We start from the raw sequence: 140108 nt of genomic DNA on the forward strand, positions 1-140108 counted from the left end.
TGATAACAAAATGTGCCATCGGGCGTCCGAAAAGCGGTTTTGTCCTGATCATCAACGGCCATGTGGATTTGATGGTACCCCTTATACGCATCCAGGAAGCATTTAAGGCGAAACGGTGCTAACGAATCCACCTTAAGATCAATTTCGGGTAACGGATAACAATCTTTGGGGCATGCTTTGTTTAAGTCCTTGAAATCTATGCACATGCGCCATTGTTTGTTATTCTTCGGTACCATAACGGGATTTGCAACCCATGTTTGATATCTGCTAACGCGTACGATGCCTGCGTCAAGGAGTTCCTTGACTTGGGTTCTACACGCGTTAGTTTGTTCTGGCCCCATTACTCTGCGCTTTTGTACGACTGGCGTAACAGCCGGGTCGCACTTGAGCTTATGCTCTGCCTTACTTCGGGGTACACCAGTCATGTCAGCTGGTGTCCACGCGAAGATGTCAGCGTTTTTCTGTAGTAAGCGTTTGAGTAAGGTGCGCGTGGGATCAACGACTGTTGGGCCAATGGTAACGGCCTGGTCAGGGTATTTGCCATTGAAGGCCCATCTTTCCGGTTCGGTGATGGTTGGTTTAGCCATCTTTGGTTTGGGTTTAGATGAGATAGATGCGATGCATACCTGGGGAATGCCGGTGATCATCGCTACACCCTCAGCTGTTGGCCATCCCATCATGCCGTGGACTGAAGATACCACGGCGTTGAATCTTGCCATTCCGTCTCTCCCGAAGAGAATGTCGTATGTGTGGTGTGGCTTCCTCATCACGACAAAATCCACATCTTCTGTGCGTGAGTGATTCCCGTCCGTAAGAGTGACGGGGAAAGATAGGATACCCAGGGGGGTGTTTGTGCTGCCGTCGAACCCTTCCATCGAGGCGTAGACCGTTTCCAGGCGTTCCTTGTCTTCGTCATCTAGCTTGTCGAAGAACTGCCTGTACATCACCGTTGACGAGGCGCCGTTGTCAGCAAGAGTGCGAGAAGTGATGTAGTGCCCCAGCTGGCTTTTGATGACGATAGGGCCTTCTTTGCTGGGTCCTCCTGGCACTCGCGGGAAGCGCGCATCAGCTTCCTTCCACGCGCATGGTTCTGTCGCTCGCCTTTTTCTTCCTCTGATGTTGCCATGAACCATGTTGATGCTGATGTCAACGGGCTTTCGTCCGTTGCCTCTGTACCGGTTATCATTCCTTCCTCCCTTCTTGATTGATGCCACAAGGTGTGCAAGTCTTCCATCCTTGACAAATGTTTCAACAATATCCTTCAAGGATGTACACTCCTCCGTACTATGACCCTTTGTCCCGTGGAAGTCACAGGATTTGCTTTGATCCGCATTAGGTCGCTGCCGGATCATTGGAGCCTTTGGCCATGGTAGTTTTTCGGTGGCAAATATCTCCGTGACGCTTTTGGTGAGTGGCGTCCACCGGTGTTTTCGGCTTGGAAGGTGTGTGTTATCCCTTCCGCCAACAAGAGGGCGAGAGCTGGATGAGGTGTCAAAGTTTACCCTTGACTGCCAAATACCTAGCTTCCTCTTTTTGTTCTGCCGGGCGATCCGAACATTGTTTTCTCTAGTCCTTTGCGTGTAGAGGTGTGTACTCTGGGGAAGATCCCTTCCCAGTTGCTTCTCTGTCTCGGCAAAGCGCTTGGCCGCCGTCATGATGGCATCCCATGTGGATGGCATGCCGTCCTTACCCGTCAATGTGCGGATAAGCTCTGGGTATTCGGCGCCCTGGATGAAAGCGGCGCGAACAAGATCTTCACTTATGTTGCCCAGACTCAGCTTTTTGGAGTTGAAGCGAGTGATGAAGTCTAGTAAAGATTCATCCTCCTCTCTAACGCAGTTGAGGATCGTCCACTGTTCTTCAGTATATTTCCTCTGTTGGCTGAAGTGTTGGCTGAACTTGTTCTGAAAGTCCGCCCAATCATAGATGTGGTGGACCGGTAAACGATCGAACCATGCCCTGGCCGCTCCAACCAGTGTCATCTGGAACATATAACACCACGTGGGTTCCGTCCAGTTGCTGACGATTGCCCCCGCAATGAATCTGTTCAAGTGATCGTCTGGGTCGGATAGACCATCATAAGTGCCGATGTTGGACATTTGTTTGGCACTTCTCGGGGCGATTGCTTCCGCAATGTCCCTTGCAAACTTGGACTTTCCTGCATTTGCAGCAGTTGGTCTAAAGGTTTTGGAGAAGTCACGTGGGTTTCTCCCCACGTTCGTTGGTTTAAAGGTTTCTCCAAAATTCCTTGTCGGTTGGAAGTCCGTTTCCTTACGCTTCCCTTTCGCCTTATGGCGAGGGTTTGCGTCGGTATCGGATTCTTCCCGCTCATTGTCCGAGTACTCGCACTCACTGTTCATGTTGAGATGTTGGCGAGTACTGCCGAATTCGTCAGCCTGTTGAAGTGAACGCAAGCGTTCATCCAACTCAGCTTGGAACTCTTTCTGACGTGCTTCGGCCCACGCCTTAACTTGATCGAGTGTTTGGCGAGGGAGCCTCGTCCGTTTCTCCAACTGGGCATCAGTGAACCCCAGTGAAATATTGTTTACTGCACTTGTCCCGGCTTGGATAACCGGGGTAGTGTTCGTAAAATTTGTATAACCGCCGGTGTTCCCCCCAGTTGCTGGGGTTGTGGTTACCGGGGTTTCTTGGTCACTTACTGGCTTTGGGACCGGAGTAACGTTAACCATTTCTTCAGAAATTTTGAAAAAACTAAGAATTAGTTCTAGCTTTTATGCACGGATGGCGCCAATGAAGAAACACTAATCGACCCCGGGGCAGATTACGGATAATCTGGGGGTTAAATAGATGTTTCCCACGAGGATGAGGTCCAGCAGAGAGTTATTCTTCAGGTGACCTGCAAAACAGACACCGTAAGCTCGTCACTGAGAAGGGGGGGGGGTTCCTCCTTGTGACCACCCTCCGGTGTGAGAATCAGACTAGATTGCTCTGAATATAAGTGTATATTAAGAGATTGCTAGAGAAGATAAGATAATGAGGTATCAGATCCTGATCTTACCATTCCAAGGTGTTAGAGTATTTATAGCCGAAGGTAGGTTTCCAAGAAGGTACAGCCGGCTGAATAGTATTCCTGTTCTACCAACAGTGGGTTACGCACAAGCCATGCTGGTTGGTGGATAGGCTGCGGCTGATAGTGACAAGGCCGGCTGTATACTGTTCCTTTACTGCCGGCTATGCACTGTTCCACCAACTGTAGGCTACGCACGTCCCACAGTGAGGGTTGGTGAGTAGGCAGCGGCTAATAGTGACAGTACTAGAGGGTGCTCCTCGTACTGTTGTCGGTGAGCTGTCACCCTGTGATTGGTTCAAGGGCTGTTTTGGTCAGATCTTGTCTATTTTGCCCATACCTTGGCAAGTATAGTACAAAAGATCTTCCAGAAGCATACGGACTGGCTCATTTGGGCGGGAGTATTCCCGCCTTGCTCATTCCTTCAGGTGACTACTGAATTATTGAGAGCTAAGTGCCTTGTGCGTGTAGCCTTGCTGCGCGGGTGGCCTTCCCTGATGGCTTGTATCCGCAGCTGCGGGAACAGGCAGAGTACACCATTGGGAGGCATTTCCTGCGGGAACAGCTTGCGTACTGCGCGTAAGGACGTCACGTCTCTGAGCATGGTGGGTCCTGCGGATCCAGTTGGTTTCTGCGCAGACGTCTCTCTTCAAGGTGAGTCCTGCGGGTCCAACTGGGCTCTGCTGGGACCTACCTCTTCAGTAACATATACAAACTTTAATATTTATCCAAAAAATATCCACGTACAACATGTTTCTTTTGAACACTAACGTTTAAAGGTTGCATAACTTTCCGTTTAAACATGTATCTTATGACACGTGAAACTCAACTAATTACTAGTTGTTACATATAATATGATTCTCATGTGCATTCGATCTAGAATCTTCAAAGTTTATCACATGTTCACATTTTCTGTATAACCACAATTCACATTTAAATATTCATTTTCTTGATTTTCGTAAATATGATTCGTATTTGTAATAATTTTTTAGATCGTACAACTGTATTCATAGTGACGCCAAAAGAGCATCATTCATGGATGAAAGCGAGGGGCCGTGCGTTGTGCGGTTCGGTGCGGTTTTTGATTAAAACTGAACCGAAAACCAAAACTTCGGTTTATGTAGTATTTGAAATCGTTCAGTTTTGGTTTTTCGGTTTTCGTTTTGGTTATGGTTCGGTTTCGGTTTTTTCGGTTTTTGACATTTGATCTTGAAAAATTTAGGCCGAAAATAAAGTTGGGAAAAATAATGAATTTAGATATAAATAATTTTGTATATTGTAAAATAATAGACTAATGTACATTTTTCCAAAAATATTTGAGTTACGTATTTATTAAATCTTATAAATTATTTAAGATAAAATATTAAAAACCAAAAATTTAGGAATTTGGTTCGATTCGGTTTTTTCGGTTTTTATTACATGCAAAACCAAAACCAAACCGTTAGTTCGGTTTTTACAAAAACATAAAACTAAACCGTCGGTTTTTGTTTCGTTCGGTTTTTTCGTTTTGAATTTTTCGGTTTTTCCGGTTTCTTGCACGCCCCTAAATTGAAAGCTTCAAAATCATTAAATCATTAATCTAGATATTAAAATAACCATGGATGTAAATGCTGACGTGGCGTTACAAGCATGGATAACGTTGTTAAGGTCCAAACAAATGGAGACTGTTGACAACAACAATAATAATAATAATACATCCGACACTAGTGTCGTGAATGCGGTTCTGGATTTCGTAAGGTAACACGTGAAGCTTCCGGAATTTGGGTTTTAACCTAGAAACGTGTAAAATCATTATTCATATAACTTACGCTAGAATTTTATTTTAGAGATGTGGATGGCTGACGTGGAGGTAAAAAACAACATTTTTTTTGTATTTTCTTTAGATTTTAAAAACGAGTATAGGCAGGAACAAAATGTAACGCTCTAATGATATATAAATGCATAAAATACAATCAAGATAAGTAGGAAATAATGTTTTGACATATAAAACTTAGCATAAACAACCGGTATGTATGTGGATTTTCGATACCGGTATTAAGTTTTTAGTTTTTGGTATTGGTACGGTACCAGAATTTTCCGAATTTTGCACGAAATATTGGTACCGAACCGAACATTTCGGTACGGTACCAAATATTTTAAATTTTCGGAATCCCGAGCTCATCCCTAACTGCCGGTGACGAAACTTGGACAAAAATGCCATGGTGGCCAGATTCAATACGTATAAAATTTTTCATAAAATAGAGTGGCTGGGCTCAAAATTTTCTGGACGAAAACATGTAAATTTACACTATGAATAAATTTTTTTGGACGAAAACACAAAAATTTATACTACTAACAAAAAAAACGGAAGTGATCAGAGCCACCTCGAATCACAATACAAGCTTCGCCCTACCTCTATAGAATTGTTAAGCAATACCTAAACATGTATATACTTTCACTTATACAAATCAAAGAATCAAATAAAAAGTAAATAAAATAAAATAAAATAAAATTCATTTACTTGTCTATTCCATTTTTTTATCATAGCCGTTTAACCTATATTCTATTACCTCATATCAAACATACCTTAAATGTTCATTTTTACCAAAAAAACGGTAAAACGTCATGCAATATTATTAGCATGGTTACATTTAAACCCAAGGCCTTGGTGTGTAAATAAGTCTATACGGCTCGTATAGGGCCTATACGAGTTGTATAGTCCTAACTTATTGACATGCGTACGGGGCTGACGGTGTGGCAACATTTTGCAGTTTATACGAGCCGAATAGGGTCTATATGACTCATATAGACTACATGTCAGCTTGTACTTTGACCAGAGATTTATAATTATTTTATGGTCTATACAAGCCGTATAGATGGTATACAACCCGTATAGACTATGTATCGGTTTTTCTTGCTCTAACCATGTAAGATTTGTGTGTTGCTTTGTAAGACACTCCTTGGAGCCGCATACGAGTCAAACAGACTCTATAAACGAATCATATAGCCCTATACGGCTCGTACAAAGAAATAAAACCTGACACTCCTGACCGAAAATGACTTGCCTCTGCACCTATACAAATCGTATAGGCTCTATAATGTCTGAATAACTGGTGTGTATAAGCAAGCCTGTTTATCCAACTCATACCTTTGGAAAAAATATCTTCAAACTAGCAACGGACACGTGGTATGATCCTGTTGGTCATATAATCATTTCACAAGTATATAAACCTCCACCGCTTTCTTTCCTTCACCTTCCATAATAATAATAATAATAATAATACTCTGTCGCAAATTCTTATTATTCTCGTCGCTAATTCCTCCAAAATCCTGCATTGAAGTTTGCACTTTCATAACCGGAGTGCAATTCTTCCAAACTGATCGATAACAAACTGAAAACAGAGGTTTTGAACTTTTGATCGTAATCCGCAAGCTTATTCGATAAACAACAGCAAATTAATCATTCTTCCGGTCGAAATTCGAACACAAAGGTGAGTTTTACTGATTCAGACTAATATTTGTATGTTTGTTTGTTTACAATTTATAAATTAATTACACAAAACTTTTTAGTTATTTTATATATTTTGATAAAAACCTTAACGGCTTTAAACTCCACACGAGGCAAAGCTTGGCTATGTAATGTGAAATTAATAAATAGAAAATTAAATGAGTTAAAACTAATAAAATACACTAGGCTCATTAAAACAATTGTCTCATACAAGGCTCGATAACTAAGCGAGCTTTATTTGAGCCTCGGGCTAGATAATACGATAAGGGTGGGTTCGTTTCAAGCTTTTTATCGATCTGATATTGATATGTCATTGGTTTATCGTGCATTTGAAGTTTTGGTAACGCTAAGTCGAGCGATTGATTTATGCGTGATTTTGTTTGCGTGTTGTTTAATAAAATCATTAGTTGTTCGTTAAAAAAAAGTGATATATGCTTGATTTTTTAGTTCAAATTTGTTTGGATTATTATTTTATGGAAGGGGTTTTGCCTAGAGTTTTCGCTTTATAAATTTGTTTCTTTTTATCAAAAGTGATAAGTGTCAAAACACGAAATGAAATCTGACCTGATCCATGACGATGTTTCCACGGATTTTCGAGATGAACGAAACACGTCTTGATCTTCTTCTTCAACTGCTTGAGACCTGCAATGGTTTTTTTGGGGGTGTGGAGGTGACTGCTAAGATATCCTGAGGATTTCTTGTTCACAGACACAAAAAAGTGGTGGTGGCTCTTATTGAGCATGACCCGCTAATAAGGAGGTGGAGACCTCCTTATATAGAGAGCCTCATGGCCACCATCATGATACCCTAATGGGCCTAGCCCAGTTAGGGTTACCTCCACAAAACCCCCTCAGCCCAATAACATTGTATTAGTCCATGTAATAAAATAAGCCAAACATAATAGATTTAGGGTCGTAGAACCGGGTTTTAGTACCATACCCCTACAAGCCCCCCAAGTCCAGCGTTGCTCCTGGGCGCGCAAGCGTCTAGGTGGAGCGCTGGACTTTATAAGGTGTGAGGCGGTTTTTTCCCTTTTCTTTGACCTTGTCTTTATTGTCTTTTGAGTTTTGAGAGGTTTTCTTCATGATGGTGACATGTTGTAATAAAAGCCTGCGCGCGAGGCGACTTACGAGCTATAATAATAATGAAGCTTGCGCGTGAGGCGACTTACGAGCTATAATAATAACAGCTTGCGCGCGAGGCGTCTTATGAGCTGTAATAATAATGAAGCTTGCGCGTGAGGCGACTTACGAGCTATAATAATGAAGCTGGCGCGAGAGGCGACTTACGAGCTATAAGAATAATGAAGCCTGCGCGCATGACGACTTATGAGCTGTAAAAATAATGGAGCCTGCGCGCATGGCGACTTATGAGCTGTAATAATAATGAAGCTGGCGCGAGAAGCGACTTACGAGCTATAATAATAATGAAGCCTACGCGCATGGCGACTTATGAGCTGTAATAATAATGAAGCTGGCGCGAGAAGCGACTTACGAGCTATAATAATAATGAAGCTTGCGCGTGAGGCGACTTACGAGCTGTAATAATAATGAAGCTGGCGCGAGAAGCGACTTACGAGCTATAATAATAATGAAGCCGGCGCGAGAAGCGACTTACGAGCTATAATAATAATGAAGCTTGCGCGTGAGGAGACTTACGAGCTGTAATAATAATGAAGCTGGCGCGAGAAGCGACTTACGAGCTATAATAATAATGAAGCCTGCGCGTATGGCGACTTATGAGCTGTAATAATAATGAAGCTGGCGCGAGAAGCGACTTACGAGCTATAATAATAATGAAGCCTGCGCGCATGGCGACTTATGAGCTGTAATAATAATGAAGCTGGCGCGAGAAGCGACGAGCTATAATAATAATGAAGCCTGCGCGCATGGCGACTTATGAGCTGTAATAATAATGAAGCTGGCACGAGAAGCGACTTACGAGCTATAATAATAATGAAGCTTGCGCGTGAGGCGACTTACGAGCTGTAATAATAATGAAGCTGGCGCGAGAAGCGACTTACGAGCTATAATAATAATGAAGCTTGCGCGCGAGGCGGCTTACGAGCTATAAGAATGACAACAGCTTGCGCGCGAGGCGTCTTACGAGCTGTATGAATGATAAAAGCTTGCGCGTGAGGCGTCTTACGAGCTATAAGAATATTAACAGCTTGCGCGCGAGGCGTCTTATGAGCTGTATGAATAATAAAAGCTTGCGCGTGAGGCGTCTTACGAGCTATAAGAATATTAACAGCTTGCGCGCGAGGCGTCTTATGAGCTATAAGAATATTAACAGCTTGCGCGCGAGGCGTCTTATGAGCTGTATGAATAGTAAAGCCTGCGCGTGAGGCGACTTACGAGCTATAAGAATATTAACAGCTTGCGCGCGAGGCGTCTTATGAGCTGTATGAATAGTAAAGCCTGCGCGTGAGGCGACTTACGGGCTACTTTATGTCCCGCGCCACGTGCAGATGTTGCATGCGCGTGCGCGTAGACTTTGGTTTTGTGTTATGCGCCACGCGCAGATGCTGCATGCGCGTGCGCGTAGACAGTGATATGTGTGAGCATGTGATGCGTAAGCATGTGTAATATGCGTGAGCATATGTGATGCGTGAGCATATGTGGTGCATAAGCATGTGGTATGAGATTTCCCAACCCTTGAGTTTGGCGTGTGTCCATATGGGATATTATGAGGATTCCCAACCTTGAAGTTTGGCGCGTAGCCATATGGGATATTATGAGGATTCCCAACCTTGAAGTTTGGCGTGTGTCCATATGGTATATTATGAGGATTCCCAACCTTGAAGTTTGGCGCGTAGCCATATGGGATATTATGAGGATTCCCAACCTTTAAAGATTGGCGCGTAGCCATATGGGATATTATGAGGATTCCCAACCTTTAAGTTTGGCGCGTAGCCATATGGGATATTATGAGGATTCCCAACCTTGAAGTTTGGCGCGTAGCCTTATGGGATATTATGAGGATTCCCAACCTTGAAGTTTGGCGCGTAGCCATATGGGATATTATGAGGATTCCCAACCTTTGAAGTTTGGCGCGTGGCCTGATGCGCGCATGCACGGCGATGGAGTGGTGACTCGTGAGTGCGCGTGCATGGCGGAGGTCTCTTGCGCAAAACCCAGATGGTGGTTTCCGCGGCGGCACATGCACGGCTGCGGAGTGAGAATCCGCGGGGGCGCGTACATGGCGGCGGAAATCTGGTAATTTCTGGATCTGCAATTTTAGAGTCAGATCTGCAACTTTAGACCTAAAATCCAGGTCTGTAATCTAGACCTAGATCTGTAAATCAGGCCTAGATAGATCTGAAGCTCGGAGCAGATTTAAAACCATCACAGATCCGGAGACCTGATCATTTGAATCAGGCCGTTTCTTCTTGCCCAGATCTGGAAGCCTCTTTTTAGATCTATGGATCTTTTTGAGCTTTAATAGAACAAGCCTTGAAGCCTTTTTCTGTAAACTTCCAGATCTGGGTTTTTCCTGGGAGAGATCTGACAGCCGAGATGAAGATCGAAGGGCAGTTCGTTGCCGTCCCACGGATGGCGCCAATGTCAAAACACGAAATGAAATCTGACCTGATCCATGACGATGTTTCCACGGATTTTCGAGATGAACGAACCACGTCTTGATCTTCTTCTTCAGCTGCTTGAGACCTGCAATGGTTTTTTTGGGGGTGTGGAGGTGACTGCTAAGATATCCTGAGGATTTCTTGTTCACAGACACAAAAAAGTGGTGGTGGCTCTTATTGAGCATGACCCGCTAATAAGGAGGTGGAGACCTCCTTATATAGAGAGCCTCATGGCCACCATCATGTTACCCTAATGGGCCTAGCCCAGTTAGGGTTACCTCCACAAAACCCCCTCAGCCCAATAACATTGTATTAGTCCATGTAATAAAATAAGCCAAACATAATAGATTTAGGGTCGTAGAACCAGGTTTTAGTACCATACCCCTACAATAAGGAAAAGAAAAGTGGAAAGCAACCTTTTGTGATTTTGTAAAAGTGGTTTTTTGTTTTAAAAACAGTGAACCAGGTTTATAAAACATTCATAATAATTTGCGGTTTCAATTCACCTGACAATAACCAAGTTTTAAAAACGTTCTACTACTCTATTTAAAGGCTTTTTTTCTAGCAACTGTTTTCAACTTTTATCAGGTGTTTCACTATTTTGAACTTTTTTTTATTAATATTAAAATTTTTATGGCTATTTTTTTAGCAAATGTTTTATTTTGTTATCCTTTTATATATAACATAAACCGAATAAATCATAGTTACGGCTAGTAATAATAATAATAATAATAATAATAATAATAATAATAATAATAATATTATTATTATATTTTCTTTTACTTTTTTTTTATTTTGCCAACTATTTTTCTAACATATGGCTCACTCATAATTGTTTCTTTCTTTCTTTTTTTCTATTATTTTTTATTTTTATTCTTTTATAACTTTTAGGATACGATGTTTTGTAAAATTTCGAATGTACCGTTTCGACGTGCTTATTCGTATCTTCGTTTGGGTGTAAATTTCATTCAAAACGGAGTGGTGCGTAATAATGTACAAGTCACCAAAGCACAAACATACAAGTCGTCAAGGCTGCCTCAAGGTTTCAATTTGTTTACAATTTTTTTTTCTCTTACAAGTTTAAGAATATGATGTTTTATAAAGTCCACGGCGTGCTTATTTTTATCAACGTTTCAACGTTAACATTCTATACAACCGAACTGTGAATATTAATGTACAACTAATCAAAATCAAAGAACAAACTTACAAGTCAAAGCTAACTCAATGTTTCATTTTTTTAACTTTATGTCATTGCTGTGTGCTTATTTATATATGCTATATGCGCTTCGATGTAAATTTTACTCAAAACCGTGCGACGTACATTTCTCATTTATCATGTGCATGCAAACATAGCATGTACTTATGTTTTTTTTTTCTAACTTTTGTAGATTTAAGAATGACTATTACTCCAAAGATCTCCATTGATGATGGCAACCTTGTGGTTCATGGGAAAACCATCCTTAAAGGCGTGCCGGATAACATCATGTTGACTCCAGGAACAGGCTCTGGACTCATAACCGGTGCATTCATCGGTGCAACATCATCAATAAGCAAAAGTCTTCATGTTTTCCCTGTGGGAATCTTAGAGTAAGTTCAAGACTTGTTTTGTAATTTAGTTGTCATGTTTATGGGATGTTTGGGATTTTGCTTATTTGATATGCCTTTGGGCTTATTATGTTTTTGAAAAGCATGCTAGTATTTTTGAGTGTTTTGGTAAAGAAATGTGTTTATTGATATATGGTGAAACTGAACACAACCTGTATATAGGCCTGTAAACGAACCGCACGTTCGGTGAACTGTTTGTAAACCGTTTGGTGGGAAGTTCGTTTATTTAATAAACGAAGGAACATGAACAAAAAAATTGTGTTCGTTTAATTAAACAAACAAAAGTGAACACATGTTTCGTTCGTGAACGTTCGTTTATATTCGTTTATTTATGTTCATTTATGTCAGTTTATCTATGTTCGTTTACATATTAATAGCAAATAATTAAACAATATCTGGAAGAGTTATCTACTTTTATTTAAGTGTGTTCATATATGTTCGTTCATGTTTGTTTATCTTCATTTACATTTGTTCATATATGTTTCTTTATCTTTATTCAGTTATGTTCATTTATGTTCGTGAACCGTTCGTTTAGATTTTAAACAAACGAACATAAACGAACACGAACATGTTCATTTTTTAAATAAACGAACACAAACACAAAATATGTGTTTGATTAAGTGTTTGTTCTCGTTTAAAGTTACATGAACGAACATGAACATGCCCTTGTTCGTGTTCGTTCGGCTCGCTTACAGGCCTAGTTTTGCGTCGACCTGTTTAGAGTTCATTTGCAAATATGAGTATTGCCTGGTGATTTAGTAACTAATTAAACAACAAAATGAACCTTTTTTTATTTTTATATTTGCTGTCTTTTTATTGTTTTTTTCTCAGTTAAAAAACTTGAGTTTGTGACAGGTCGTGTTCAGGTTGTCCCGGTTGATATACAACTTACATGAGTCAACTCAAAACCTGATTATTTTCGTGTCGTCTCAAATATTTGTTTCTAAACGCGTTTGTTTGCATGTAACAGGGATCTTCGGTTTATGTGTTTGTTTCGGTTCAAGCTATGGTGGATGACTCAGAGAATGGGAACATGTGGGAAAGACATTCCTCTAGAGACTCAGTTCATGCTTGTGGAGGTCAAAGACAGCAACGATCATAGTCCGGTGATATATACCGTGTTTCTTCCACTTTTAGAAGGCCAGTTCAGGGCTGTTCTTCAAGGAAATGATAGGAATGAGCTAGAGATTTGCCTTGAAAGTGGTTAGTTTATTAACTTGATACAAGTTTTTAAATCAAGAACGAGCCGATTAACTTGTTTATCCAAATGTGTTAAAAAGGGTGACAGGTATTTTAAACGTGTTAATCGGGTTGGAAGGTTTTGAAAAAAAAAAGATTAAACATGCCATCGTGTCGACTAGATTAAACATGCCATCGTGCAGCTTGTTGCCCGTTTGCCTGCCACTTTATTGTAATTGTTTTATAGTAAAAAAAACAACGTTTGGAACCTGAACACAACGCATTTAATTAAACAGGTTAGCGAGTTGACCCGTTTAACTAAGCGGGCAAAACAGGTCAACATGAGCACAACCCGTTTAATAAAACAGGTTAGTGGGTTGACCAATTTAACTTAGCGGGTTAAACAGGTCAATATGAACACGACCGGGTGGGTTAATAAAACATTTGGGGTTTTAAAAAATGGGTTGAACAGACCAATTTAACTAAACGGGTTAAACATGTCAACCTGAACACGACCTGTTTAAAACATGTTAGCGGGTTGACCACTTTACATGTCAACCTGGACACGACCGGTTTAATCAAACATGTTAGGTTTAAAAACCTAGCGGGTTGACCAACTTAACTAAACAGTTAAACAGATCAACCTGAACACGGGCTGTTTAATAAAACAGGTCAACCTGAACATGACCCGTTTATTAAACAGGTTGCAGGTTAGATATACATGTCGTGTCAGAAAATGTCAGCCTTAATTATGACATTTTAAGGTTTAAATCTTATTTATAGGTAAGATAATTTTGGGCTTAAAGCTGACTAATGACATGGTTCTTGTAACAAACACAGGGGATCATGCAGTTGAAACTAACCAAGGGCTCAGTCTTGTGTACATGCATGCTGGAACAAATCCCTTTGAGGTCATCACACAGGCTGTAAAGTAAGTACACTTCCTAACTTGGTTATAAACATTAATATGGTATTATTTCTTGACATATAACTTAAATATGCATGTTTTAACAGGGCTGTTGAGGACCATATGCAAACATTTCATCACCGCGACAAGAAAAAGGTAACGAATAATAATAATAACAGCAACTTTTTCCCTATGATGTTTCTTGAGTAATATAGGAATTAAATATTATTTTATCGTGTTTTTGTTGATTGAAATAATAGTTACCAGGGTTACTCGACTGGTTTGGTTGGTGCACGTGGGATGCTTTCTACACAGACGTTACTGCAGAGGGCGTTGAAGAAGGCCTCAAGAGGTAATTATTTCTAGCATTAATATCATTTCTGTAATAACTAAAATGTACAGAGAAACTGAGCATAGAAAATGAACATATTTCCGGTAATTTTTGCAGTTTATCATCAGGCGGGACCCCACCGCGCTTCCTGATTATAGATGATGGTTGGCAAGAAATTGGTAATGAGAATAAGGATCCCAATGTTGTGGTGCAACAAGGAGCACAGTAAGTATTCTTTCCAATTCATTTTATTTTATTATTATTTTTAATCATGATAAATCGTTTAATGGAAAACTCACGGGTCCCACCATTATCCTGCTAACCGACCAGTAAAAGTTGACCTATGGTTATTAGTTTTTATATGAACATATTTGCTTTTTATATAATCAGTCACACACTCAAAACTTGTTATTATGTTGTTATTACAACTTTACATAAAATACGCGTACCCAAACACTATCTATTATTACTTTGATTAATTCGTATGATATAATCACCTTCGAAACGCAATCGTGTAGGTTTGCAAATCGACTAACGGGGATCAAAGAGAACCAGAAATTCCAAAAGAAAAAAGACGATCATGCCCCTGGCTTGAAACATGTTGTGGATGAAGCTAAGGAACAACATAATGTCAAGTATGTTCATAACTCCATTTTTTTTTGGCCAAATTTTATATTTGCATCTACAAACTGGAAAAATATCATCTATACCTATGTAAAACTAAAAATATCATACTTGCTCTTACAAAGCAGTTAAAATATCAGATATACACAATTCATTAGAAACAATTCAATAAATTACCATTTTACCCTTATTTTTCTAAAACCTTGAAATTTCATATATCCCCCATCCTTAACTTCAATTTTTTTACTTGATCGTTTTAAGTTTTTTTTACCCATTTTTAACCTTTTCCTTTTTTTACCCATAAACAATAGTTTTCTCAAAATATTAGACGATTATCTGCCGTCAAGAGAACAAAAGAGGAGAGACGACGGTTTGTTCACTTACTTATTGTTGATGTCGAAATCCAAATAAAAAATAGGGTTTAAACAAATATAATGGAAAGGGGTAGAATGGTCATTAAGTAAAATTATTAAAGTTGGGTATATATGAAACTTTTTAAGTTTTTAAGCGTGTATATGAAACTAATCCTATTTTGGTTTCTAACTAACTCGGGTTACCACAGGTACGTATACGTCTGGCACGCACTAGCCGGTTACTGGGGCGGTGTAAACCCAACCATACCCGGCATGGAACCATACGACCCGGCTCTAGCCTACCCGGTCCAATCACCAGGCGTTAAAGGGAACCAACCCGACATAGTCATCGACAGCCTCTCAGTCCACGGTCTGGGCCTAGTCCACCCAAGAAAAGTTTTCAACTTCTACAACGAGCTCCACGCGTACCTCGCTTCATGTGGAGTTGACGGAGTCAAAGTCGACGTTCAAAATATTATTGAGACGCTTGGGGCGGGCCATGGGGGTCGGGTTTCGTTGACCCGAAGCTACATTCAGGCTTTAGAGGCTTCTATTGCTAAGAACTTTAAGGATAATGGGTGCATTGCTTGCATGTGTCATAATACTGATGGGCTTTATAGTGCTAAACAAACTGCAATCATTAGGGCTTCTGATGATTTTTACCCTCATGATCCTGCTTCTCATACTATACATGTATCATCTGTGGCTTATAATACATTGTTTCTTGGAGAGTTTATGCAGCCAGATTGGGACATGTTTCATGTAAGTATACGGGCCGGATAACAAGTCAAAACGGGTCATTTTTGGTATGGGCCCGAGCTGGAGCTTCACTTATCGAGCTCGAGCCGGCTCGCGAGCCTAAACGAGCATGCCATTTATATAATTTTTTAAAATATATATATATAATAATTATTAATTAGTATATATAATGTTATGAAAAAAATAAATAAATATAACTAAATAATATATATTATTTTATACATAAAATGATAAAATTATAATAGAAAAAATATATTAAAATAACTATAATTATATAAATAATAATTGATTAATAGTAAACGAGCCGAGCTCCGTGTAAGTTAAACGAGCCGAGCTTGGCACCCCTACGCTGAGCCCAACTTGTGAGTCGTCTTTTCAAGCTCAAGCTTGGCTCGTAAATATTATTTATAATTTTTTTATTTATTTTAATTATAAAATTATTTTTTATATATAATAAATAATAATAAATATATATTTTACACAAAGAAATTATATAAATAATAGGCTCGTGAGCCACCTGGAGCTTGATAAGTGAAGCTTGGTCTTGGTCTTGTTTATAAATGAAGCTTCTTTTATGGATCGAGCTCGTTTAAATTCAGCTTGATCTCGAGTAGCTCTCGAGCCGGCTTGACTCGTTTACAGCCCTGGATAATTACAGAATTTATATTATTTTGACCCGTTAATGATAAAACATAACTGAGTTGACCCGTTCATAAGTAAATGGATATAAAACATTTATGTTGAACTGGATTTTAACCAACTTAATTTCTTTTTTTGTAATTGATACTTTCAGAGTCTTCATCCGGCTGCTGATTATCACGCTGCAGCGCGATCTATCGGTGGATGCGCAATCTATGTTAGGTACTTAAATCATGTTTTATTATTATATATCATAACAAGACTTATTTAAACACAAAATAACCATAAACTAATTATAACTATTTTTATCAGTGACAAACCTGGCCACCACAACTTTGACCTGTTAAAGAAGTTAGTTCTCCCAGACGGGTCGGTGCTTCGGGCCCAACTTCCTGGCAGGCCCACACTCGACTGCCTCTTTGTTGACCCAGCTAGAGATGGAATCAGGTATTAATCTTTTCATTAAACTCAACTAAGGATATTGAGTTTGACTTTGACTTTTGGCTTTGACTTTTGACTTTGACTTTGACTTTTATGTTAATGTAGTTTGCTTAAGATTTGGAATGTGAACAAGTGCACTGGTGTGGTGGGTGTGTTTAACTGTCAAGGGGCGGGTTGGTGTAAAGTTGAAAAGAAAACCCGAATCCATGACGCGTCTCCCGGTATTCTTACGTGTGCGGTTCAATCTGCTGACGTGGACGCACTAAGTCAAGTGGCGGGCCCGGATTGGAATGGTGAAACAATTGTGTACTGTCAAAGATCAGGTAACACACCTTTTCAAACTTCCTATAAACTTTGACCAAATGTTGACCATATAAGTAAACGGGTCAAACTTGTCACTTCTGTTGCAGGGGAGATAATTCGGTTACCGAAAGGCGTGTCATTACCCGTAACACTCAAGGTTCTAGAATATGAGTTATTCCACTTTTGCCCTCTAAAGGTAAGTCTCTTTTAAACCCAATAAAAGTTTGAGCCCGTTTGACTTTTCTGGCCCATTTGACTTTTAACAGGAAATAACCGAAAACATATCGGTTGCACCTATCGGGTTGCTCGATATGTTCAATAGCAGTGGTGCAGTAGAGCATTTTGAAGTCAACTTAGCTTCAAATGAAGTCAACGTTGACCAGTCAACTCCAAGTCAACCCCGACCCGTAACTGCTATGGTGTCACTAAAAGTCCGAGGATGTGGACAATTTGGAGTTTATTCGTCTCAACAGCCTCTTAAGTGCACAATTGACGGTGTTGATACCGAGTTTAGTTATGACGGTTCGAGAGGGTTAGTGACCGTTATGGTTCCAGTGGCTAAAGAGGAGATGTATAAGTGGTCTATTGAGATCATAGTGTAAATCAGTTGAGTTTACTCGGTTCATAACCAAGTTGACTCGGTTTATAACCGAGTCAACAAAATTATATATGTAGGTTATGTATGTTTTAAGTAAGAATAATAATAATAATGTATGATGAGTGTCATTTGGCTACTATATGTTTTATGACAAATTAACAAGAGTACATGTGCAAATAACCGATCGTTTTGAGAAAAGACGAAAATACCCCTACCGAGTCACACAAATAACATAAAACAAATATCCTATGATTTTATGACCTTCGTCGGTAACAACTTCAAAGGTTTCAACGGTCACAAGTTTTTGGACGCCGTCAATTTGTTGTCGTCATCTTGTTTTTGTGCTAGGCATCTGCTTCCGAAGCCGCTTGGCTAATTTTTTTTTAAGTTATTCAAATTATAAGGTTTGTCCTCGCACCTATGTGGGACAATTCTACTACTTTTATCCATTTTCTTGCCAATTTTGCGCAGCTTTGGGCATTCTAATCAGCAACCAACCATGCAGCTTCAAGCTTCAGTGTTTCATTCATCTTAGCTCTTGGACGCAGTTGATCGAGTGCATAGCTATAACATAATAGACACACAAATTAAAAAAAAGAAACAATTAGTCATATAGAAAGCGCGAATATAAACAAAATTAAAAGTTATATGTTTAATAATTTTTCCACAATATTAAAAGGCTATTAAGTGAAAATCGTTTGATACCCTATCAAATAATGAGATAATAACATTTCCTATTTGGAGTTAAGCAAATCAGAGCAATAATCAAGTATGTAAGAAGATATTACAAGCAATTTTCTATCTCTCTTGTAGGAGAAATGATAATAATGATCCGTATATTTATTCATGTCAAGTGCCCCATACGAGATTTTTTCCCCAAAGATCGAGAGACTCCTACCATTCTTCGAAGCATTGGGCCCTTGACGATCCAGCCCAACCCATAGAAAACTGAGGGTTACTTATGAAACTTGCGTATAGATTTGGGGACCAAAATTGTTACAAAAGAAAACTTGTTGGCCCAACATAACCCATTTGGCCTTTGGAGAGAGGAGTTACCAAAATGACCCCTCAATTTAATCTTCACGCATAAAAACCTTCCAAAATCCATCTTCAAAGTTGAGTTTTTAAGACAAATATGAAACTGACACGTGACGTTCAAACCTCATCATGAGGATGAGTTTGAATGCCTACGTGCATTTTTTATTGGTCTTTTGTACGAGAAGATGGAACTGAGATTAGGGATGAGTGACAAGCTCGGGACAATATCGGTACTGACTTCGAAAATCTCGATCCCGAAATTTGATATTTGCTACCGGTATCGAAATGTTATTCTTGGTACCATACCAAACCTTACAGGTCCCAAGGGTGCAAAAGTCGTCAGGCGGACCCCAGGCGGTCAACTGAGGAGTTGGGTGTACTCGGGGTACTCGGGGTACTCTTAAATGATAAATTTAAAGAAAATTAACTTGTAGATACTATATATATGTCAAATATCATAAGTTTGCTAATATTTATAACAAAATAAATTAATATCAATATAAATAAGATAAATGTTTATTTAAATACTAAATTATTCTAAAATTATTTAACCAGTAGTTAAAAAAAAGTGATATTCTTTTTTTAATATTATAGAAATATGAATTATGTTATATTTTTTAAGTCAAAATCAGCACAAGTTAACCGACTAGATGTGATTCTGGATGAGGTTGACTGCATTCGATCAATTCTTAGTAACTAGGCGAAGTTAAAGAAACTCCCCTCAATGTCATACCTTGAAGCGAGTACTCGGCCTTGTAGACCTACTTTTACAACATTGCCGGTACCGAAAACTCAAAACTTGATACCAGTCCCAGCACCGGAAACGCTTATCTCTAGTTAAGATGGATCATTTTAGAAATTATCCAAAAAAGAGGGTCTATTTTTGGAATCTAATTTGAGAATTATCCCAAAGTTGTTGTTATAATAATCTAGGGTTTTATATTTTATCCAGTAGTAAGTAATATTATTATTATTATTATTATCTTCCGGCCATCGTTCATTTCTATTTCTCCGGTTGACGGCAAGGTATATATCATCCACTTCATCCTTACGATTATACGTTTTCCGATATCATTTATCTATAATCTGTTTACCGATTACCGTTTCAGTATAATATAGATTCTGTATCGTAATTTAACCTAATAACATAACAGTGACGTAATATTAGAAGTTGATTTCATGTTCGTTCATCTACTACTGCTAATAATCAGTTTGAGCAGGTTTTTGCTTTAATTTTCGACACGTGTTCACGATTTAAACGTGGTTGATTATTATATTAAGAGCTTTGTTGATTTAGATACGCTTAGTGTGGCTTGAGTCTGGTCAAACTTAGGGTTTTGACTTTCTAGGAGGCTGATTTGTAGAAATGAATGAAAAGCTGGAGAGATTGTGAATGGTTTGTTTGATGATGATAAAGGCTGATTACGATTTCATTACGCGATTGATTGATTGATTGATTTTGTTACGTAGTTGAATCTAATAACAGTGACTTTATATTAGAATATCATTTGATGTTCGTTCGTATACTATTGCTAATCAGTTTGAACAGTAATTTTACACGTGCTCACGATTTAAATGTGGTTGATTGTGGTTTGTGTTTGTGTAAAACCTTAAGATAAGGTTACGGTTCAGTTTGTATTGTGTTTATGAATTTTGTTGATTTAGATACGTTTAGTCGTTTAGTGTGGCTTGAGGCTGTGTTTCATGAACATTCTGATCAAAGTTGGTCAAATTTAGGGGTTTGACCTTTTAGAAGGCTGATTTGTAGAAATGAACTTAAGGATGGAGATATTGTGAATGGTTTGCTTGATGAAAAAGGTTGATATGTGAAATGTATTTGAGTATTTTTGATAATAGTAAGCAGTGTTTGGATCAAATAGAAATGACTTTTAGCGTGAGAAGTGTAAAAATAACTAGTGTAATTATTGTTACTCTATATTTTTTGAACTAGAGTCATTATTGTTACACTATATTATCTTTTGGTTGTATATGAATTGTGAAGCGTATTTGTTTGTACGTTGAACATTGCTTCTTGTACGTGAAGCTCTCTCGTTAGCTAGGGTTTTAGACTCTTGAGTAGGAAGTGGTCGTTTTGTTAGGTGTTCTGTTTGTATCTTTTGTTTGTGTTCTGTATTAATTAAATTAGGGATATTGGACTTTAATAATCTTAAGTTTGACGCTTTGGCTGGTAATAATCTCAACTTAAGAAATTCTCTGTGACAGCCCAACTTGCAAACTATGTTCCTTCATCGATCCTTTTCTTTTTCTAACTCATCGTCCAAGTCACTGGAACTAACAGAGTTAGACCCCAGTTAGAAAAGGATCGATGGAGGAAAAATGTAGGACTGTCACAGGAAAATTCTTAGTTGGGATTATTGCCGGCCAAAGGGTCAAATTTAAGATTATTAAAATCCAATATCCCATTAAATTATATGTGTTTTCTTGGTAAAATGGTCAATTGATCATACATGTATTTGAAGAAGCTTGGTGTCTGCCATGGTGTTTGCACATCACTTCACTTTTATGTTTGTATTAACATTGATTTTATCTATCATAATGGACCCTAATTCTGGATTCACAATGATTTGCAGCATTCACTTTTGTTTATTTTCATTGTCAAAATAATTTTTTCAAATCAACATACTAATGCTATTTTCAAATAAACATGGCAGATGAATGTTGAAAAGCTAATGAAGATGGCTGGTGCTGTTCGCACTGGTGGAAAGGGTAGCGTTAGAAGGTTGTTTATGCTTGTTTTTTTTATAGAATTGTTTATATCTTGTATTAAAGTTTGGAATATACGTATATTGTCGTTATGTAATATATATAACATTTGTTTACATATTTAGAAAGAAGAAGGCGGTGCATAAAACAGCGACAACCGATGACAAGAGGCTGCAAAGCACTTTAAAAAGAATTGGGGTCAATTCAATACCATCAATTGAGGAAGTTAACATATTTAAGGATGATAGTGTTATTCATTTCTTGAACCCTAAAGGTATCGATTCTTACAGCTTTTGAATGTGTTAACGGTGATCAGTATTTTTATTTATCGATTCTAATATATTTTTGAATGTGTTTCAGTTCAAGCCGCTGTTGCTGCCAACACTTGGGTCATTAGTGGCACTCCTCAAACAAAAAGTACGTTTGAGTCTGGCTGTTTTGTAATTCAGTTCAAGTCAATATCTAATCTGACTCTTTTTTTTTTATGGTTCAGAATTGGAAGATTTTTTCCCTGGCATTTGGAATCAGTTGGGTATGTGTAAAACTTATTTATTTTTTTTATTAGTTTTAAATAAAACGCTGTCTGAGGTGCCAGGCACATGAAGGGCTTTGTGGTAGCGTTTCATGCACATCTGTTGGGGTTTTATCGGTACTGTTTGTTCGGTCGAAACCGAACTGAATAAGTGTGTAACTGAACTGAATTAGAATTCAGTTTGGTCTCAGAATAAAAGCGAATAAACCGATTTCAACTGAATTGATTTTTTAGTATTATAATTCACTAGTAATCTATAAAGACAAGTTAATTTGGTATAATTTTTTTATTAACTGACTAGTTTAATTGATTTAATATGAAATATTTTTTATCCAGTACAGCCAATACAAAGTATTGTACAAACTACAAAGACAAATTGTTTTAGATTTCAGATACAAAGTACTGGATGTATTATATGTGACATTTTTTTAAAGGAAATATTTTGGATTTCAGATATTCGTTAATACGGGCTATTTGGTCATAACCAAATTTTGAATTTGCATATCCGAAAACCGAATTGGTTATTCGCTTTTAGTTTCAAACCAAACCGATTCAAATTGAGTTCGGTTTTTCGGTCTCAAACAGAGTAACATCTGAGCAATACCTCACCTTTCAGACCTAAATGCCTTTTTAAAACCAAGACTCTTTTATAATTTATGTGTTCTGTTTTAAATATGAATATTAAATTTATGATTTATGGTTTAATGATGTCGTACAGGTCAGGACGAGTTGAAGAAGTTAGCTGAGCAGTACCAGAAGGAGGTACCAGGTGCGGGTGAAGCAGCCGCTGCTGCAATGGCAACAATCAAAGAAGACGATGATGAAGTCCCTGAACTTGTGCCCGGTGAAACTTTTGAAGAGGCTGCTGCTGAGGCCGAGGAAGGACAGAAATCCTAGGACTTTTCGCATGTACTAGGTTATTTATGATTTTTTTAACTTAGAATCTATAGATTCACCATGCGATTATCAGGTTGCTGTTGAAATCTTTGTTTTGGCGGGTCTGAAAATTTGATATTTTTGCACCAACAGTAGAAAAAGTGCTATTTGGGGTAAATCTTCAATGCTTAAAAATAGTGTTTTTTGTTTTGATGTGTTGGAATGGTGATCTAATGGCGCTATGGTTGTTTGATCAAGTCTCGTATTAAGCACCTTATATGGAGAGCACTATCGTTTAAAAAGTATTCGCGCCAATACTCGAATCCATTAAATCTAGCTTTAATACCGGCTTGTAACATCCGTATTTTGTTAACTTACACATTACATGAAAATGTAATTCCAGCTTATAAACGCGTGAAAGTACTTTACAATAGCTATGCCTAACTACTAATAATCACCACAATGGATGATTTAACCCGATAATACCAAGGTTGTTTATAAAGCATGCATCCTCGTACTACTCCCCCACCCCCTCCCTTTATAAACTCATCGTTCTCGATGAGGTTTGCCACAGCATCCCGAACAACTTAGAAGTGGTTTAATACCATTTGAAACATCAGGGTCCTTGTACTATCAATATTGTTTGTTTTGCCCCGATGGAATGCCCATTCAAGAACTCACAAATTTGTTTTTTGTTGCCTCGGTGGAGACTTCCTAGGATGTCACACATCTTGGTGCTACTCTCACATGTGCATCTATGGAGTTTTCAAATGCTCCATAGCCAATTAAACCCGGAACGAATATTTGAGGTGAGACATTCCTTATGAACCATAAAGGCCTTTGATAGGAACTTGGCAAACCGTGGTTCACCCGAAAAAAGGAAAAAAATTGATGACGATGTAGTAGCTCTGATTACCATGAAAAGTGCTTAAATTTCAATGATGATCGTATTTACAACATATACAATATTTATACAGTTTGAGAACTAGTCATGGCTTACAATGAATGTTATTAACATTTTTTTAACTTCAATTTCATATATTAAATAAAAGGATTCAATTACAATAGAGAGGTGAATAAGCGGAAAATAAGCTACGCCGCCACCCCCTTTTGAATAGCAAGCCCGATCATATTGAAAACAAAGTTATGGTTCTTTAGCGCCGATAAATTACTATGCACGACCTGTTGAACTCTTTTAACAACATTTGACTAAGACTTTAGACCAAGACTTAACTATGACTTTTGACTAGTCAAAATATGACTATGAGCAATTAAACTATGCAAATTATGCAAGAATATACAACTAATATACTTAAACCATGTATACAAGTATTCAAAGAACTCTTAGAATACACTAAGATCTATGTTTAGATATGATAACGCCAACAACTCTAGTTGTGGCGAGTGTTATTATCTTAAGTGTTAAATATCGACCGATGAAACGAAATGAAAGACATTAAAACATGTCCATGTGATTATTTCCATGGTCCATATTCTCATAGTAAAGTTGTTGCCAGAAACATTGAAGCTCATCCACCGTTCCTGGTGAACCGATATCATAATAATCATCTTGAAAGTCAACTTCTTGTTTAGTAGTAGTATCAACATATGAAGTCAAGCAAGACTCAAATGTTGTGTTAACATGATTGGAAGACTGTTGTATCGCCTCAGCATTACTGTCATTGTGCGTGGTTGTTTTGGAAGTCATGTTGTAATGTTTAGTCACGCGTTTGTTGAGATGAGCATGCCAATGGTTTTTTATTTGGTTATCTGTCCTTCCAGGAAGACTAGATGCAATTGTAGACCACCTTTAAGGAAAAAAAAATGTTTATAGTCAGGAACGGACCCACTCTATATGTACCTAGATTAACTGACCCATACTTTTTATATGCTTGTAATGCGAAAAAAAAATGAATATATGACCATGTATGCACACATGCCTATTGCCGAGAACCGAATGAGAATGTATTATAATATCTTCTTCTTCCTTAGAAAAGCTCCCTTTCTTTAAGTTAGGTTTCAGATAATTCATCCATCGAAGCCTACAACTCTTCCCACTTCTCGACAAACCTACAAGCAAAACAATCACAACGTAAGATATGATTGATCCTGAATAAGCCCGAAGTTCTCAAAATAGGGTTTTCGAATATTTACCAATAAATTTTGGCATCCGGGACCAGTTCCAGATGTCGTATTTGTTGATATACGTAATCAACATATGATCTTCTTCATGACTCCATGCACCTTTCTTTAAACAACTAGTGTTCATTTCACCATTTGTAGTCATATTCTTGTGCTTGGTATACAATTATGGTATGATGGTGGTGGTCAATGTGGACACCATTATTTATCAAGAAAAATGTGCCTCCAAAAATTGTGCCATGGTTAATGTGAACACAAGGTTATATTATTATCTTTTGTTTTATATGTAATAGATATTTTCAATTGCTAAGTTGTTTTTGTCTCCCTATAAAACTATCTAAGGAAATTTATACATTTGTATTTGCCATGCTGAAAAAGGACATGTGAGATCATCCTAGTGATGTCATATTGCTTTGCTAAACACTCATTATTGGTTTACTGTAATATACTCATAACAACCATCTACACATGCACTTACATGACATGAATCACAAATGGTCTTCTAGTTCAAACCGAAAACCCACTGGTGAAACCCGGACGCCCTCAGGATCAAACCAAAAATTACAAAGATCCCGGTCTTTCTTTGTTGAGCCATCCATACCCTTCCCTAAGTGTTTGTAAACACATTCCCATTTACTTTGAATTTTAAAAATCACAATTTAAAAAACCAATTTTACATAAATCTCCATAAGTAGAGATACAAAAACTTAATCCATAATACAATTAAGGGCTTTGTATACATCCCATTCTTTAAAGTCCATACAACATACACAAAACCACCTTAACTTCCAACTAACTTAAATAATAATAATAATAATAACAAAAAAAATTATTTATTTTCTATAATTTCTTGAAGCATTTCCACCACCTTTTTCATTTTTGGTCTCTTGGCTGGTGTAGAGTCTGTGCATATTAGAGCGACTGTCAAAGCCAAAAGCATTTCTTTTCGCCATTGAAACGACACGGTACTCAGTTTTGCATCAAGTATTTGCTCTGGCGTTTCACCTCTTGTGGCTGCACCTTGAACCCACTTCACCAAATCCACACCTTCCCCGAACTCTTCGTCTACTGGGGCCCGTGTCGTGAGGATTTCAAGTAACACGACTCCAAAACTGTACACGTTTCCTGGAGCCGTTACTTGCATTGTGTATGCATACTCTGGTTAAAGGTGGACAGTGGACACTTTTAGCACAAGATTCTTGAAAAGATAGAAGATTAATTTGTTATTTATATTTGATGAGTTGATTCGGGTTTTTTATATCTTTGATGGGTCGAAAAAAATTAGCGTGTGAGGAAATGTAAATGGTTGATAGGGTCAAACGGGTAGAAAGTTGACCAAAGGGTATCTTGATAAACCTTATTATTATTGATATACTATTAGTACTTTAATCTTTGACACAATAATAACTATTTATAAGAAAAATGATAAGATTTCTAGGATAAGCAGTGTTACGGGCCATTTCTAGCCCGCTACCTGTTATTTTAATCTTTGAGTTAAATAAAAATTAGCTTGCAGGGAAATGCCAAGGCGTTGTAATGGTCAAACGGGTTCAGAGTTGACCAAAGTGTATCTGTAATGCATAAAATTGCCTATATTAATTTTATTAAAAAGAAAATTTATTATTATTAATATAATATAAATATTTTGATCATACTCGACACATTACTTATTTATAAAATATTTAAGAAAAAAATATTTATATTGGACAAACACTATTGCGGGTCAACCCTGTCCGTATCAACATTTTCCAAAAACAACCCGTTTTGACCTGAGTAGAATCAATTTTGTCAAACACGTAGAAAGTTGCCCATAACGTACTTTCTACGTGCATGACCACATAAGTTCATAAACTTAGATTATTATTATTATTGCGATCATATTGGTTTTGAATCACCATTAATCACTTATAGAACAAATCAAAAGAATCGACAAAAAGAGCTTACGGGTCAACCCAACTTGACCTGACCCGTTTCGACCTAAACTAAAATTTTTTCAACCCAACTCATTTTAACCCATTACCCAACCCGCCCAACCCGACCCTCCCATCTTGCCACCTCAACACGAAAGTTAAGAAAACAAGAAAGTGGGCCCGATTCATACCTGGAGGAATGTAACCAAACGAGCCAGCAACTGCACTGATACTAGCTGTACCGCGCGAAGGATCCAAAAGCTTTGAGATTTCAACTTCACCAATCAACGGTTTCAAACCCGAATCAAGAAATATATTTCCAGAAGAAATATCAAGATGGATAATAGCCAAACTATGCAAAAACGTCAACCCTTCTGCAACACCAACAGCTATAGAAAGCCTAACGGGCCAATCGGGCTGGTACCCTTGTTCTTTACTAGACTCGTGCAGAAAACGGGCCAACGATCCGTTTGGTAAAAACTGGTACAGTAAAAGTGCCACGTCATCATAAATAGCAAACCCGATTGGTCGAATCAAATTATCATGGCAAAGATGACTAAGTCTTTCGAGTTCTCGAATCATTTTGTTTTGTTGATGAATTATCGTTTTGTCGACCGATTTAAGGCGTTTGACCGATAAAGTCAAACCTGAAGGCATTTCCGCTTTGTAGATGGTACTAAATGTCCCGCTGCTGACTTTATTCGAATCTTTTAACGTTGCTTTGACCACAGCATCAAAGTCAACAGCTTGTTTAAGATTCTCAACAAATACGTTTCCAAGAATTACCAACGGTTGACCATCATTGTTGACTTCTTCATCTTCTTTTTGGGCCATTTTCGCCAGTTTTTCTTGCTTTTCTCTTATCATGAAAAGAACAACAACAATGGTAATGGACGCAAATACTAACAAACCCGACCCGATAACCACCAACACGGTTTTGTAAGAAACCGAGTGATGAAACGACTGAGGCCCGTTTGGATTTCCACATAAGAAACTCAACGGGTACCCGCAAAGACCTTTGTTATTCGAAAAACTTGAATTTGGGCTCCTTTGAAACGGGCCAAATGCCGGTATCGGGCCCGTTAGACGATTATTCGCGAAGTTAACATCGAGCAAACTTAACATACCCATTAGCGCCAAAGGAATGTCACCCGTGAGTTGATTATTTGAAAGATCTAAGCAGACTAACTTATCCAACTTCCCTAAATCCGGAGGCAGTTGTCCGTTAAGATGATTAAAACTCAAATTCAAAGCAATTTCCAAGTTCTTGATTTTACCGACTTCAGGTGGAATCGGACCCGTTAGATAGTTACCACCGAGCTGCAACTCGAGCAGCTTTAAACAATTCCCGATCTCATTTGGGACTGGACCGGTTAACGAATTCTGGCCCAATAACAAGTATTGTAATCTTGATGAGTTGCAAACACTTTTAGGTATACTTTCATTAAACCTATTATTACTCAAATCAATCTTGTTAAGATTCTTGTTACTAAAAACAGAACTTGGAATCTCACCAATAAGATCGTTTCCCGTTACGATAAACCCTTCAAGATTATTCATTTCGCCAAAAACCGGAGGTATAATTCCACTAAATCCATTAGAAGCCAAATTCAAAAGTTTCAAATTAGAACATTGACCAAATTCTTGAACAATCTCACCAGAAAGATTATTGTTATCAACTTCAAAATATGCAAGATTACCAAGATTACCGATTTCTTTAGGAATATTACCGGTCAACTCGTTATCGCCAATTCTTAAACTCGAAAGATCTTTACACTTTCCTACTGAGTCAGGTAATGACCCGTTGAGTCGGTTCAGAGTCAAAATCAAAACCTCTAATTTCCCATTAGCAAACAGGCTTTCAGGGATTGATCCTTCAAGATAGTTGGAATGTAAGTTTAATACTTCAAGCTCTGAAAAAGCCCCTAAATTTTCGGGTATTTTACCGCGCAATTCGTTCTCGTAAGCGCTAAAGACTCTAAGATTGCTCAAATTTCCCACCCAAGTTGGAATCTTTCCATTCAAATTATTAGTGTAAACTTGTAAATCTTGTAACTTTACAAGCCCTTCAAGCTCATTAGGTATTGATCCAGTGAGTAAATTGTTTGAAAGATTTAAAAATTTGAGATTTTTAAGTAATCCAAATTCTATTGGAATTAAACCATCAAACTTGTTGCATGACAAATCAAGAAACTCAAGAGCAAACAAGTTACCTAAAGATTTAGGGATTGGTCCATGGAAGGTGTTAAATGACAAATCTAACCATTTCAATGACTTCAATCTTGAGATTAAAGTGAGATTACCTTCAAGATTTTGATGAGTAATAACAACTTTTTCGACAAACTGGTTCGAGTTGCAAGTAATGTGAGGCCATGAACAGTAATCATTTGAAGTGTTCTTGAGCTTATCTTCATCCCAGTCAGCAATTTTAAGCTCTTTGCCAATGGCTACCAGAGTGACAAGATCATCATCATCATTATCATTATCATTTTTATTATTATTAGCATCACCATTGATGAGTTGAGAATTCATCAATGAAAAAAACCCAACTGTCAAAATCAAGAACACCCACAAATTCTTCATTTTTTTTTTTGAGTTCTTGCAAGCTCCACACACCAAAAAGAAGAGATTAAAATAATAAAAATCCAAACTTTATCCTCTTTTCTTTAATTATAATGCAACCCCACTACTTTTACAGTGAATTTTGATGAAATTATGCTGCAAAACACTGAAAAAGGCACTAAAGATTCACCACCCAACAAGCATTTTTCAAATATGGGGTCAAATAATATTCAAACTCAAGAACAAGAACCCTAGATTGAGGTGATAAATTTGTAAAAATTCAATCTTTTTCCTCTTTTCTTTAATTATAATGCAACCCCACAACTTTTTCAGTGAATTTTTATGGAAATATGCTGCAAAAAACTGAAAAGGGCAAATTTGGGGTCAAATAATATTCAAACTCAAGAACAAGAACCCTAGATTGAGGGGTTAAAAATAGTAAAAATCCAATCTTTATCCTCTTTTCTTTAATTATGATGCAACCCCACTACTTTTTCAGTGAATTTTGATGGAATTATGCTGCAAAACACTGAAAAAGACACTAAAGATTCACCACCCAACAAGCATTTTTCAAGGGCCAAATAATATTCAAAATAAAAAAAACAAAAAAAAAACACTAGATTTAATTTAAAGTAACCAAAAGGGTTTATGATCGAAACCCCAAACCCAAAATTTAAAACCAGAAATGGGTATGAATCAAGGATCAAGTTCAGAACTTTGGATGTTTTGCAAGATTCTTGGTATAATATGAGTGGAGAAATGAATAAAAGGAAGTAGAATTTTGGGTTTAAAGATGGTTTAGAAGATAGTAAGTTACTGCAGATTGGTGGACACAAGGAAAGATATTATAGGCCACAACCATATATGTGCGTCTTGAAGAGTATGTATGTAGGTGTTGAAATGTGTATTCTTTATTATTTTTTCCATTTTTTCAGGGGTTTTTTTTCCTTTGAAAATACGTTTTGAAAGCAATGTTTACGTTAAAGGAACAAATTTTGTTAATCGGTATTCCATACGGGATGATCCAATGATAACATGTCACCGTCAGCTGGTCGAACTTAGTCTTAGACGTACGAAGCCTTTAAAAGCTTTATGAGTTATCTTCAGTTTCAAAGAAAATCCACTTGTCTAAAAGTCTACTGATGGTAAAAATTGAATGCCCTCATGATTGAATCATAGATCACAAAGATCTCGGTTTTCCTTCATTAAGTCACACATGTCCTCCCAAAATGTTGTCTGTGAGGATCGAATATGAGTCGTCATTGAATAACACATGTTTTCTATCATTATACCACATTGAATTAACTTTTTATACAAAAATACTTAAAATAAGCAAAATAAATTAGTCTATTTTTTTCACTTTAAGATTTTTTAGTCGTTTTTATGGCAATTCAAATAATAGGTTGCTAACGGTTTTATACATATTTAGGTGTTTATCGTTGATGACAGTTTTAAGTTGTTATTTTTAATCTGTTTAATAAACAAATTGTACTCAGCTTGAATTGTTTAAGCTTTTTAGCTAATTGGAAACGGGTTTATTCTTTAAATGATTTAAGTTTAAATACACACAAATATTACAAGGTTAGTACGTTAACTCGTTTAATGACCTTTTAATTCATTGATTACAACCTTTGTGTAACGTGCCGGATCGCAACAGAAAGCTGTTGTTACGCTTACTTTTATCAAATATAGCAAGTAGCATTGTGTGTGTATTAAATCAATAAAAAATATTCATAAACAACTTTCATTATGGTAATCAGTTTTAATGGTGAAAAAGCTTATTGAGATTGGTTTCATCATGTATTTATAACCTAAAGTTAGTAGTTTCATATTTTCTTGGAGAAAAATAAAACTCCATTCACTAAATGTAACATGTATTTGACATAAAGTTTTAAAAATATTTCCACTAATCCTTAGACCATCCGTAGTCGCGCATTTCCGGCCGCGTTTTAGTGTATAACGCGGGGGCACACCGCCCCCCGGCGTTTTGGATATTTTTTTTCCGGCGTTTTGTTTAAAACGCGAGAAATGGCACCAATTTCAAAGTTGTAACTGTTGGAAGGGTTTATGGAGGAGGAGGAGTTGGTGGTGGTGTAGCCGTTGACAGTGGCCGGAGATGGTTTGACGGTAGCCGGAGATGATTTGACAGTGGTGGTGGTGACCGGTAAGGGTGTTGATGGGTGGTGGTGATGTTATGGTTGGATGTTGACGGCGACTTTTCCGGCGATGGATTGATTTTCCGGCGATGGATGGAAGGGATGGATGTTGGATGGTAGGGATGGATTGTTTTTTTGGTTTATTTAAAGTCATATTTATTTAATAAATATTATTATTATTTGATTATTTTAATAAAAAACAAAAAAAAAAATAATAGTGATTGGACGCCACGTGGCACATAACGTCTGGGGGTGGAGAGTTATGACTACACCATATTTTTGTAAAAAACCATAAATCTGACTAGGCGTCACATGATGCATAATGCCTGGGAGTTAAGAGTTATGACTACACATTGTCTTAACACATGATTTAAAATAACCAAAGGTTACAATTTTATAATTTAATATTATATAATTTTATGTAGTTATTTTAATTCAAGAATCGCCCGCCCAAAAAAAGAGATGTGGTACCAAGTAGTGATGGTATGGTGCCAAAATCGCAATCTATATCTTATCATTTATGGTTTTTTTTTAATAAGAAAAATAACCTATAATTCTAAGTATCAATATAAATCTATATTTAATTCATGTGATGTGTAACACATGCATATTTTATTTAATAGTAATTTTTTCCACCACAAAATCTATCAAATCTTACATTTACAACGATTTAAACTCATTACCTTATTTTTATGAGAAGAACATTATATCACTAGACCAATAGCATATATATATATATTTTGATAAACATAGGTTTTTAAAAACAATCTATTGCTTTGATACAAAACTACTGTATTAGTTACATAAATGTAATAAACAAGTTTAAAATGAACTAAAACATAAACTGGATATCATCTGCAAATTATTTCGAGATGAATTTGTCATGATATAAAACTTTTTGTATAAATTTACATGGCTTTATCATTCATTAATTTGTATGCCTTGCAGCCTTTACCTCAATATAGCCTAGTCATCAAAATAAAAAAAGTAAAAGTTTAAACGTTAATTGTGGCGGGAATCAAGGTTTTTGCTTGAATGTGGTATTGTTTTTCTTAACTTGCAACATACTCATTTTGTTCTAATAAACATATATTATTTGACTATTTGTGTGTGTATGTGAATTTATTGGCCGTCTACTTTTTTTTTAATCAATCTTATTTTTCATGTATCTATTTTATATACTTTGCTTCAAAAAAAGTGAACATATTTATAAATTATAATAATACACCAGGGCCGTCTCCAATAATCGTTAAATTATTTTGGGATGAAGGCGAAAAAATTGTGTTTAAACATTAAAAACATTGTTTTTTTCCCAAAAATATATATAATTTTAATAAAAAATCGGGTTTATCAGGATGTCGGACCAGGGTCGGTAGACCACACAGCCCTGCCTCATAGCCGGCCTTGTGATACACATATATAAAAATACATGAAACTTATTCGCGTAACGTTATTGTGATTACTTATAAGATTATTTTTCTTTATAAAATGTCTTTATATGTGTTAATACATAAGACTTAACATTAAATCATTATAGAGCATGTATGGCCTTAACGAAACAAAAACCTTTTCTATCTCAAGTTATATTTTACTTCAAATATTATAGTGGATTAGTTTTATTTAAACAGTATTATTATTTATTTTTTTTCATGATATTTGAATTGTGATCTTAAAATTAAATGGTTTAGAAGCAAATGGTAGTGGAAAAGAGGGCATGGGCATGTGCATGAGTAATGGCATGATGGGATCCACACAAATGAAATGAACAAGAAAGGAAATTGGGGTTTGATGGAATATAGATTGGGCACTTCCTTTATTAGACATGTATCATGACATTTGTATCATGCATTGTCTCTACCATTTGGGCCACCACTATTTCATCTCTCTCTTTTGATTTATATACCATTAAAAGTAATATATACATCATGATATTTATTTGATGGTGTTATATTATAAGGTTGCTTATGTTGTGCTTTAGTGATATAGTATGAATCATTGGTTGATGTAGAAAATATATGTAATGTGACGTAAAGTGAAAGTTAAAATGATAATGAGAATAGTGTTCTGAGAAAAAGATGTTAAAATTCGGGTATATTATCATGCTCGCTCCTGTAAATAAAATTTAAAATTTGATATGTACGAAAAAAATCTTGAAAATTGAAAGTACCGACGTAGACTTGAAATTAAACGACTAACTGAACGTCAGAACGTGTGACTTTATAACATCCATGATTCGCTCATTTAAAAAATAATGAAATTAATCAAAAAAACTAAAATGGCATAAATGCAGGAGGTTGTGACAAATGCCATAGACGTCCCAAAGTATACATACAATTTATTTTCATATGTGTATAAAATGCATTACATGTGTAATTGTAAGTGTTTGCATTCGTATAATTTTCCTTTAGTCCTTCGATTCTTAAAGATTATCTTTCTCCTGTAACATTGACTTGTCATTCATTTTATCAACACTTAAAGAAAGGGAGATTTGCATACTGATGAATGGGGCAAGCCCCTACATAAATTTGTTCGTCAATGTTTATAGTTCAATGAACGTGACAAGTTTCTTACAACATGTTCAGCCTATCGATGCGACAAAGCCCTAACAGGTCAGGGACATCTCAATACACCGTTAACAACCAAACAACACACCTTAATGAGGCAAACTAGACCTATAATGTACAACTTAGTGCTCTTCTAAGTTCAATCTCGATTTGTGTGTTATTCCTTTCAAAGGAAATTTTGGGATATGGTTAATGATGATGACAAAAGGAAAAAGAGATGGCAATGACGTTCGGTTTGGTAGATTTGAGTATTCCACACTAGCACACTACCTCAATGAACAAAAACGACAAGGTAGGAGGCGCGACAGCAAAGGGAATGATAAAACAACCATGATGGTTGCTTCATGTGAACAGTAAATTACCAGAGTTGTGCCTTTTTTGCTAAAGAAGATGAACGAAAACATGTGGTCCATGTGGACATGGCTAGTGGCTTATTCATTCAGTTTACGTGTGTTTCTTTTCAAATATATATTGACAACACAAAGAAAACAATAGACACCACATGATATATATAAGTTCGTTACATTCTCCATATTGGATAAGTTCACTAGCATGATTTAGTAAAAATGACCACTTTTAGTATAGCAATATACTTGTCTAATATGGATGTATCTCACTTTGTTTTTCACAGTCCATAGATCAACTAAATAAAATGATAACACAATATCAAATGGAAATTTAGTTTATTTTATATAACTAAAAACAAATTGCTAATTTTTACAGAAATTGTTTGGCTTAGTTGTTCTTGACATATTTCTGGGCTAAACTGGTAATCCATCGTTCTGAAAAAAAAATATATTTAACCGGCCAAGTTGGTTTGGTTGGCCGGACCGGCAAAACCTACCAAAACAGTTCAATTAATAGTAGAGGAAAAATGAAGATTTAAGTTAAAAAGTAAAAAACCACCTAGTCTCATGTTCGAATGCTATTTCAACCGGGTTTCATGTTTTTCTTAAAACAGGAACTATTTGTATTCACAGACATATGAGATCGCTTTTATTATTGGTATGGCTATAAACGAATCGTACGAACACGAAAAAGACCTTGCTCATGTTCATTCGTTAAGGAAATAATTTATTCACGAACGGTTCATGAACACTTACCGAACGAGATTTTATGTTTGTGTTTGTTTATTAAGGAAATGAATGTGTTCACGAACACAAAATAAATCGGCAAAACCTAGAAATTGAGACCGATATATTCATCATCGTGAATAATGAAAGCAAGTACACAAATCGAACGGACATGAACAAGGGTATGTTAGTGAACGTTCATTTAACTTTAACCAAACACGAATATTTAATCGAACAAATATTTAAGTTTTTGTTCGTTTATTTAGAAAATTAACACTTGCCTTTTTTATGTTTGTTTAACATAATTGAACAAAGATAAACAAACATAAATGAACAAATGTAAATGAACACAAATTAACAAATACAAAACTTTTAAGTAGATAACTTATCCAAAAAAATATTTTATTATTTTCAGTTAACACATAAACGAACATAAACGAACAAATGTTCACGAACATAACGATAACGAAACATGTGTTCATGTTCGTTTATTAGCTTCAAACCATAGGAAACGAGCCCCTGATAATCTGGAGATCAAGATTGAAGGAAACAATAACCGATCAACATCTGGCAATCAATCGAACAAATTAACTAATGGAATGGCAATTCGATACGAAATCGTTGCTGGGCCATTCAAAGTTTTCCATCAATTTCAACATTTTTCTGAACCATCATTCTTAAATTCATTCCCATCAAGACCCAAAATACCCTTTTCAGATTTGGGATTATTATTATTATGGAGCTAACGATCAAACAGTAGGTATGCCATTCATTCATTCATTCTACAACAATTTAATATTAATATTGTTGTTGTTGTTTTGATTTTATTATGAGACAGCTTTAATGCTATTTCTTAATATTAATTATGAGACCAGATAGGTGTGATTTAGGGGTGGGTGTTTTGGATGTGTGATTGATTGATTAATTAATTTGATTTCATTGTGAGTTATGATTAATGCCTAAAATACCCTTAAAAGGTTGTGAATGACAAACATAGACTTGCATAAGTTAGGCGATTTTTGTTTACATGGTGTTTCGTTTTTTGAATTGTTGAGGGTATTTTCGTCATTTAGTATGATTTTGGTCCGGTTTGATATAAATGAAAGTTGATAAATTGCATTGTGAGTTATGATTAATGCCTAAAATACCCTTAAAATGTTTGAAATGACAACAGAGTTTTATAGACTGTGTGTTTTTGTTTACACGGTGTTTCGTTTTTCTAATTGTTAAGGTATTTTCGTCATTTAGTATGACGTTGGCCGGATTTGGTTTAAATGATAGCTTATGCGTACCCATAATTAGGGGCAGGGGCGGTAATTCATGACATGACCCGTAAGGTAAAAAAAACTTAGTTTTTGGTCGGCAAACACAACTCATTTTACAAAACAAGTTAAACCAAACACGTCCGGTTTTACAAAACAGGTTAACCTAAACACACCCGTTGTACAAAATAGGTTAACTCAAGCACGACACGTTTAATAAATGAGTTAACAAGAACATGACCCGTTTAAGGGTTTTTTAAATAGTTTACCATTAACTTCTTTAAAATAAGTTGTAACATCTTCTTTAAACACACAACTCCAAACACCCTCTTTAATTAACGTTTAGGCTGCAAACAAAACCGAAAATTTAAGTTGTATTTAATTATGTTCACAAGTTTTAATGATGTTTGTTCTAAGTTCTAACCTATGCTTGCCTTTATAAACTCTGTAGTGTGAACATTTTGATGTATTGTTATAACTTGAAGACATAATCATGGCTACTGCAAAAGCTCTTGAACCCGCGTTCCAGGGAGTTGGTTCCAGACCGTATCCTTTACTTTAAAGAATGTTCTTTCAATTCATCATTATATGCACACACACACACATGTATACATATACATGTACATGTATATAGGTGCACATTTACGAACACGGATTCTGCTATCCTGCAATGTCTAAATTTTTGCCACATACTTGCACCGTTAAAAATTAGATGACTAGTTATATGACACAATTACACAATATGTTACTTACACCTTTTAAAAGAATATCATTTTTTATATAAAAAATATATAGCAATATTATATACTTATATCAAAGAGACTAAAATGCTCGATTTGTGGTATAAGTTTAAAAAAAAAAGTCAGCACAAGGACAATTTTACCTTTTTACCCTTCCCGCCCGTTATTAATGTCATTGCGTTAATATTATATATCATTGCATTTGGTATTGGATTTGTTCTTAACACTTTATAGAGGGCTTGAAATATGGAGAGTTGAGAATTTTAAACCTGTGCCTTTGCCAAAAGCTGATTATGGTAGATTCTACTCAGGCGATTCATACGTTGTCTTGCAGGTGGTTTAACACTATTCTTTCGTGTTGTATAATAAATATTATGTTAATGAAATAATCATGTAATTTTATCGTCAACGGTTCTTGTATATGCAGACTTCTGGTAGGGCCAATGCAGGTGCGTACACGTATGACATACATTTCTGGTTGGGAAAAGATACTAGCCAGGTAAATTATTTCAAGAATAAACTTAAAGCGTTAATTTTTTTATGATTACTTTTTATATATTAATTCATGATACAAATCAGGATGAAGCTGGAGTAGCAGCAATAAAGACAGTGGAACTTGATGCAATTCTTGGTGGACGCGCGGTCCAACACAGAGAACTTCAAAATCACGAATCCGATAAATTTATATCGTATTTCAAACCATGTATTATACCACTTGAAGGCGGTGTTGCATCCGGTTTTAAGAAACCCGAAGAAGAAGAATTTGTAACCAGATTATACACGTGCAAAGGAAAACGAGTTGTTCATTTAAAACAGGTCCAAATAGCATCCAAAAATGTTTTAATATAGTTTTTAAGAATTAAAAATATAAACTTTTTTGTGTTTTGTTAGGTACCCTTTTCGCGATCGGTGTTGAATCATGATGATGTGTTTATTTTGGACAGTAAAGATAAAATATTTCAATTTAATGGAGCAAATTCAAATATTCAAGAAAGAGCTAAAGCTTTGGAGGTTGTTCAGTTTTTGAAGGATACATACCATGGAGGAGTATGCCAAGTTGCAATTGTTGGTAAGATGAAACTGAAAAAACCGATCCAACCGACAAAACCGAAAAACTGAACCCAAACAAAAACCGACGGTTTGGTTTTATGTTTTTTGTAAGTTTTGCAAATAATTAAAAGCGAAAGAAACGAACAGAAGTTATGGATTTTTATTTTAATTTTGAATGTTAAGTACTTTATAGATATTTATTTAATAGTGTAACCCATATATTTTAGTCCGGATTTATAATAATCCTTTAGTTATTAATTAACTAAAAGATTGAGGCCCAGATTCATTATTTTGAGTTAAATGTTCTGTTTAATTAATCTTTTTAGATGATGGAAAACTACAAGCCGAAGGGGATTCGGGTGAATTTTGGGTTATATTTGGCGGGTTTGCTCCTATTGGCAAAAAGGTTATGAGTGATGATGATGTCGTTCCCGATAGGACACCTGGCAAACTTTATAGGTAAGAAAATTTTTCAGTTCAAGATTTTTGACCAGCTATGGCATGAATTGAACCTAACATTAAAGTCGCAAGTTCGGGTGGAACCTTTGAACCCATTTAGTTAAATGGGTCGCGTTCGTGTCAAATTAGTCGGTGTTTTATGTCAATATTTAAAAGTTAAAATAGAAATTGACATAAGATTTTATAATTAAAATGTAACTCCTTTATATATATTTGTATTTTTTTATGTAAAATTGTAACTGTAAAGTATCAATCTACAACAACAAAAGTAAAATAAAATAAAACTGGTCAACCGGGTCGTGTTCGTGTCAACATGGCAGGTTCGCGGTTTGACCCATTTATTTCTATTTTGTTATTTTAAATGTGTTTTATGTTAGAAGTTAAATTGGTGGATATTTTATGCCAGTATTTTAAAATAGAAATGACTATTTATAATTAAAATGTAACTACTTTATAAGTTTATATACATTTGTACCTTCTGTTTGTAAAATTGCAACTTTAAAGTTAATTTACGACAAAAAATATATTCAGGTCAAACTGGTCGTGTTCGTGTCAAACCATGAATATTAATGTCGTGTTCGGATTTGTATCGGGTTGGATTTGCCAACCTGCGAGCACGACCCATTTAACACCTCTATAGGAGCTGTCATAACAATATTTAAAATCGTAACAACCCGTTTGCAGCATTGCTGGAGAGCAAGTTACAGATCAAATTGAAGAATATTCAAAATCAACATTTGAAAAAGACAAATGCTATCTAATGGATTGTGGTGATGAGGTGTTCGTTTGGGTTGGTCGATCAACACAAGTAGACGATAGAAAAGCCGCCACGAAGGCTGCTGAGGTGGAAAAAAATATTTTTTTATAACATTTTTGTTTATTTATAAGCTACATATGTTCACAATTAATCGTTTACAGGAGTTTCTCTCGAGTAATAATCGGCCAAAAGCTACACTTGTAACCCGACTAATTCAAGGTTACGAGACACATACATTTAAATCAAACTTCGACTCTTGGCAGTCAACGACCGCACCTTCTGCTGAAAATAGAGGAAAAGTGGCTGAAAATAGAGGAAAAGTTTCAGGTAATAATAAAATAGAAGTGACAATTTCGGTTTGTCTGCTTATGAATGGGTTGATTCGATCTGCGTAGTATCTTAAACGGGTTGAACCGGTTAACATGTCAAATAAGCTAATATATGTCCAAATTACTAATGCGTACAACCTCCTAAATTGTTTTATTTCCGTGATATGTTGTTTTTTGTTATATAGTTAATGTCTAATTGTAAAAAATGCAATATAGTGTTTACTGTTTATCATGTATGCAAAGCAGGGCCGTCCCCCATAATACAAAAAAAACTTGGGGCCCGGGACATGAAAAATAAAAGGCCTTAAAATGCAAAGTCAAAAACTCTTATATATTTTAGACAAATGTGATAATAATAATAATAATAATAATAATAATAATAATAATAATAATAATAATAATTAAAAAAAATAATTTTAGTAAAATGATCTAACTAAAACACTTAAAATGATCCGGTGCTCCCCAAGCATTTTTTAAATGATCCATGATCTCTAAAACATCGTTCTAAATAATAATAATCATCAATCTGTTAAGTCTTTCTTGAAACATTATTGATCGCCCGCTACCCTAAAAACATATGTATATTCACATTTTTCTCTAGTTGGGCTTACTTAACTCTTCTTCTATTTTACTATTTTTACATTTTTTACTAAAGAATAAATATTTTGCTTTAAGGGGATAATATCTTAAATAAAATAAATTAACATAAAAAGTCTAATGAATTAACTAATGGTATACTAATTAATAGAATTAATTTAATCAATTAATAGAATTAATTAATCAATAGTAAAAACACAGATACCTAAAAACTCACACACTAAAAGCACATGGGGAAGCGGCGTTTGATTGACCAATCCGATTATTATTATTTATTATTAATGTTAATTTTAATTGTAAATTGATGGGAAGTGATGGGCCTGGTCCAAAAAAAACACTCATATATATAACTATATGTCTTTTACCTATGGGCCCTTAGGAGGAGTGGGCCTTGGGCTTGAGCCCTCCCTGCCCTCCTCTTGGGCCGGGCCTGATGCAAAGTACTTTTTTTAAACCATTTAATTCAACACCCTTACACTTTTTTACTAAAGTATGCAATTTGTTGATTTAAATGTGTAAAAAAATTGTTAAGAAATTGGCAATTTTATTACATTAAATTGTTATAAAAAAATTAAGTATGTTGTATATATGGTTAACATGTGAATAGTACATTGCATTTGCTGTAGTTCTCTTTATATTAACACATTTTGTGCTTTAGTAATAAGGGTATGATTGTCATTTTATAAACGTTAACAGAAAATCTAACACCAGTTAGTGGAAACTTTTTGTAGTTACATTTGAAATAAAGGATGATTTCTGTAATTTCCGTAGTTTACCATTTAGTAATAATGGTAAAATTGTCATTTCACAAATTGACGTTTTTGTACTTGTATATTGTAGCTTTACTAAAGCAACAAGGTGGCGGGCCAAAAGGAAAAGAGAAAAACACTCCTGTTGTAGAGGAAGTCGTTCCGCCTTTGCTTGAATCAAATGGAAAACTTGAAGTTATAATCACTAACTAATTTCTATATATATTATTTTTTATATATATATTATTTACATTTTTAAACATTTTCGGTTTAGGTATGGTCTATCGACGGGGGCGCTAAAAATCCTGTAGCCTATGAGGACATTGGTAAATTCTACAGCGGAGATTGTTACATTGTTCTTTATAGTTACCATTCTAAAGAGAAAAAAGAAGATTTTTATCTATGTTACTGGATCGGAAAAGACAGTACTGAGGTAAATTTAAATTTTGTATTTTTGTTATATGAAGTAGAAAGATTAAATGATTGTATTTTATTTTTGTTTTGTTTTAACAGGAGGACCAAAATACTGCTGCTAAGCTGACTGCTTCAATGTTTAACTCATTGAAGGCTAGACCGGTTCAGGTACTAAAAATATAATTCGTTATCGTGAATAATCGTTGTGTCAAATATTATTGCATGAGTTATTTTGTTTGGTTATTTAATTAATAATATCGTTTTTTTTATTACAACGATTTTAGAGGTTTAATGTATCTAAAATAAAGTTCGCTGAACTTTGACCCGTTTTGACATTTTTATTTTAAGCTGATTTTTTGTTTGACCTATTTGACTTTGACCCGTTGAAGACAAGATGGGCCTAATTCACACTTTAATAACTAAACGGATCAAAATTGCTGGCTCGAACGAAACGATGTTTTTACGTATTAAAATTACACTTCGGCTGAATTTCGACTCGTTTGACATTTTTTTAAGCTTAGTTTTTATTTGACCTGTTTGACTCGTTAAAGTCAAAGTAGACCTAACTCATGCATTAATAACTAAACGAGTAAAAACTGCTGGCTCCAACCAAATGGTTATTAACATATGATACTATTTTATAGGGACGTATCTATCAAGACAAAGAACCACCACAATTTATTGCTATTTTTCAACCTATGGTGGTATTCAAGGTATGTAAAGTCACATTTATATAACTATAAATCAAAAACATTATCTTTTGTTATGAAGTTCTAAGTGATGCAATGGTTTTTCTGTAATTAGGGTGGATTAAGCTCCGGTTATAAAAGCTACATTGCAGAAAAAGGAATAGATGATGAAACCTACTGTCCAAATAGTGCTTCGGTTATTCAAATATTAGGAACTGCAGTGCATAATAATAAAACTATGCAATTAGATCCGGTAAATATAACTCTTAATTTGTTTTCTGGAATCATTTTAGTATGATTTTTTCTCAAAAGATGGGAATTTATTAAACTTATTCACAATTACCCCCCCCCCCCCCCCCACACACACATATATACATATAGGTGTTCAAAAACCGTTTAAACCACTCTAATTGAGCTAAACCGGCCGCCAAAACCATGCCGACTGAAATTTTTAAAAAATGAAAAAAAAAACAATCTTTTAATTATAAATTATAATAAAAATAGTACAAATTTACATGTATAGGAATCAAAATATAACAAGTATAACTGTTTTTTATTATAACATGTATACAATATTATTTAATCAGTTGTGCTATTATGTTTTTCTTTTTCACTTTTTTTTTGTGAACCTACCATTTTATAAACTTTTGATCGAATGTTACGATTTTGTGCTAAAATATAATTTATGTATTTTAGGTGGCATCATCGTTGAATTCACACGAATGCTTCGTTATACAATCCGGGTCCCACTTATACATCTGGCAAGGAAACCAAAGTGCTTACGAACAACACCACTGGGCTGCTAAAATTGCCGAGTTTTTGAAAGTATGCATTTTTTATAATCTTATTTAGTTTTTGATTATAAGCATTGATACATAACAAGTTTTGGGTTAATTTTTATGTCATATTTTATTTTGTATATTTCAGCCCGGTGTGCATGTTAAATACCAGAAAGAAGGATCCGAAAGTGCAACTTTTTGGCTTGGACTTGGAGGGAAAGATGCTTGCAATGGTACTAAAGTATCACTTGAAACTAATAGAGATCCTCATTTGTTTGGATTTTCGCTTTCTAAAGGTTTGATTTTAAATCTAGTTTTTAATTTTTTTAGGGGTGTGCATGAAACCGAAATAACCGAACTGAGAGTTTGATCTTATGTTTTTGAAAAACAATTTTCAGTTTCGGTCTTGGCTTTTCTATCAACCAAAACCAAACCAAATGAAAAAAAAACAGTTTTAAGTAATTTATATGAAATTAATAGATGGTGGAACCGTGGAACCCAAAAGTTTTTAGCTACAAATGTGTGATAATCAATTAGTTAATTAACAAAAAAAATAGGCCCAAAGTTTCAGGCTAGATTCTTAATTTTGGCTTTTTTCCAGTCCAAAAATTTGGTCCTATCTTGGTTTTGTTATCTACCAAAAATTGAAATAACTGAACCGAAAGGAAAAAACTCATTTTTAAGTAATTTATAAGACATTAATAGATGGTGGAGCCCAAATATCCTAACTTCAAGTGTGTAATAATCAATTAATTATTAATTAACAAAAAAGTCAGGCCCAAAATTTATAATGCTAAAGCCCATTTGTAAAAAATGAAACCGAACCAAACACATTATGAAAACCTAAAACTGTAAAAACCGAAACCGAATGGTTTACAAAAACCCAAAAACCAATTTTTCTGTTTGAGCCCAAAACCGACCCAAACTGGCCCATGCACACGGCACACCCCTATTTTCTTTTGTGGATTTATAATTTTAACTCCTTTAACTAATATTTTTTTTGTTACCTTTTTTGCTGGTTTGTGGATTTTCAGGAAAAATTGAGGTGGGTTTAGAGTTTGCATATTACATTTGGTTTCTTGAATTATTTATTCGTGTGACAAATGTCTGAATCATGATTATTTATTTATTAAAGATTGAAGAAGTTTACAACTTTGATCAAGATGACTTGTTACCAGAGGACATGATGATATTAGATACACGTGCTGAGGTCATTGTTTGGATTGGTCAAGGGGTTGACCCGAAGGAGAAGAAAAATGCTCTTGAGTATGGCCAGGTATCAAATTTTTGATAATGATTTAGGAGTAGGGCTGTTCAAAAAGCTCGTTCGAAGTCAGCTTGTTTTGAAACTAGCCGAGACGAGTAGAGCCAGCTTGGTTTGGTTTGTTAACAAGCTGAGCCCAAGCCAAGGTAAGCTCGGCTCGTTGACTCGTTTATGATTGAAGCCCAAATTTTAATATATTACAAAAAATACAAATTATAATCCGTAAGTGTAAATTTTTGTATTTTATTAATTACGCATTATGTGTATGTTAAGAATATTTTTTTTTCTTTTTACATGTATCAATATGTGTGAAAATATAAATTAAATTTTTTTTGTAAATAAAGGAGCTGGCTTGAGTTTTTTACGGTTTGTTGAGATAAACGAGCCGATATCGAGCCCAACCTTTCTTGGCTTGGCTCGTTTACAACCCTGTTTAGGAGGTTTTATGCCTTAAAAAGTACACTTTGGCCTTTGGGTGAACCGTTATTTTATGTATGGACAGTTCCTCAATATCTTGTTCATTCGCAACAAATCATTACACAATGTTTTTAATCTTAACCTTTGCAAATTTAATTCCAGAAATACATAGAACTTGCTGCATCTCTAGACGGGTTGTCCCCATACGTGCCATTATACAAAGTTAACGAAGGAAATGAACCTTGCTTCTTCACAGTATATTTCTCATGGGAAGCGTCTAAAACATCAGTATGTGCACTTGTTACTTATTAGTACTGCTATCATTCGTCAACCAGTTTTAGTTGCTATTTAGACCGTGATTATTATTTATTTATTTATTATTATTTTTTCAATGCAATTAGATTCCTGGGAACTCATTCCAAAAGAAAGCTGCCATACTGTTTGGAGCAGGAAATGCTGCGGTAAATTTCTGCTCTATATTTTATTAAGATTAATATAGCATAGCATCTTACTGATATATAACATTTTTTATGCTCAAAGATGCAAATAATATCACATTTAAGAATTAAAAAAGTAATAATTTTTTTAATTTTCAAAGTTGTCCTTTTTTTTCTCTCGGCCCAAACCTATTTTATTAATTTATTGCAACTTTCTTAGCATTATTTGTATATTGGGAGATGATAATTTGAAATACATAATATTATTTTTTTGTAATATCTAATCACTAAAATATGCTATTTAGCATTCACTGACTTCTGTTATTGATTTAGGGCAAAGCAAAAGGTACCGGTGGTGGTCAGAGACGGGCTGCAGTTGCTGCATTATCAGGAGTTCTTACTGCCGAAAAAACCAACGCTGATGACCCCCCTCCTCCCGACTCGCCTGGTATTTAAAACAAGCCCATTTGGTAACGGGCCTTCCCGGCTCGACCCACAAAATTTATATCAATAACTAATGCATTAAACATGATTTTAACACTAGTTAGGTAACGGGTTGAGTCTCGTGGGCCTGGCCTGGCACACAAAAACCTTTCGGATAACTTTTGACCCGTTAACTCTTTAGTTAAATTTATTGATTTAACTGTTTAAGTGCCCTTTGGCCCGTGTCCGTTTACAGGCAAACGGGTCAAAATCGTCACCTCCAGATTACGATAGATAAATATTAAATAAAAAATCAAATAAGTAATATACATGTATAATAGATTAAAAGTATGCATATTTATAAAAATACACAGAGAAGCCCGAAGAAGCCCATGAAGAAGCCCCTGAAGAGCCCGTAGAACCGTCTGAGCCGATTCCTGAAGACGACGATTCAGAACCGAAGGTTGCGATTGAGGAGGACGAAAACGGAATTTTGTCAAGTCAATCCACTTTCACCTATGAACAAGTCAGGGTGAAGTCAGAGGACACTGTTCCCGGAATTGACCTCAGGAGGAGAGAGGTTAGTTTTTTTCTTTTTAAATGATAGAAATTATATACTTGATTATGATGGCAAAGCAGGTGGATTAAAATGGGTTCGGATAAAATAAGGTAATTGTTTAGTCAAATCGGGTTGGGTTGACCCGCAACACTTTTAGTCCAAGTTGTTTAGGACTGAGATCAACTTGTCTTACAAAAAAAAGGTTGGCTCTTTATAGGGCTCATTCTTTTTTCCTAGAGTGACATGACTCGTAGGGGTGTAAAGGTAAAAGGGACCGGGCTGAGCTTGGCCCACTTGACTTATGATAGATTCCGAGCTTGAGCTTGGCTCTTTTCAACCTCCAATTCTAAAGCTCGAGTTCGGTTCGTGAGTACTTTTTCAAGCTCGAGTTCGGCTCGTATATAATTTATTAATCATTTATATACATTTATATTTATATATACACATTATAACTTTTATATATAATATAATTTAATATAGATTGTTCATGTTATTTTTGTCATAGATTTATATATAATAATAATTATCGCGTAAATATATAATATTAAGCATTAAATAAAAGCTATATAAATACTAGGCTCATGAGCCTAGTCGAGTTAGATAATTGAAGCACTGTCTCTGACTCGTTTATTAAACCCCTGCTAATTAAACGAGGTTAATTTTTAGAGTCGAGTTCGAGTAGCTCACGAGCGGCTTGACTCGTTTACATCTTTAACAACAGGGAATGTTGGTCGGTGGCAAATATCATTATAAGTTCAGTAATAATCAACTTATTTTAATAAAATAATTTAGGAGGTTTTATGCATTAAAATATACTTTTGGGCGGAGGTCGGGACGTCGACTTATTTTATCCACTTGGCGTATTGATCAGTTAAAGATAAAACCATATTGGCCCATTCTTAATTTTGCGTAATAATGATTTCATTTCGATTTTTTATTTTACAGGCTTATCTTTCTGTTGAAGAATTTGAGTCTGTGCTTGGGATGACAAAAGAAGAGTTCTATAAGTTACCAAAATGGAAGCAAGATTTGACCAAGAAGAAGGTTGACCTTTTCTAGAAGTCAAACTTCTTGATCAAACCAAGTAATAAACATTAAAACATAAACACCAATCATTGATAATTTTGCTGTTTCACTCAATCAATTTGACCATAATAAAGTCTGGATTTTTATGTTTAATTTTTGTTAATTTGCTGTCTTTTGACATTGAGAAGGTAGTGCAAGTTGTATTCTAATTTTTATAATGGATAAAGACTCATTTAATTGTTATAATCTATCTTACTTTGATGTTTTATATATATTTTTAGTTTATGAAGTTACCAAGTTATTGAAAATTTGGCTTCTAAATTCTACTAATAAAACTTGCATACATGAAAATTTGTTATATATGATAATCGATTAATAACCGTTTAATCTTTTTTTTTAACTATTTGGTTGTTTAGGACATGTTCGCTGAATCACCTGTGTTTCATATATGAAATTTAAAGTATAAAAGATACAGGTGTCCACAGTTTTTACAACTCTATTTTAAGCTTGTTTAAATTTAGTTTGGAATTTAAAATATCACTTGCTTTTTGTTGATACTTTCGTGTAACTGAATTGACTTGTTAGCAAATGTGAATCATAATATTCATCAAACAAGGGGTCGCGAAGCTCATGCTTGAACGAGTTTACAATGATCTTCGTTATTACAACCTCCTTGGTTCTTATGGACAAATTTCCGAAGAAAAGAATGTGTCGTTCATACCAATCAAAACTTTTAAGGTAGAATTGAGTTTTGCTACTTAAGTTAAATCCTAATGCATGCACTTTCACAAGCTTTAAGAAGTCAGAAATCTGAAAACTCTAAAAAGCCTTAAGGGTGCATAATATCAGCCATATGCAACATGCAGCAGCCAAACAGTAAGTTTTTCATTTGTACCATGGTGAAACACTTAGAAACTAGTCGTTTCTTCACACTTTCATCAAACACACATCATCCTCCGTAGCAGCCTTCAAACGACAATAATCAATACCAAAGTATGAACATAGTTTACAGTAGAATATCTAGGCTTACGCGTGGTGTCATAGCCGGAAATAAGAGAGTTGGCCTTGTCCCGGTTGCTGCAAAAAAATAAAACAAAAGTGAGATATTGTGCCTGAAAACTTAAAAAAAATAAGGAATTTTGTTTAGAAAAAAAAGAAAAGGCATACTAATTCCAGTCGGTTGGTAGATGAGAGGAGAAGCAGGTACAAAAAACGAGAATTTTTCCTCAACCGTTGTCAAAGCTATCAGATCATTAGTGTTGTTGTGACACTCGTAACGCTCCTTCCCTAACCAGGAGATTCATACAAATGATAAGGAATACGGTTAGGTGTAGTACCAGGAGAATAGGAACCGAGTCCGATTCACCCTTTAAGAATCAACCTGCAAAAACCAAGTATCCTCCTATACAATCAGAGAAGAGAAAGGATCATTAGAGTACTAACAATATCCCATAACTTTGGCCCGTCCAACGTCCTTCTTTTTTTTTTTTTTTGAACGACCAACTAAGTAACGCCGGGTACTCCGTACGCGGCCCCCATTGGCCAAAGGTAGCCCGAGCCGGCCACTAGTCCAACGTACTTCTAAATACAATTATTATTACTATTATTAATATAAAATAATAATGGATTACATACGAAAATTAAAGAACACAATAAAATAAAATTAAAGAACACAATAAAGAAACACGTTTTCATTCTTAAAAGAATAAAACGAAAGCCTTTAAAACAATAAAATAAAATTAAAAAGAAGACCATGCACATGCACTTTTAAATTTAGTCCGGCGATTACGGTATTGACTTATCATTTATAAATATAAAAATATAAACTAAGGGTGTGTATGGAATTGCTCATTTAAGTCAAAGGGACTTTTTGTTAAAAGTACTTATTAACTTATAATTTTTATTAAATGAGTTTTTAAATGAGTGTTTTGATTAGCTTTTGTGGTCGGAAAAGTCAAAATGATCAAAAAGGACACTCTTCGATCTCTAAAATGAGTGTAATAGGTTTTGATAGTTTGTGGGGTGTAATAGGTAAATCAAACAGAATAAGTTAATAAGTTACACTTTCTCAACTTATCAAAATGTCCTTATGTTGTCTTGTTGTTAAGTTAAAATTCATAAGTCCTTTTTGTTTGCCGAACAACTTATGTAACTTATTAACTTTTTGAAAAGTTAATAAGTTATAAAGAGACTCAAATAAGCAATCCTAATTAATACTACCTAAATATTATATTCTTTGAAACTATTAGACTAAAACCGTAGTTTTGGATAAATCACAGGGAAAAAAACTGCAATTTACTCTTTTAAATTATAAGTATTAAATTCTTTAATAACCTTTTTTTTTTATTTTAGTTTTCCTAAATCCATATAGATTCATAGTCACCCAAACACCCATAATTACCTAACTATAACTTTAATAAGTAACTAAATTTCTTTTGACAAAAGTTACCTTAAATTAAATAAATTATTTAAGGCACCGTTTACTTCATGACTACCCATCGTAAAGTCTAGGGGAAAGTTTTAAAAACTCATCTTAAATGTAAATAAGTCAATAAAAAATATTTAAAGAGTATATAATGATTTTTAATAGAATGGGTGACTTTTGGCTAATTACATAAATTAAAAACAATAGTTTCTTACATTGTAGTTTGAAAAGGATGAAAGATATGAAAATAACATAATTTGTGTAAATTTATAAACATGTTTTAGTTTTTTATAAATTTTTTCTCTATTATAGAGAATTTAATGTAGTTGTGTTTTAATTGTTTATACTTCGTTTTTCCCTATATGAATAGAGAGACTTTATCGTGAACACTCTAACCGTATTTACTCAGAAAACTTGATATAAACACAAATACCTTACCAAAGTAGTTTAATTAACTTTTCTAAACTTGTTGAATTTTACCAAACCCATTGTTTACTCGTTTCGTTACCCCTCAATCCACATCCACACGTCATGTTATAATAATATTATCTTGTGTAAAGAATATACATATGTATAACTTTGTATGGAACAAGAACATATATGGTCCCCTAATGACTCATGATTACCATTAACATTCCATCAACAAATTAATTAATTCTTTAAATGATTTGATTAACATGCCCAACATGATTGACATATGATGTCATCATGTTATCCTTTATTTATTTAATAATAGTTAAAACAAATTTATACAAAAAAAATCAAAATCTAAACATACATCCATAATGATATAAAATTATAATAAAAAGTATTGTAATTATATAAAACACTATGACATGTACATATAATCTTGATTAACATGCCCAACATTAGGGAGGTTCGGGCGTAACCAACATTACCCTCCCCCAACACCAAATCATCGTCGGGCACCTCAATAGTCCGAATTAAACCTGGTGAAACCACATCTGTTGGCATCTATTGTCCCGAACGACCTAACCCTTGGGGCATTCACCATCATAAACACACACAAGCAAGAGTCCTTTCTTCAGTGACTAACTGACTAATACTTGTGTTCCCAACTCGTCCAACCTACCCGAGACACCAAAAGCAGTGTCTTTACTTAATTAATATATACTTGATTTAAAGAAAAAGAATATGCAAAAAAAAATCTTAAAATGGATCCATGTTATATAAAATCTTGTAACATGTCACAAAATTTTGTTGAGCTAATGATTTATCACTTATATGTACATCTATCTACACATGGTATTCATTTGCTGTCAACAACAAGTTTTGTCTCACAACACCTAAGCAATAAAACGACGTCGTTTTCGCTGACAAAACCCATAACGTGGAACATCATTACTTAATCAATGACAACAAAAATAAATGCAAAAAAATAACAAATAAAAAATAAAATGTATAACCTTAAATACATGTAAATGTACAAGTAACTTAAGCAGCATTGTACAAGATCATAGTTAGGAACATAAATTAAAAAATAACTAAAAAAGTACTTTATGCTAAAAGCTTGTACCTCGTTGACCGGTCAACACTCCGTGTAAACTGATGACTCTATTGGAAATGAACATATATGCTTCATAATTACTAAACCAATATCTAAATTACTATTTCCACTCCGTACAACTGTCATATTTGCTAACTCCACTCTACTGAGTTGACTCGGATCCGGTATTGACTCAGTTGTGATAAACTTTATGCTTTTTTGTAAGAACTCATTTGAAGCGAGTTGACTCAGTAGAGCTGACTCAGTGAGTGAATTACGCTTGTGGTGTTGACGAGTTGTTGACCGAACGATCTCGGTCAACATTGCGGCGGATAACCGCCGCACACCACGCTCCCTGCCAAGTATTAGCGTCGGGTCGATAACTTTTCGATGGGACTTATTCAATTTGTTGACTTTCCGCCCGTGTTTTTGTTCCATTGTCGATGAAAAGATAACCGACTCGGCCGAATGACTTTTAATTCGGCCGAGTGGGTCCCCGAGTAATAAAACCTCTTTAGCGTCAACCAGCATTACGCGCTTAAACTTCCTTTTAACCCGACCCAAAATCATCGGGTAACACGCCCACCTTCTCAAACCCATCGGGACCCAGTCCAGAAACCCGGATAACGAATTCTCTGGGTCAAGCTCCCAGATCCCAAACCCGACAACCGACCCGTAACTCAACCGAGTCAACTCACTTGCCACGTCACCAAAACTCGAATTATTATTATTATTATTAGTCTCAGTCTTTACCCTCTTCCCCCAAATGGGTTCTCCTCTATCCGAATCCTGACCCGGTTTTACAAACCGGGTCGGGTCAAAACCCGAGAAAAAGTCAACAATTTGACTCCCATTTCCAAGATTCTCTCTATACTGAATAATAAGTTTCAAGAAAGTATCAATTTCTTCACGAATCACGTAATCAAACGAATCAATCGTTGAAATTGAGTTGAAAACGAACACAAGATCCGATTTTGACGGTAACCCAGAACGGAGGAACGTTCTAACGAACAATTTGAGCTCGTCCGTGGTGACGGACGAGATGACGTGGCAGATAACAAGTCCGTCCTTGACGGACGTGCCACGGACGTATAACGTTCCTAACCCCTGTAAGGCTGGAGAATTGGGTGGTTTAATGTTAGGGGTATTTTGGGAAAGAAACCGACGGTGAGATGAAACGACGTCGTTGGGTTCGAAAGAAGAGAGTGTGAAAAGTAACAGCGTTAGGAAGATTAAGAGGATGCAAACGGAGATGGTGGATTGGGTTTTGGTGAATATGTGGCTTGAGTTGGTGCGTTTGAGGATGTAATGTTGTTGGTGTTGTTTTTCTGGGAAGAATACTAAGAATATGCCCATGGTTTGAGCTGTGGCCTGTGGTGTTGTTTAATGAAGTGGAAGATGGAATGATATGTTGTTTGATATTGCTGTCTTTTTGATAAATGATTGTTTGATTTTTATAGTATTATATTAGTGTAGAATAAAAGTATATACGTGGCAAAAAGATTGGTATATATTAAAAAAGAATCTAACAAAAATATTATTTTTGTTTTTTAACGACGATTTTCTTGTATTTAGGTTAACGCATTTTTTAAGTTTGAAGAGTCATATTGCTTTACTTTAAACAGACTATGTTGTTTTAACCGGACTCACGTTGTCTTCAGAGTTTGGGTTGGACGTTCTCCGGGAAACCATATCGTCAGCTGCCATTTGACAGTCGTTGTACCGCCACAAGAACAAAATTCTCTACGTAAAACACGGTGGGACGAAAACCCAAGTTGACTCATGCTTTAAACTGACAATCTTACAAAAGGTCTAGCTGAAATATTACTTTTGTGATTTTCTTTTTATTTAATTCAAACTATAAGTAATAAGTTTATTTTATTTAAGCTAGTTAGACCAGGTGTAGTGGCACGTTGTGCCGAACGTTATGGGCTATAACGCGGGGGGGGGGGGGGTACACCGCCCCCCCTGCGTTATGTTGAATTTTTTTTTTGCGCGTTGTATCTAAAACGCGAGAATGGCACGCGGATCAAAAAAGTTACCGTTGGTTTGGAGCCGTTGGAGTTTTAAAAAAAAAATTAATTATATTTATACTATATAAACAAACCAAACATATATTTTTTAACACATTCCTTCCAATCTACCAATTTACACAAATATTTATATCTTTTACACTAATATTTCTACCATCATGTTTCCAAACAACAACCAAAATATTCTCGGTTTCGGTCAATATGCCCGTCAAGCCAACCAAAATCCACAACCGAACTAATCTACCGCCCCGACGCCAATTTGATGAGTTTTAGTTTTATTAGTATTATTTATGTTTTTTTTATTTTAATTTGATGTAATTTTTTTTAATTTAGTTTAATGTATTTTTTATTTGGAAGTTTAATGTAATTTTTAATTTTATGTTAATTTATTTAAATGAATTATTATTTAAAAAAAACAAATAAAATTATAATGACTGGGCGCCACGTGGCGCATAACCCCTGGATGTGGAGAGTTATGACTACAGTCTGTTTTTGTACAAAACCATAACTCTGACTGGGCGCTACGTGGCGCATAACCCCTGGATGTGAAGCTTTACGACTACACATAGTCTTAGAGTTGATATCTTAGAAAACGTGTTAGTATTAGAATGAGAAGACAAATGTGATTTCTTGTTTTATAGAAGTTTTATCTTGTTTTAGTCTATTAAAATCTGTAAAGCTGGTCGGTATACGCAAACATAAGAAATCATTTATATATGCCGGTTGTCATTACAGTCATTACAAATGCGTAGATTACATATTTACATGTATAGGAACTTTTGTTTACATCATTTATATGCGTCAGTTGTAATTATGGTTACTACATATGTGTAGATTATGTATGTAAGCTTTTGTTTACATGAATATCATGTTCGCAATTTTTTGACATAAAATATTAACTCATAAAAAACTACAAATGCATATTAATTTAAACTAATATGATAAAAAGGATATCCAACACGTTTGAAATGTTACTTTATCAAATTTTGGTTAGTTCAAGGGTTAACAAGCCATTTAAAAAAAAAACAAAATCCAAAAGTATGTATAAAGTATTGGTTGTGAAAGTACTTCACTCAATATTTAAATACAATTAGTTATTTCCTAGCATGAAGCAATAAGAAAATTAATATTTTATAATTAGTTATTTTCTAGCATGAAGCAGTAAGCTACTTTATAACATGAATTTAGGTCCAAAACATTAGATATACAGTTTAAGTTGGCCAAGTGCTTTTTGCATTGGATATGTATAAAGAAAAAGTGGTAGACTTTTTTTTTAGTAAAGAAAAGGTGGAGGGGGTAAAAGCTATTAAAATATTCATGTGGGGTTAAGAAAAAATATTATTAGCACAAATGGGAGAAGATTGCGTGTGCGTTGGGTGTCTGGTGGTGGTGTGTTTTGTTTGCTGTCAATGACCAATAATAGGAGGCGGTGCGAGTAACAATGTACAATTTTATTTTTTTTAACGACCAACTAAATAACATCGGGTACTTCGTTTGCGGCCCATATTGGTCAAAGGTAGCCCGAGCCGGCCACTATTCCGGACGGACGAAGCCCCTAGCGGTCCACCCTATTGAGAGATTCACCGGATAAAACCCGACCCCCACACCCGCCAAATGGCACGACAGCGAGGAGCCGGTAAAACCGGGTGAGATCAGGACTCGAACCCTGGCAAGCCAAAGTCATCCCTCATATCTCCCATATAAGTTGGTGATTGTGAGGTTTGAACCCTCTACCTCTCACTAGTAAAGTGAGTGCTCTACCATTGAGCCACATCCAACTTATAAACAATGTACAAATAAATATGCATAATTTATAAGTTGTCATTTCTAATATTGGAATTATGTGAATAGCTAAAATAATACCAAATAATTGGGGTGTAAATGCATATATTTATTTTCATAAAAACTTATATTTAAACAATCATTTGTTTCAATAAAGACTTATAATTCTAATTTTTTGTTTTTCTCAAAATATAAATGACAATTAGAAAATGACCTTTTATAAGCAAGTAAAACTAAATTATATGAACTCACACTCAACAAGGCTTGAGCACTAGACTCGAAACTATATGGTTTTGTGACTAATATAACCAGTCCAAGATCACCACTCCGAACTTAAAGTGGCTGGACCAACTAGTCGCGAAACAAGTCAACATGCATTCATTGTCGGGAATGTTACGAAAATAGACAAAGTTGACTAATAATGTTATCAAATAGACATCATTTTCACCATGTAAGCAGTATAGACATCCCTGCTTTCAACCAAAACAAACCTCGATTTTTGACTTAATTACTTGCTATATGGGCTACAAGCTTAGCCGACACCTCCTCTAATTTCCATGTTATTCCCCAATGAAAGCTTTTTAGTTGTGACACTTGTCAAGCATTAAATGAATTAGCCTGTAAGTCCACGTCACTAGCTTTTGGTCCACCTCAGCTTGCAGGCTAATTCAACCGGCCACATGGAAGATAAAAGCCTAGGCGCGCCGTGCGCCTCATTTTTCATATCAGAAAGAGTGCTTTGGACTTTGGAGTATGGACAATGGTAGAGGTGCACAAATCGGGTTTTTTCTAATACCCGGGTTCGGGTATGAACCGGTTTCGGGTATGATCGGGTATTGGAAAATCAGGTATTGAGAGAAATCGGGTAGGGTTCGGGTAGGGTATTGAGGAGAAAAACTCAACCCTATGTACCCGGGTAGGGTATAATCGGGTTCGGGTATTGGAATCGGGTACGACCGGGTATTAATACCCTGTTTTGAATTTGTAAATTATTTATTCATTTTTAAATCTGTTTAAAATTTAAATTTGCTTTGTAATTTATAAAAATAATTAAACTATATTACAAAAACCATAAATCCACTTAAGTACAAATTCTTTACTTAATAATATGCATTTTAAAAAAACTTAAACATAAAAGTTGTAAAGTAAACATAAAAATATACTATAAAAACTCATGTATTATTTCGGGTATTAGAGAATCGTTATCGGGTATCGGGTATAACCGGGTATGGGTATGAGGTATGACCGGTTTCGGGTATTTACAGGTATAAATCGGGTACGGTTCCGGGTACGGGTATTGAGCTCAAAAAGCATACCCTATCCATACCCTACGGGTAGGGTCGGTTCCGGTTTCGGGTATAGAATACCCGGGTATTAAAAAAACCGGTTTCGGGTATTTTTTCAGGTTTGGTTCTGGGTACGGTTGTTTTGTGCACCTCTAGTCTCTAGACTAGGGGTATCTGTGGTGGGCTTGCTAGAATAAAAAAAGCCCATAGTTGAAATAAACTACTCTCATGGTCCATCCAATTGAACTTCACTTCCTTATCTCGGCCCCAAATAGAGGTGCACAAAAAACCCGTACCCGGAACCGGACCCGAAAAAAATACTCGGAGCCGGTTTTTATACACTCGGGATTCTATACCCGAAACCGGAACCGACCCTACCCGTAGGGTATGGATAGGGTATGCATTATGAGGTCAATACCCGTACCCGGAACCGTACCCGATTTATACCCGTAAATACCCGGACCCGGTCATACCCGATACCCGGTTATACCCGATACCCAATACCAATTTCTAATACCCGAAATAATACATGATTTTTTATAGTATATTTTTATATTTACTTCACAACTTTTATGTTTAAGGTTTTGTAAAATGCATATTAATAAGTAAATAATTTTTAATTAAGTGGATTTATGGTTTTTGTAATATAGTTTAATTATTTTTATAAATTACAAAACAAATTTAAATTTTAAACAAATTAAAAAAGGTATAAAAAAATTAAAAAATTCAAAAGCGGGTATTAATACCCGGTCGTACCTGGTTCCAAAACCCGAACCCGATTATACCCTACCCGGGTACATAGGGTTGAGTTTTTCTCCTCAATACCCTACCCGAACCCTACCCGATTTCTCACAATACCCGATTTTCCAATACCCGGTTATACCCGAAACCGGTTCCATACCCGAACCCGGGTATTAGAAAAAACCCGATTTGTGTACCTCTAGCCCCAAGTTACCAAGTCAAGTGTGAGAATACTTTGGGCCGTTGCTAGAGTTAGCATTAAATCGCAAGTGGGCCTTCAAACTGGACTTAGTGACAGCTACAAGAACACGAGTCAAAATCCAATAAGAGCACAAGAAATTAACAAGTTATCATAGATACCAGTCATGCCACTATGTTGGATTGGATAGTCAGGCTTCTTGTTACGCTCACATGTTTAGAACTCAAAATGTTTCTATGATTCGTTATTGTATGTAACAAGGAAACAAACGAAACATAGATAGAAGAAATAACTAACTAACTAACACGAAACAAGCGCTACCCATTGGCTCGGAAGCCATACTCACGTTTTGGTTGTATCGACATCATTTGTTATGATGGTACTTGTGGCAAGTATGTTGTTTGTCGATTACTAATACTATGTTTTGTTGTTGACTTTTATTAGTTCTCTATGTTTTATGTTCTTATATTTTTAACATATTTTCCATGTCCATGTAATATTATAGTTCGTTTGCATCTTATTCTTCCTAGACTATACCAATTTCTTTACTACGAATGAAAGTGTACTAGGTATGCTTGATGTTGTTACACTATCAAAAACCTATACCCAAACCAAATTCGAGTTTTCTATTAAGTTTAGAACTTCCCAAATTTGGTCCGGTTCACTTTACACCTTCAATCTAAGAAATTTATCCAAAAAAAATAAAAAAATACATATTTATAGATAATAAAAATTAAGTAGTTACATTTTCATTTGCCAATGAGCTTGATGTGAAGTGGTAAATAAGAGATTTGATGTTTCATGTGACCTAGGTTTGCTTTTTATTCCCGTCATTTTCGGCGGCATCAGATGATAATGGGAGACAATGCGAGCAGTGATATTCAGCAGTTGGATCCTAAACTGAACGAGTTTTATCTCACCGCATTGTTGTGCATTCGAACGAGTGTTCACGAGCGTTGGCCTTAGGTTAGGTTATTCTCGGATCGAAAGACAAGTGTAGAGTAGGCGACTTTTATTAGTAGGATCCTTGAACTGACCGACTTATATTTCACCGCACTGTCATACCTTAGGTGATGGTTTTTCCTCACATTTAGTTTCAAAGATATCGGGGTGATGATGCGAAACCATACCATTATGTGACGTTCACTAGTTGGATTTTTGAATTAAACGAGTTTTTATCTCACCACACAGTCTTACATTCGGACGAGTGTTCACAAACGCCAGCCTTAAATGATGGTTTTTCCCTTACTAAAAACAAGTATTTCCCGGTATAATTAATTTAGTCAGTAACTCGTTTAAACGTTTCATTTTACAATTAAAAAAAAGTTATATTTTAACATCCGGTGAGGTTTTCCTCTCATCTCACCATTACCTTAACCCACCACCGTCACCGCCGCCGTTGCGTACACACACACACACACAAACATACACCTGCAATCTCAACCTCTCAATCCAAACCCTAATGAGACGACAATGGTAACCAATGAAGAAACTAACTTCATCAATGTCAATCCTCTACACCCCCAAACTCCGTCACATCTCATCATCCTCTCGCACCACCGAAGTCTTAAACATCATCCATTCAGTCGATCCAATGGAACCCGCATTAGACTCCATCGTCCCATTCATCTCACCCGATATCATCACTTCCGTTCTCCAACAACAACCAAACCCTAATCTCTGTTTCCGCTTCTTCATCTGGTCCGCCAAAAGAAAGCAATTCCGCAACTGGGTATCTCATAATTTGATAATTAAACTCCTTTTAAGCAATACCTATGTCACCGATTTCCCCAATTTGCCCGATTTTAATAATTTTGATAGGTACTGGAATATTCTTGATCAGGTTAGGAAATTAGGGTTTCGGATTCCGTCCGATGCGTTTGCGGTTTTGATAACCGGGTATTGGGAAATGAAGGATGTGGAGAAGGCGGTGGAGTCGTTCGGGAGGATGAAGGAGTTTGATTGTGAGCCGAATTTGTTTACGTATAATTTGGTTTTGCATATTTTGGTTAGTAAAGGGATGGTTTTGGTGGCGTTGGCGGTGTATAATTTGATGTTGAAGTTGAATTGTCATTTGAATTGTGCTACTTATAGTATTTTGATCGACGGGTTATGTAAAAGCGGGAAGGTTTCGGACGCGCTCCAGCTGTTCGATGAAATGACGCAGAGAGGGATTGTGCCGAGTAAGGTGACGTACACGGTTGTGCTGTCCGGGTTGTGTCAGGCGAAGCGGATTGATGATGCGTATAGGTTGTTTGAGGATATGAGTAGTGGTGGGAGTGGGTGTGAACCGGATTCGGTAACGTATAATACTTTGCTTAATGGTGTTTGTAAGATGGGTAGATTGGATGAAGCTTTTCATCTTTTGAAACGTTTTAAGAACGACAGGTTTGAACTTGATTTGAACGGTTATAGCTCGTTGATCGACGGGTTGTTTAGAGCGAAAAGGTTTAAAGAGGCGCATGAAATGTTTAACGAAATGATTGAAAATGACATCAAGCCGGATGTTGTATTGCATACGATTATGATTCGAGGGTTATGTGATGAAGGTAGAGTGCACGATGCGTTCAATATGATTAAGGAAATGACCGATAGAAACTTGGTACCTGATACGCAAGCTTATAATACATTGATCAAAGGGTTTTGTGATGCGGGCCTTTTGGATGAGGCCCGTTCGTTAAAGCTTGAAATCTCGGGTGTGGATGAGTTTCCGGATGCTTGCACTTACACTATTATTATATCGGGTATGTGTAGATACGGGTTAGTGGGCGATGCAGAGACTATATTCAATGAAATGGAAAAATGCGGCTGCGTACCGTCTGTTGTGACGTTTAACTCGCTTATAGACGGGCTTTGTAAATCGGTTCAGCTTCAAAAAGCTCATCTTTTGTTTTACAAAATGGAAATCGGAAGAAACCCGTCTTTGTTCCTTAGGTTAACGCAAGGTTCGGATCGAGTTGTTGATAGTGGAAGCTTGCAAACGTTAGTGACCAAGTTTGTCGAATCGGGTTCGACTTTAAAAGCTTACAAACTCCTTAATCAGCTTGCGGATACTGCTATCATGCCAACTGTCACAACTTATAATATTTTGATTAACGGGTTGTGTAAGTCCGGGAGATTAGACGGTGCGTTTAAGCTTTTTAAGGAGCTTCAGTTTAAGGGAAACTCACCCGATTCGGTTACTTATGGAACCCTCATTAATGGGCTCCAAAGTGTCGGGAGAGACGATGACGCGTTTATGCTTTTAGAAGAAATGGTGGTAAATGGATGTAAACCGACTCCGGCTGTTTACAGAACGCTCATGAAATGGTCCTGTAGACGAAAAAAGACGTTTGCAGCGTTTAATTTATGGTTAAAGTATTTAAAAAGCCTCCCAAAACGAGACGAACGGGTCATAAAGTTAGTTGAAGATTACATCCAAAAAGGTGAAATCGAACGGCCCGTTAGATTATTACTCGATATGGATATAAAGCTGCAAGCTTTAGATTCAGCACCGTATACAATTTGGTTAATAGGGTTTTGTCAGGGGCGTAAAACAAACGAGGCGTTAAAGTTACTTTCTATATTGAAGGAGTATAATATTAACTTAACACCTGCAAGTTGTGTGATGTTAGTTAGTACTCTTTGCAAAGAAGGAAAACTGAATATGGCGGTTGAAGTTTTTGTATACGCGTTGGATAAAGGTTTCGTCTTGAAACCAAGAATTTGCAGTAGTTTGATTAAATCGCTTATTCGAGCTTGGTTTATATCAGACGATGATGTTTCTTATCTTTTGGAGAAAATGGTTTCATGTGGGTATGATTTGGATGGATATCTTGATGACGATACGAGGTTTCTTTTAGACAACCATAGAAGAAAACAAATGCAGAATGTGTTAACAAGATGAAGGATGATTTGTTGTAGAAGTCAACTGAGGTACATGACAGTTTGATTTTGGTCAAAGTTGCAAAAGTCAAAATCTTTGTGTAGTTTGAAATAATGTTGAGTTTAGTTTTTTTTTCTATAGAGGTTGATGCCTTTAGCGCGATTTAGTTTTATTGGGAAAGTTTTTCGAGTTAGTGATTTTTGTAATTGTATAACGGGTCAATTTGGGTTTACTTTATTTATACAACGGGCCAATTCGGAATCATACTCCTTTTTTTGCAATTGTTGTTCACCCGACGAGTTATATCATATTCATCAAGAAACGGGTCAATTTGGGTTAAAAAAAATTGGTTATGGGTTCATATGGGTTTCGTAAAATTGTACAATGGGTCAATTTGGGTCAACTCAAATTTCACAACGGGTCAATTTAATTTTGTCTTCTAATTTACAACAGATCGATATGGGTATACTCTAAATCTAGTCATGCAACGGGTCAATATGGGTAATATATTTTTTGCATTTATTGTACTGTTTTGTTGATTCCGATTGTCTTTGCAATTGTTGTATTGTTAATACACCGGGCTAATATAACTAATTTATCGAGAAATGGGTTCGTTTGGTTGAAAAGACTGATCAATGGGTCAGTTTGGATTACTCTAATTATACAACGGGTCAATTTGGATTGGTACTATTTTTGGCGTTTGTTGTATTGTTTTGATGAAGAAGGTGCATTGCTAATGTTAACGTAAATGTTTAGAGCATTCACATCGCTTCTGCTATCTTCAAACCTAAAATTACATTGGTTAAGTCCACAAGTTAATACATTGGTTTAAGTGATGAAATCATGAAGTTCTGCATATGAAAAGCTTTTTGTCCAATGCAATCATTAAATCTAGCCCTTGTAAGGGATTAGGGTTAAATTGTTTTAATTTATTATAGACGGTGGGTAAAAAAACTAGATTATCAAAAACTAACTGAGTTATAGTCATAAATGATGAAAAGTGAAACAAAATAGAAATGCAAAGAATAAATAGATTGATTTTTAAACATTAAGAATGTTATTTGAAGGTTAAGACAAATGTAAAGGAAGTTTTATTTGATTTTGTATGTATAAATAAGTTGATGCTTGAGGGCTTGAGCCATATATAGGATACATGTAATTTCAGTATTGTAGTACGTTCGATTCTTCCTCTTTAGTCACAACTCACCCAATTCTCAATCTCCTAAACTTTTTGTTGGAACCGCTACCTAGAGATGTTCAAAACGGTTTGGGACTAGGAACCGGAACCGGTTCCTATATTCAAAACCCCATTATAAAGTGGTTCCAGGCTCGAACCGGTTAGGGAACCGAACCGGTTCTCCCACCCTCGGACCCCTAACCTATCTAACCGGTTCTTACCGGTTCCTAAACCGGTTCCTGTACTGTAACCGGTTCCAACCGGTTCCAGTGTAAAATTTTATTTTTTTTTTCGTTTTTCGTTTGCGATTTGGATTCTAAATTACGATTCGTATTTGTATAACATGAAAAATAAAAAAAACAATTAACATAAAATTCATTTTATTTACTTTAAGAAGTTCAAAAAAAAAGGTTACATGTTTTAAAATCTTCAAAAACAAACTAACAAAACATTAAACTTATAAATATAAAGTTGTAACATATTATTTCTAGAAAAGCCTTCTTGTTCGTCGTAATTATTGAGCGGCGACTTCTTCCTCGGAATTACTTGTAGAAATGCCTTCTTGTTCGTCGTGCACTCGAACATCAAGTGGTGTTTCATCTTCGAGAGTGGTTACGTGTTGAATACGATCGATTGAGTCCAAGTGATCCTTTAAGCAAATGCACATCTCCACCGACTCTGAATTTAGTCTTGTTCTTCTCACCGATATTACCCTGCCACTAAGAGAAAAAGCGGATTCCGAAGCTACCGTAGAAGCTTGGACGGTTAGTAAATCACGGGCCATGGTAACAAGAATCGGAAACTCGGTTTCCTTTACCTTCCACCAAGCCAAAACATCAAAAGTGCCATATTCCTCTTCGGATAAACCGGTAGAGTAATCATTTGCACTATACCTTCCTAGTTCGCTTGAAGGGGTGTTACCCCTTTGTTTTTTAGCCGTTACGTTGCGAACGGTGTTCATAAGGCTAATCATGGGATCTCGTACTCTAGTAGCACTTGAACTTGATGAAGACCCCCCCCCCCCGGCATAGGCATGTGTATGTTTGACCCATATTTATTTAAATAAAAGTCATACATAAATTTAAAATTCAAGTTAAAATAATTTTTTGCCTCTGTTGAAAAGTTTGGGTCAACTTCATGCATATCTAAGGCTGAAAAAATTTCGTCTATCACACATTCAACCCCTGTAACATTTAACATTGGGTTTAAAGCGGCGGCGCAAGTAAAAACCGGTGGCAATTCAAGAAAGTATTTTTTTAATTTAAACTTCATTGGTAATATGATGTTTGAAAACATTGGACTTTTATATTCAAATTCTTTAAGATTGTTAACCATTAAAAATAACTCCGAAAGAACCAAGGGACTTGTCGGATAATACGTTCCCGATAGTTTCGTAGTTGATGTTTTAAAAACTTCAAGAAAAGTCGATAAGTCATTGATAATTTTCCATTTCTCATTTGAAAAGGGGATTGCCAAATCATTCTCGGCAAGACTAGAATGAAACATTTGTAAAGTTTCTCTTTGTTCCAAAGCACTTTGAAACATTATGCAAGTGGAATTCCATCGATGAGGTACATCCCAATTAGCTCCCAAAGCTTTTCTTCCCGTATCTTTACAAAATTTTCTATAATCCATTTGTCTTTTTTTACTTTTCTTAAAAACTTCATGTATCATTAGTCTAAAATCGTTTATAACCGATGTAACCTCATTCGAATCAAGTCCGTCTTGCACGATTAAATTAATGATATGTGCAACACACATTGAGTGAAAAAATACACCATTGCAAATCGGCGTATATTTTAATTTTGATTTATCAACCGCCGATGTATTATTCGACGCGTTATCAAATGCCATTGAAAATATTTTATTTTCTAGTGTATAAGTTTTTATAACATAATCTAAAATTTCAAACAAATTATCTCCCGTATGTGGATACTCAAAGAGTTCGAAAGCAATGGTGCGTTTCATCATTTCCCACGATGACGGGTCTACCCAATGAGCGGTGACACAAAGATAAGATTCGGGTAGACCATGTGGAGCCAACCAAACATCAGTAGTTAAGTTTATTCCCGTATTTATATTTTCAAAATATGCAATTAGTACCTCTTTGGCCTTCTTCCACAATTTTAAACAATAACGTTTAAGAGTATGACGACTTACGTGAGTGTATTGTGGTTGAAGCGTATCTCGAATCATGGCGGTTAAGCGAGGGTTGTCGAAGTGGCTAAACGGCAAAGCTTCTTGAATCACAAACTTCGCCATACGATCTTGAACTCGATCAATTTGGTATGTAAATATTCCGCCTTCACTATCCATTTGCGTTTGTTGCGAATCGACGTTCTTTTTCAACGCCTTGCAATACGGTTTTTCGATGTGTTTCTTCAAATTTGAATTCGAAAGTGGGTTTAAATAAACCCCACAAAACTTGCACCGAGCCTTCAATGAATGGTCACTCAATTCAACCAAATCCCAATTGCACCAAATCTCTTGATTACGATTATGAGGTACAATACGAACGAAACTTGGTTCGGCGTTGGAACCTTGACCAACCGATGATTGTGAGGCAGCCATAACAACAAATATGAATATAGAAGAAGAGAAAACAAGAGATTAGAGAACTCAAAACGTTGTAATAGCGTTTTTTTGTATTTTTTTGCGTTCGGGTTTGCGTTTTGAGTGTTGTGATGAACCCATGACACCAAATACCTATTTATACTAGTAGTGGGGTGCTTGGGGGAGCCAAAAAACGGCTATTTTTGACCCCAACGGTCAAAAAACGGCAAAAAAAACGATTTCCAACGGCTATACTCGATCTAACGGCTAGAACCGGTTAGGAACCGGTTCCGGTTCGTTCCGGTTCCTACCCGCCCCCACTCAGAAACGCAAGAACCGGTCACGGATCATCGGGTTGAATCAGATAGGGTCCGGTTCTTACAAAAAACGGGTAGGAACCAGTTCGGTTCCGGTTCGGGTCTACCGGTTCGGTTCCAGGAACCGGTTTGAATGATCATCTCTAAGCTAAGACGTGTCTAAAGCTGACCTAAAGCGAATCCTATATTGATTAAAGAGCTCGATTATTCAAATGGAAGTTTAAAATTTTATTTGCATGAATGTTGTGGTGTGTGGGTGGTATAGCAAAGTACTAGTCGTGCAAACGAGTCAATTTGTTTGTAAACTACTTGATATCAGCTTGTTAAGAACTCGAGTCAAGCAGTGCTTGAGCTAAGCTGAAGCTTATTAATAAACGAACTATTTAAGCTTGATTAGCCTAATGCTCGTTAGTCTTCAAAAGTTTATCATTTATATGAATATAAATATTATTCAAAAAAAGTTAATTTGTAACTACAAATAAATACTAATATATTATACATATAATTAGGCTAAAGAATAACTAAATAACTAACAATGATTGACGAACGAAGCCTGCTATAAAATTACTCACAAGCGGAGCTCAAATCACTCATTTATAGACAACAAATGCCTAGCCTGCTGTAAAATTACTCACAAGCAAGGCTTAAATTACCCATTTATAGAAAACAAACGCCTAAAATCGCTTGATTTCAGGTTATATCTGATATGCATGTCCACTCTTTAGCCTAGAAATAAGGTCAATTTGATATGATATCTTGTTCACACAAATTCCTGAAATCTAGTCTTAAAAAAATATTACTATCTGCTCTAAATTTTATGTTTAAAACCTTACATAAAAATCAAAAACAGATATTTGCTTTTGTGGATTCTTAGCAATGGGTAAACAAGAAGATACAATAAGAACGACAACCTCGAATGCCCAAAGACCCCAAAACTCGTCCGGATCAAAGTCTCAAACCTCCCCAAACGGTAGGTAACATCGAAAGCTATCCTCTACCGGATATAAAGTTAAAAAAAAATGATATTATGCGTGATTTCTTTTATTTTTCGAAGTTTTTGTTTTCATACTTTGAACACCAAAGTTTTTCTTCTAAATGTTTTAAACACAATACTTTAATTTAGGAATACTTTTACCTCTTTCGCAAATGTATTTATACATTGAATATATCATGATTTTTCAACATGTCCATAAATTTAGTTGCTTATGTTCATAGGTGGTGGAGGTTCAAGTTGGTCACCTAAATCATCCTCAAAGGCGAAACAAAACCATGACCAAAACGAGCACGGGACCAACCATCACAAGAAATCCGTGCTCATGAAGGTGAAAGAAAAGGCGCGAAAGTTAAAGAAATCGATAAGTGGGAGAAAACGACGACAAGAGAATGATAAGCAAAGTCCTTACATTACTCCTCCGGGGAGCGCTGGCTCGTTGGATGATGACAAAGACCGGTTCGAATACTTTGGCACCCCATGTAATAATATATTAGCGCGTCTATAGGTTATTTTCTACATTTTAGAGGGACGTATTTGAGCATCAGGGTGTTCATTATTTGAATCTGACTTGAATAACTTGAAAATTGATTTGAACTGATTTAGGATAACGAACTCAAATTTAAGGTTATATAATCAAACTTTCAAATACAAACTTGAATTTTCATATCTTAAACCAATTTTCATATATGATTTTTTTAGCTTTTTTTATATAGCATATGTGTTTTTGGGTTATATGTAAGCTTTTTATGTTATATATTAAGATATTAGTTTAGGGATTTTTTTATAAGACTCTATTTTATTTTTATTTATAATTTGGTTATTCAAATAAACCAAATTCGAACCGTATTTGAATAAACTTATTTGAATTGGGTTTTAGCAAACTTTACTAAAATTCAGCTTTTAAACTTTCAAAGTAGAAAACTTGATTCGGCCTTCGGGTAACCCTAAACGCGATTCGATGAACACCCTGTTTACTTATAAATATTTTATTTTGAGGTTTGTTTAATTCAAATGGGCTTAAGGCGGTCAGAAAAGTATTTTTTTTAAGGGAAAATTCCAAAAATAGCCCTTTTTAGAGAGAGAAAATATAAAATAGCCCTAAATTTCAATATATTCTCAAAATAGCCCATTTAATTTGGACTGAGTAGACGAGATCTGAAAAAATCCTCCGGCCAATAAAATTCTGACAAGTGTCAAAATCCGACGAGATTTATAAAAATATTGGGGGACCAGTCCATATTTCCTATTAAAAGTTCTTGAAATTAAACAGTCTTTTCCGACGGTTTTATAATGTTTCCTAACGGGTCCCCACAACTTCCAAAAACATGGGAAAATGTGCCTTCAAATTCAGTCTTTCAAGACGCATTTAGGGTGAATTTGTACCGAGAAGATCATAAATTTATAAATATTGAGGGATCCCTCCATATTTTTGAACTAAAATATATATTCCAAAGTTGTCTTGCCAGACGGGTCATATAAGTTTCTTATCTGGACCCTCCATATTTTAACCTCATGGAAAAATGTGCCATTAAACTTTGTCTTTCAAGACACTTGCTTGAAAAATTTGAACGGAGGGGATCATATTTTTGAATATATTGAGGCACCCGTCCATATTTTTCAGAAAATCTTAATATTAAAAAGTTGTCTTGCCAGACGGGTTATATAAGTTTCTTATCTGGACGCTCCATATGTTAAACTCATGGAAAAATGTGCCACTAAACTTTGTCTTTCAAGACATTTACTTGAAAATTTTGAACGAAGAGGATCATATTTTTGAAAATATTGAGGTACCCGACCATATCTTCACGAAATCTTTATATTAAAAGTTGTCTTGCCAAACAGGTTTATTAAGTTTCTTATCTCAACCCTATATTTTTGAACACATGGAAAAATGTGCATAAAAAATTTGTCTTTCAAGACACGAATCTTTAAAATTTGTACGAAGGAGACGTGTATTTAGTATATTCTTACTTGTCCGTCCATATTTACATATTATCTATCTTCATCAATCCTCATTCATTCACATAATTTCATCAAATTTCAACTCTTGAATAAATCAAACCATGGCGGCGTTCTTATCGATCACGAATTCGAAGCCTTCTGCGCTTATTAGCTTCACCGTGTCTTCTTTCTTCATTGTTGTTTGATCCATTTGTTGCACAGGTTTTTGGTGGCTTTGTTGGGAAGAGGAAGAAGATAATAATAATAATAATAATAATAATAATAATAATAATCAATGGTTAAAAATTGTCACTTTTATCCATTTTTTTATTAATTTTTTTTGGGTTTCAACCATTAATTACTTTTTGTTTCTTTAGTAAAACTCCAAGCTTTTTCTTTCTTTTATTTAATAAAACTCGAGAACATAGCATTTCACTTCTTTTTCTTAATTTTCTTTTCGTTTTTTCTTTTAATGAGACTCGAGAGCGTAGTAATGTATGAAAGCTTAGGTGTTGTTTATTCATATGGCTTTTATATAATGAGCTTTAAAAAAAATGTTTGAATTAGTTTTTCTTACTTGTCATGGCGCTACCACCATATGACAAGTAATGTCTGGTTGACATCAAAACTGCAAAACAAGTACAATCTAAACTCCAAAATTCAAAGTCATTGACTTGTTCATATAAACTATGGTTTAAGAACTCGTATATAAAAATGTGTGTCATCATATTATCCTAATCCTAAGCAAAATTTCATTTTTTTTTCTTATAAAGGTGTCATAAAATCCACTTTAAACCCATTATAAGTATAAAATCTGCCATTAAAAAAATAAACATTTAAAAAAACACAATAATCTTTTTATAAAACGACCAACGAATAAAGCTCGGTTATCCCGGATTCTTGGGTAACCTAATGGTAAAAGACGACCCCATACGTTTGCGATAGCAGACAGTGCCTGTAAGCCAAGCCCAATATCTTTTATTTTGAAGAAAAAACCGTTACCCAAAGATCCACTACAACTTAAATATTCATTTGAGCTAAATGCTACAGACAAAATATTTGAAGATCGAAATGCTTGATTTGTGTTGAAACGTTTGGGTTTGTTGGTTCGTCCTGGACTTCATTGGGCACTGCCTCAGCGGGAAGGAAGACATACATGCCTCGTTGATCATGGTTCGTCCCGGACTTCATATTGCCGCTCGCATGATGAGTTCAAAACATGACGAAACCAGCAGACCCTGATCATAAGCAAACCGATTGGCTGGCTTCGAACACTACACAGAGTCCTGAAAGATAACTCTATGACAGAAAGCTTGTTAACAAATAGCAACACAATAACTATTAAAAAAAGAAAAGAAAATACATGTTTTAGCCTGATTCTTCAAATATGAGGTTCCGGATAAATCCACCAATCAAAAACAATTCCCAAAATGCGGACTCGATATATAATAAATAAACAAATAAATAAAATAAAAACACATACGTACAGTGGGTGAGTGAGTGTTGTTATTTGAGGTTGGGTTGGGTTGGGTTGGGTTGGGTTGATGATAATATTGTATGGTCCGAAACCAATGGCTCCTCCTCCTCCTCCTCCTCCTCCTCAGATGATTGGCAATGGCATCCGACCTACTTCGGCTGCTCCGTCCACTCTTCCTCTCACTCCTAACTGCATCTTACTCGGTCTCACTCGCCGACGCGCCACCACTCTTCCTTTCCACTCCCTCGCTGCTCGTCGTTCCACCTCCTCCTCCTTTTCCTTACGCGCTTCCTCAACCGAACAACCTACTACTACTACTACTACTACTACTACTACTACTACTGCTGCTGCTTCAGGTTTATTATTATTATTATTATTATAACTTCAAACCTATTGTATATATATTATTTCTATTATGTTAATCATTACTTAATTAATTAATAGAGTTGAAATTTGAGATTAGGTATTCAATATAGTAGTTGAACTTGTAGAATACTGGTATCAGCTAGGACCATCAGGAATTAGTACTAGCTTATAGTCTTATAGATGGTATATGTTAATACCGATACCTACAAGCTGTTATTAATTATTATTCATCTTATTTGGTGTTGTTGGTTGCTCTATGTTTAACACTATAAATAAAAGTCAATCAAAAAGAATTACTTATATTTAGACTTAACATTAATCCAAAATTAGTTGAATGAATATATATGCGATTAAGTATGTGATAAGCCAAAATCCCTAGAAATCTCGGATGCCAAAATACTTTGTAATAATTTTTAAAATTTTATGTCATTTATAAGTTACTTGAATACATATTTATTTGATCTTTAAAATTTCATAGATTATATATATTATATTAATTAATATGTTTTAAAAATAGATTTTTCAACCCGTGTATCACATGGGCATATAGACTAGTAGTCTTATAGATAGTATATGTTAATACCGACACCGAAAACGAGTAAAACCATATACCGAACACCGTACCGATTTTTTCCAGTTCGGTACCGGTACCAACTGAAAATACCGAAACCGAATGGTACCGATACCGAAAACATGAACAAATGAATACCGTACCAATCCGGTACGACCAAACACAATCGGTATCGTTATTGGTTTTTTCATGTTTTCGGTATTAGTACCATTCGGTTTCGGTATTTTCAGTATTTTCAATTGGTACCGATACCAAACCGAAAAATATTGGTACATTATTCGGTATATGGTTTTATTCGTTTTCGATATCATTATGTTTTGGTACGGTACCAGTGGATGTTGTATTTGTAGGATTAGTTGTAAAGTTCATAATAATTTGTTATAGAGAAGGGTGTAAGTTGTAACAGTATACTATCTTATCTGTTGGAAATTGCAGCTTTTGAATTTATAATTTGAAACTGAGAAATTGTTACTTTTTTTTTAAATTTATTATTTCTACATATAAGTTTAGTGATTGTTGTGATTTGATAGAATCAATGGAATAGCAATGTGATACACACTGATAGAAAATGTATGTGTTTTGCTTTTGGATTAAAGAGTGAGTAAAATTTGGCAAAAGGTTAATAAGTATGATTAGTTACGTATGCTCATTTTATTGACAATTGCACTAGGTATATCGGTACATTGTTCTTGCATATTTAAACGCATTCTGTTTGATCAACACAATTCTAAGTATAATGATTGGGAATGAATTCTTTCATTAGATATTGCAACCCTAAATTTGCCAATATGAAAGATGTATGTTATTGTGAGGAGTAAAGTTGATAATATCAGGTGTTACCAGACAAAAATGGTTATACAGGATTCTTATTGTAGGGCCTTAAGCATAGATTAAGGGACTTGTATAGTTATATATGAACTTATGCAACAATGACTATAGATTAACTATTATTTTATAGAGAAAAAACAGTTACAAATGCAGGAGATTAAACTATCTCACTTTGCTTTATTAGAGGTCATATTTTATAATGAGTTTTGTCATTAAACACAGGTGTCACATTTACAATATGTAATTAGTTTTTTAAGTTTAAAGATATTTTTTGATGATGTATTATCTTACTTTGATTTATTTTCATGCGACGTAATCGTTTGTGCTAGCAGGGCAAGAAGTTGAAAATTTGGTAATCATAGGGTCAGGCCCAGCTGGATACACAGCATCAATTTATGCAGCTCGTGCTAATTTGAAGCCTGTAGTGTTTGAGGGATATCAAGTTGGTGGTGTTCCTGGTGGACAATTGATGACCACCACTGAAGTGGAGAACTTTCCAGGTTTTCCAGAGGGAATTACAGGTCCAGACTTAATGGATCGGTAAGTTCAACTTTTTTTTACAGATACTTCTTTAAAAGGTGGCGATTTTGACTTGTTTTTGCATGAATGGGTCAATTTGGGTTGTAGGTTGTGTTTTATGACTTTATCATTGATAGGACAAACATGTAAAATCTAGAAAGTTAGCTTAAATGGGAACAAGTTTAACTGTTGAAGGTCGCATGAAAGTTAACATAAAATCTTTTAAATAATTTATATCCAACAAATATGGGTTTTTTGTGCATAAAATATCAACATACGTTCTCATCTCTTCAGATTTATTCAGTGTACTCTTGTTTGTATAATCGAGCCATTAAAAAATCACTTTATGTCTCATTTGGGTTCTTTTGTATGCAAAAAATGGGTTGTAAAAAAATGGCAATGTTTGTATAAGATTGTTGCATTTGTGTATGGAAACGTTGGATTTTTATTATGGAGCTTAAGTTTGTAATGCTTCAATTGATAGGATGCGCCGTCAAGCTGAGCGTTGGGGAGCAGAACTTTATCAGGAGGATGTAGAGTTTATTGATGTGAATAACCGTCCTTTTACAGTGCAAAGTACCGACCGTAAGGTGATGCTTAATCTTATTAGCATGTGAATCTCCAGATTTATAAGCAAGTTTATTTTAAACCCAAATGAGCTAAATATGGGATAGTATAGATTCATATCATCTTACTTATTTTACAACTTTAAATCTCACAAAAAGCTGTAAGTTAGGGGTGTGCATGAGTCGGTTTGGGTCGGTTATGGGCTAAAAGTTAACCCAAAATTGAAAATTCGGTTTTTGATTATTTGAAAACCGCTTAGTTTTTGGTTCGGGGTCGATTTTAGTTTTTCGGATTGACCATTTAGGCTTAAATTTCTATTCCCAAAATGGACCAAACTAATGAATTTGGGCCTAAATTTTTTTCTTAAATAAATATTAATCGATTATTATATATTGGGCTAAAATATTTGTGTGAGACTATTTATTAAATTCTTATAAATTACTTAAAATTAGTTTTAAAATGAAAATCTATAATTCGGTTCGGATTGTTTTTTTATTTTAACTGTATGCAAAACTGAAACCGAACTGAATGAAGGGCCAAGATCGAGTATATTCACATGTGAACAAAATTTCATACGTGAAAGTTACAACCTCTTCATTTCTTTGATTCGAAGGCCCAAATGGCTGATGGGTTGTTTTGTTCTCAAGTTTCTTGTAGTTCTAAAGTTAATTTTCTTCTATCCAATAAAACATCAGTAGTCCTAAAGAAAAACCTCAAAACTTTAATCTTCTTTAATTATTTTCAGGTAAAATGCCACAGTATTATAGTAGCTACAGGAGCAACCGCCAAAAGATTGAAGTTACCTCGTGAAGAGGAGTTTTGGAGTCGTGGAATTAGTGCATGTGCAATTTGTGATGGAGCTTCCCCACTTTTCAAGGGTCAAGTTCTTGCGGTTGTCGGTGGAGGTGATACAGCTACCGAGGAAGCAATATATTTGACGAAATATGCTCGACACGTTCATTTACTTGTACGCAGAGACCAAATGAGGGCATCAAAAGCTATGCAAGATAGGTTAGTCATAATTCCGTTTCATCTACGTTTAATTATCTAATTTTAATATTTGAGTTTGTTTGGTTCATAGGTGTTGTGTAGAGATGTGCGGTTGAGTAAACAGTTTGGTTTGAAATGGCTATTGCTTAGTGTGGGTTGAAAACGGGTCGGGTCACCTTTTTGTTCATTTTTTTAAAACAAATCATATTAATGTGCTAATTATTAAATACTTGATTAACATAATTACAGTAATAATGCAACATGTTAAGGGCCTAATTTCCCATATCACCAATAGGTAGTTTATAACTAAATGGGTTGAAACAACTCTAGTGTTATGTGCTTACTTGTTCTTACTGTTGGTATTTTTTTTAATATGCATTTACTTTACAATAGAATGATAGGTAATTCATATAAGTTTGAGTCGTTTGACCATGGCGCCAATATTGGCATATTGCTTATTAAGGTTTTAACTGTTGTTTCTTATTAATTAACAATTGTAGTTCAATTTTGTCTCTCAATAAATGTAAAAATTTGGTATCTCACATATTGTATACCAGGGCTTGGATCAACGTGCTAAACGCGCAAATCAAGTAGTGTAATTATATATACAAGTAGTGTAATTACGCTACATACAAAACACTGCATACAAAACAACTCCTTTACATAATTACACTACTTGCATGTATAATTACACTATTTGATGCGCATGTTTAATACATTTTTTAGTTTGTATGTTAACTTTCCCCTTGTTTATCATTCTAAAGGTTTTCCTTTATTCTTAAATCATAAAGATCATAATGTAAAAACTCTCAAGGTCTCATTACTATCCGATAGGATTTTGTTAGATCGAATCTAACCCATTAATTATTCCCAAAGTATCTTAGGTTTTATTTAAAAAGCTCAATTGCTTCGACACGTTTAGGTTCTGAAAGCTGAGGCGTGAGGCTAGAGCGTCATGTACGCCAGGCGTTGCTCCATGTACAACCAAATAAGCTTTATGTACAACTAAAAGTAGCACACATCTCATTTCTTTTTATGTAATTTTATAGTTTTTCTAAATATCAAATGTATTATGTATACAAAAAAATCCTAGCGCATCCAGCATCTTCCATTCCGTTGAGGATCGACCATTCATTTTCAACATTTAGTATCATCCTCGATTCCTCGTCTCGTTATATTTGCTTATGCCGTTAACTTGTTCATTTACGTTCGTGAATTGATTGTTTACATTTTTAACGAACAGACATGGACAAACATGTTTTTTTTCAAACAAATGGACATGAACAAAAAAATTATTTCGATTACTTGTTCGTGGTTGGTTAAAGTTAAATGAACGAAGATGAACATTAACATGGCCGCGTTCGTGTTCATTCGAGTCATTTACAAACGTAATCACTCTCCTCAACGGTTTCCAATCACAACTCTCAAGATTGTCACTTTTAGTCCCTCAAGTCCCCTTTATTCTGACTTTCACTCATTTCTTTTCATATATTCTTAGATACATACAGGAATAAATTTTGGTCAAAGGTTATTAAATTTTAGGTCAACCAAATTTCAAATAATTAATTATTAGTTTTCAACTCCCTGAATGTTTGCTTAACAGGTTAATTCTGGCGAATTTTCAGAGTTCTTGACAATCCAAATATCACTGTGCACTACAACACCGAGACAGTGGATGTTGTCAGCAACACAAAAGGTCAAATGTCGGGCATAAAAGTCAAAAAGCATGATACTGGGGAGGAATCTGTGCTGGAAGCTAAAGGATTATTCTATGGAATCGGTCATACTCCAAACAGCCAGTTATTACAAGGTCAAATTGACCTTGATAGCGCGGGTTATATTTTAGTCAAAGATGGAACCGCAGAGACTTCTTTAGAAGGCGTGTTTGCTGCTGGAGATGTTCAGGTAATATAATATACCAACCTTTCTATTATTTTGTTTACATTTGATACCTTGTTTTCTTCAATATCTTTAGGGATAATGTGTGTGAAGGCCATCCAAATATTTAACTTTTTCAACAAGACTCTTAAAAATATATAAACTTTAAATGTCTTTAGAAGTAAAGTTAAATTCTTGGGTGACCTTTATAACACTAGATATATTATCCCTTTCTATAATAATAAAAACTTGGTATTAATATGTAATCATCTTCATACATTTTTTTTTTCTGGTAGGATCATGAATGGAGGCAAGCCATAACAGCCGCTGGATCAGGATGTATTGCTGCTCTCTCGGTGGAAAGATATCTTGTCAGCAATAATCTTCTTATTGAATTTCACCAGGTATTTTACCAAATTAATTTATTATCATTGACATAAAAATGGTCAATACATAACTTTTGATCTTTTTTATCTTGTGATTTTAACAGCCACATACTGAAGAAGTTAAGAAAGAGCTCACACCAAGAGATGTACAAGAAGGATTTGACATTACACTTACTAAGCACAGGGGCCAGGTATATAAAATAAGGGCATTTTTGTACATCACTTTAAAAGTTTAAAACTTTCCATATGTTATGAATTTTTGTAATATCATATCTATCTTTTTAAACACTAAACTTATCATATTTGCCTTTTTAAACGCTAAAAATAAGGTATAAGTGTATAACAGTTTGTTTCATTAAAAACACAATATTCACAATATTTACACTGTTTTCTTGTTTGTTTATCCAGTAACACATAAGTAACTAATATTATGTTATTCGCTACAAAATAGTTATAAATGAGATTTTAGTATTATATCATGAAGTTTGTAAGGGTATGTGTGTGTTATATGAAGTTTTGAATTTTTAGAAGGATATGAAGTTTGATCTATAAAATATTTATTTGCAGATTTTTTAGATTTTATCGAGAGATCGTTTATATATGTTACTTCAATTATTTTGGTTCCATAACCATCTCCGTTTCTTGTTTTTCTGTTTGCAGTATGCATTGCGTAAATTGTACCATGAAAGTCCCAGACTCATTTGCGTACTATACACATCACCAACTTGCGGTCCATGTAGGACATTAAAGCCTATTTTGGGCAAGGTAATCATCATTTTTATGTTGAAATATTCTTTTAAACCATATAATAATGGCAATTTGTACTTAATAGCAACAAACTTACATGGTCTTCCACTTTTTATATGATTTGAACTAATATCATGAAGTTTTGATAAATGACAGGTGATAGACGAGTTTGATCAGAATGTTCATTTTGTTGAGATTGATATTGAAGAAGATCCCGAGGTTGCTGAAGCTGCAAATGTTATGGGTACACCGTGTGTACAATTCTTCAAGAACAAAGAAATGATCAGGTTTGAATTATTACCGTTATTATTTATACTTTTTTTTTCTATTTTTATTTTGTTGAGATTGATTCATATTGCATTTGTGAAATAATATGCAGGAGTGTGTCAGGGGTGAAAATGAAGAAAGAGTACAGAGAATTTATTGAAGCAAATAAGTGAGTTTTTCTCTTACACTAGCTCATGTTGTCATTTTGTGTTTCAATTTTGATATTTCAAATTGGCTAGTTAAATACTTCCTTGTAATTTTAAATATTTCTACTCATTATTTGACTACATCGCGTAATATACTGTATTATATTGCAATGCGAGTTTCAAAAATGTGATATTTGATTTTGAATTCAAGAAAAAGATTTGATAGGAAGAGGGAATCCAACCATCGCAATTCAATCATAGGGTTAGCACCCTAACAGTCTACCTTACTTGTAGGAGAATCTAAATCCCTGAGAAAAAGCCAAGACACAAAAGTACAAACCCATAAAAATCATCATCATCGTACTCAGTATATCCCATCAATAGCAAAGCTGTAGACAGCCTTACCTCTACCTCATAGGGATAGAGAGGCTGCTTCCAGTGAGACCCTCGGCTTGATAAAAATCATTAACCTTAATCCTACGTCTCCACGAACTCATATTCTGAACTATGTCCTCAGAGTTGTGTAACTCTGGCAAATCCTGTCTAACTAGCTCCTCCGAAGTTAATTTGGGCCCGTGTCTATCCCTCCTTCCCACTATGCCGTTGCATGTCTCATCTTCCCTAAAAACCTCATTTTCTTTCTTACTCGGTCCAATCTTTTGTGCCCACACATCTATCTCACTATCTTCACCTCTGCTACTTCAACTTATGTGCCCGTGTTCTTTATGGCCCAACGGCCTGATTATAAATATTAAATAATACAAGTTGTTTATAAGATGTTGGATTATCGACCATTATTGGTAAATATTTAATGGTTAATCATATGGTCGGCAAGTCAAAAGATGTGAGATTCCTAACAAGGCACATGCACATTATACAAGCAATCATGTACATAGAACAATCATACAATTTGAAACTACTTTTGATACAAATAACAGCAAATGTGTATAGCTGTAAAGTAGATCCCCAACATCAAAGCAAACGACCAAGGTGCAAGTTAGTCAGACACTTAGGTGAGATGAGGACTAACGATTAATCAGAATAAATTATAACTAATCGTGATTAATCGGCGCCTAGTCGGGATTTTTACAATCATGAACAATGTTATGGAAAATTAATGGGATGAAGAGGTTCGTTAATATCAACTATTAAAACAAACGAAGAGTAAATTAATAATAAACGAACGGAACCTGAACTTGTAAATTACTCAGGCCAACTCGAGTTTCAAACATAAGATTCAAACGGGCAAAGTTAATCGGGCAAACTCGAGTCTACTTGACTCGACTTATTTAGACCAGCATTCAATCCTCTTTTCCAAATTTGTTAACTAAGCTATGATACGTTAGATTAACTGCATTACATAATACAGAATGCAATAATTTTAAAAAAAGGCTTTCTCAACTTCTCAATAAAAGAATCAAAGAATACAAATTTTTCTCTTTGCTATGATATTATATACATTAAATTTTTGTAACCAAAGCTATGTCCCCAATTTAGGCCTGAGCTCGATCAGGCTCGGATTCAGGCCCAAGCTTGACCTGGCTCGGACTCAATCCCGATGTCATTCCAGCTTGGGTCTGACTCCGAGCCTGGTTTCTTTTCGCCATGATATACAAATGTGACCGAACCAAATGCTTTCTAAACCTTGCAAGATTCAACTTCACTTTCTGCTTATCAAGATAAATCTTTTTAGTGAACTCCCATCCTCGATCATTGACGCTATCAGGATCGGTCAAAACAACGTCGTTTCTTTCATATTCGTCATACAACGAGCTTTCTTGTGGAAGAATCTCATACCCGATATACCTTAACCCGAGCTTTTTAGCTGGCCCACCATAATACGTCTCAGCAGCCCAACTTGTACCCAAAGGTACAACTTGAATAAACACTGATCCGGGCCTCATGAACAAAAAGTGAGTCATCGCTGCGCCATGCACTCCAACCATAACGTCACTCGAGTTCAACGACCAATAATCTTCGCCAACTCAGTCGTTTTATCGGGCCACAAAATCTCCACCTCAAACCCGATTTTTCCCACCATTTTTGCTAACAAATCTTGATTCAAAATAGCCCGAGACCCGTTTCTCGATATGATCACGAGCTTCGGCTTCTCGGGATCAATGGGCACGATCGGTTCTTCTTGAACCAAATCCTGAATGCGCGGTAAATACGCTGTATCTAAAACATCATGAAAATCTTCGATTGTTTCGTTGTTTTCCATCAACGTGGAATTGATCGCGAGCTCGTCGTGAATTCTTAAGCCGACTATAGCTTCCGAGAAACAATGCGTTCGGTGATCCCCGTTAAAATCGATCGGTTCGTAATCCGATAACCGAGAAATAACATCACCATACTTCATAATCCACCAATCATGATATTCAAGAATCACAAACACAACTTTCTTGTTAAACTTTTGGGATGTGATATAAAGCGGGATTAACCCGTCGTTGAATTCGTGATAAACATTGCCTGTGAACCCTCCGGTGGAGAAAAACACGGCTGGAACGTCATGATTAACATCACATTTGTGTCGATTTTCGACTGTCGACACATTGGATGTTTTTGAAATTAAGGTTAGTTCATCAATGGTGGCCATGGTGGATGGCTCCCATTTTCGGGTGTACTTCGGTTATGTTGTTACCAGAGATGTTGTATAGGTGAACTGAGAATGAAGATGAGTTTGTTCTAATGTCACCTTTCATGATACATATATCTGATCTAACACAGGTTCTATCACAACAAATAGTTCCTGTAAAACAAAATAAAAATAAAATTAAAAACAGGGATGTTAAAAAAACTCGCGGCTTACACAACCTAGAAATCAGCTCGTTTATAAACAAGACGAGCTTGAGCGAAGCTAAACAGTCTTGTTTATAAAGTTTGTAGTTTATAAATTAGAAAAATCATCAAATTGTCTAACTTCTTTACTTTTTTTTTTTAATTTACTCAAATATCATTTCACTTCTTTGTTTATCAAGAAAATGACTTTTTTGTTTAATTAAGAAAATGGCTTTAGAAAAATCATTTGACTTATTTACTCAAATACTATTTAACTCAAATATCATATATCCGCCAAAGTGATATAATTTGTAAGGCCAAAATGACAAATTCCACATCTTGACTGATTGATAATTTTAAAAAGTCAAATTATTTTGTTAATAATCTAGGTCAAAATAGCTATTTTGTGAGTTTCTCTATTAGTTTTGCCTTATATGTATCCTAAAAATATTATTTTTTGTTGGTAAAAGAAATACAAAATTACTAAGTTTAATTTTTTAAAAAATTAACAAGATTGTTTAAGCTACTAAACAAAATCTAATGAAACATAGCAAAATCTTACCATCTGAAACAGATGAACAAAGTGGAGCTTTAGAACTTGAAAGAGTTACATCATCATCACCTTCATAAGAATCTACAAACCCAAATCAAGATTATCAGTAAAAACACATAAAGATTCAAGCTTAATGAAGATTTTTAGTTTTGATATTATGTTTTGTTTGTAGTATTACGGTTTTGGTTTTGGTATTATAGATAATTGATTGTAGGTACTGTACCGGTATGAATACCAAGCTTAATGAAGATTTTTTTTAAAAGTGAATAAAGTGGTACACCTAAAGTACATGTACCGGTATCCGTACCATAAAATTCAATACAGGTATGGGTACCATATTTACTGATTTTCGGTACAGGTACGGGTACAAGTGCGTGCACGATACTGATCTAACCCTACTTTCCAATTTCTATAGTCGTTTTTTAATATCATGGTTCCCCTGCACCTAGTATCTTAATATGATTAAGGCTTGTGATCATATATGTAGATAGATATAGGCATGAGTGTAATACACAAAGTATTATATAGCGGCGGACTTAGAGAAGATAATTACCCATGAAATGTGGGGTGCAAGTGGTGACCACAATATGGTCCAAAGGTGTACAATAAAGGTTGAGGTTTTGCAATTTCATTTAATACGTCACTAGGATCTTATTTTCATTCTACACATGTTTGGGGGTTTTGCATGATCTCATGGTTGCATAAATCACGTATGGGCGTCGATTACTCAATAAGTAATCCTCGATTACTCTCAACTTAGGTCGGGTGCTTGACGAGTAATTCCCGAATACTCTCTGATTAAGTCGAATACTCGCAACTTTCTAGTCGACCGACTTGACACCGTCTAGCGACTTCTGCAACCATAATCTATTCAAATTGAAAGGTTGGATCATTATTGGTATATATGTGGTTTAGTTCACCCTATTTCATTCCCACCATAGTTCGCGACCTAAAAATCTCAAATTTTATACACATAATGAGTATGACATTTTTATTTACTAACATTTTTACTACTAATCTAATATAACCACTTCAACTCATTTAGTTATGTTGTAAGAGTCAGCTATCCTAATGCTGGGACAGTTGGGCTGTATCCATTGGCCATAAAAAAAAGGAAAATTTGATTTAAATAATTCCAACTAACTGTTGTTGGCTGTTGATGGTCCAATCTTTTAACATATTTGTTCCTAACGAGCCACGACTAGCGAAAGCTTAATTCCGCTAATCTCCGGTCGCCGAAAAAAAGTTTGCGCCAGAAAACTCAACATTTTTGCAGGAAAAGTCAGCCAAAGCACCACCACCACCACCCGCTTACCATCATCATCTGAACACCACCATCACCACCACTGCTGCTAACATCCACCGGACCACCACCACCACCTTTTCAAGAACACTTTTGCGTGCTAGCAATTTGCTTGATTCTTAACCGATCAGACCAACGAACAATCGTCTGTCCCCCGTCATCGGAGCCCTAGTTGGTCGTCTAAGTGGTTGGGTGCTCACAGATTTGCCTCAAACCACCCCCATCTCCATCACATAACTGGTGCGGCCCTCCTCTTCTTTTGCAGCTGACTTAGACGGTGTTTTTAGGCTTATGACAACCTCAATAATTGGGGTGTTTCCTATAAAAAGGTTCTTAAAGATCCAATCTAAGGTTACAAAGAGGTTGGGATGAAAATGTTGAATTTTCTAGCGATAAAGAGTTTTTCGGCTAAAATTGTTTTTCTGGTGACCGGAGACTTTTAGCCGTGGCTCGTTGGGAATAAATATGTTAAATTTTAGGACCATCAATAGCCAATTCGTTAGTTTGGACTGTTATTAGCCAAAAGTCCGTAAGGCCATATGTAATGGGGCTACAATTTGGTCGATTTTGGGCGCGAACACCCCCCCCCCCCCCCCCGCAATTTTTGGGCGAAAAGGGGCGGGGTTCTTTTTTCGCCGGGATGGTTTGAATAATAATATTATTATATTATAATGACCGTTGTAAACGGTCAAATGTAAAAAAAAAATTAATTAAAACACTATATATATAAACATACACCATTCTTCTCCATTTCATACATAATTTATACTCAAATTCTTCAAAAAATCTAGCAAACTGAATCCTACATACAACCCGAACCAATCGAAACCCATGGAACTCGCCGCTATCATGACCGAAATCATCAAAAAACACGAAAAGTTTGTCGAGGAACTCAACGATACCATGAGAGAAACCAACAAACAACACGAAAAGATTGCCGCTATGATGGAGTTGCGGGAAATGAGTAAAGAATAAAAATCCCTGAAAGCGGCCGGGTCACACGAAGAGGCCGCATTGTTGCAACGACGACAGGTCGAAAAAATGCGCGAATATTATGGATATTAGTATATTTTTTTTAGTTATGTATCTTTTTTTTAGTTATGTATTTTTTTGTATTTCTTTTTAATTTTAATGCATTTTTATTTAATTATATAAATAAATTGGTTTTTATTTGATTAGTTTAATTATAAAAAGAAAATAATAAAAAAAGATACTGTAGGCCCAACTTGTAGCTCCTGCACCATTACAACTCAAAAACAAATTCCCACACTTTGTTGACTGGGCGCCACGTGTCACAATTCGCCATCATTTGTAGCCCTCCACTACGCATAGCCTAATTAGGGTTCTTTAAATCCAATTTTAAAGATTATCTTAACGTCATCATTGGGAAGCTAGAACATGTGGATGCATATTTATACGAGTTGTTGAAGCTAGGTGTTAAAGGAAGAATGAAGATCAAGGCAGGTTATTGCTTTCAATAGATCATGGACAAGAAAGATCATGGAATTATGAGTTTTAGTAGTTAAAATAGACGAGAACGAGGCTTTGAGAACCAGTGAAGAGATAGAGGCTATAGTTATGGTAGAGGTCGAGGAGGCTAGTTCCAACATAGAGAAGACCAAAGTGAACGAGTTATCTATAGTCATTAACAGCCAACTGTTACAATTGTCACAAGTATGATTATGAGATTGAGTGCCTTAATATGAAACCAATAAAGGAAGTAGCTAACTTGCCAAGAGGATGACCCGACCTTTCTTTGATGAAGAGAGAACTCCAAAATTAGGAACCAATGGGAGAATGAATTAATGTGCGAATACTAATTGGTAAGGTTAATCAGGCATCATGTGGTGGCGTTGATAGCCGAAAAACAAGGGTACATGCACCAATCGGCGGTGTCCCAATGGTTGAGTGTTATGTGTCTTATGTTCAAGGCTTCATGCAAAACTACCATCGAGTCGGAGGTCTCACCGGAAGCAGACTCACTATTCATAAAGGATAGAGGTAAGGCTGTCTACATCTTACACTCCTCAGACCATATCATAACTTTACTATTGGTGGGATATACTAAGTACGATGATGATGACGATGACGACGACGACGACTCGTCGTGAGATGATTTGAAACTTGGTGAATAAACAAACTTGGAATGCAAGTCAAGTTACGGTGCCTTAAAGAAGTAGGAATTCTTTTTGTGTTAAGATTCTAGTTAATTATAACTATATTTAATTTGTTACGGTAAGAGTAGTTATTTTGTTTGGAGTTTTGGTTTGCAAATCACCAGGTACTCAACATACCAATTGAAGCTCCAATTTTGCAAATCATTACCCAAAGTCAGCTTTCCTCCTAAAATGTGGTAACCTTGCTAATTAGTATGTTTGTATGAACACAGTAACAAACGAGTGATTTATGACTAATTTTATCATCTGAATGAACAACTCAATTATCAATTTATCATAGTCAAAATCAACTATTTGTATTCATTTGTTTATGTATACCTAATAGTAGGTTTAAGCTTCGTTAACTTTAACATAAACCCACCACTTTCATTCTTTCGTTTTTTTAAGGCAAAGATTTATTAGATCATCCGTAGTGGATGACATTATGTGGTGTTTTGGAGCCATAATGCATGGGAACACCGCCCTCTAGGCATTATGGATGATCTTATGGTGATAAGTGTTATGTACATAACGTTGTGATGACTCAAATTTTGAGGATTTGGTGAGAGAGAGGTAGTGAGAAAGGGAGGAGAAAGAGGTGAGGCGTTTGGGGGGCATCTTCTCATGACACCCACTTTTTGCAGAATACCCAAAAGCTGATTAGGTGGCACATAGCGTAAAATGTCCAAGTATTCATAGTTTTGACAACGGATGATCTTAGAAAATCTCTAACAAGCAGCTAGAGAAACCAAATACAAAACAAGACAATACACCAACATACACAAATCAAAACCATAATCAAGAATTCAAAGTTTTAACTTTTAACTATTCAAAGTAACATACAAATTCTGGATATCATTTATGATGCACCTAAATTATTGAATGCATGAATAATGTCAATTGGGGGTCAAAACCCAACTATAAAAGCTTCAAGAATTGAATATGGGGCGCAGTTACCAAATGATGATTGATCACTCTAGTCGTAATTTACATTTTTGCATGTGTTTTGTTTTTGCTTGCAAACTGACCCCACCAAAGTCCAGGGACTTTGTTTTCCTAATAATAAAAAACTAGTAAATGATCCGCTGCGTTGCAGCGGGAATGTTAATACACATTAGTTTGTGCGTCGTAAAAAGAGCATAAGTTTGTCTTTGTATACATTTATATCGAAACTTATGTCGACATAAGTTTGTCTTTGTAAAAACTAAGTTGTCGTGGATAAAATAGAAATATATTATATTTCAGACACACGTTTTGGTTGTGCATTGCATGTGCTCGGTATTGGATTAAATTTATATCAAAGCGCACGTGAAAACATTGTCGTTTGTATTTAAATTTGGAGTAATATTAAACTGCGAAAAAGAGTTAAAAATATATAATATTTGATTTAGATTGGTTTTGAACGGAACTTATGTTGAAACGTAAATAAAAATAAGTATTCACAATGGTATATTTGGAATTTAAGAACAGAAGGTATATAAAATTTGTTAAGAGAAAATATAAATATGTCAAAATCAAAAGTTTTGTTGTAAGTGACTAACTTCCTTGCACACATACAATATATTTGGAATTTAAGAATAGAAGGTATATAAAATTTGTTAGAGAAAATATAAATATGTCAAAATCAAAAGTTTTGTTGTAAGTGACTAACTTCCTTGCACACATACACTAGGTTGTGCTTATGAATAGTAAGATTTACTGAGTAAACTAACACTTGAGAATTAATATATATATATAATATATAATATTTACATAATTGTTCTAAGTTTCATATTTTGTTATATTTTAGTCTAATACTAGCTTGAGACTCGTGTACTATATGAGTTATTGATGAATAAAATAATATTTAATAATTAAGTATAATTAAAAAAAACAATAAACTAACATATATTTAGAGTAAGCAGTGTTTAAAATGATTCAAAGAAGCAATACGTTAATAAGTTATACCATATTTGTTATTATTTTGGTTATTGTACTACACAAGTTTCTAGAAAAGATAATATATAAACATTTAAAATTAATTAGATAATGCTAACATAAAGATAATACAATAGAAAATAAATTTACCATATTATTAATTAATAAGTTGTACATTTTACATTATAATTACAAAAGTATATAAGGAAACTAACACTATGATAATAGATCACAAATTAATAAAAATTTATTTTTTATACTCCGTTTAATGTTGTATTCATTTGTTTCCCTTGTTTATCATAAACTCAAAAATACTGGAATTTAATTTGATTTGAAGATCAAATCCTTGTTAAATTGGTTGGTATAACCTTTTGAAACTTTTATTAATATAAGTTTTATTAAAATTTAAGAATTCAAAACCTAATTAAAAGTCTGGGTTTGAAATTCAAAAGGGGTAGCGCGCAGCTTGTTGTACGCTTACTTTCTGTTTAGAGTAATTGGTACTTTTCATTAGAGATGGGCATTTTGTCCCAAATACCCGTACTCGTACCCGTACACGTACCTATACGCATACCGATTTAGCCTATTCGGTACGGGTATTAGTACTCAATTTTGTTAAATTTTGGTACAGGTACAATCGGGTACAGGTACGGGTACGGTACAGGTACATTTGGTATTTTGTACCTGTTTGGAGTATATAAGGTTTAATTGGGATTCTTCCTATTTAATATATCAAATAAATTTTTCAACCATGTTTTTATTGAACAAGTATCAAACGTTTCATTAAAATTAAATAATATAACATCCAAGATTCGAACCAAAAAACAAATCACTTAAAGTCGGCGACCGAATTAGGGTTCTTCAATATTATCTTATCATTAAATCGATACCCAATTTGATACATGTACTAATTTGGTACTCATCACGTACCTGTGCAAGTACTGATACTCGGACTAATTCAGGTTGTTTGTTACTCGTACTGGTACCGTTTTCAAGATTGTTGAATATTTGGAAATAAAAAGGCAACATGATACAAAAACGGATACTGTACCAAAATAGCCGTACCAATACCTGTACCCGTACCATACCGAAAAATTTGGTACGTGTTTTTATGGATTTTTGGTACGAGTACAATCGGGTACAGGTACGGGTACGGATACAGGTACTCTCCCACGCTCTTCCCTACTTTTCATTATGATTAATAATAAGAGATGAGATGTACCAAAATATTAATAATAATAATAAGAAATAAGAATATATTTATTTAATTTAAATTTTAACAATATTCCAGCCTATACGTAATGGCATGCATGTGACTATAAATAACACGTGACTTCTTATCATTTTTAAACACCACATGGCAAGAACTTGACAACTTTTGATTTGTTAAATAAACTGCCAATATCTCTATCCCAATCCACTTGTAAACTACTCAAAACATTAAACAAAAAAACACATAGTGTGACACCTAAAATGGTTGTTCACAAAAATTCTGTTGTGGTAGTCATGGTTGCACTTCCATTACAAGGCCACATAAACCAACTCCTTCACCTCTCCAACCATATCTCCGCCCACAACGTCCCGGTCCACTTCGTGTGCACCACGGTCCAAGCCCGCCAAGCCAAACTCCGCCTTCAAGGGTGGAATCCTAGCACCATCTCCACTATTTTTTTCCATGACTTACCTATCCCGTCTTTCGCTTCCCCCCCTCCCAATCGCAACGCGGCCCACAAATTCCCTTCACATCTTCAACCTTTATGTGAAGCGGCCACTCATCTCCGTCGTCCAGTCAGTTCGCTCCTTCGTAAATTATCTCCCACCACCAATCGTCTCGTTGTTATTCATGATTCCCTTATGGGATCCGTCGTTCAAGACTTTGTTTCGCTCCCAAATGCCGAATCTTACACTTTTCATAGCGTCTCGGCTTTCTCTATTGCTTTATACACTTCGGAAAAAGTTGGAGAACAAACAAGAAATCTAGTCCAACCGCGTGATCTTTCAAAAGATGAACTATCGTTCGAGGGCTGCTTTACTTCCGAGTTTAAGAAATTTATCTCGAGTCAACACGAGTATGCGAAACTTAGCTCGGGTCGAATCTACAACACGTGTAGAGTGGTTGAACAACCGATCTTGGACCTACTTGAAACCGAAGCAAGAAAAACAAACAAGAAACTTTGGGCTCTTGGACCTTTTAATCCTGTCAACATACAAAGGTGAAAAAAAATAATTAAATGGAAATTTTTTACATTTTTTTTGGGTTTAAATATTAAAATGCTACAAAAAAATTTGGGTCTAGAATTGCGTTTCTAATTATCTAACAACACTTTTTCAATATTGATTGGGTCAAAACATTTGTCCTAGGAAACATTTTCCGACACAAATTATCCTAAGAAACATTTTCCAACACATTAGGAAGGTTAAATTTCAAAAGTTTTTTTAAACTATTACATAGTTTTATAATAAATTAAATGTATTTACATAAACTTATAGTAGTTATGTAATATTATCAAAAACATTTTTCTGAAAAATTGTTGTCACAAATTACTAGAAAATTTTTTCGAACAAGTTATCAATACTCGTTTATTTTAACAAGGTTTAGGTTTTACTTATTTTGGATAGAAAAAGGGTTGGAACTTTCCAACACATTATATAGATAGGGTTTTTGTTTGTGTCAGTATTTGTCGGTGTATTGTCGCTGTTAGGGTCTTTTTGCCCTACTGTGTCGGAAATGTTCAGACATTTTCGACGTTGTGTTATCCGTCATAAATTTTCTCTCTATCTTTTTTAGTAATGTTGTAATTATGCACGCATACATTTATTTATTTCGCACATTTATAAAACCATTAACTAACATTGTACTTGTTGTAGTGAGTCAAAATTCTCAGGTAAAGATGGTGGACAATGCCTAAAATGGCTAGATAAACAAGCATCCAACAGTGTGATCTTTGTTTCTTTTGGAACTACCACTTCATTCTCGAAACAACAAATCATCGAGATTGCCATCGGGTTGGAAAAGAGTGAACAAAAGTTCATGTGGGTGTTGAGAGAGGCGGATAGAGGAGATTTTGAAAAAGATAATATTATTCATGATGACCTCCCAAAAGGGTTTGAAGACCGTGTCAAAGATCAAGGCCTGGTAATCCGAGAATGGGCCCCACAGTTAGACATACTAGCACACCCATCGATCATGAGTCACTGTGGATGGAACTCCTGTCTGTCAATGGGTGTTCCAATGGCCCATGCACTCTGATCAACCAAACAACGCAGTGTTGGTAACCAAAGTAGGGCTTTTTGTGAAAGATTGGGGCCAAGTGGTGGTGGCAGCAACGGTGGAGAAGTCAGTGATGGGCTCGAAGGAAGAGGGCCGTGGCGATGGGCCGCCAAGTAAGAAAGTCGGCGGCATTACTCAAATGGAATTAGAATCGTTCGTTGCTCACATAAGCCGAAAATAAAATAAATGAAATAGGAGTTGTCACTTTCTTGTGTGTTTGTGCTTGGGGTGGGGACATATTATATAGCGGCTCAGGTTGATACCTCGATGTGTGAGTTGTCACAAAGTCAAAAATGATATTCTTGAAAGAAATAAAGAAAAAGTGTAATGTATTGTACTTTATTTATTAATTAATAATTGTACTTTCAACATGTGCGTCTTTACATACATAATGTTAAAGGTTGTGTTAATGAAACTTTTAATTAAATAAATTATATTATAATTATTATTGTAAACAGTATTAAATAGCATATTTGGTGTCGCAAACACGTGACTCGTGGTTGGTCCATTATTTTTTTCTTTTTTTAGTTGTTTTATTTTTAATTATTTTATGTTGATCTTTAAAGGTTTTCATTTTTCATGTTATTTTTAGAACTTATCAAATTCGAACCATCTTTCTGCGGCAAAGCGTAGGGTTTGTTTTTTTTTTCTTTGTTGGTTTATTGTGATTCTTTTTTTTTGCTTTAATTATGTAGGTTTTGTGTTGGCATTGACGAATTTATTTTTTAGTTTAGTTCTGTTGTTGTAACTCAATACTCATTAAATTCGTGTTGACTTGTTGCCGTACCGTGCAAGTTTTACCAATCGACTAAATATCGTTTACAATATGTATGTAATATCATAAGTTATACAAGTGTTAATACTTTTATGTATGTTTACATTTTGTGGTTTATTGTTTTTAACGTTATGAAATGTTGCACCTACACAAACACTACTAGAAAATTCAACAATTGTTTAGTTTTCTAGTAGTGAACGCGAAGGGTAGACATGCATTTACTAAAACAAGTTGCTCACATAGGTCGATAATTAATGAAATAACAATAACGACCGTCATTTTCTAGTGTTTGTGAGGGTACGGATAATATCCCACCTTGTGAGTTGACATAAAGTCAAAAACCATGTTCTTGTAAGAAATTTAAAAGAAAAGTTGCTAGTGTATGTTTTGTTGTATTTTTATTAATTATAATTTCAACATGTATGTCTTTGCATAACATAGATAATATAGAAAAACTAAACTTTAACTAAAAAGGTATTTATAAAACATGAACAATAAACTTAACAGTACGCAAAACGTGTGAGTGTATTATCGTCTATTTTAGATCATCAATAATGATTAGATAAAACCACTTTAATTATAACCACCCAAACTATTGGCTTGCATAGGTCCACAAACATAACTGTGAACTAGTGCAAGCTTGCAAGAAGCCCTCCAAGTGTTATGAAAAAATTGTAGTAACATGTGACACTTTTTATAATACTAATAATAACGATATTTTTGTTTTTAACATGAAAATAAGTATTATACATACCGTAATACAACCTAAAATAAATAATGAAAGAATATAATAATTATGTTAAATGATTCCAACTAAACTCTTCAAATGATAAAGTCTTCAAATTATTCTTCAGTAACATCTTTTTGTAATCTTCTTTACAAGAACTTAATTTCAACTTTTGTCACAACAAGGTCTTCTAATAGTCTCTTCTTGGCTGCAACAATGAACAAACTAAATTTGACGGTTGAGGCTAAGGCATATGTTTAACACGCTTCCCTTGAAAAATATTTCGCGCCTCTACACAAGACAACGCGTCTGTCTCCCAGGGTAAAACAGCCGAAGCAGTTAGAACTGTCGGAGATGTCCACGGCCCGAGGCTACATCGGGTAAATTGTAGTGTTAGAACTTGTGGAAAAAATAGAATAAAAAGGTAGATGAATTAAGTAGAGAAACTCATCTCTATAGGTTCCAAACATATGAGTCTTCAAAGCTTTCTTCTTCACCAATAACTCTTCATGCATGTATGTATTTTTCCTTGAATTTTTTAGCTTGTATTTTTTCTAGCTACTTTCAAATGAGGCACATAGCCTATTATATATACAAGAGTTAAGGGTGGGTAAAGTGTCACTTAATTAGAAATTGAATAATCTAATAAAAACTAATCAGTTGTCATCAAAAGACACTACTCAAGAGTTTCATGACCAAATGAAAAGTTTAATATTAATTATTCTAATTAATCTCCATTTACCATATTATAATTTCCAACAATAATCACTTTGTTTGTTTCTCTTTCACGTACACAACCTTCACAAGTATCAAACGTGTTGATCATTGGCAAACCAAAGACCATACCTTTTTCATAAAATTGTTGCAACCCATTATAGTGAAGTTGTTCATATCTATCATGTCATATATATCATTGATGCACTATCTTCATTTCTAACCTCAGTTGAGGTTTTAATGATTCTCAAGGTGTTAGCGGCTGCAATATGAGAAAACAACAACTTATGTATCTCTTGATGGATTAATGTCATTGCTTTGGTGATACAATCCTAAAATAAAATTATTATTATTATTATTATTATTATTATTATTATTATTAAAGTTTATCTTTTATTTAGTTTCCATTGTTGTCAAATCATGTTTCCTTATTATTTATCCTTTCTATTTTTATGTCTTTTGTTTTACTATATATTGTAATCTCTTTTAAGAAAAAGAATAAGAAAGATTTATTATTTTGGGTTTATTTTCTCATCTTCTCTTGTGTTCTTGGGAGATTGACGGTTGTCTCGAATAAACCGTATCAATTGGTGCTTTCATTGAGCCTTAGCCTAGATGGCTTTGGAAGAACTCTTATGGGAGCATCCACAACTACCTCGTTTTACTGGATCTAATCCCGCCCTATGGATCTCTCAAGCAGAGCGATATTTTCTTTTTTACGCGATCTATGGCGACGAGCGGTTTCCCTATGTCATTGAATCCTTCGATGATGAACCATTCTGGTGGTTCAATGGTTGGCTTCGGAGTTCAGACTTCCTCACCTGGGATGATTTCACTACAGTAATGCTTACTCAATTCCACGCTAGTTTTGTCGATACAATTGCCAAATCTGATCATGAAACCATTGTTAATGAGGAAGTTACTCAAGGATTGGGGGATGTGACCTTAGATGGGCATGCAACTGGTAAATATAAGCAACAGAGTTGTAATTTGATGGTTAATAAAGATGCCAATCAAATTTACAACAATACAATTAGCTTGTTGGCGCCGACGCCGTTAAAAGGTACAACAAGGCGACCCGTGTTGCACCCCTTCTGGTGGTCCGTTGACATTGGCCCGAATAACACCGGAATACTCGAATGGCAGCCACCGTGGTGCTACGTTGAGACCGCCACACTTGTCGTTGTACGACTCGAGTGGCGACCACCATGGCAACGACATTCCTTCCTTGAAGACAAGGACGTTTTCAAGGGGTCGGGAATTGATACGATCCTAAAATAAAATTATTATTATTATTATTATTATTAAAGTTTATCTTTTATTTAGTTTTCATTGTAGTCAAATCATGTTTTCTTATTATTTATCTTTTCTATTTTTATGTCTTTTGTTTTACTATATATTGTAATCTCTTTTAAGAAAAAGAATAAGAAAGAATTATTATTTTGGGTTTATTTTCTCTTCTTCTCTTGTGTTCTTAGGAGATTGACGGTTGTCTCGAAAAAGCCGTATCATTTGGCGTCTTCTTTTTTGGATTCATGATATTTGGAATGATCATTATCGGTCACAATAACACCGGCATCATCCAAATCCCACATTTCTTGTGACTTCAGGATCGTTTTCATATGACTGCTCTAGTGTCTATTATAGCCTTCGCCCTTGAACATGGATATAACTTGATTTATAGTTGAAGCCTGCAACTTTTCTTCCATATATTACTTATTTTGAACGATCTTCCACTCTACTCGAATCTTACAACCTTGCGCTCTAACGCCACATACAATGTTGGTGATCATATGACAAACACAAAAAAACTCACAAGCATATTCTAAAGATTTACTTGTTTATTGATTGAAAGAAGGAAATATGCGATTACATTGAAATGACTACCAAAAAAAATTGTTTGGAAATAAGAAACAAACAAAACAAAAAAACAAAAACTTTGGACACTCATCTTGATCTAAAGATCGAGCTCCTTTATTCAAAACTTGAATAAATACCCTTTCATTAATAATAATTTCACAAAAGTATCAAATTACAATCTATAGAGGAACATATAAGCGGACAACAAGCGCCGCAACCCCCTTTTAAATGACAAATCTAAACCTAATGAAAGCAAACTTAAATTTAAATCTTCATGTACTTGCCATGCATCAAACGTGGGGCTAACTAGGATCCAATTTTAAGTTATGTCCAACAGCATAATATTTAATTACTACCATATAAAATGTTATGATAAAAGTAACTAAATAATATATTATGTATTAGAACTATACATATAAAAATGTATATAAATATTAAATGAACCTGATCTAAACTTGAGCATGAAAATGTACTTAGCAGTTGATCTTAAGCTTTAAAAATTAGACTCCAAACAAGCCGAAATCAAGTTCAAGCTCTTATAAATTATAATTTAAACAAGTTAGCTCAAGATCATATTAGATCGTCTCGTTTATACCCTAAATGTGTGTGCCTAATTCAAGTATGTCCACCCATTTACAAGGTATATAAACAAATTACATTATTTTTTCCCTTCTTGAAAATTAAACCAAAAATGAAAATGGCGTTTCAATCAAATAAAGTAACTTTCTGTAATGAACAAACATATAAAACAGACCACTTCAAATGTTTCTTAATTTAGAAAACACTTGAAACTTTCAAGCTCGATTTAGAAAATGGAATCTATGTCGACAACCAACAAGACATACAAGTGTATGTTGTTTGTGACTATGTGCCAAAACTCATCCCAACCACAAATACAACACAATGACACAAATGACAACTGCTCTTCAATCAAATAATTGATCAATAATATTCATCAATTATTATCTACTTATGTGAGCAATGAACGATTCCATTTCCATTTGAGTAATGCCGTTGTCTCCCACCGCCATTCTTATGTAGTGGCCCATCGCCACCGCTCGCTTCCTTATCTCTTCCCCTTCCTTCGAACACATTAACCTCCTCACTGACGTCTCCACCACCACTGCCGCCACCACTTGTTCTCTCGGGCACCAATCTTTTACTACGATTCCTACTTTAAGAATCTTTGTTACCAAGACCGTGTTGTTTGGTTGGTCAGAGTGCATGGGCCATGCAGCTATTGGCACACCCATTGACATGCTTTCAATACACGAGTTCCATCCACAATGACTCATGAACCCACCAATCGATGGATGTGCCAGTATGTCTAGTTGTGGGGCCCATTCTCGAACTACCAAGCCCCAATCTTTGACACGGTCTTCAAACCCTTCTGGGAGTTCGATACGAATAATATTATCTTTTTCAAAATCTCCTCTATCCGCATCTCGAACCACCCACAAGAACTTTTGTTCGCTGTTTTCCAACCCGATCGCAATCTGGGTGATTTGTTGCTTCGTGAATGAAGTGGTCGTTCCGAAAGAAACAAAGATCACACTGTTGGATGCTTGTTTGTCAAGCCAGTTAAGGCATTGTTCAACTGGACCACCATCTTTTCCTGAGAATTTTGACCTACTATGACAAATATAATGTTAGTTAATGGTTATGTAAATAAGGTTTTTCAGTACTCGAACCCGTGACCATTTACATTACATTAGGGTGTTTAATATGCGAATCGTGTTCATAAACTCAACATTCGATCCAAATAGAGGTTCCATTTTTTGAATTTTCAAATCGAATATATATTTATTCAAATATATATTTCAGATTCGAATCAATTCAACTTTGTGATTTTGATTTGAAATTTGAATTGAGATTTAAAACTTCAAAACTCGAATAACTTATTTCAATTAACCCGAGAACTCGAAATTAAGATAATTGAACACCCCTACAACATTACATACAACAACCTTAGGGTGAATGGGCGGTCTTTGGCAACCATCCATGGCGGAGACAACAACTAGGTTGTTAAGGGCGGGAACACCGCCCTAGGTGTCGTGGTACCGCCTAAAAGTCATACCAGTCATCTGACATTTCCCGCACCACAGCACCCTTACCGGGTCACATGGTGTGAGGGATTAATTAGAAAGATGAGTTTCATGGGTTTATGGATGAGAGAGTGATGAAAAAAAATCTGACGTAGCGATAATGGAGTTGATCCCTCTACCTACAGGGGTCCCATGGTTGAACCCTTTAAAGGTTAGGTAAATACGTGCAATAAATAAAATAATCAATGTGTTGGGTTTGATGGTCTAGTGTTAGAGACAAAGTTTCTTAAACCTCTAAATATTTTGATCTCGAGTCCTGGAAAGTAAAATAAATTTTCCGTTTAAAAAGAAAGAAAATAAAATACTGCATACAATTAATCTTGAAACTTAGAATTAATCTTGAGTATTTATTGAAACATGAAACTTAGAATTAATCTTGAGTATTTATAAATTTGTTGTCACCTTTGTATATTCACAGGATTAAAGGGTCCAAGAGCCCAAATTAACTTATTATTCTTTCTTGCTTCGGTTTCAAGGAGTTCCAAGATTGGTTGTTCAAGAACTCTACACGTATTATAGATCCGACCCGAGCTGAGTTTCACAAACTCGTGTTGATCCGTGATAAATTTCCTAAACTCAGAAGTGAAGCAACCCTCAAAAGATAGTTCATCTTTTGAAACATCAACCGGATCAACTAGATTCCTAGTTTGTTCTCCAACTACTTCAGAAGTGTATAAAGCAATGGAGAAAGCCGATACGCTATGAAAAGTGTATGATTCGGCGTTTGGGAGGTTAACAAAGTCTTGAACAACGGAACCCATGAGAGAATCATGAATAACCACAAGGCGATGGGTGGTGGGAGAGAGTTTACGAAGGAGCGAAGTGACAGGGCGACGGAGATGAGTGGCCGCTTCACATAAAGGTTGAAGATGTGAAGGGAACTTGTGGGAAGTGTTTGGAGGGGGGGATGCAAAGGATGGGATAGGTAGGTCATGGAAGAAAATAGTGGAGATTGTGTTAGGGTTCCACCCTTGTAGCCGGAGTTTGGCTTGGTGTGCTTGGACCGTGGGGCAAACAAAGTGGACGGGGACGTTGTGGGCGGAGATACGGTGGGAGAGGTGGAGGAGTTGGTTTATGTGGCCATGTAATGGAAGTGCAACCATGACAACCACCACAGGGTTTTTGTGAGTGACCATTGTAGGTGATGTGTTATGAAATGTTGAGAGGTGTGTAGAATATAGATGTGTGTGGTTTTATTTGGAGTGATTTTGGCAGTTTAAAGAACAATTTACATGTGGATTGAGATGAAGGTGCCATTCTATCTAACAAATCAAGAGTTGTCAAGTTCTTTCCATGTGGCTGTTTCAAGAATATAAAGGTAACTCTAGTCACATGTTATTAAAATTTAAAAGTGACACGCCTTCAAATTTATGCTATGCTATGTTTTTTTTTGTTTAGTTAACTTTTATAATTTTTTCAAGGGGTTTTAGATACTTTGCTCTAATTAAGCTACCAACGAGTCTTGTCATATGTTGTTTGATTATAAAATACATGTCGGCAAACCCTTAACATTTTAAATATTATAAGTCTTACAAGTAAATGATATTACATTTTCAAATATGAAAAAAAATATATAAATCTAATTTCAGAACATAGTCTAATGTAGGATTTTAAGTAACACAAAGGAATATTAATCCCAAGTATATTTACAAGTGTAGGGCTTTAGTTTTCACCCAACATACCAACACCTTACATTGTTATAAAACCAAATTGGTAGTTAGCCAAAACTCGTTAATATAGGAGAATTAACATGTATTAATGGTGTAACCTTGAACCAACAAGCAGACTCGAAGAGTCAAAACTTCGTGTATATACTTGTGGGAGAATCAATTCCAAACTTCCAACATAACTAAAGATATTTGGCCCGGGGTTGGGGTGATCCTTGCTATCGTGTTGGGACGTGTCGTGTTCTCAGTGTTCCGTTTCTTTTTGGAGTTTGCACGCTTTTTGTTTCTCCACCAAGTGGAATGAGAGAAGAATTATGGTTGTAAGTCAATGACATATCACTGACTGCTTTTCAAGGGATTGTTCGTCGTTAATGCTCTCCCACCAAACCAATGAAAATTTGAAATGAAGCGCTATTTTGTAAAACGTTTAATGTTTCCTTATTTTCTTTGATGACGGAATACACCCACAGGGACTTGTCGTCGAAATTACTCATGTGCATAGCAGTGTTACTCCACTGATGATACCAAAAATAGAAGATGATGGAGCTATGTATTAAAGTTCCGGAGAAACAACCAATAGATCACCAAGTTTTGGAGAACCTCTTTCAACTCAACTTAAACATAAAGAATCTTCAACAAACTAAGAACTTGAATCTTCAATGCAGTGGCAACAAAAACTTGAACAAGAGAATAGGGCGTAGAGTTTGCGACAGGACATACAAGGACATGAACATGTAGTGAGAATCTGAAGCATTAACAAGATTTAGTTCTAAGAAGTAATAGCTAGAGTTTTTTTAACAAGAGCTTTAGCTATATAACATGTAAAGTGAATGAAGATAGTTGACAATTAGAGTGAATGTGAACTCTCAATATATACACAAAGGAGATCCACTATAGACTCATATGTTGGACCAATGCCCTAAATACAAGATAACACATTTAAGAGATTGTTTAGTACGAAAATGATTATAAACGGAGGGGGACCAAACATATGAACATGTATCCCGAACCTAGAACTGTAACGTGTAGAGGGAGCTAGGATCCGGACATAAGCTAATGGCTGGAATCTGGACTAGGGACGACAACATGTGGTGGTAATTTGGAGCATCGACAAGATTAATTCGGTTCTACAAAATAAAAGGTAGTGTTTTATACCTAGCAAAGTAAACAAAAAAAATCTTACTGCATAATTACAATGAAGGAGGACACTTAACATATACAAATTTATACAAATTAGAAGCCCTAGCTAGATACACATATCTTTGCCCACGTGCTAAATACAAAGTAATTGTTACTAAAGCCTAATAATGCAATGCTTCAACTAACATTAAGTATGGTTTCTTTTAAAAATAGAATCTAAAGAGTAAAAGTAAATGTTCTTCCTACCCTTTATAATATTTTAAAGAGTTGGGTAAGAAAGATAATAATAAATGGACCACATGTGAGAAGAAGGAATCTAAGCATGTCACGTTTTATTTGACCAAGGTCCAAGTGAAATATATAGGGTTGGTATAGAATAACTTTGAACCAATTCAATCCACTTTTAAACGTCTCAGTCTGATTTTGATCTTTCTTTATTGGTTCAGAGATGTCTGGCAATCTTGTTTAATCGTTAAGGCTTGATCGATTATGAGGTAGCCTCTGAATCGCTTAACATATATGTTTCTGAAACTTAACTTCCAAAAGTCTTCATGATCCTTTAAGAGGTGTCTTTTCATTGAATCAAACACAATCTAATGATTCAGATATGTAGCCTCTTAATAGAATTAAGAGAATATCAAATAACCCATTCATTCAGTCCTTTAAGTTGTAGTTGTAGCCAATATTGGTATAAAACCGAAGAAAATTATATATGTATCAAACACTTTGATTTCTTTGGTTAACGTTGTTACACTCACACACGATCTCTTGTACCTCAAACAACCAGCAAATTATCTCTATATATGTTGAATTCGAGTGAGATGTTCCTTAGCAAACCAAAGTTGTACCAAATTATATTATGCATGTACTAGGAAATTCGCATGCATTTGTAGAGTTTGATAATCTTTGTGTGATAGAGTTTTTCTCATGTTGTTGTCATTTTTAGACTTTTAGTTCGATCATATCAATTGTGGTATTTGTTGAAACCAAATAATATATCTTCTTATTATATAAGTTGATAATTACGTTTTATTACAAATATTCTTAATTTATTTTTAAATAATAAGTTGAATATTAAAATAATCAAATAAATTTTGCATCCTTTCTTCACTATGACACATCGGTCCAGAATCGGAAAGATATTGCATGCTTGAATTATTTTACATAATATGATTTAAAAAAACGGAGATACAACCAACGGATTAAGAAGTATACGAGGACATTATTCTTGAGCTATGATTTCAAGAAACTCACGACAACGTTTGATACAATCTTGTGTAGCTTAACGAATAATTTAGTCCGTTATTGTTATTTTAATATTGTAATTGAACTTTTTGAAGTAACGAAACATTCGTTTTTATATATTTTCTATGTTTTAAAATAAATTAAATATTTAAAAGATATAAATGAAAGGTGAAACGAAAGGTAGAGGTAAAAACTGATATGACGCATGTATAGACACTACCCTTTCAGAATAGCCCAAATAAGACTAGTATGCCATTGGCTAATATTCTTTTTTAAGAAATTGATATTCGTAAAACTAATGGTAAGATCATGGGTTGTGGTTTCGTATTTCACATCAATATCCACTTCTAGTTTTTAATTAATTTTATATCAAAATCTTTGTAAAAAAAAATAAACAACACTATGTAATATTTAAAAAAGTTGGCAAGTAAAAGTTATTACCAAAGATCATAGAAGAGCTATTTATTTTTAAACTAAATGTAAAGAGATAACTTCCTTTCTTCTCCAACAAGTTCTTCATGTGTGAGCCATCCGCCGTTGTCGACCTCATTACACGCTCGCCGTGGCTGACGGTGTTCCCCGTGTTACAGCACCTTGACCAGGACGTGCCCCATGAGACCGCACCTCATGGTTTAAAGATAAAATGAATGAAATTCAGTCACTCTATTCTTGAAACAACACACATCCAACACTGATTATCAATACTTTGATTTTTCCTAATATTAAATCAATATCAATATCAAGCCGGGTCGGGTCGGGCCGACCAACCAGAAGAGTTTTCTAAAGATAATGTTATAACATTAACCATAACAATATTAGACAGCCATCAAATATCATAAATCTAGAGCCAAAACCTAACTCTGTAGAGTAGTTAAGGTACATTTAATTAAAAATCATAAAGCTAAAAGATGTTTTATCAAATTTGGTTTAGCTTAATGTCACCATGGCTTCCAATTTCTGCAGCCATTTTATGTATTGATCTTGCTCCTTGTGGTGGATATGGTGCAGTATATAGGCGGTGAGGTTGTTTTTTATTCCTCTAGATATTAAGTATTGCTTCAGCTCTTGTTGCAAAGCAGGGTCCAAATCACTGCAATAGATAAACCGAAAATCAAAATTGGTGAACCCGAACAAGAAACTTATGATACAAATTTGGTGAATCTGAGCACGACCCATATATTTATATGGTCGTGTAGTGTCGGACACACTTAAAATTGTGTCATATTTGGGTCGACCTGTTTAATATGCATTTGCGAATGTGAGTAACATCTAGTGACTTAGTAACAACTTGAACAACCAATTACTAAAATTCAAATGATTTTTCCTTTTACGATGTGGCCTTTTATTATCTTTTAGTTTAATTTAGAGAAAGTGAACGGTAAGAATTGGAAATTGAGTAGTTAGAACTAACGAATAAAGTTGATGGAAATAAAAGTTGATAACGATTTCAAGACGTAAATTTTACTTTCACTTTCGAAAATTAATATGCAGGAAGATATAAAAATCAAATATCAAATTAATATTCCAACATCTTAAATAGTCCCCTATAGTATCTAGATTGATACTATTTCGAAAAACATATAAACAGGTTAACCCCTTTTGTATACAAATCATGTTCAGCTTAACCCATTTATTAAACGGGTCGTTTTCAGGTTGTAACCTATTCAATAATATGGGCTATTGAACACAACTTGGGATTTGAGTTGGCATATTTAACTCATTTAAGAAACGACCATGTTCGGATTGACCTGTTTAATTAAACAGGCCGTGTTCGGGTCAACCTGTTTAATCCGTTTACTTAAGCAGGTCAACCCACTTTATTACAAACCACCAACTCAGTTAACACATTAAAACTTGGTTACTGCTTCTGCTCGCCAGCCCGTTTGACATGTTTAGATAAATGAGTTAAACAGGACGTGTTCTGGTTACACAGCTTTAACTGCGTGCGGGTTAAGGTTGACGTTTTTGACACCAACAAAACTACGGGTCGGTGTTTGGGGTAAAGAAATTCAACCCACAACTCGTTAACCCTAGTTACAAGATTCTATATAACCAATAAATAACTCAATCTTCAAGCATAAAAAAACGATAATCGAGCAACTGAAACCTACCTAAAAACAGGACCTTTGTAGACAGAAGAACCCAAATCAGCGGCTGATTTCAGATAATAAGCGTTTTGAATATGAAAATCAATCTTGTTTTGAGCTTCTAAAACTTTACAATCAAACTGCAATATAGACCTCAGCCCATTCTTCTTGATGCACACCTTCATGTCAGCTTCCTTGGGATACATGTTATCTTCAACAAATGTTCCTTCACCAAGCAATGCAGATACAGCAATCTCTTCACCCGATTCACATTTTTTCCGCATAACTATGTCTTTAGAATGCGGTGAGTTCCAGTCAATCACAAAATCCCCCAACGATCCGATTTCATTCTGAATTAATATTCGTGGTGAGTAATGAATGCATTAGCTAGAAAATTCAAACAAGGGCTATTAACGAACCGAACGCTCGGCGAACTATTCATGAACTGTTTGGCAGAAAGTTCTTTTATGTTTGTTTTTCTAATAAATGAACGAACATGAACAACGAATTTCGTTCGATTAACTAAATGAGTGAATGCGAGCAGAGACAACATACGTTCAACTGTGCTCGTGAACGTTCAATAAAGTCTTTTTTACGTTTGTTTATGTTCGTCACTGTTTGTTTATTTATGTTTGTTCAGTAGACCGAGTGTTGTGGGAAGGTGTCCCTGTCACCTCACCAACACGATTTCAGCCAAACCATTACAACCAAACTTAAACAGAGTGTAAAGGGAGCTTGAGCCCCTTTGGGCGTCACTGCAACTTTAAAAAACATTAAAAAATCTTTTATGAACAAACATAAATCGACGTAGACGAACACATTATCGAACGTTCATGAAACACAATCGAACGAACATAGCCTATGTTCACGTTCTTTCATTTAGTTAATCGAACGAATGTCCAGCCAAACAGTTCGCTTTGTTTACAGCCTTTGAGACTGTAACAGTTCAATACCTTGTAAAGATCATTAGAGAGCTCGAATCGGATCTCCGCTTGCAGGCTTTTGAGCAGCTCCAGATCTCCCAAAGCCTTCTTCCCCTTTCGCAGCAATGTCGCAACCTTCGACATCAATACCTGTTAAACCGGTTCGCTACAACTGAGTAATTATTATTGTTGAACATATCAATACGCAAAGGATTCACATTTTTTACCGAATGAATACCGGTACCGGTATTTGCTTTTTCATGTTTTCTGTATCTGTGCCATTCGGCTTCGGTATTTTCATCGGTACAAATACCGAAAAGGTTTAACTCGGTATAATAAAAAGTCCTAAATTGAGACAAAATGGCGTTAGGTGATTGGAAACCCTAGTTTAACATTAAGTGTGTGGTTATGTGATTATAAGTAAGATGTGTATGCGTGTGAGGAGTGACGGAGGATACGAGTGTAATGTAAAGTTGAGAACACGGTGGTACCTGATTGTTATTCCGGCGAGAATACGGCCGGCCGGTGGACGTGACGGAGAAGAATATACTTTTGCGAGTAATGAAGTAGTGGAGAAACACAGAGGGTTAAAACGGAAATTGAGATTTTAAAAAGAGTTCTTTGTGCTGCTAAGGGTCGTGCACAGTAACTCAACGACGTCGAAGAACGATAACTTTGTTTCAGTATGATCGGTTTTACCATTCAAAAGAGGATGGCGGCGCAGCTTGTTGCCCCCTTACATATCTCTCTATTTTAATTGGATAATTTTTTAATTATATGAAATAATAATAATAATAATAATAATAATAATTTCTATTGGTTTTACAAAACTGTGTTTTGTATATGAAAAATATTAATAATAAATAATGGAAATTGATAGTTGGTATAAATTGATGTATTACGGAATTTGTAACTTGTAAGTTATACGGGTTATATGATATGCTACACTGATACAAAAGTCGACTTCTTAGATGAACGAATTGGTGATGAATTAATTGCTACAAGAAAAAGGCGCAAACAATGTATATGACGTTCAAGATTGATTTTGAAAGTAATATTTCAAAAGAATCCCAGAATTTATGGGCTTCGAGGAAAACTGGATCGGCTAGACCAAGGGGTGCGTCTGGAGGTGTGCGTCTTGTACTTTTATTAACTTTTTTGGTTTCGAGTTTTTCGGGCTGAGTTGTTCGAATTTTGGATGTGAAAAAGTGACCCGTAATCGAGTCATTTAAGGTTACGGTTAGAAATGACAACCCTGGGTGTCTCAACTTTACTTGATCTTCAGTTTTGGTGAACAAAAGCCACTCTGAAGAGTTTGAGCTTCATAGAAGAGTGATCCTTTATTTCTCTTTTTGTTCATCCTTGTCATGATAGGCTTACATGTCATTCGGGATTATACAGAGGTCGTATGTTTTAAGGATATCCAACTGCAGGGGTTGGTGGGGATTACAAATTTTTAAATGTTTGATCTTGGCTTAAGGATCGAAGATAAATCTACAAAAATATAAGATTTATTGGAATTGGTGTGGATTATGAATTTAGTGTATGTCTAGTCTATACAGTTTACTACTTTGTGCGTTATTAATAGGAGGAAAAAAGTTAATTTGAACTATATCTGTTTTAAAAACCGGATTCCGCACAGTAAGTCGGTATTTTGAGTCTGGTATTTTTAACCGGCTTGCTAGAATATCGTACCGGTGGTTTTTGTCTAAAATACCGGTTTTTATTGGCAAACCGGTTTTAAGCCCGATAAATTTTGATATTTGCGGCCCATATTTTTTTATAATTACTTTTAACCCAACAATTAATAATCAACCGTGTAAATTTTAGGACTATTTTTTTTAAAAATTGAGTGCTTTTACATTATTTTTTTAATATGAATTAACTTTTGGATTATTTTTTGTTATAGGAATCATTTTGTTTTGTGTTATTTTTGGATTGAAATTACATTTATAGGAAATTATAAGGTAAACTTTTCAACCGGTTAAACCTCTCGGTATAACTCGGTTCAACCGGTTGTACCATTTTTTAGCCCAATCCGATACAAGTAAAATACCGGTTGTTAAAGCATAGACTATATCGACCGGATACAAAACACTCAAATGTTTTTGTAATTGTAATTTTTCAAGCTAGTTTCTTGCTAGTCGTTTATGATCCAATACATATATATATATATATATATATATATATATATATCCATATGAATTTGTTCTTTGTGTTGCACATATAGGGTGTGTTTGGCCTAGCTTTTTTAACCAAGCTTATAGCTTTTCTAGCTTTTTTTTACAAAATAAGTTTAATTTGGTGTTTGGCTTAGCTTTTTAAGTTTATGCTTATTAGCTTATATAAGCTTATTTGAAGATGATTTTTTAACTTACTTGATAGAAGCTTATTTGTTTAAGAGTGTAAATTGCTCATTTGTACTCAAATGGTAATTATTACTCTAACAAATTAAAGAATGTTGGATTTAACAACTTATTAAGACACATAATTAACTTGTAGAATTAAAGCTAATCCAAACACTTAAAATGAGCTTATCAAATAATAGAAAAAAAAGAAGCTATAAGCTAATTTTATATATAAGCATAAGCTTAAAAATAAAAGCTAGGCCAAACATCCCCATAGACTGTTGAGTGCAAACTCGTTAAAGTAAATGCCACGTAAAGACACATGATGCTCCCTCTATATTTGTGCTAAGTTATCGTTCCTAAAATTAAACATCATTTTAAATAAAGGGTTTGGAATAAATATAAATAATTTATATCACGAGAATTGTACAAATAACTAGAGTAATTATGTTATCATTACTATAACTTTTGAACTAGAATAATTATTATTATACTATTTTATTTTTTATAATATAATTATTTTAGTTCAAAACGGTAATTAATCTAGTTATTTGTATGTTTAGTAGGTTAATTTTACTTATACTGGATCCCACCAATAAATAAACATTCACTGTTAATAAACAAAATTTTGTGCCCTTACATTATATGAGCTAAAACAAATACGTTTATTGATACAAGGTAACATAATTCTGACTTAAACATAACATACAATCATCCATTTATCACACACACGTTTAAAACGAGATATCCAAACCATGAAACTTTTCTTTAGTAATCTCATCTAAGATCTGGCTCATTTCTTTCGTAAGATGATTCGTCCAATCTCCAACTTCACCTTGTCTAAAGAAAGCACGCCTAGGTACTTTAGCTAGTGTGTTTCCATGCTTATTAACGTCACTTAAAACTTTTGAAACTACATAGACTCACAATCTCTTGCACCACGCCTTTGGCCTCTTCCTCCACTGTGAAAGGGTAGCCTAAGAAATTCGCTAAACGTTTCACGTTACTTACAGGATCCATTTTCATGTTCTCGTATGTTAAAAATAGAATCCTGGTTGGGTGTTCTAAACTAGCGTTGTAATACCCTTTCACATGATCCCAATACGGTAAGCATGGACCGATACCTTTACTAAACTTCTCAAACACATCACCGAGATCGAGAGATGTGTCTTTCCACTCGTTAATAAAGTGGAACATAGAAACAAAAACATCTTTAGGGTTTCTACACATATAGACCAAGCGGCAACCAGAATCAAGAATGGATTGAGGCAACGCAGTGTAAGGCATATGGGTGGAAAATAGTCGAGTTGAATTTGCATCTATATAAGTAGGTTTGTTTCTTAACAATTCATTCTCGATAAAAGGCAAACAATCATGCGGATTGTACAAGAGTAGGGGGTGAGTTGGAAAACACTCGTTATTATATCTTGTTCGATTCACTATAGCGAACACAAGCGCCTTGATCCATGTCGTGCCAGATTTTGGATTCGTGATCAAGTAGATATCTGTTGGCTTAGCTTGGAACATGTCTTGCAAGGCCATCACCGTCGCAATTGACATGATGATTTTTGACGAGTACCAATAACCTCGGTACAGGTATATGCCTTCCCCTATCCAACCTTTCTCTTCCGGTAAAGTTGTGAACGATCCTTTGTATTTATCGAAAATTAGGGCCAAGTTCGCCTTTTCGACGTCTGGATCTTCTATATAAAGTCCGGTTACACGTGAAAGATATGAAGCATCATGAGAGGTTGTAGGAATTGACATTTTGGAGGTGAAATGAGAGCTTTTGTTTGTTTACTTTTTTATGTCTATATCTAAAGAATCCAAATTCAATATGCTCACACCTTCCACCTTAATCAAGATATTTGGCATCTTGCAGAATGAGGATGGGGCAGCTTAGACGTGGATCAAGGGGCGGACATACCACAAGAGGAGGGGTAGCCTCTGTTACGGCTCAAATTTTTACGGGTAGTGTAAAAAACAAAAAAAATTGACCGATTTTCGTGTTTCGTTACGGCTGGAAAAAAATAACGTTACCGCTAAGAGCTCAAACAAAAAAACCCATTAACCCAACCCAACCCAACCCAACCAAACCACCTTTCACCACTTAACTTATCCATTTACAACCAAAAAAATAATAATAATACGCACGTACAAAAAAAATAATAATACAGTCCAATGTACCAGCACGGCCACCATGCCTCCACAGTACACTGTAGCAGCCGCTGGCGCAACTCCACGTCTCCACACCACCGCGGCACCGCCGACGAACCTCCACCTGTCACCACCGGTCCACAATTACCGCCCACAGGTAGATTTTTAATTTCTTGTTTAAATTAAAATTAATTTAGGATTTTGGGTTTAGGTCTAAATTGGAATTGAATAGGTAATTTGAATTTTGTTTAGGTTTTTATTAGGTTATTGATTATTGGTTATTGGTTATTGATTATTGAATATTGTTATTGATTATTGACATTAGGTTTTTGTTTCAAATTTTGTTTAGGAATGTTGGCAAAAGTCACATCTTTTTGTGAAAAAAACATGATTAAGATGTTAGATATAAAGGAAAGTTATGGTAATCAAAGAAACCAGAAGTATGTCATTACTAATCGACATCATTTTGAGGTTGAAGTTTTTTACACGGTCTTGGATATGCAAATTCAAGAACTTGGAAATAGATTTAGTGAGGTCTCAACTAATTTGTTAGAAAATATGTCGGGTTTGAATCCTTGTGATTCGTTTTCCAAGTTTGACATATTTAAGATAGTGGCTTTTTCAGATATGTATCCGAATGATTTTATTAATGAAGAAAGAGGGTGTATTCCGGGTGATCTTACGATCTTTTATTAAACTTTAAGGAAGATGCTAAATTTGCAAAACTGGGTGGAATGGGTGATCTTGCTCATGTAATGGTGGAAACCGGAAAACACACAACTTTTCCTTTGGTTTATCGAATATTGAAATTAGCATTGGTTTTATCGGTTGCAACTGCAACCGTTGAAAGATGTTTCTCTAAAATGAAGCTTATCAAGACGGATTTGCACAATCGAATGGGTAATGAGTACTTGAACAATGCTTTAGTTTGTGCGGTCAAAAGAGAAACGTTTGATAAAGTAAATGAAGAAGATGTAATGCCTCGGTTTCAAGCTATCAAAAACCGAAGAGGAGATATTTACAGCCCAACCTAGATCTGCCACTATTGGTTCGTTAACTCGGTTAGTTTAAATTTATTTGTTGTCGTGTTGCTTATATTTGTTTCGTTAACATTGTATTAAATATGGGGGAAAAAAATTTGAGCGCTACGGCTCGGCTTCGAGTCTAGATCCGCCACTGGTCATGCGTATGGTTGTATGTCAGTTTCGGTCTACGTACCTGAGGTTTAGCTAGATTGACTAGTTGAATATCAAACCCGTTTTTTTATCAATGTGACGCATAAGGTTTTCATATTTTATCTATTTGCATCTTTTTGACTAACTTACTTGAATTTTTCAATTAAATGTAAGTGTATATCTGATAATAATAATAATAATAATAATAATAATAATAATAATAATAATAAAATGAAAAAAGAAAGTGACAACCTAAACGGTATAAAACCACAAATACATAAACATGACATTTCAAAAACGTACTTTGCATACACACATCACTATTGATTATCAACAATAGTAATTCAGGGTGACTTGTCACATTATTATCGGTATAGATTACTATCAACTATTGAGTTGTATTCTAGATTTTATAATATGATTACACCTAAATATTACCATATTATTATAAAGCGTATACTATTATTAATAGAGACATTATGTACCATAATTCCCAATTTTATGTATTATGTTTAGATTTCAACTTGAAATATTGTATAGTGTTACTTTGTAAACCATAGAAGCTGAGAATAATAATAAGTTTCCCCCCTACATCCATCTTTTATATTTGTCTCGTTATCAATACGAGACACGTAGATATCGGTTCAATGAGCTTAAAGATGTTGTAATAACAGATCTTCAAATTAAAACGAGTGGCTACTAATGTATTTAGTTATCTTAATTGATGAGCTCGGTACCAATCCTGAATTTTTCAAAACTCGGTACTCGTACCGTAGGCAAAAATTCGATAAATACTTGTACCAATCATGAATTTCACAATCACGATTTTCTTAATAAAATTTGGTACGGATTCGGTACCGCTACCATTTGCTCGTCCCGTGTTATCTTTGCAACATGTTTTTAGGAACTACCATGTGAAGTAAACTTGTATTCGGACTTGAACCCTACAAGGCTAGCCCACTTTGAGAGGAGGTCCGAAGCTAAAACCATTGAATTTGATATGTATGAGTAACATTTGTCATTTAAAAATACATTTAAAAATAAGACTACGGCACATATTGTAATCGACTAACCGTAGATTTCTTTTTTGAAAATGATTCAAGTCCAAATTTACATATTTACTCATTAGTAAAAATGAGAACTGAAAGCCACAAAACTAACAAACAGTACAAAAATCAACAAACATAAGTCTAAGAAAGATCAGAATCTTACTAATGAGTAATGAACATGAATGCATGATATTTAATGGCGAAAAAATGTAGGACATGATAAAGGCCAGACGGGCTTGTTTCATTTCGAATCAAAATCACTACCAGCTTTCTCTAATGCTCGTACAAGATGAGTTATGCGGTATTGAAGCTTGGCGTTTTCTTCAGTAAGCCGTTGCAAATCCTTCAAAGCCTGAAGAAAACATTTCATCTTCGGTAAATTTTCAAATTAGTAACAAATCAAACATAACAAACATTTTAAATTAAATACCTTTTCTTTTTCAGCTAGTCCCTCCGACTTTGCGTCTTCCAACTCTTTTTGCAATTCGGCTACTTTATTTGATGGTTCATTACTTCCAGAGTCTGCAAGTAATCAAATTCAATAATAAAATGTAAAATTACTAGAAAGTGATATTAAGATCTTAAAATTATGCTTCACAGCGATTAATCTAAAGGCTTAAAAAACGAACCTGTTTTTGTAGCAATTGCAGCTTCAAGCTTTGCCAATCGTTCCTAGATCAAACACAGACAGGTTAGACGATATATAATCCAAACACACATACTACGAATCCAAATTTGAAATTTCTTTGAATTTATCAGGGGTGCAAACAAGCAAAGTCGTTCGCGAGCTACTTGATATCGAATCGATAAAAAACATGAAACAAGCTTAGCCTAAGCCTCAAATAAAGCTCGTTTAATTGTCGAGACCGAGCTCGAACCTTGTAAGGGAAGCTCATTTAGACTCATCGAGCATTGTGTATTTTCAAGATCTACCTCATTTGGACTATGTATTAATTTTGATAACTGATAAAATTCGATGATTCTCATAAACCAATAATCCCTAATATATACATGGTGTCCCTCCTCTAATTCAGGGATGAATCATATTCTATATCAAATACAATCTATTCTATAATAATAATAATATAACCATATATATCTTCTAATACACCCCCGCAGTCTAAACTGGAGGTTCACGAATGTTGAGACTGAATTTGAAGTCATCAAACAGAAATGAGGGCAAGCCTTTGGTGAAGATATCTGCAATTTGATGACGAGATGGAACATGAAGAACCCGAACTTCACCTTTTGCAACTTTGTCACGAACAAAATGAATGTCCAATTCGATGTGCTTTGTTCGCTGATGTTGAACTGGGTTGCTGGACAGGTACACGGCACTTATATTGTCACAATATACTAGAGTCGCATGAGATGGTGCACAATGAAGTTCAAGTAATAAATTTCGCAGCCAACAAGTTTCGGACACGACGTTGGCGACGCCTCGGTACTCCGCCTCGGCGCTGGATCGGGAAATGACGGCCTGACGTTTGGACGACCACGAGAGAAGATTATCACCCAAATACACGCAGTAACCAGAAGTGGAGCGACGTGTGTCGGGACACCCAGCCCAATCGGCGTCAGTGTATGAGAGTAGTTTGCCAACTGACGATTTAAATATGTGCAAACCCTGAGTAATAGTGCCATGTATGTACCTTAAGATGCGATTTAAGGCATTCATGTGAACCGTTCGTGGCGCATGCATATGCATACAAACTTGTTGAACTGCGTAGCTGATGTCGGGGCGTGTAAACGTTAGGTACTGAAGGGCCCCAGCCAGTTGACGGTATTTTGTACCCCCGTCGTCAAGCGGCAGCCCGGCCGTGGCACTGAGCTTGGATTTTGTGTCAACTGGAGTAGCAATCGGTACACGAGCTCATGCCGGCTCGTTCCAACAATTCATAAGCATATTTCTGTTGTGACAAGAAAAGAGAGTCCCGCGTTCTGGTAACCGAAATGCCCAAAAAGTAACTCAGGGGACCCAAGTCCTTCATGGCGAACTCGGTGGACAAATGCAGCATGAATTTGTCCCGTAACTGGTCAGATGATGTGACCAAAAGTATGTCATCAACATAAAGTAGGATGTATGCTATTTCTCGGCCCGGTTTATAAATAAAAAGTGAATGATCACATTTGCTGTGGTGAAACCCAAGTTTTGTTGCGTAATCGGCGAACCGTTGGTACCAAGCTCGTGGAGCCTGTTTGAGGCCGTAAAGTGACTTCTTTAGCAAACAAACGTGGTTGGGGTACCGAGTGTCCCGAAAGCCTGGTGGTTGATACATATACACCGTTTCCTGTAAGGTACCATGCAAAAAAGCGTTTTTGACATCGAGCTGGTGTATGGGCCAAGAGTAAGATACCGCTAGCGATAGAACGATGCGGATGGTAGCTGGTTTTACCACCGGACTAAATGTTTCCCCGCAATCAATTCCAACAAGCTGAGACCTGCCATCACAAACTAAACGAGCCTTGTAACGCTCTAAAGAACCGTCAGATTTAGTCTTATGCTTAAAAATCCACATACTGCGAACCACATTCGCATGATTAGGTCTCGGGACTAACTCCCACGTATTATTATCAATAAGAGCCCGAAACTCATCGTTCATGGCCATGTTCCAATCCTTGTTACGGAGAGCAACGGTAGGGTTTCGGGGAAGAGGAGAGAGTGTGGAAACATTAAGATTGACAAATTGTTGTCGGGGTTTGGATATACCGGACATACTGCGAGTATGAACCGTGCGAGGGGGTGGGTTCGGTTGGGTTGTGGAAGTCGTAGCCGGGAGGGTGGGAGTAGGAGATGGTTGGTGTGTGTTCACAACAAATTGTTGTGTTGAGGTTGGTTGAGCGGTGGGAGCCGCTGGTGTCGGTTTGGGATGACGGGAGTAAGTATTAACTAACGAGGGGGTTGGGAGATTATTTATAGAAGGTGGAATGAAAGGTTGAGAAGCATACCAGAATAAAGGATTTATAGAGGACTGATCAGTAAAAAATTTGTATGAGGCAGGATCAGTCGGAGCAGGATTAGCAAAGGGAAAGACCGTCTCGTCAAATACGACATGACGGGATATGGTGATTTGTTGAGTTTGGGTATTGTAGCATTTGTATCCCCGGTGGTTGGATGGATAACCCAGAAAGACGCAAGGAGCGGAGCGTTTATCTAGTTTGTTAATGTTAACGGAAGGTGTGAGGGGATAACACAGGCACCCGAAGGTGCGAAGGTGTGTATAACTGGGATGTCGGTTGTAAAGGAGTTGGGTAGGAGAAATATTGTTGAGGGTGGCAGATGGTAGGATATTGAGTAAATAGGTAGCGTGTTGAAGGGCATGGTGCCAAAAGGTTGTAGGGACCGACGAGTGGGCGAGGATGGTGCAAATGATGTTATTGATGGAACGGATTTTTCGCTCGGCTTTCCCGTTTTGTGGGGATGTGTATGGGCAGGAAAAACGAAATTGTAGGCCGTTTGAGGTACAAAAGAATTGAAACAAAGAGTTATTGTATTCACGACCGTTATCACATTGTATGGTTTTGATTTGCTTGTTGAATTGAGTTTTAATGAGTGTATGAAATTGTTTAAAAATTGTGAAGACCTGTGATTTATTAGTGAGAGGGTAGGTCCATAAAAAATTTGTTTTATCATCCAAAAATAATATGTAGGATGACCACTGGATGATAGAACAGGTGATGTCCATAAATCGCTATGTACAATATCAAAAGGTAGATAAGTAAAAGTAGTAGACTTGATAAAAGGTAATTTAATATGTTTCCCAAACACACAAGAAGAACAAACAGAAGAAGATTGTTTATTACTTGAATCAAAAGACAAATTGTTTTTCAAAGATAATAAGATTGATGATCCCGGGTGACCGAGACGATGATGCCATAGCTCTTTGGTTGTTGATGCGAAGGCTGCTGGACTTGTAAGCTTGGATGGGGACTGGAGAGTAAATGGATAGAGGTCCCCGGTGCTGTTGCATCTAAGGATGGGTGTCCGCGTCGGGAAGTCCTTCACATCAAAACCAAACGGGTCAAATTCCATAGAAAGGTTATTATCAGTTGTAAAACGACGTACTGACAAAAGGTTTTTAATTATATCAGGTACGTGAAGTACGTTAGACAAGTTTAAAGGAGGAAACGGGTTGGGTAGGTATTGATGTCCCGTACCTTGGATTGGAATATGGGACCCATTACCGACAATAATGTTCCGAAAAGGACCCTTATTAAAATAAGACGAGAAGTTACCTGAGGAGTGTGTCATGTGTGTGGTTGCTCCCATGATCAGGAGGGTGAAGAGTCATAGTATTGAAGGCTTGTTCAATATCGGTCGGTGTATAGCTCGCTTCCGACGTCGCGTAAGCCTGTTGGGGTCGTGGGCTAAGAATTCCAGGTCCATTAGCTGTTGGCGGACCATAAGCTGGGTTTAAGGACTGTCTTGGGCCCACTGTTGGAGGCTGCTGCGTAGGGTATGGGCAAGGTGGGTAAGCCCAAGTTTGTTGGCCCCATGGAACCTGTTGAGTGGGCCAAGAAGGGTTGTTGGGTCGGTAATATGGCTGACCAGAATTCTGGTGATAAGATGTTTGACCGTATCCCAGGTGTTGATGCCCAGACCCGTAAACCTGCTGACCCGAGCCATACCCATGCTGACCAGGCCCTTGCTGACCCGAATACCCCCTGCCACGACTGCTTGAAGACCGTCCTTTACCTCGACCACGTCCTCGTCCCCTAGAACCAGCATGGGAATCGGACTGGTGGTAGTGTGTGTCGTTGGTGCGGTTATTGGAAGCATGAAGGGCTGTACCACCAGAATGAAGCGAGCTAATAGCGGTCTGATGTTGTTTCCTTGTTTCGTCGTTAAGGAGCTTAGATCGGGCTTCGTAAAAACTTGGCAGGGGAGTAGTGCCTTCAAGAATTTGAGCTGTGCTTTCGTAATTTTCATTCAAACCTGTTATGAGTTGAATCACCAACCTGTCCTCTTCCACCGGTGCGTTCACATTAGCAAGCTGATCGGACAACATTTTTAGGGCTTGACAATATGCTGACATGTATGGAAAATCATCCAAACGGGTGGAGGCGAATTTTCTGCCAAGGTAGACGGCTCGTGTGGCTTGGTTATCTTTAAAGATATTCTCCAAAGTTGTCCATGCTTGAAGAGCAGTGGACTGGGGTTTTAGGATAGTATGTAACAGATCATGAGAGATGGTGGCATAAATCCACTGGAGCACAATCGCATCTAATCGACTCCATAGGGCTGGGCTAACAGATGCTGATTCAGCTTTATCTGTTGATGAGGAAGCAGGTTTGAGGGCCTTAGGATCGATGTGGTCAGTAACCTCGAAAGCTCTGCAATGAATTCTGAACAACTCCGCCCATGAGTTGTATTGGGAGCTTTCGGTTTCAAGAACAAGGGGGATGAAGTTCTTGATGTTAGTAACTGTAACCGCTGGATGTATTTTATCCATTTAGAAGAAAAGAGAAAAAAAAACAATCTGAAAAGAAATTGATCTGAGAGGGAGAAAGGTGATCAGAGGAGGAAAGGTTTACAGCCAGGGTTACAGGGATGGCTTTGATACCATGATAACTGATAAAATTCGATGATTCTCATAAACCAATAATCCCTAATATATACATGGTGTCCCTCCTCTAATTCAGGGATGAATCATATTCTATATCAAATACAATCTATTCTATAATAATAATATAACCATATATATCTTCTAATAAATTTCACACAGAGCAACCGAGCTCGAGCAAAGCTTTGGCTCGTTTAACGTACTACACGAGCTCGAGACGAGCTTAAGCCCGTGTAAGTTTTTCTCAAAATATATAAAGATTAGTTGAAAAATAATATACGGGCAAAGCCAGAGCTTAAAATAACGACTCATGAGCCGGGCTCAAGCTCTCATAAGTCAAAATATTAAAAGTAGTTATAAAACTATACTTATTTTGAAAAAATATATATAAATCTTTGAATACATATATATTATATCACTTGGAAACAATTACATATGATACAATTCCAATCCGATTAATCATTATTAATAAATATTAATTGCTAGTGGTACCCAATGAATGCCTGACAAGTGCCTAGCGAGTTTTGCAACACAGTAAAAATATAACCAAAACTCATGCAATTCAAAAAGCTCGGGCTCGTGGCTCGCTCGAATAAAACTTAGTTTAATTTCAATAAAACAAGCTGAGTTGGATCAATTTTAGCCAAAATTGGACCCAGGCACGGCTCGTTGGCTCGATCTTAAGGTCGTTTAACTTCAAAATCGAGCTCGAGCCTAGCTGAGTTGGCTCGTTTAATTTCAAGCTCGAGCTCGAAACCACCGTAACTGAAACACGCATAGTACACATCGAAAATCTGAAAATTTTATGTACATTTAAAAAATAATAATGCATATTCGAGCTTTAAACCTTAAAACGTAAAACCGGATGATTCAATTGGACTCGTTTCGAAATGAAATCAACGCTATTCATGGGCGAATTGAAGATAAGTATAACCCAAACACATACAGTATGAATTGATAGCGGAATTTGAAACATTTAGTCGATTTATGATGGAAAGATTCGAATAGGATAACTAATTAGGATTCGAATTGCATACCTCAGCCTCGGAAGCACGTTGGTGAAATGGTTTTAGGGTTTCTTGAATATCATTTGATGCCGCCATAGCTCAGCTCGTCAAAACCCTAGAACAGTAGACTCACGGTAGTGATGACTAGAGAATCGATATATTTATTTTGATGGAAAGAATCGAATTATCAAGTTCGTTACCGTACCATAACTAAATAAAAAAATACTCGTTATTGTATCAGAACTAAAACAAAATGCGGTGAGTCTATGCGAATTCAGCGGTATCCTCACCATCGTACTGGTACCAGAACTAAAACAGAAACAGAATTAACGTTTATTACGATACCGGAACTAAAGATAAAAAAAGTGAGGTGGTCTAATGGAGGGCCGCCCTGTCATATCTTTGCGGTACCAAAGTTATGTTTTATACATATTCGATAATTGGCCTTTCGATCGACTGGTTTGATGGTATTCTCACAGTGGTGAGTTTTCTTTTTAATGACGTTCCTGGGTAAACCAGAACATGGAGCGTCAAAATTAGTATTGACGACTGATAACACGTTTCAGGATACTCACTCGGGTATTAGGGTGGTTCCAAACTAAAGTGATTCGATATAATTACAACACAGAGAAGCAATCTAATGAAACTTTAATCAGCGATATCTTTTTAATTTTCATGAAACGGTTACAACTAAACGCAACAAAGATTCAATTTTATTAAAGTAAAAAACACACCAGATAATAAATACAAGGAACATCAAGAAAACATCCAAAGTTAAAAGAAAAATACATCAAAGGAACAACTCTTTCTCCAATTCCCTCACTAAAACTCTAAGCAATGAGGAAGGGTAAAATGGTCAACATGAACACTTCGTACGTAAACGTAGCATTCCCGGTGTAGGCTGTGTCCTTCTCCTTGAACTTGTCGGTTAGCCCCTGCAATCACCAAATTACACGTGTTTGACTTTTTATAATACACTTTGACTATTAAAGTCAAAACACTTCAACGAAAAAAGAAAACGTGCCAAATGAGTTGAACAGGTTCAAATTCGTTTAAACTAATTTTGAACGCCTAAAGAGTATCCTCAAGTCAGTTTTGACCAAAACACATATGACCCTTTACCCGACCTAGTTTAACCAAACACATATGGCCCGTTACCCGACTTGGTTTGACCAAGCACGTGTGTCCCATTTACCTAACCTGGTTTGACCAAATCCCAAATGACCGAACCTGGTTTGACCAAACACATATGACCCATTACCCGGCCTTGTTTGACCAAACGCATATGGCCCGTTACCGACTTGGTTTGACCAAGCACATATGACCCATTACCTAACCTGGTTTGACCAAATCCCAAATGACCCAGCCAGATTTGATCAAGCCCATATGACCCAACTTGGTTTCACCAAAACACATATGACCCGTTACCCTACCAGGTTTGACCAAAAATGTAGAAAAATGTTTGTGGTCAACCCAATTGGGCCCAATCACCCAAGCTGTTACGACCCGACTTTATGAGAAGCGAATATCAATTTTCAAATATGTAAAGTTTGTTGCATACCTTAACAGTCAAGCAGCACCTGAAATCATCAAACACAAATATAAAATTGTAGACATTTTTAAAAAAAGAAAAAAAAATTTCTAAAACAATAACGAATTATATAAGCATACTCGATGAAATTATCATATTCGATCGCCTTATTCTTTCCGCCACTTTTGTCAAACTTGGAAACCAATAAATCCAAAACCACAGGAGAAACCGCAAACCCCAAACTCATAAGTGCCTCTCTCAGTTCATTAACATCAATCTTGCCACTTCGGTCTCGATCAAATTTCTCAAAATTTGCCTAAAATAAATAAACATTTATTTACTTGTCATAATTAATAAACAAAAAAAGTTTCAAAATGTTGATATAGTAACTTGTTAAGAGGTTAAAACTCACCCTCCAGCTTTGTAAACTGTAGAAAACTTGAGTGAATTCTTTAGGTCCTGATATTATCATTAAGAATAAGAAATCAATATAAATATATAAGCTCTCGTGGAGTAGTTCACCACAAACCGGGCCCCACACGTTTACAATGACTAAATCACGAAATGAAGTGTGACCCCACCAACGCGTTTATCCTTAAAATTAAAATTAAAAAACTGTAAAAATAAAAATCAACAGTTGCTCAAATACGCCGCATAGAGTCCCGTACGTAACCGATCATTGTGTGTTTACGTGACAGATTAAACTTTTAAGACAATTTTAGTGAGAGAATGATAATTACCGATCTTTCTAGTATTGGTGTTGGTGAACAAGTACATAAGTAGATGAACTGTACGGAGACTAAAACTCTGATTATAAGACGACAACGCTCTTTGCAACTCCTTGTCATCAATAATCCCACTCCTATCCTGATCGGCGGCCTCGAAACAGGCCACCACAGCAGGATCGGTCCCTGGCGGGAAAGTTGACGGAACCAGCGCCGCAAACGGACTTCCGTACGGGGCTGGTCCAGTTGGGTATCCACCCCCAGGTTGTGGAGCCCCATAACCTGGGGCGGAGGGTTTGTTTTCTTTTGGGGGCTTTTGTGGTGGTGCACCGTATGGAGCTGAGGGTTGCGATGCACCATAGGGTTGGGCTGGCGCCCCGTATGGCTGGGATTGGGCGCCGTAGGGTTGGGCTGGCGCCCCGTATGGCTGGGCTGGGGCGCCGTAGGGTTGGGCTGGCGCGCCGTAGCCAGAGGGGTTATGGTTATGGGGATATCCGGACATGATTTGGTTTTTAGATGTAAAGAAAGTGAGATATAGATATATGTGTGTTTGATATTGTGAGGAAAGTGTGTTGTGAGATGGGGATATATATATATATATGTAGTTTGGAATTTGGATCTATATAAAAATGAAGATATTTATATTAATTTTTAATGTATAATATTCGTCAAATTAAAACAAACTAAATAGTGATGAAAATTGTGTGATGTGTTTGTTTGAATTAGTTGATAGAATTAAGGGAAGAGATAAAGAGATGTGTGCGGGTCTTTATACGTTTTCATGTTAATTGAATTGTCTGAACGCTGATATATGTAAAAATAAATGACACTGACTGTAACCGAAAATGTTATATATAAAAACAAACATTAACAAGAAGCAAGATTTATAACGGGAGGACTTGATGCGAACATGACAAGTCTACAACTTTAATTCTACATGCCAAATTTTGTAGTCTTCTTTTTTTCCCCTTCAATAATTACATTATACATCTTTTATGTCTAATATTTGTCACATATTTGCCATTTTGAATGATGGGTGTTAGTTTCATTCATTGAAGCTTAGACATGCATAACACAAGTGAGAAAATTTTCGTATTTTTTTTATTTTTAGAAACTGCCACTTTATTGTGTATTAGACCACCACACTCTTCAATTTAGAGAGTTATGTTGGCTTATTCTGGCCATACTGTATTGACTTACGTATTTTGACTATTTTAAAGTATTAATTACATATTTGACCACATGTCTTGCGTATACATTTGTTTTCAATATTTATTGCCCCCAACATGCACTTGTTAACCACGTAAGATAATAACATAACAGATATACCTCAAAACCGGTGGTAGTTGCACATCGATACCCAGCGGGTATAAGATTATATAAATAAAATTATTACTATCATTTAATCAAGTATGAGACTGAAATTATCAATATATTTGAAAACCGATGAGTCGGTCAACTCATACATGATGAGAAGAGGTTCCCTTATCAACTCTTATTTATTATCTGTCATACACTTGACATGTTCTTGTAGTATTGTTGGTTTTTGGTTAATCAACTTGTGTGCACTAATAATAACTTTAAAATAAATAATGGCTTTAGTTGACTTTTCCACAATTTTTAAATTTACGGCACCTTATACAATATATAAATGTTATATCTATAATATTATGTCATTATTTGACACCATTTTCTTACTTTATAACGATATGTTATTAGTTAAATGTCTTTGACATCGTCCCATCTTTGATCTATCTATCTATCTAACACTTTGACCACATGTCTTGCGTATACATTTGTTTTCAATATTTATTGCCCCCAACATGCACTTGTTAACCACGTAAGATAATAACATAACAGATATACCTCAAAACCGGTGGTAGTTGCACATCGATACCCAGCGGGTATAAGATTATATAAATAAAATTATTACTATCATTTAATCAAGTATGAGACTGAAATTATCAATATATTTGAAAACCGATGAGTCGGTCAACTCATACATGATGAGAAGAGGTTCCCTTATCAACTCTTATTTATTATCTGTCATACACTTGACATGTTCTTGTAGTATTGTTGGTTTTTGGTTAATCAACTTGTGTGCACTAATAATAACTTTAAAATAAATAATGGCTTTAGTTGACTTTTCCACAATTTTTAAATTTACGGCACCTTATACAATATATAAATGTTATATCTATAATATTATGTCATTATTTGACACCATTTTCTTACTTTATAACGATATGTTATTAGTTAAATGTCTTTGACCTCGTCCCATCTATGATCTATCTATCTATCTAACACTTTGACCACATGTCTTGCGTATACATTTGTTTTCAATATTTATTGCCCCCAACATGCACTTGTTAACCACGTAAGATAATAACATAACAGATATACCTCAAAACCGGTGGTAGTTGCACATCGATACCCAGCGGGTATAAGATTATATAAATAAAATTATTACTATCATTTAATCAAGTATGAGACTGAAATTATCAATATATTTGAAAACCGATGAGTCGGTCAACTCATACATGATGAGAAGAGGTTCCCTTATCAACTCTTATTTATTATCTGTCATACACTTGACATGTTCTTGTAGTATTGTTGGTTTTTGGTTAATCAACTTGTGTGCACTAATAATAACTTTAAAATAAATAATGGCTTTAGTTGACTTTTCCACAATTTTTAAATTTACGGCACCTTATACAATATATAAATGTTATATCTATAATATTATGTCATTATTTGACACCATTTTCTTACTTTATAACGATATGTTATTAGTTAAATGTCTTTGACCTCGTCCCATCTATGATCTATCTATCTATCTAACACTTTGACCACATGTCTTGCGTATACATTTGTTTTCAATATTTATTGCCCCCAACATGCACTTGTTAACCACGTAAGATAATAACATAACAGATATACCTCAAAACCGGTGGTAGTTGCACATCGATACCCAGCGGGTATAAGATTATATAAATAAAATTATTACTATCATTTAATCAAGTATGAGACTGAAATTATCAATATATTTGAAAACCGATGAGTCGGTCAACTCATACATGATGAGAAGAGGTTCCCTTATCAACTCTTATTTATTATCTGTCATACACTTGACATGTTCTTGTAGTATTGTTGGTTTTTGGTTAATCAACTTGTGTGCACTAATAATAACTTTAAAATAAATAATGGCTTTAGTTGACTTTTCCACAATTTTTAAATTTACGGCACCTTATACAATATATAAATGTTATATCTATAATATTATGTCATTATTTGACACCATTTTCTTACTTTATAACGATATGTTATTAGTTAAATGTCTTTGACCTCGTCCCATCTATGATCTATCTATCTATCTAACACTTTGACCACATGTCTTGCGTATACATTTGTTTTCAATATTTATTGCCCCCAACATGCACTTGTTAACCACGTAAGATAATAACATAACAGATATACCTCAAAACCGGTGGTAGTTGCACATCGATACCCAGCGGGTATAAGATTATATAAATAAAATTATTACTATCATTTAATCAAGTATGAGACTGAAATTATCAATATATTTGAAAACCGATGAGTCGGTCAACTCATACATGATGAGAAGAGGTTCCCTTATCAACTCTTATTTATTATCTGTCATACACTTGACATGTTCTTGTAGTATTGTTGGTTTTTGGTTAATCAACTTGTGTGCACTAATAATAACTTTAAAATAAATAATGGCTTTAGTTGACTTTTCCACAATTTTTAAATTTACGGCACCTTATACAATATATAAATGTTATATCTATAATATTATGTCATTATTTGACACCATTTTCTTACTTTATAACGATATGTTATTAGTTAAATGTCTTTGACCTCGTCCCATCTATGATCTATCTATCTATCTAACACTTTGACCACATGTCTTGCGTATACATTTGTTTTCAATATTTATTGCCCCCAACATGCACTTGTTAACCACGTAAGATAATAACATAACAGATATACCTCAAAACCGGTGGTAGTTGCACATCGATACCCAGCGGGTATAAGATTATATAAATAAAATTATTACTATCATTTAATCAAGTATGAGACTGAAATTATCAATATATTTGAAAACCGATGAGTCGGTCAACTCATACATGATGAGAAGAGGTTCCCTTATCAACTCTTATTTATTATCTGTCATACACTTGACATGTTCTTGTAGTATTGTTGGTTTTTGGTTAATCAACTTGTGTGCACTAATAATAACTTTAAAATAAATAATGGCTTTAGTTGACTTTTCCACAATTTTTAAATTTACGGCACCTTATACAATATATAAATGTTATATCTATAATATTATGTCATTATTTGACACCATTTTCTTACTTTATAACGATATGTTATTAGTTAAATGTCTTTGACCTCGTCCCATCTATGATCTATCTATCTATCTATCTAACACTTTGACCACATGTCTTGCGTATACATTTGTTTTCAATATTTATTGCCCCCAACATGCACTTGTTAACCACGTAAGATAATAACATAACAGATATACCTCAAAACCGGTGGTAGTTGCACATCGATACCCAGCGGGTATAAGATTATATAAATAAAATTATTACTATCATTTAATCAAGTATGAGACTGAAATTATCAATATATTTGAAAACCGATGAGTCGGTCAACTCATACATGATGAGAAGAGGTTCCCTTTTCAACTCTTATTTATTATCTGTCATACACTTGACATGTTCTTGTAGTATTGTTGGTTTTTGGTTAATCAACTTGTGTGCACTAATAATAACTTTAAAATAAATAATGGCTTTAGTTGACTTTTCCACAATTCTTAAATTTACGGCACCTTATACAATATATAAATGTTATATCTATAATATTATGTCATTATTTGACACCATTTTCTTACTTTATAACGATATGTTATTAGTTAAATGTCTTTGACCTCGTCCCATCTATGATCTATCTATCTAACACTTTGATGATCAATTGTCCAAGCATGTGCCAAGTAGCGTCAATTATGGTAGACAAGAAACCGATCCAGGATTAATACACTATCAAATTTAATGGTTTTGATGGACCTTAAAAAGTTTGACACAACCATGGTTTTACTTAATTGAAAGCTAGGTCACAAAATACATAATTCAATTTATTTTCCGTTATTTCAAAACTTGTCAAACTTAAGACTTAGCGGTGTGGACATCGCAAGCCTGCTGAATTTAGCAAGGTGATTGTACACCGCTCCGCTAGCTACTTTTGTTGCAATATCCTTGCCGCTCATGCGGATCTCCATGTTGCTCATTGCACAATTTTGATGATTTTTTAATTAGTATTTTTTTTTTCAAAATCTAAACTAAACCTAACTGTTATATGACCGTTTGACATTTATTAAAAATATATTTAAGAAACTTTATAAATACATACTTACATATACCATGATTTCACATTAAGAAACAAACATCTTGAGCTTCTCTAAAAACAACATTTTCACTTGATCATAGAATTTTCGTCCAATTATGCTATAGTGTCGTTTGTAGTCCGCACGGTTGTGTCAACTGTAGTCATTTCTCTAACCTAAGAAAGCCAAAGTTCCATACCATGTACGAAGTGTTGTCAACATCGTGATAGAATAATATGTTCACTACAAATAAAAAGCCATTTAATGGCACACAAAAAGTGTCACAAGAAACCAAATAAGTGCCACTAAAGAACCCTATTGGAATGAGTGACACACAAAAAAAGTGCCACTAGAAGCGCTACCACTAAATCCTTTTAGCGACACTTTTTTCGTATGCCACTACAAACTTTTGGGCTTTAGTGACACTTTTTTCCGTCTGCCATTAAAACTTTTTGGACTATTAGTGGCACTTTTCTTATGTTGCCGCTAAAAATTTTTGGACTTAGTGATACTCTTTTGTCTGCCACTAAACTTTCCCCTTTTAGTGACATTATTATTGTCTGCCACTACAAACCTTCAACCTTTAATGACACTTTTTGTGGCGACTATAAATAAAACTACACAGCTTTGTGGCAATTAATTTTTACCGTCACTTCAAATTTTTGGAATAGACGCCTTTTAACACTATAAAATAAAAATAAACCTCTTAAATATACAAACTATAACATGTTTACCACAATTAAAAGTTCAATCACATCCCAAACACATACAAAATGTTTAATAACCCTCAAATAAAGTAAATATCAAACATAAAACAGAAAACAATAAATATTTGAATAAAAACTGGAAACTTCGCCACGCTCGTTAACCTCTTTCACCATCTTCAATTTTCACGTGAGGTACCTAATAAGAAAAATAAAGACTTTTCAATATTTTAACAATATGGCCACTAACTTGTATAACCGGCTTAATTATTATTTAAAACGGATAATAAACTATTAAAATTAACCATACCAACACTAGCTTTGTTTAGGGATGCAAACAAGCCGAGCCGCTCACGAGATACACGAGAGCGGCTCGTGAAAAAGCTTGATCGAGCCAAACTTGAAAGTAAGCTCGTTTAATAAACAAACCAAAATAATTATAAAACAAATTAAGTGTACCTTGTTTTCAAGCAAGTTATTCTATGCTTTCCCACTAAGGATATATCGAATGGCGAATTTCATTAGGTCAAGCAAGAAGTAGAACATAATGTTGTAGAGCCGGCCCATCCCCACCCTTGATTCTTGCAAATTCGCAATCAACATGCACTTATGTTAAAGTTGCCGCCTGAAAGGTTTCATATTTTATTAGAAAAGAATATATGATTAGTAGAAAAAAAACGAGTTGATTTGTTTACCAGTTGTGCTGCAAAGAAAGCACCCAAAAGTAACACCCGTGGGCGTTCTATAAACGACCAGCTGCGTAAACGCCTAAACGGGTAACGGAGATTAAAGCCTTGCTAACTATACTGACTTGGAGATATAAACAGCCATCATCTCAACTTCACCGTTTCTCAAAGATCTAACACCAAATTTGTCCTGTTTGTGTGATGGATATAAGAAAACAAGAGTTAGTTTCGTGTGCAAGAGTGTGACAGAATAATAATATTTGTTGTGTGGAATCTGTAGCATCAGCTACAACAATCCCAACTAGTTTTATACCCGTCCGATGGATGGGTTGTTTAAAATAAATATTAAGCACCATGTCAACCCGATTGGCCTGTTTCAAATTGGAAAACGAAAAAGTGAGTTTTTTTAAATCTAAACCCGCTTTGTACTAAAAAATACAAACTATAAATTGTCATAATGAAAAGATTTGCCTCCAAATCAACGACTGTTGCAACATTATCTTGTTTTTTTATTTTCAAAAGTCATAAAACTTTAGTTTTTTAATTTAATTTTTATTTAGCTTTGTCCATAATTCAGAGAATGGTATATTTTATTTTCTTGAATCCCCATGAAATGGAAAAACGACACCAAAATGAACCATCTTTTATTTTGTAAGTCACAAAAAAAAATCAAATTGAATTAGAATTTATAATTGCCGTTTACAATAGTTCATAGATTTTGGATTTTTGAAATTATAAAACAATTGTCAAAAACCATATTAAGTCACCTTTAGATAAAGTTCAAAGATTTGGTGTAGACAAACTCGACCTTCGAACAACTCCACATATATAAGGACTGTAGATCAAGAAGCAAACAGTATTACAATAAGAAAGGATTAGAATACTAAATTAGTGGCACAAGAGCTAAATGTCATTAAAAATGCGTGGCACTAGAATTTTAGTGGCATATGCAAAGTGCCACTAAAATCATAAATTAGTGGCACTAAAATTAAGTGCCACTAAAAGTGGGTTATAAGCAAATGGCATACACAAAGTGTCATTAAAAACCTAAATTAGTGGCATAAAAGCTAAATGCCATTAAAAACGTGTGCCACTATATGGCCCTTTATTTGTAGTGGTTGCACCTATTTTAAAGTTTGAATTTCTTTTAATCGTAAAAAGTTGTTATTAAAAAAACTCAAGGGTGTGAAAGCAGCATATCATATGCATACACATATGTGAGAGAGTATTACTTTCAGAACCAATAATATACGAAAACGGTGAGAAACATATCAAACACATATATATTAACTAAAATTTCTGTTGATAGTCCTCTTATACGCACATTTATATTTGTATAAATTCAGGGAATAGAAGAGATAGTATGCTAAGAGATTTTGAACCTTTGATCAAGCTTTTTCAATGGTTAATATTGAGGCGATGACAAGATTGTAAATAATGAAAAAAATGCACAACTTTTTATCTTTTGTGTGTTAAATACTTATAAAATCATGTTTGTAATTGTATGTATAAAGTATAAACCCAAAACTCAATCATATCGCACCGTCGTTGACTTATGAAGTCAGCCATTATTTAGCCTCCTCTTTCCCAACGACCAAACCAGAATTTGACTTTGCAATATATATAAAAAAAATACGTTTTTTTACCTGTATAATAATTAGAGAAAATTCTCATAATACCCCATTTACAGAATGTGGTTTCAGGTTTGTTCCCCTAAATTCAAGTTTTCAACTTTGGTATCTCGTCGCCGGCGACATGTTAGCAAGACCGACGATGTGTTAACATAACATAGGGTTGACAATGCGTTATGTTGCTAACATAGGGTAGCAGTGATGCGTTAATGTTTAAAGCAGGGGTTCCACGATGCGTTAGTTGATAACGCATCGCTGCTACCCTATGTTAGCAACATAAACGCATCGTCGACCCTATGTTATGTTAGCAACATAAACGCATCGTCGGCGACTTGTTGACATAACATAGGGTTGACGATGCGTTTATGTTGCTAACATAGGGTAGCAGCGATGCGCTATCAACTAACGCATCGTGGAACCCCTGCTTTAAACATTAACGCATCGTTGCTACCATATGTTAGCAACATAACGCATTGTCAACCCTATGTTATATTAACACATCGTCGGCGTTCGCTAACATGTCGCCGGCGACGAGATACCAAAGAGACAAATTTGAAAACTTAAATTATATGAGACAAACTTGAAACCGAGCCATTTTTGGGATTTAGGCATGTGAACACCATATGGGAGTATTCTCAACAATCAACTCCATGTTTTCACTTTCTCGGAAGAGAAAAAGGTTGACTTTGTTTCACATTTTTTTTGTTAATCATATACAACTTTTTTAATTATGCACTTATAGTTTAATTTCTGTTTAAATAATCTTAGTTCGTTTAAATAAGCAATGTCGTGTAAACAAGTTAAGTCGAGGCTAGAGTAGTACGTTTAGCTAAAAAGAGGTCGAATTTGATTCGTTTCAAACTTTATTTAGATCTTGAGCGTCAAATCATTTGTTAGTAACTTTTCTCTTAAGTTTATATAAAATAATTATTAAGTAAAATATATAATACACTAGATATAATTTATATATATAATATGTATGTATAAACTCACGAGTTTAGTCAAACTCGAAACATGACACTCAAGCTCAACTCCATTTGAATTTTTGGCAAACCACACTCGAGTTGGTTTTGTCCTATTGGTGATGATAGTTCATTTGATGTATCGGCCATCGTGTTGTGTTCTTGGGTATGATTGATCATCATGGTAGGTATGATGAACCTTTAGTACGCCTTTAGAGGTAGGGTACCAAAAGGACCCAAATACCCTTAAAAAATACCCGTGGGTCAATCAGAAGTCCCTCATAAGGCACCCGCGGGGCGCATAGACCATCCGCATAACCAATTGAGGAAGAAACACCCTCATAGCACATGCGGAAGCATCACAACATCCTCAAAAGTCATCCGCAAGAAGGAATGTCCTTCCGCGTAAATAACTACGAGGTAATGCTCCGGGACAGCTGTCAATAACCAATCACCTTCTAGAAGACTTGCCAAGGTGCTTTCTTGGGCAATACATGACCTTTCAGCCAACCAGCCAATGACACCTGGCAAGGTTATTATAACTGTGCACATGGCCAGGGTTGTTCATTGCCCTATCATAAGAGGACACGTGTCTAGGTTGTTATACATGCACATGTAACGTATGAGCTAGACCAATAATATGAGGACACGTGTCCAGGCGGTTAGAAGAGCATCTTCCAAAGGGACAGCTGGCCCAATCATCTTCCCATACCCTTCGGCTATAAATACCCTCTCATTCATCATGAGGTATCCATTCACTCCCACTGTGCTCTCTCAATTTACTTAAGTACTTTATCTCTTTGTCAGAATTGTACTTATTCTCACGCCGGAAGGTGGTTACGGGAAGACCCCCCACCTTGTCCTTCCCGTACCGAGCTCACGGTGTTCTGTTTTGCAGGGTTCACGTCACTGGACTTTGGGCAATTGGGTTCATATCGTATCGACAGTTAACCGTATCCTACCCTGTGGACTCATCGGATCTAGGACCCATTAGTGGGGAGTAGATCCGTGTTTCTTCATTGGCGTCATCCGTGCTTTTGTTAGAACAGCTAAAAAATTTTCCGTCTCTTTATGATATGAGTCAGTTACCTAAAGGGCCGACGGAGAATCAAGCACAACCTCCACGTGATCCCAACCTTGAAACACGTAAAGGAGCAACATCTGTGTTTGCTCGAATTTCGACCCCTGCCGCAAGAACTAACACCGTCAACCCAAGGAATCTTTTCCTTGGGTGGTTCGACGGCTCGGGGGTTGTTTGCTTAACAAGAAGGTGTCACTCCGGTAGACACCGGAAATGTTGTTACACCAACTACGGACTTGGGGCACGTCACAGCCCCAGGAGGTTCTAACTTGAGGAATTTAGAACGAATTGCAAGAGAAGTCCACCAAACTCAGTCGGAGTTAGGTTTGGAAGAAGATTCCGGTGATTCTAATCTAAGAAGAGCTCATCGTCATGATTTCAAAACCGAAGAAACTTTGTCTCCGGACGAGTGGCTTCGTGTTCAACAAAATAGTATGAAAGCAGAGTATGAACGTCGAGTCCGGAATGAGCGTTTCCATGGCCGTACCCTGACGTATGATAAGCCTCCCAGGAGATCTATTTCTCCTCCCATAAGGGGAAGTCACATTCAGTATAGTCAGCCACCGGAGCGGAACTTGAGTGAGACCCGAAGGTTACGTCCTCGTCCCCGCATAGATATGCGGGTATCATCCTATGAGGACGAACTGGACGGGTACGACTCAACTTATTGCCCAGAAGGTAGTTTTTATTGTGGGGATAGTCGTCTTCCTTCGTACGGAGGGGCTAGCTATCCGCGCCCAGTTGTCCGCCAAGCGGAGTATCATAGCAATGCTGAATACGATTTTTCCAAACCATATCGCCCGGAGTCCTTCGCAGAAAAATCAAAATTCATTCCGAGCATCGCGACAGCTCCATTCCCGATTAATGCAAAGATTCCAACATCCGTTGGAACATATAATGGAATGACTGATCTTATTGATCATCTGTTAAGGTTTGAAGCAGTTGGAGGAGTCAGCGGTTGGACTCTTCCATATTGGTGTCACATGTTCGCACTAACATTCACCGGGGCAGCGAGGGAGTGGTTTGAAAAATTGCCACGTGGAAAGATTACAAGTTGGAAAAACTTTGTAGCAAAATTCTCTCAGCATTTTAGTCAACAAAAGAAACATACTCGTGACCCGTCGGAAATACTAGATGTTACAAGGAGAAATAATGAGTCTATTGAGGATTTCATTACTCGTTTTACTAACGAGAGCCTTAACATCGGAGGGGTGAGCGAAGATATGCTGCGAGAAGCATTTTGTAAGAACGTTCACAGTGATGCCTTAATCCGTACTCTAACGGGAAGAGATGGAATGCCCGAGTCATGGGATGAAATCATGAAGGCATCAAAGTTGTTTGCAAGAACTGAGAAAACCCTAAGTTCCAGCAGTCAAAAACAATCACCGAAGATTGAGTTTCAAACTCCGAGGCCGAACATGCAGGCTAAAGGACCAATATGGTCAAGACTTCAGCCAAGTGCGGAAGCATCTAAGCCGTTTGATGCACGGTCTTTGATCGGCAACAAAGGTAAACGCAATTTTTCAACTCGCTCCACTAACAGTTGGACCCAGCTATCAAAAACTCCCTCAGAAATTCTCACTACGGAGAATTTAACTTTCTGAAAGCCTCAACCAATTCCAAGGAAGTCATTCCTTGATACCAAAAAACATTGCTCATATCATAATGATATTAGTCACAACACGAATGAGTGTGTGGCTCTCAGAAATGAAATTGAAGCAGCTGTTAAAAATGGTAAACTCGAACATTTGGTTAAAGGCGTACGAGCAGGGACTGGCAAACCTCCCGCAAAGGATAGCCAGGGCCTAGCTAAAAGGCAAATCAAAGATCTGAATGTCCACATGATTCAAGGGGGACATTCGGGTATGGGAAAGAGGAGGGAATATGAAGACGAGGAATGGAAAAACGAGCCCGTTATTTTTCCTCGAATCAAAGGGGACCCGTGTAACAAAAACCGGCTGATAATTACTGCCGAATTTGGTCATTACCGATCACAATATGTGTTTTTTGACACAGGCAGTACGTTCGATATAATGTACGAACAGTGTTTCGAACAACTGGACGAAGAGGACAAAAAAAGACTACAACCAATTCATGCTCCTGTTTCTGGTTTCGGGGGAGAGATAATGCACCCGCACGGTGTTATCACTTTCCCGGTCACACTAAGTGACGGAGTACGTTCAAGAACTGAAGAAGTAGAATTTTTGGTCCTACCAGCAACTTCTAAACATGCATTATTTTGGGACGAGAGGCAATTGGAGACTTCAATGCCCACCCGTCCACATCACATGGTGCAGTAGGAGTTCCAACTCGCACTGGTGTGGCGATAATTCGTGTAAACCGACATTGTTTTACGTCCGAAAGTTCAAGACCAAGCAAGGTTCCAAGACAGGCTCAGAGGACTAAACCTGAGAAATGGGTTTTGAATAAGAAGTTTCCAGACCATACACTTACAATAGGACCTGCTATCTCGGAGATAATGAGAACCTTTTTAAAGCAATTATTGACCAAGAACATTGACATTTTTGCTTGGCAACCCGCGGACATGACCGGTGTCCCGCGGAGCATTTCGGAACACAAGTTAAAGGTGAATCCGTTAATCACCCCAATTGTGCAAAAGAAACGAAAGATGGGTCCAGAACAAATAAAGGCTATGAATGAGCAAGTACAAGACCTTCTTCATGCTGGGATCATACGAGAAATCAAGTACCAAACATGGGTGGCCAACCCAGTGATTGTCCCAAAAAGCAACGGAACATGGAGGATGTGTATAGATTATAAAGACTTGAACAAGGAACATCCGAAATATTGTTACCCGCTTCCGGAGATCGACTTAAAATTAGATGTTGTGGCCCCATTTAAATTCAAGTGCTTCATCGATGCCTACAAAGGGTATCACCAGATTCATATGGCAGCTGGCGACGAGGATAAAACAGCGTTCCGAACTGACTAAGGAACATTCTGTTACAGAATGATGCCTTTCGGATTAAAGAACGCGGGGGCCACATATCAACGACTGATGGACCAGGTTTTCAAAAGTCAAATAAGTCGGAATCTCGAAGTCTATATGGACGATTTGGTAATCAAAAGCATTGAAGAAGATCAAATGTTAAGATATATTGAAGAGACCTTTGAAACACTAAGAAGCATCAATATGAAGTTGAACCCGACTAAGTGTTCATTTGGCATGGAAGAGGGTAAATTCCTCGGAGTCATAGTAACAGGCGCGGGCTTTAAAGCTAACCCTGATAAGGTCCAGGCTATAGCCCGCATGCCTTCACCCTCTTCCCTCAAAGAGGTTCAAACACTTAATGGAAGACTTGTAGCTTAAACCGATTCTTAGCAAACCACGCGGCTAAATCTCATCTATTTGTGCCAACACTTAGAAATTGCCTCAAAAAGGCACATTTCAAGTGGATCGCGGAGGCTGAAAAAACATTCTTAGAAGTTAAAAAATGCTTAATGGAGCTTCCTATTCTAACAGCACCATACGCGGGTGAACCTCTGACACTGTATTTATCTGCCTCAGACATTTCCATAGGGGCCATTTTGCTGACCGATAGAAAAAACGTTCAAACTCCAATCTATTACGTCAGTAGAACGCTATCGGACCCGGAAACAAGATAATCGATGTTGGAAAAGTTGGTTTTGGCATTGATTTATGCTGCCAGACGGCTCCGCGGATATTTCCAGGGCCACCCTATCAATGTATTAACTGGATACAAACTCAAAAACGTGTTGAGTAAACCCGAGCTATCCGGACGACTGTCAAAGTGGGCTATTGAATTGGGTGAACACTCGATCGAATATAAGCCTAGACCAGCGATCAAGGGGCAGGTACTCGCGGATTTCATCACGGAAGTTCCGCAGTACAAAGAGCAAGAATGCCTAATCGAACAACAACCCCAAGCACCTCCGGAACAAGGACAAGTTTGGTCATTGTTCACGGACGGAGCTTCCAGCAGCGAAGGGTAAGGTGCAGGTTTAAGGCTAGTCAACCCTGACGGGCACGAATTTACGTACGCCATCAAGTTGGACTTTAAAAGTACCAACAACAAGGCAGAATACGAAGCCTTTCTGGCAGGACTGCGGATAGCGAGAAAGCTTGGGGTAAAACATTTAGAGGCTCGGGTGGATTTTATGCTATTTGCGGGACAAATAAACAGAACATACGAAGCCAAAAATGATGTCATGACTTCTTATTTGTCACAAGCAAGGGTATTGATTCGCCAGTTTTCCTCCTTTAACATTGTTCACATTAAGAGGAGCGAGAACAAGTCGGCGGACGCTCTTAGCAAGCTAGCTTCAACGAATTTTGAGCATTTTGCCAAAGATATCCGTGTCGAAGTCCTAGACCATCCATCCGTTCCACAAAATCAAGTCCTGGTAATTCAAACTGGTGTTGAATCTTGGATGTCACCCATTATAGCTTACTTATTTTCCGTAGCGCTTCCAGCAGGAAAGGCTGAGGCTCGGAATATTAAGCACAAAGCTCTGAATTACCAGTTAACTGATGGTATCTTATACCGGAGGTTATTTCTGGGTCCGTTAGTACGTTGTGTAGACGCAGAAGATGCAAACTACTTGATCAAAGAAATTCACGAAGGCATTTGCGGACTACACGCGGGACCAAGAATGACCGTCGCAAAGATTATGAACGCAGGGTACTATTGGCCCGGCATGCACTTAGACCCTATGCAAGAAATCAGAAAGTGTGATTCATGCCAACGTCACGCCCCCAACACCCTGCGTCCAAAGAATGAACTGATTCCAGTAACATCTGCCTGGCCGTTCCAAAAATGGGCTATTGATATCATGAGACCTTTCTCAGAAGCCCCGGGACGGGTCAAGTTCCTGATAGTGGCAATTGATTACTTCACCAAGTGGGTAGAAGCCAAACCGGCTGCATCAATCACGACCTCAAGCGTAAAAAAATTCCTTTGGGAATTCATCATTTGCCGGTTTGAAAAGGGTTGGAAGAGGGAACCCTTACCCTGGTACCCATTTGGATACCCATCACCCCACCCCGTAAGAGGTATGACGCCGGTAAAACACCTCCATTCAGTCCGCGACAGATCTGGGCCGACCCTCAGGATCGAACCCGCTCCACTACGGCTTCCCTGTCTTAGTAGAACTTCATTGGTGACGGGTACCTCAAGGCCGCCAGGCTCTGGAGGAGGAGAAGGCTTCCGGTTTGGTCTCCCACAAAAATTGGTAACTGACAATGGGACCCAATTTGCTGATAGCGGACTACAGGAATGGTTGAAAGAACTTCAAGTCATTCAAACTTTCACATCCGTTGCCCACCCGCAAGCAAATGGTCAGGTCGAAAGGACCAACCGAACTATCAAGGAGGGAATCAAGGAAAGGCTAGGGACGAAACGAACGGGTTGCGTGGATGAACTGCCTCATGTACTCTGGGCCTTCCGCACCCAAAAGAACTCCAGTAATTTGGAGACACCCTTTAGCCTAACCTATGGCACTGAAGCCATGATCCCCGCAGAGATCGGGATTCCATCCGCAAGAGTTCTACTGATTAATGATAATGATCATGAACTTAGGATGAATCTTGATTTACTAGAAGAAAGAAGAGAATTAGCATCGATCCGCGAGCACAATTACAAGCGACAGCTTCAGAAATATTATAACTCGCGGGTCCAGAAATGCGAATTCGATATGGGAGACTTTGTCTTCCGCAATAACGAGGCCTCCGGACAGGATCCTCCGGGCAAACTAGCCCCAACTTGGGAAGGACCTTATAGAATCAAACAAGTACTATCCAAAGGTGCCTATAAGTTGGAAAAGTTGGATGGGACGGAAATACCCCGAACTTGGAACGCAGCACAATTAAAGAAATGCTATATGTAGCAGTTTTATTTACTCTTTACTTTGGCCTGCGTGCCCACATAGACTAGCAAGTTTCGCAACTTCTTTTATTGTAAGAAGGCTTATGCCCAATGTATGAAAATGTCAAGTCAGTTCTATGTTATCTTGGTAAGTTGTAATCTTTTATTGACAAAAACGAAGTTACGGACAGACACTTATATTATAACACATAAGACAAAGTGCACCTGAAATAAACAAGACTTCTTATTATAGATCAAAAGAGAGTACAAAAACGAAGAAAAAGTTACAAGTAAAAATATATATACATCTACGGAGAAACATTTTCATTGCCCGCAGTGTTATCAGCTTCCTCTCCTTCTTCTTCACCATCAAGATCTAATAGCTCTTTTAGTTGATCTATGGCGTCCTCCTTATCCGCAAGCTCGGATATCTGCTCCGTCAAAGAAAATTTCAAAGAATCAAAATCCTTTGACTTCTGTTTGAGGACGACAGTAGTATCCTGACCAGCCAAAATATACTCCTCAGGGAGTTTGGAAGTTGAACCAAATTGGTAACCTTCCTCAAAACCCAGTATGCGACCAGCTTGCTTGGAAGCCTTAAGGAGAACAATAACGCAGTTCCCAAGCTCATCACTTGCTCGAACATCAGCGATGACCTGTTGGAACAATCACGTGTAAATAACCCTAAAAAACACATAGACCATTTTTAATAAAACAAAGTGCATACCTTGGGGATAGCTTCTGACAATAGCCATTTTTGGTTCGCCTTGGCCCGGACGAGATCCATCTTGTGGCCGGCACATTCTAAGGCCTGCTCTCGGTTCTTGGCATTAAGGTCAGCCAAGCGCTTATCCTTAGCCGCCGATTCAGCTTGAAGAGCTTCCACCAATTTGGCTTGCTCATCCATCAACTTGGTTTGATCATCTAATTGTTTCTGGAGAGCAACCTTGGCATCCTCGGCAGCAGACCGAGCAGCCTTCTCCTCCTCCAGAGCCTGGAGGGCCTCTCGGGCCTCGTGTATAGCTTTCAGGCCTTCCTCCTTGGCCTCAGTTGCAGAGGCCGCCAGTTCATCCCATTGTTCATTCATCGCCAACCAATCCCTGGTTATTTCCTGATTAGTGGAAACAGTATTCGCCAAGTAATAAGAATTGGAATTCAATAACTCTTGGCGAATACTACGGCTACGACGCTCCCTTTCACCAGGAGGAAGACTCTCCTGCAAATATTCAAAACACAGGTCCACGTCACGGAATGTGGAATCCCGACGTAAATACCAGCACGGACGGTGCGGGGTAGGATCTTCCTCCTGAGGAGCCAGAGAGCTCTGGGCAGCATGAGGAAACATACTCACACTCCCTTGATCTCTAAAATGATGGACATTATAAGAAGGTGACATACTGACATGATTAGTATGGCCAGCCTCCTTGTCCTTCAACGGAGAATCATCTGCCACCTCAATAGGTTCCTTAGCACTATTAAGTGGTGGTGGCGGAATAGAAGTTGAGCCTTTCAAACCGGTAACACCTTCAGAAAGGTTATCCAGGTTTACTGCAAACATTAACAAAGGGTTAAAAACATTCTAATTAAAAGCATCTAACAAGTACAAAGAGTTCGCTTACCTAACGAAGGATCGTTGGCGTCAAGTTCATCCAAACGAGCTTCTAAGGCGGCAAGTTTCGCCTTCTTGGACTTCTTCTTAGGGGGGGGGGGGCTTGGCAGGATTAACCTTACGCTTGCCAGCCACCTTCGAAACGACCGCATCAGCAGCGGGATGTTAACCTTCAGTGGTGACATCATCGGGTTTAGGACGGTCTTCACCCGCAGCAGCGTCAACATCATCTTGACCCGCTGCTTGGCTAGTAGTAGCTTTCTGCCGGGTAAGACCTGCAGTTGAATCCACAGCTTTGTTAGCATCAGCCGGAAAACTTCCTTCACAGAGTGATGACTCTTCGCTGGAAGAAAAGAGTACAATCACCCCGTTGGAAGTAACAGCAGTCACAGGTCGGGGTTTTAGAATGCTCTCACCTTTTTGGACGCAATCTTTAACGTATGCCTCACCTTTGGCATACATCGCCTCGGAAACCACGGGTTCCGGGCGGAAAGCGGTGGGAAAAACAAAATTTGGGTGGGTGCGCTCAAGAAAAGGAGCATCCCTTTCATCGATTAGGCGGCGCACCATCATCCCCCCTCATGATCCAACAAGGTGCTAAAGGCGGAACCCTCACCTGCACAAATAATGATAACAGTCAGATACCCGAGAAGTATTAAAACAACATAAGGAATACTCCCTAAACTTACTCTTATCAATTTTCTCGTAGTAAGGTTCCAAGGTCGGAAATGGCCATAGCCAACTCATCCTCGCACTCACCATCGCCCCCCTCATGAATGGGGCGCATAGGAGTCGGTGTGGAGGTCAGCGTCGTAAACCATGCTTGACCCTCATGAGCAGCGGCCACAACCACCGGCATGGTTTCCTCCACCTTGCGTTTGGTCATCGCGAAAGGAATAACATCCTCTCGGATCCAGAAAAATTTTGGTTTCCAACCATGGAGGCTACGGATCCATTCTGTACCTATAACCCTATTTTCTATGGATGCGAAACTATACCACCCATCGCGGAAGGTCATTTTATAGAAAACGGCAAACATGCCAGTAGAGGTTCAAGGTTCCGAGCTTGGCAGCTGAACTTGAAATGGCGAATCCTCAACATCCCAAAGGGATGGATCTGTGAGAGATGGACCCCATAAGTTGTCAAGATCGATTGGACAAACTTCGTCACTGGAATCCGGAAATTCCCCGTCGTAAAATGGTCTATATATACAGCCATTTTCTTCGGAGGAGGACTAGTGGCAACGGAGCCACTAGCCGGACGTTCCGGCTCCCACTCCGGCGCTAAACCATAAACGTTTACAATGTCGTCATAGTCCTTTCTTTTAAGGGCCACAACGACATCGGTAATGGTAGGAGTACCTTTCTTATCTCCAGCCATCTAAGAAGATAAGTAGAACTTGGTTTGGGAAGGAGAAAGAGGAAATTTCAGAAAAGCTCTTACATTTCGAAGATTTGAAAGAAGAAGAGTTGGAAAGAAATAAGAGTTGTATGGAGCCTCAGGTGGTATATTTATACTCATCGCAATTAATGCGATTGATGGTGTACCATAGGAGAGATAAACCGCGGACCACTCGATGATTGACACGTCAGGCGGGAAACTCAAGAAACTGTAGACAGTCTGTCAAAAACGTCATACACGTCTTGTCAGTTGCTCCCAAATGTTTCTCTCCCAGCCACGTCATACAAGTTATCCGACTTTCAAAATTCAAAAATATCTTCTACAGATATTTTCTCTAAAAAAAAGAGTTGGACATTTACAAAAGACAAAAGCTTTTTCTCATTAAATGTTCAAAGGGAAATACTACAAATATAGAAAGAAAAATTAGAAGTCACAACATCTAAACCTATTCTAAGGGTTCGAGGTGGTTGTGTCTTCCGGAACCTTCAAAGACGTGTCTTCCGAAGAGTCATCCTCAGACTCCTCATCCAAGTAGATCTTTAATTGTTGCACACCGTCATTAGCAGAAGCAAATTCCGGAAGCATGTCCTGGAGCGGGAAGCGTAGGCTATCATGTTCCTCAACCCGTATTCTCCGATCCTGTTTGAAATCAAGGCCATGAAGAGGATGATCTTTGAATGAGCGGTTACTTTGAGCATAGTTCACCCCTTCATGAAATCTTATCACACGTCCAAGGGAAGAAGAAGCAGTCATTACATTAGCAAAGCTATCAGTAAGTTCCATGCTTCCCTTGATATGGCGGACGACCTGTCAGGATAAAAATACAAAGTCTTCAGTATCAAAAATAAGAAGTAAGCAATGAACATTCAAAGAGGAAAAATTTACAGCATCAACCCCTCGGGTGAGGAACCACTGACGGTCCTGCTTCGCACGCTCGGCTCGCACCTGAAACGCCTGGGATTCTGCTGCCATTTTCTCATGAGCTTGCAGGAGGGAGTCATAAGCAGTTTGAACCTCAAGGGCACTTTTGTCCTTAAGATCATTTTGCTCTCTCTACAACTTCAGCTCAGCCTCAAGCTCCTGAATTCGAGTGCCTTGGAGAGACACTTGATCTTCCAGGGCTGAGTTTGCTCCTTGCGCCCGGACCAAATCATCCCTTTCTTGTTGAGCCTTGGCCCGAGCAGCCTCAAGAAGGGAATTTTGCTTCTCACAAGCTTCTTTCCATCGGCGAGCAGCTGCAACGTTACGATCCTGCTCACTCTTGAGGACATTCTCCGCGTCGACCTGCTTCCATTTAGTAGTATGAGCGTCGATGCGGTGCTCCTCAGCTTCCTTCTTTGCAGCCTCAGCAGCCCGGCGAGCCTCCCCCACCTTCCCGCCTAGAGTACGCCACTCACATAAAACCTCTTGGCTACCAGCTAAGGCATTTGCCAAATGATAGGCTACATTTGTATGAAGGTCGTGGCGGGAAAGGTCGCGTTGATATGACATTTCAGCAGGGGGCGCACAATGTTTCATGAAACTCATACAGACCCCGGGGTTAGTAAACCGGGATCCGTTGGTAATGTCCCAGGGAGGGACAAATAAATCATGCCTGTCACCCAAGTTCGCGTCCCCATAATAGCGGGAACCTGAGGGTTCTAGGCGAACTGGGAAAGGTGATGATTGTTGAGGAAGAGGGCGAGGAGGAGTCTCATTACTCCTAAAACCCCCTGCATCCACAGGCGGGTCATCCCTCTGAAAACCCGTACCACCCCAGCCTGGAAAAGATAGTCAAAACGATTATCATTCCCAGACTGGTTTTTGGGGTCTTCTGCTGAAGTGTCAACTGTCGCCACCCTCTCTTCTATAGTAGTATCAATTGGGGGAGAGGTCGGTTGATCTTCCATGTTAATAGTACTTGGCGGAGTAGAAGGTCGATCTTCTACCTCCTTTTCCGGAAGAGGAGAAGGTTGCTTTTCCATTTGAGGAGTTGGAGTAGGCAACCTCTCGGACACATTTTCCGGTAAGAGTGATGGATCTGCACAAAAGTTACGCTCAGCTAAACAGTCCAAAATGGCAAAATATTTTAAAAGCAATACATACCTTCTACCGTGTCAACGCGATCGGCAAGACTGTACTGTGGCTTCTTTGGACGATGGGTTTTTCGTTTCTTTTTAGAAGGACCCGCCTCAGCATCTGCAGTCTTTGTGCTCGCTTGACCTGCTTGGAAAGCCAAAAAAGCCCTCTTCTTCTCTAATTCTGCCAATAAATGGGAGACAGAAGAAGATTCAGGTGTATCGTCATCAGATCCCCTCTCCTCTTGGGAGATGGAGAAGTCAGAACCATCGCCGTCATCATCACTCGATAATAAAGTGGCGATCGTCCCGTCAGAAGTAATAGCAATAAGCGGATGAGGTTTTAGAACATACACACCTATCTCGAAGGTGGCATCCGAGACAATAGGCTCAGCCCGCACCTTCTTTGGAAAAAGGAAACGGGATTTAGTTTTCTCGAGAATAGGCATGTCCCCGGCGTCCCGGATGCTGTGTCGGACACAACCTCTATCCTCAAAAAGGGCATTGGTTGAGAAAACAGAACATCAACGGGATAGTCCATGGTTAATTGACTTATAGACAAAAGATTTTTAGTAAGTTGAGGAATAACCAGGACATCTTTTAGAGATAAGTGTTTATTTAAGGAATAATGACCCGTATGAGAAATAGGTAAAGATGTTCCATTGCCAAAGGCAACCGTAGAATTACCCGTATATGGAGTGGCGCTACTAAGAGGACCGGTAGAGTTTGTCATATGAGTTGTAGCACCAGAGTCTGCAACCCAATCCGGAGAGTCGGTTGTAACATGACACTGAGCTTGAAATGCTTGAGGTAAGTGCACATCATTATTGGAGGTGGAAGCATAAGTATGCAATGTAGGGCATTTGTCGGCATAGTGACTTTCAGTTTGACACAACTGACAACGAGTAGGTCGGCGAGGACCACGGTTAAAGGACTGATTATTACCACGAGTACGCCGCTGATGAGCAGAAAACGCAACCGGAGACGCGGTTGGTGGGTGAAGGGATTGTAAAA

General features: G+C 36.3%; 10 protein-coding genes and 5 pseudogenes across 16 annotated transcripts; 6 read left to right on the forward strand and 9 right to left on the reverse strand.

Moving 5' to 3' along the window:
- The first annotated feature begins 6412 nt into the window (after positions 1-6412).
- Positions 6413-18011, forward strand: LOC143561742 (putative galactinol--sucrose galactosyltransferase 2). 2 transcript variants are annotated; one of them, XM_077049739.1, is made up of 14 exons: positions 6413-6498; positions 11487-11685; positions 12674-12906; positions 13723-13813; positions 13897-13945; positions 14050-14141; positions 14238-14345; positions 14639-14755; positions 15307-15859; positions 16650-16717; positions 16808-16942; positions 17042-17259; positions 17347-17435; positions 17506-18011. In XM_077049739.1, exons 2-14 carry the CDS (start codon positions 11495-11497, stop codon positions 17839-17841), a joined length of 2280 nt encoding a protein of 759 aa, XP_076905854.1. In that variant the 5' UTR covers positions 6413-6498; positions 11487-11494; the 3' UTR covers positions 17842-18011. The 2 variants fall into 2 exon arrangements, with proteins under 2 accessions (XP_076905854.1, XP_076905853.1); XM_077049738.1 differs by lacking the exon at positions 6413-6498 and having other exon boundaries at positions 11290-11685.
- Positions 18012-19784: 1773 nt separating this feature from the next.
- On the forward strand, positions 19785-23222 carry LOC143561712 (nascent polypeptide-associated complex subunit beta-like). Of its 2 annotated transcripts, none has more exons than XM_077049709.1 (6): positions 19785-19901; positions 21548-21615; positions 21725-21873; positions 21960-22016; positions 22093-22131; positions 22850-23222. In XM_077049709.1, the coding sequence occupies exons 2-6, from the start codon at positions 21548-21550 to the stop codon at positions 23026-23028; spliced, it is 492 nt and encodes a 163-aa protein (XP_076905824.1). In that variant the 5' UTR covers positions 19785-19901; the 3' UTR covers positions 23029-23222. The 2 variants fall into 2 exon arrangements, with proteins under 2 accessions (XP_076905824.1, XP_076905825.1); XM_077049710.1 differs by having other exon boundaries at positions 19871-19901; positions 21467-21615.
- Positions 23223-24463: 1241 nt separating this feature from the next.
- LOC143561726 (transcription factor MYB72 pseudogene) lies at positions 24464-25294 on the reverse strand (annotated as a pseudogene).
- A 587-nt stretch (positions 25295-25881) lies between these two features.
- Positions 25882-30415, reverse strand: LOC143561743 (leucine-rich repeat receptor-like tyrosine-protein kinase PXC3). The gene is made up of 2 exons (XM_077049740.1): positions 27251-30415; positions 25882-26307 (listed from the first exon to the last, which is right to left on the reverse strand). The coding sequence occupies exons 1-2, from the start codon at positions 29640-29642 to the stop codon at positions 25979-25981; spliced, it is 2721 nt and encodes a 906-aa protein (XP_076905855.1). The 5' UTR covers positions 29643-30415; the 3' UTR covers positions 25882-25978.
- A 6210-nt stretch (positions 30416-36625) lies between these two features.
- On the forward strand, positions 36626-47460 carry LOC143561744 (villin-3-like). The gene is made up of 23 exons (XM_077049741.1): positions 36626-36803; positions 36869-37222; positions 37651-37750; positions 37844-37915; positions 37996-38232; positions 38308-38485; positions 38793-38925; positions 39610-39769; positions 39844-40009; positions 41449-41552; positions 41632-41790; positions 41871-41939; positions 42416-42484; positions 42576-42713; positions 43157-43285; positions 43388-43535; positions 44274-44284; positions 44375-44515; positions 45083-45208; positions 45322-45381; positions 45691-45805; positions 46155-46360; positions 47285-47460. The coding sequence occupies exons 2-23, from the start codon at positions 37170-37172 to the stop codon at positions 47396-47398; spliced, it is 2688 nt and encodes an 895-aa protein (XP_076905856.1). The 5' UTR covers positions 36626-36803; positions 36869-37169; the 3' UTR covers positions 47399-47460.
- A 3737-nt stretch (positions 47461-51197) lies between these two features.
- LOC143561745 (uncharacterized) lies at positions 51198-52771 on the reverse strand. The gene has a single exon (XM_077049742.1). The coding sequence runs from the start codon at positions 52651-52653 to the stop codon at positions 51340-51342; it is 1314 nt and encodes a 437-aa protein (XP_076905857.1). The 5' UTR covers positions 52654-52771; the 3' UTR covers positions 51198-51339.
- A 5958-nt stretch (positions 52772-58729) lies between these two features.
- Positions 58730-61699, forward strand: LOC143561746 (pentatricopeptide repeat-containing protein At1g79540 pseudogene; annotated as a pseudogene).
- Positions 61700-69735: 8036 nt separating this feature from the next.
- Positions 69736-77123, forward strand: LOC143561748 (thioredoxin reductase NTRC-like). The gene is made up of 10 exons (XM_077049743.1): positions 69736-69977; positions 71755-71967; positions 72431-72536; positions 73259-73524; positions 75129-75408; positions 75678-75785; positions 75872-75958; positions 76428-76532; positions 76671-76801; positions 76894-77123. The coding sequence occupies exons 1-10, from the start codon at positions 69757-69759 to the stop codon at positions 76952-76954; spliced, it is 1578 nt and encodes a 525-aa protein (XP_076905858.1). The 5' UTR covers positions 69736-69756; the 3' UTR covers positions 76955-77123.
- Positions 77124-78346: 1223 nt separating this feature from the next.
- Positions 78347-80336, reverse strand: LOC143561747 (xylan glycosyltransferase MUCI21 pseudogene; annotated as a pseudogene). Its single transcript, XR_013140368.1, has 2 exons — positions 80268-80336; positions 78347-79676 (listed from the first exon to the last, which is right to left on the reverse strand). The product of XR_013140368.1 is annotated as a xylan glycosyltransferase MUCI21 pseudogene (transcript).
- Positions 80337-86928: 6592 nt separating this feature from the next.
- Positions 86929-89345, forward strand: LOC143561713 (zeatin O-glucosyltransferase-like; annotated as a pseudogene). The gene is made up of 2 exons (XR_013140363.1): positions 86929-87847; positions 88503-89345. The product of XR_013140363.1 is annotated as a zeatin O-glucosyltransferase-like (transcript).
- A 3929-nt stretch (positions 89346-93274) lies between these two features.
- Positions 93275-96553, reverse strand: LOC143561714 (zeatin O-glucosyltransferase-like). 2 transcript variants are annotated; one of them, XM_077049711.1, is made up of 2 exons: positions 95489-96553; positions 93275-94613 (listed from the first exon to the last, which is right to left on the reverse strand). In XM_077049711.1, the coding sequence occupies exons 1-2, from the start codon at positions 96220-96222 to the stop codon at positions 93944-93946; spliced, it is 1404 nt and encodes a 467-aa protein (XP_076905826.1). In that variant the 5' UTR covers positions 96223-96553; the 3' UTR covers positions 93275-93943. The 2 variants fall into 2 exon arrangements, with proteins under 2 accessions (XP_076905826.1, XP_076905827.1); XM_077049712.1 differs by having other exon boundaries at positions 93278-94610.
- A 3325-nt stretch (positions 96554-99878) lies between these two features.
- Positions 99879-102742, reverse strand: LOC143561716 (mitochondrial acidic protein MAM33-like). 2 transcript variants are annotated; one of them, XM_077049713.1, is made up of 4 exons: positions 102640-102742; positions 102179-102314; positions 101250-101575; positions 99879-100228 (listed from the first exon to the last, which is right to left on the reverse strand). In XM_077049713.1, the coding sequence occupies exons 2-4, from the start codon at positions 102290-102292 to the stop codon at positions 100066-100068; spliced, it is 603 nt and encodes a 200-aa protein (XP_076905828.1). In that variant the 5' UTR covers positions 102293-102314; positions 102640-102742; the 3' UTR covers positions 99879-100065. The 2 variants fall into 2 exon arrangements, with proteins under 2 accessions (XP_076905828.1, XP_076905829.1); XM_077049714.1 differs by having other exon boundaries at positions 102179-102320; positions 102640-102726.
- Positions 102743-105098: 2356 nt separating this feature from the next.
- Positions 105099-106322, reverse strand: LOC143561717 (flavonol sulfotransferase-like pseudogene; annotated as a pseudogene).
- Positions 106323-108990: 2668 nt separating this feature from the next.
- Positions 108991-115607, reverse strand: LOC143561718 (uncharacterized). Its single transcript, XM_077049716.1, has 4 exons — positions 115479-115607; positions 109507-109549; positions 109308-109399; positions 108991-109229 (listed from the first exon to the last, which is right to left on the reverse strand). Exons 1-4 carry the CDS (start codon positions 115542-115544, stop codon positions 109119-109121), a joined length of 312 nt encoding a protein of 103 aa, XP_076905831.1. The 5' UTR covers positions 115545-115607; the 3' UTR covers positions 108991-109118.
- A 604-nt stretch (positions 115608-116211) lies between these two features.
- On the reverse strand, positions 116212-118288 carry LOC143561749 (calcium-binding protein CBP-like). The gene is made up of 5 exons (XM_077049744.1): positions 117720-118288; positions 117392-117438; positions 117120-117295; positions 117010-117028; positions 116212-116383 (listed from the first exon to the last, which is right to left on the reverse strand). The coding sequence occupies exons 1-5, from the start codon at positions 118204-118206 to the stop codon at positions 116279-116281; spliced, it is 834 nt and encodes a 277-aa protein (XP_076905859.1). The 5' UTR covers positions 118207-118288; the 3' UTR covers positions 116212-116278.
- Between the last annotated feature and the right edge of the window lie 21820 nt (positions 118289-140108).

This window comes from Bidens hawaiensis, unplaced genomic scaffold (assembly GCF_021521415.1).
Source record: "Bidens hawaiensis isolate Kalapana, Puna unplaced genomic scaffold, B.hawaiensis_p1.1 tig00020784_1, whole genome shotgun sequence".
In the NCBI taxonomy this organism is placed as follows: Eukaryota; Viridiplantae; Streptophyta; class Magnoliopsida; order Asterales; family Asteraceae; genus Bidens; species Bidens hawaiensis.

Bases quoted from the DNA above. Each gene is read 5' to 3' on its own strand.
- LOC143561742 (XM_077049738.1), top strand. From the start codon at position 11,378: ATGCGCTTCGATGTAAATTTTACTCAAAACCGTGCGACGTACATTTCT. The intron at 13,946-14,049 runs GTAACGAATAAT...TTGAAATAATAG, and splicing joins ATCACCGCGACAAGAAAAAG to TTACCAGGGTTACTCGACTG. The intron at 16,943-17,041 runs GTATTAATCTTT...ATGTTAATGTAG, and splicing joins CCAGCTAGAGATGGAATCAG to TTTGCTTAAGATTTGGAATG.
- LOC143561712 (XM_077049709.1), top strand. From the start codon at position 21,548: ATGAATGTTGAAAAGCTAATGAAGATGGCTGGTGCTGTTCGCACTGGT. The intron at 21,616-21,724 runs GTTGTTTATGCT...TTACATATTTAG, and splicing joins GGAAAGGGTAGCGTTAGAAG to AAAGAAGAAGGCGGTGCATA. The intron at 21,874-21,959 runs GTATCGATTCTT...AATGTGTTTCAG, and splicing joins TCATTTCTTGAACCCTAAAG to TTCAAGCCGCTGTTGCTGCC.
- LOC143561743 (XM_077049740.1), bottom strand. From the start codon at position 29,642: ATGAAGAATTTGTGGGTGTTCTTGATTTTGACAGTTGGGTTTTTTTCA. The intron at 26,308-27,250 runs GTATGAATCGGG...ACCTTTAACCAG, and splicing joins GTTTGGTTACATTCCTCCAG to AGTATGCATACACAATGCAA.
- LOC143561744 (XM_077049741.1), top strand. From the start codon at position 37,170: ATGGCTACTGCAAAAGCTCTTGAACCCGCGTTCCAGGGAGTTGGTTCC. The intron at 40,010-41,448 runs GTAATAATAAAA...TGTATATTGTAG, and splicing joins AAATAGAGGAAAAGTTTCAG to CTTTACTAAAGCAACAAGGT. The intron at 42,714-43,156 runs GTAAATATAACT...TATGTATTTTAG, and splicing joins AAACTATGCAATTAGATCCG to GTGGCATCATCGTTGAATTC.
- LOC143561745 (XM_077049742.1), bottom strand. From the start codon at position 52,653: ATGGGCATATTCTTAGTATTCTTCCCAGAAAAACAACACCAACAACAT.
- LOC143561748 (XM_077049743.1), top strand. From the start codon at position 69,757: ATGGCTCCTCCTCCTCCTCCTCCTCCTCCTCAGATGATTGGCAATGGC. The intron at 75,786-75,871 runs GTATTTTACCAA...TGATTTTAACAG, and splicing joins TTCTTATTGAATTTCACCAG to CCACATACTGAAGAAGTTAA. The intron at 76,533-76,670 runs GTAATCATCATT...GATAAATGACAG, and splicing joins TAAAGCCTATTTTGGGCAAG to GTGATAGACGAGTTTGATCA.
- LOC143561714 (XM_077049711.1), bottom strand. From the start codon at position 96,222: ATGGTCACTCACAAAAACCCTGTGGTGGTTGTCATGGTTGCACTTCCA. The intron at 94,614-95,488 runs GTGACAACAAAT...TATTTGTCATAG, and splicing joins AATCCTGTGAATATACAAAG to TAGGTCAAAATTCTCAGGAA.
- LOC143561716 (XM_077049713.1), bottom strand. From the start codon at position 102,292: ATGTCGAAGGTTGCGACATTGCTGCGAAAGGGGAAGAAGGCTTTGGGA. The intron at 101,576-102,178 runs GTATTGAACTGT...ATATTAATTCAG, and splicing joins TCTCTAATGATCTTTACAAG to AATGAAATCGGATCGTTGGG. The intron at 100,229-101,249 runs GTAGGTTTCAGT...TATCTATTGCAG, and splicing joins TACAAAGGTCCTGTTTTTAG to TGATTTGGACCCTGCTTTGC.
- LOC143561718 (XM_077049716.1), bottom strand. From the start codon at position 115,544: ATGGCGGCATCAAATGATATTCAAGAAACCCTAAAACCATTTCACCAA. The intron at 109,400-109,506 runs GTTCGTTTTTTA...GATTACTTGCAG, and splicing joins TGCAATTGCTACAAAAACAG to ACTCTGGAAGTAATGAACCA. The intron at 109,230-109,307 runs GTATTTAATTTA...TGTTTTCTTCAG, and splicing joins GACTAGCTGAAAAAGAAAAG to GCTTTGAAGGATTTGCAACG.
- LOC143561749 (XM_077049744.1), bottom strand. From the start codon at position 118,206: ATGTCCGGATATCCCCATAACCATAACCCCTCTGGCTACGGCGCGCCA. The intron at 117,439-117,719 runs GTAATTATCATT...TGATAATATCAG, and splicing joins CACCAATACTAGAAAGATCG to GACCTAAAGAATTCACTCAA. The intron at 117,296-117,391 runs GTGAGTTTTAAC...TATTTATTTTAG, and splicing joins ACAGTTTACAAAGCTGGAGG to GCAAATTTTGAGAAATTTGA.